Here is a 118526-nt window from a genome sequence, read left to right as displayed (position 1 = left end):
CCCCAGAACGCCACTAAGTGGCGCAAGAAACGCTGTCGTGGAGGACTGAATGGTGTTATTGGTGTCGTTTCATGAAGGACGGAATGGGGATTTGCGATCCTTCCGATAACGGTTCCATTTCTTTACCACCCCTGCCCCAACACCTGTCAGCAGAGGTGTGGACTCGAGTTACATGACTTGGACTCGAGTCAGACTCGAGTCATTAATTTGATGACTTTAGACGCGACTTGACAAGATGTAAAGAGACTTGCAACTCGACTTGGACTTTAACATCATTGACTCGTGACTTCACTTGGACTTGAGCCTTTTGACTTGACAAGACTTGCTGTTTCCCAGAAAACCCAAAGATTAAAACGTATGTTATTACCGAACGCTCTGTATCTTTCAATGTCTGTGTATATGTGCGTCTGTGCGCGTATTTGCTGTCGGCAAGACATCCAATCAAATTAGATCCACGTTGTTTTGAGCCAACAGCATCCATCCAATCAAATTTCAGGACAGCCAATGCAGTGGAACTCTCAAATAACGCGCAAGTTAGACAAAATGATACCAAAGATAGTTTCGTTCGGATATAAAAACTACGAGGTGCTCAACAAAAAACGAATAGCGGTATGCCAAACATGCGGGTCGAAGATTACAGACGGAGATGCAACAACTTCCAACTTCGTTCGACATTTGAAGTTGCACAAAGAACGGTAAGTTCTGAGTGAATGCTAACGCTTATTTGCTAACTTTTCTTTGCTGTGTAGTTAAATCAGTGAGGCTGTAAACTCGCTGTTAACGTCGCAAACTGGTAATCTGTCCACTGCGAGTTCACTCCCTTAATTCGTACACTTATTAAAGTGATTTTTTTTAAACCTGGTAGGATGAGGTACTTATACAGACCATTAGTCGATGTACAGTATCGCACACAGTAGACAGCAGCACCGTGTATTTTAGCCACCAACAAAGACATACAATACATACATATTAGTGACGGGCCGTTATCGGCGTTAACGTGCTGTGTGAGACTCTTATCTGGCGATAAAAACGTGCTGCGTTAACGTGAGACTCTTATCGGGCGATAAAAAAATATCGCCGTTAATCTATTCACAAAGTTGTGTTGGGAGCTGGGTCTATACTACGCAAGCTATTGTGCCGGAGTTAAATGGTTAGATTTCTAAGTATATTTCTTCTTTATTGTGTCTTTTATGTTCTTATTTTCTAAAGACTTTTATTTTGTTTTTGAGACCCGGTTCAGGTCTCTTGGACACATGGCGTGAGCTGTGAGATGTGCGTGGGGTTTGTGTGCAAAAAGTTATTTCTTTCATTTTAATTTATGTACATATTAGGAATATTTTGCATGTGTGTTATTTTGTGAATATTTTTTATGTTCTTTTAATACTGTATATTGTAGAAAGAGGTGCAGAAAGTCGCGATGTGTGACGCGACCTTGCTTTTTGTACAGAATACACTTTGCACAGAAAATCTCTTGGGTGTCAGCTCATCATTTGTGGTTCAAGAAACTAAATCAAAAAGTTACACAACGCAGAAGAAGAACCGCTACACTATGATGACTTTCACCTTGATATTTTAGCGTGGATGTATACCTATCCGAATTGCACTGTAGGGGGCGAGAACGAGTCTTCGAACTGTGAAATTACCACATCAAACGTGACGTGGAAACATGGATGCAGCTATTTAACTGAATAAACAGTTGGTAAACACAAGTACATCTTATTTTCCACTTCCCGCGGTTAAGTCTGTTATGTTCATGTATTTGTTACAGGACAGGACAAACTGCTGTGGAACTAATTGAAATGCAATATGTCATGGAAATACAACGTTAGCACTTTTTGTTCAAATAATTGGGTCTGTCAGGAAGACAGACCATTTATTATTGTGCTGAGAATGGCAAAAAAGAACATTAAAGAACGTTAAAGACCGCCACGCGAAGACCGTCAAACGTAAAGAAACAACGGAGTGGTCAGGCCGAAGGCCTGACCACTCCGCACACGATGATATATTTTTTGTTTTTGTAGGTCGTACGGCCCGGCCACAAATCGGGTTAAAACGTGTAAAAAGTACCGTTTACCATCGTGCCGGGAACGCGTTTTTGGCTCCCCGAGGCTAACCGTTGAAGCTAGCGACCCGAAAATCGAGGCGAGGCCGAAGGCCTCGCCGAGTCTTACGATCCGACGTATGGGACGAGTCGGTGGCACCAACGGGGGTTTGGAAAACCCGGAAAAAGCCGGAAAACCGGGAAAAAGGCAATAAAAGGACACGTCTTACGTCCAAGGCCGCCACGATAAGACCGTGAAACGCACAGAAACAACGGAGTGGTCAGGCCGAAGGCCTGACCACTCCGCACACGATGATATATTTTTTGTTTTGGTAGGTCGCACGGCCCGCCCACAAATCGGGTTCAAAGCGTAAAAAGTACGGTTTACTGTTGCGCAGAGGAAGAGGTTTTCAGCTCCCTGTGACCAGCCGTAAAAGCTAGAGACACGGGAGTCGAGGCGAGGCCAAAGGCCTCGCCGAGACACACGATCTGACATATTGGATGTGTTGCTACCGCCAACAGTGGTCAGGAAAACATGGGAAATAGGGAAGGAGGCCAAAAAGGCCATGTCTCGCATTTGTGGCTTCCACGCTAAGGCCGTGAGACGCACAAAAAAAACGGAGAGGTCAGGCCGAAGGCCTGACCTCTCCGCACACAATAACGTATTGGTTGCTTCTTTGGGGATTACAGGAGGGCCACAAATCACGTCCAAAACATTAAAAGTGTGAAAAAATCTGGTTTCCAAGAATTTGCAATGAAACGCTTCACAGCACACACACGACTCTCATATCAAATCGTGCGGCTTGTCGTTACGCACGGTTTGACGTATGGCTCGGCTCGGCCGGATTTACGGTCCGCGCGCAATTAGCCAAAAAGCGTTTTCGGAACGCGTTTATTATTCTAGCCCAAAATTTGACTTTTTTGGAGTTTGCGTCCAGACGGTTTGACATACAAAGAAGATATTGATGTCGTCTCGTAGATCTCGCCAAGGCCGACGATTTGACGTATGGTTTACCTCGGTCGGACTTACGGATCATGCACAAATTTGGGAAAACAAAAAAGTATAAATGGGCGAAAAAATTTTATTTATTTATTATTTATTATTTCAGCCTTTTTTCGGCAATTAATGCGGGTCGTACCGAAGCACGCACACCCGCGTGTTATATATCAAAAATTAGAGCTTTGTTGCGTGAGGTGTGCTATTACTTTTATAAGCGATCGGACTGGGCCTGGCCGAGCTATTAACGCTGAAACAGGGTAATTTCCCATTGGAATGTATTGATCGCTAGTTTTAGCATTGGTAGCATTTGTAAAAAAAAACTTCTTTGAAGTGATACTGCAGTACCACATTAAAGAATTCCCATTTTACAAATTACATGCCCGCAGCTGTGACCAATGCCCGGACAGACCCATCAAAATTTCCCCTGGAATTTTGGCTTCTAGTTACAGTTGCACTTGTTTTTTCTGATGCATTTATTCTGTAAAGCAGTGGTTTACAATAAAGAATATTCTTAAAAAATATGAGTTAAATGTTAAAAATGAAGTTAATAGTGCAATGTCAGCACTATTTATTTCTGCAGTTTCAATTGCAGTTGTTTTAATAAAAAAATAGATTTTAAAAGCATACACGATCGGTGAAAAAATATATTATTATTCTGCGGTTGAAAAGACTTGAAAGGACTCGAAACTCAAACTGCAGGACTTAGGACTTGACTTGAGACTTTTCAGTCTTGACTTTGGACTTGACTCGACACTTGCCTGTCTTGACTTGGCACTTGACTTGTGACTTGAAAAGCAATGACTTTGTCCCACTTCTGCCTGTCAGTGTTATGGCAAACTTTAGCCACAGATCGTTTTATCACGCATGTGTAACCCTGCAACCTTACGCTGTTTTTTTTGCAACAAAGTGCAGTTTTTATGGCTTTACCTTTAAAAACCCATCATGAACCTGGTGATTATTGGCCCTGTTGGATGTGGCAACCGCTGTGGAAAATTAAGTATCATTATTATTATTTCTATTACTTAATAGGCTTTGCTAATTCATGTGGGCTTGCTCTTTTGATGGTAAATATTTTTACAAAACACTTTTTTTGTGGCGCCCCCTGTATGGATTGCGCCCTTAGCATTTGCCTATATGGGAGCTTGGACCTTGGGAGGTGTGAGGCCATGTCACTAACTAACACTAACAGCACCATGTAGCTCCTTCAGCAAGTGCTTTCTGTGTTATTCCAGTGTTTTCTTTGCTGTGTCCAATAAAACTGTAGTGATCTGCAGCCTGTACATGATATTATTTAGGAATTTTGACGATCAGACAAGGATTCTGAAGACCGTACCAAGAAATTAGGAGCACATTGTAGGAACAACCCTTGTATGGGCCCCATAACTGGGAAAACACTCTTGTGTTATGATAGTCCATCATATTTCATGATGATATTTTTCCTCATTGATGGTGTACTCTCTGATGGCTTTGAAATATTTTTCAAATCTCATTTTGTACTGTTCTCCAATTCCAGCTGTTCACACCATTGGGGCAGATTGTTATACAGTACAGGCCAAACGTTTGGACACACCTTCTCTTTTTTCTTTATTTTCACGACCATTTACATTGTGAAAGTGAAGTGATTGTCACATGTGATACACAGCAGCACAGCACACAGTGCACACAGTGAAATTTGTCCTCTGCATTTAACCCATCACCCTGAGTGAGCAGTGGGCAGCCATGACAGGCGCCCGGGGAGCAGTGTGTGGGGACGGTGCTTTGCTCAGTGGCACCTTGGCAGATCGGGATTCGAACCAGCAACCTTCTGATTAGGGGGCCACTTCCTTAACCGCTAGGCCACCACTGCCCCATTGGTAGATTCTCACTGAAGGCATCAAAACTATTAATGAACACATGTGGAGTTATGTACGAAATCCAGTAGAAAATCCTGCAGAAGCTTCTTTTAAATTGTTGTTAATTTCTGGATGGATGTTGGCAGTCTCTGAAAGTATGCTGTCCAAATACTTAAAAGATGTCACCAAAACTATTTAAAATAGGGAGTCCTGTGGTATAAATAAGTGTAGGGGGTTGGGCTTGGTAAGCCATTGATAAATCACCCCAGTCTTGGTTGTATTATATTTACATTTACAGCATTTACATTTACGACTGGAGGGCCAGTCCCCCTGGAGTGTCTTGCTTTGGGTAGTAAGTGGGGGTTGTCATTGTGAACCACAGCAAGCACAGCACATGGTGCTAAATTTTAGTAGGATGTCCCAGGGTACTTTCTTACATTAAAAGTACTTTAAACTTTTCTTGAAGTAGTTTTACAGTGACTGTTCATCCTGCCTGATTCTCCAGCAGAGTAAACCTTTACTAGGACCTTGCTAGTAAGTGAAAGTGAAGCACACGGTGACATAACGAAACGTGTCCTCTGCTTCTATCCACCACCCTTAGTGAGCAGTGGGCAGCCATGACAGGCGCCTGGGGAGCAGTGTGTGGGGACGGTGCCTTGCTCAGTGGCACCTCAGTGGCACCAGCAACCTTCCGATAAGGGGTCCGTTTCTTTACCACCCCTGCCCCAACACCTGTCAGTGTTATGGCACAACTTTAACCACAGATCGATTGCAACCTGCAGTAGTTTGTAATGGGAAATCTTCAGAAAATTAATAGATGGATGAATGACAGATGTAAAATTCTGTTTTGACTTCAGGCAGTAGATGGCAGCCTTTACTTACTCTGTGAATACTGTGCATACTTGAGTGTTAACGAGCGTTCAGAACTACATTTAGTTCAGAATATATTTATCTATAATCGATAGTGGCGTGTAATAATTAAATTTGTGTCGAAGTGAGTGTGCTCCAAAATTTTCCATTTTCAGTTCCGTTTTCATTGGTCAAAAAAATTTGTGCAAAAAAAAAAAATTTGAAAAAGTGGAACAAAGTGCAAATGATGACTAGTTGTCAAGAGATGGACATGAGTTATCCCGACTTCAGCAGAGAGGTCAGAAGGATCCTTAACAATCTTTATAATTAACAATAAATTAACAATCTTTAACAGGAATTGTGTCAATATTAAATTCAATTGCACCTTGCTTACGTGACACAATAAAAAAAGATTTCGTGAAATGTCAGTGCTGAAATCGGACTTTATTTTGCCCTCGAGAGTCGCAGCAGGCTGGTGGGCGGGGCGGAGGGACGTGGCGAAACGATGACGTAGGCCGCTGCGCGGCAGCCGATAGGCTGAGCTTCCCCAGCAGCCACCATGTCATCCATCTGTGACCCCGTCCACCGTCAGTCGAGCTTCAGGATCCACCGCCGGAGTCCGGAGTCGCCCCGGCCGATGACAGATGAGACCCCAACCCCACAGACTCGCGTTCCGCGTCCCGCACGCTTCCCTACGCCGTGCCGGCGGCTTAACAGCGGGCCGCGCATGACAGCCATCCTCCCGCTTCACGTCGGACACTTCATTCCCGCAATTAGGCTGCGCGTTTTTCTAAGTGTCGTGTGTCTTTGTCCGAGTGGTTTGTTTTAATGCCAGTAAGGACGGCTGGCCCGCGCCTGAAACGTTTCTTTACTGAAGGACATTGGCGGAGTCGCCGAGTGTTTTTGGCGTGCGGCAGATAAAGAAGTCGCCGAGGATGTTCGAGACGCGGGGGCTTCCCTTCATCCTGCTGGACGTCGCCTGTTTAGTGCTCGGTAGGTCCGCCCGTTTTCCCCCACAGGGAGCGGCTCGCGTCGCGTCCAGACTCTCGGCCACTCGCGATGACGTAAAATAACAATTCAACAAGCAGTCAGTGGCAATATGACCACCACCCCCCTCCGAGCTGTCAAAATAGATTTTTTAAAAAAATCTACATTATGTGCATGTTTGTGCGTGACAGAGAAAACACGCACGATGTCGCCGCGTCTGGTTCTGCTTGTGCTGAATGCTGTGAGCCCCGGTTGTCATAATTCCATTTTCCATGGCCGCCGGAGGAGTCTAATCCCATTATGAGCAGCCCTGGCACAACGAGTCACGTTGGATCAAGTCGTTTACCTGTCAAGTTCTAGGCCTCTTTTACTGCTTAATTGATTATATCGTTAAATTTGCCCGGATCGATCGTGCGATGTAGAAACAACGCCGTTTCTGAGGCTGCTTTTTTATGTGAGGATGCGCACAGCCACACGGAACTTGAAACCAGCTCACGCTCCTGCATTTAGCTCAGCGTATTTTACGCTTCAAATGGAATAGGGAAACGAAGATGATGCCAAAATAATGATCTGTCACCGCTAAAAGGAGGAAAATAACCCAACCAGCAGGCTTTTCGAGCTCTTGCGTGAGAAGGCAACCTGCTGTATATAGTCTACTTCACAAATCTTGCCTGCAGGAAGGCAGTCTAATGTAAATGTCGCGTGTGTGTGTCTGTGTTAGTGAGTGTTTACTGGGCGCTTTGACAATTGGACGTTAATGGTGCATGCAGACCAAAAGGCTCCAGTCGGTTTGAATATAAGATAAGGATTCGCAGGGTTGGTTTATCCGGAGCCGCACACTCCAGGGACGGTTTTGATAGCGTGGCCCGGCCACAGGGGCTTAACTGGGAGGCACAGCTGACACTGCAGGCCCAGGCTTACCAGAACGGAGATCGCAATGCCGACTTTGAGCATAGGGGACATCAGTTGGACCATCGTATTATCTTGTCCCGCGCCAACGCGCTGGCCTGACGTGTGTCTACGTGTCCTGTTGTTCGTGAGTGCATGTGTGTGGCCTGTGTGACACATCCACCCACAGTCTGGCACCAGGAAAAGCGAATGGAAGTCTGTGTTGGTCTTCCTGCAACAAAGGGCTGAGCCCGCAGAACTCAGACGCGTGATTTAAAGCTGGACGTTGTCCCGTCAAATTCCATTATCGGTTAGTATATTCCTAAAAAGGAATCTTACTCTCTCTTATAGCTGTAAAGTCCCCCCTTGTGGGACTAATAAAGGATCATCTCATCTTTCACCTCCTTTTTTCTAAACGCAACAAAGGGAGTAGTGCGTAAGACCAAGGGACAGTTGTGTTGTGCGTTTCAGAGCTTCCAGGGTGTGGACCTTAAAGAATAGCCTGTCTGCTAAACCTGTGTTTAGACCTCACAGTCTCAGCCCCAAGTGTCAACCAAAATATAAGACAAGCTATAAGAGTTTAGCAAGAGGAAGATGGTGATTCATGTATGAGCAAAGCTTTATTTGTACATAGAGGAAGTGTGTCAACGTGCAGGTAAGGTGCTGGGTGACTGCTGCCGCTCTTAGCTGATGATGACAGCCGCAGTCTGTGCTGCCAACACGGCCTGTGATCCTGCACTCTGTTCGGACAGCAGCCGTGTCCGATACGTGTGGTCTTGCATTTGGTGGATGACCAATTTGTTGGGCTGGTAAAAGTAATCTGAAATGGCCAATGCGTGTGCTCATGTACAAATTTCCATTCAGTCTCAGTGGACATCAGCAAGTTGATTATTATGTTGTAAATGTGTGCTGATCTACTTGTAGACTGGACTAAATGTTGTCCATGCAGTCACATTTAACATTTAACCTCAGAAAAGTCAGTCTCATGTATAAGTATTGTTATTAATATTGATCATGAATCGAATTGTCTCAATGAATAGAACAATTCTGTACAAGTGAAGCTGTACATATAACAGAGTGCAGAATCAGCCTGCTGTTCCACAGACGGGGCCTGATGTGTATATTTGCTCTGTATAGACATGGCCTCAGGCAGAGTCAGAAGGTTAAACCTTCTTTTCATTGGCCAGAGGTCAGCAATAATGCACTCTGCAAGTCAGTCTTTGCAGAGGGAGATCCAAACAACAATCTCACCTCTGACTGACTGGCTTCTGAGTCCATTGTTCAGGTGCTAAAGTTTATTCTAACCATCTTTCCATCCTCAGCTGGTCTCCCATTGGCAGCTTTTAACCTGGGTAAAATCAGGCCCTATCAGAGGGGCTTTTTCTGTAACGATGAGACCATCGGCTACCCCTTCCACTCCAGCACAGTTACCTCTGCTGTGCTCTACACGGTGGGCTTTACACTGCCAATTAGTTGTGTAAGTAACGCCGATTACCAGCAGTGGCACCAACATTCTCAGCAAAGTGGTTACAGTCTCAACAGTCTGATAATGTTCGATTTCCCTTGAATGTTGGAAACTGGATCTGGAAATTGCACTACACACAAAAAGTCAGAAAAGGATCTATACCAATGCAATGTGTTACTTTGCCGTAGGAGAACGTCCACAGATAGAAGTGGGACATAATGCCAAAGTGTGAATAAACCATTTTTTTTTACAGCCTTCTTTATCAGCCATACTGATTGAGGTCTGGGTTGATCCAACTTTCAGGGTGGGAACTGCGACTTCATGGGCGTTCTAAATTTCCGAATTTGAGGTTGGAAAAATCCTCATTTCGAGCCCACCTGGAACACGGCTCAGCGACAGTGTGCTGATCTTTTAAATTTTCTTCTGCGAGGCTGTAACCACTTTAATGAGAATCACCCACACATGCTCAGGCTCTCCACTGACAAGCCCACTTCAAAAGCCACACATCTGGGGCTTTGTATATACTGAGCACCAGCAGAACGTCTGTCTGCAATCATGGATTCATTTTGGTCCGTAGCCTTGACGTTCACCGATGAATACATGTGCGATGGAGCAAGTGGAGTGATCTCCGTAATTACCCATCATGCAACATCAGGTTTTGAACTTTGGTCCAGGGCATTCTTATCTGTGTACAGCTGATTCAGCTGAACAGCTTCTATAACTTTCCTGCTTGGTGTCAGTATGTATGAATCTGTTCTCTGAACTGCAATAAGTTCAAACAAACTTCAAGTTTTTCAAAAATCCCAAACCTCAGTGGCTATTCATGGTGCTTGTCAGACCTCAGCTTAGAAGAGGATGTCCAATGATCGTACCGCACTGCAGATCATTTCCTTCCAAGCAAAGTTTCTGGAAGATGACCGTTTGTTTTTCATCAGCAGTTGGTTCATCAGTGTAGCTGCGCAACTTGGCATTGCTAATGCCATTTAACCGTTGGCTAAGGGTTCAGGGTCAATAACCCCTGGCCACTTGATTAATTCCTTTTCTTGGGGAAAAAGTTTGGACTTTCTCACACCAAGTTAATCAACCATGTGAAATGTAAGATGCAGACACCACCCTCAAGCCCAATAGTAAGGCTGACATGCTGTACGAACTGGCGTGTGAGTGTGGTTTCTTTTTTCCGCTCGCAGAACTACATCCCTTCAAATTGCTGGAATACTTTTTTGGAACGGACTGCCTTGGCCTGAGCTGACACTGCGCTCCGACTCCGTTTCTGAAACTGCCGGGGCTTATACCTTGTGTGCTCGTGCATAGTGAAGAAGTCTGCACTTTTCACAACCTTTCATTTATAGACGCCCGTGTGAACAGAGCTCTGTGTGTGTGTGTGTGTGTGTGTGCACGCGCGCAGTGACTCATTTTGCTACATACTTCTGAGCCAACAATGTGATGAAAACATGATTTCGTCACTCCGGGATCATCAGTCACGAACCACCCTCCTGACATCGCGTGCCAGCCAATGACATGTAGTGGTTTTTGCTGTAATGTGAGTTACTTGTGTGGTGCTTTACACACTGGAGTTTTGCTGAATTTAAGGTATTGCCTGACAATGCAGTTTTCACCAAGGAAGGTCCAAAAAGGCATCGCCATTAGCGGTGCTGATGTCCAGTCACATCACATTGGTGGAAAAAGAGGTGGACGTTACTGGGAGTCTCTGACTCGGTACATACAGGTTACAGTCTGTGTTTATTTTGGTGATGCCCCATAGCTTATCCCCGCCCCCCATACCGGAGTGTCAGTGAGTAAATAACCAGCTCCACGTCTCAGAATCGTAGTGTTTATGAGGGAGAGGGGGGGTATATATATATTTAGCATGTGTTAAACTGACTAGAGCAGTGTATTTCTCTCACACACAGGAGCGAACTCAAACCAAGTATCTTTCTCAAGTGTCTTTTTGGTCCCGCGAGCTGTGTTATTCGCCAACCCTGCATGCAATGCCAACCTCAAAACCCACCATGGAAACAAAACAGAGTAATTAAGGCAGAGTTAAAAATCAGAAAAAGAGCAAGCCCAGTGGAAAGATGGTGCAAAGAACTCGCACACTTGAACCTGGGTGTAAATGCCGTGTTATTAACATTCTTTATGTGTGGTGTTTTTTTTTTTTTTTTTTTTTTTTTTTTTTTTTCCCCTATTTCTTCCATTTTAAACAGCTCAGTGTCTCCATTGCTTCCATTTTTCCCTCGTATGTCTGTGGTCCAGCCGTACTAGACTTGGTGTATTAACAGTTGTGGTTTGTCTCGTTCCCGTGTTCGGAGGTCTCCTCTCTGTATGTGTGCTTTCACTGCAGTCAAATCAGCGCCGTGAGCTGAATCGCTAGGGGCTGTTTCCCCCACTGCTTCACTAGCAACGTTCCAGCTATGGTTCCTGTTGGAACCTGTTGTCTCCACAGTTCCCGTTCCTTTTTCAGAATGGGCAGCGGAATGGGCACGGTCAGCCAGCAATCAGAGTGACCCTCCAATAATGGGAACGATGACAATTGTATAGTGGGATGGGGGCTGGGGGCAATCTGGACTTCTTTTAACCCATCCCTGTTTTTTTTTGTTTTTTGTCTCTCTCTCTCTTTCTTTGTCATTTGCTTTTTGGTAGTGGGACTCCCATTCGCAATTCTCACAATCCAACACAAACCATTCAAACGAGGATTTTTCTGTAACGATGATTCAATCAAGTACCCTCTAAAAGAAGACACCATTTCCTATCAGTTACTGGGTGGAGTAATGATTCCCCTCACCGTGTTTTCTGTAAGTGAAACCGTTTGCTCAGTAGCCAATCATCAGTCCTGACCCTCTCCTAACCCTCCACTTTGCTTCTAACCCGTCTCATGCTCTGTGTCTGGGGTGCTGTGTTTTTGGTATTTTCACCCTAAGTGACATCATGGTCAAAACACAGTAGGAAAAACAATGTAGGAAATGCATCCACAAAAAAACAAAGTGATGATGTTGACTCTACAGACAAAGCATTTGTACAGTTGAATTTTTGACATCCCTTGACCTTGACCATTGAACCTTCTCTGTCACACTAAAAGTGAGTGATTATGAAATCATTCATAATTTCAGAATCTATGGAAGGTGCAAAGTAAACCTTTGATAACTCTGTTGTGATTGAAGTATGATTCATTCTCACCAACTGTTATCTTTGAATAGGTGATGAATTGTAGAGATTACTATTCATGTTTTTTTTTTTTGTATGCATGATTATTATTATTATTATTAATTTATTATTAATTAAGGAATAAAGTTGCTTCAGAAATAAGTAATAAAATACAGGTTAATTATTGAAAACAATATAAATACATTTCTATTAAAGGTGGATATAGCTCAGCTTTTTAGCTGAGAAATCCTATAAATGAAATGAGTCTTGCTCGGGTGGAAAGCAGAGCATGAACAAACACCGCCATACTGGCAAATGTGAGTCATGCCTTCCTCACAGTGTTACGTTTCACACCATGCTAAGCTCTAACTAACACCAACTTGCACACGTCGGAACTAGAAGTGCCCATTAACAGCCACGTTCTGTTTCCACTGGTGTCAGTTTCAAGTGTGAGCACTTCTCGGTGCCCTCACAGGAGAAAACCCTTTATTTGTGTCCATGGCCAAAAAGTGCAGCACCCCAAATTGCAGCGTTGCCCTGAATTCCCTTTTTCATTGTCCCTTTCTTTCATTTCAGTGATGCAGTTTGTCGATTCAGCAACATGATGTACAAGTCTGGTACAACGTGTTGTATTTGCTCCAGGATAATAGTTTGAGATTCTTTGAAAAGTGTGTGATGTAAAGCTAAATAGGTCTGGTGATGGCTTCATTGTGAAGTGTGACTGTAGCTATGGCCATTATTTTCATCATAATTTTAAAAAATAGAAATGTGGACATCCTCTTCAGGCTTTTTAGGTTGTAACAATATTATAATATATACATATAAATCAGATTACTAATAACAGCTCACATATTCACTATAAGTTGCTATTACATACTCCAAATGTCCTTTCCCTGAGGTCTCTGTCTCCTCCCCTCCCACCAACAGATGGTCTTTGGGGAGTGCCTTTCAGTCTATCTAAAGCGCATCAAATCCAAGTCCTCTTTCGGCAACAGTTATGTGGCCTGCATCTACAAGGCGGTGGGCACCTTCATATTTGGTGCCGCCATGAGCCAGTCACTCACCGATATCGCCAAGTACTCCATCGGCCGCCTGCGGCCTCACTTCCTGGACGTGTGCAAGCCTGACTGGAAGTCGATCAACTGCTCGGGTGGTGCCTACATCGAGAACTTCACCTGCCTCGGCGAGGACAAGACCTTGGTCAACGAAGGCAGGTTGGTCATCATCATCATCATCATCTCAAAGGTGCTCTTGGTTCTCAAAAGCAGACAAAATTTACCAAGAAAAAGCTAGCTCGCTTGTTGGCTATAGAGAACATTTTCTTGTTCACATACATTCAGTCACAAGACCCACTTGTGATTTGATGTGATCTTGGCCATGCACAGCACCTTTTAAAACGAACAGAAAACACACAGGGGCCTTCCTGTCAGTTCTAGTACGTTCTCTAATGGTTGTCCTAGATCATAATGTGGTTGGTTGGTTATGAGAAAGTTTCACTGTGGTTGAATCAAGCTGGGAGAGTTTTTTTTTTTTTTTTTTTTGGGCCTTCAGGTATGCTTTGTTCTTTTGTTTAAAATAGTCTCCCCTTAGAGTCTCACACGTCTCTGAAATAATAAGGAAGCATTTGGGGTCTTCGTCAAACACTTGCAGCCCAATAAAGAAGTAGGCTTGTGCTTGCCTACTGTGAAATTGTGAGGAGTTGTCACGTTAGGCTTAGTTCTCTCACTGTCACTCCGCTTGGGTTCAGTTTCTGTCACTCACCCTCCTGAATGTAGCTGTCTGAATTTTCCTGTGGACCCTGACTCGATGTAATGTTTCATAGGTGCGTCTCCTGATGTTACTAAGCGAACAGGGGACCGTCTCCTTAAAAACTGCAGTCTACTAAATTACAGGACAGGTTTTTTTTTTTTTTCCAGAGCAGTTCATCAGCTGCGGTGTGATAACATACACTTTCCAGCTACATGGCCTAATGGTTATAATCATACAGCTCCAGTGGTCACTCACATATGATGGTATGGTGTTTAAGTGCTCAAGACTCAAGGATTGGGTGTGTGTTTGAGTGTCTCGATGGTAAGATCTAGGTATCCCAGACTTTTAATATTTACTGTAGGTGTGGTCCTCCTGGACAGCAGCCTCCCTAGACATGGCCCAGACTTTGTTTTGTCTCCCTTGGAGATGAGGCCATTAATAGATCAGATGAGACACCCCAAAATAACTCAGGGTAACCTTTTTGGCAGAGAGGGTGTGTGCTGGGCACCAACAGTCTACTACTCGTTCCCTTGAAACTCATTCTCTGCTTTTAAGAGGTTCTCTCAAGGTCTGGGTAGGGTGTACAAGGGTCTTCTGGCTGATATATGTTAAATGTGGCCATCAGACAAACCTGTAGATTGGAAATTCCATAGCATCATTATTAACAGTCATGGAACAATTTTATTTAAAAATAAAAAAGGTAGAACTAAGTTTGTCGTCACTGCTAAAGAGGTTTTGCGAAGACACACCCATGGCTTGTAAACACGTTTGTTCTGGTTAATATGATCACTGTAAAGTATGTGTGGGCTGATGTCAGATGCCGCTGTGCATTAATAGTGACATTTCACACAGTGAACACACTTAAAAACTTACTGTAGCCTTTTTGTGGTTTCCTTCTCTGTCTAGAGCTCCCTGGTCACATGAATATTACTTTTGGCTTGATTCGTTGGCTGTAGCTCCGGTGGCAACACTTTGGGTGGGGTTATTTCAGTGACCCTGGGCAGTTCGGGGTATCAGACCAGTGCGACCAAAGCTTAAATAAACAGGAAGGCATCAGAGGCAGGTTTAAGGCAGGCCACCCTCTTTTCAACTTAATTCCCAGCCGCTCCCCACCATATCTGGCCAGTGCTAAGCACAGGGTAACACAAACGTGATTCCGGATGGCCTTTATTACTCGGAAATGGGTGTGGTGGAATGAAGGATATTTAGTGGAAAAAACGTCAAAGGAGAGCGGGCATTCTGCTGTTATTTCATGCCATTTTCCTCCGTGCCATAATGCTGATGTCCTCTGTATGTTTCAGGCTCTCCTTCTACTCTGGACATTCTTCCTTCTCCATGTACTGTATGCTATTCTTGGCAGTAAGTATCCATTATGTCTCAAAAAGAGTTTTACGGCGGAGCGCTTAGGCAGCATGTGAAGATGCAGCGTTGTGTAGAAGTAAGGAAGATACAGGTGTGAAGACCTGAGCAACTGAATTGTGATGCTGGACAACTGGGTCCCACTTGCTGCTTAACACTGAGAATTACATTCATTTCTCGTCATTTAGCAGATGGTCTGCGTGACTTCCAATGAAATGTCTAGTTCAGTAGTTTTGTGTACGGAGGCTGCCATCAAAATTGATAGTGAGATAATGACAAAGTCAAATTCATCTATACACAACGCAGTACATACGCAGTTCACATTTCATAAAGACCATTTAGTCTCTGAGACATGTGGAGGAGGGGTTCCGTTTCCTCGTGATAGTGGAGGCGAACACTGGAGCTTCTGTGTTATCTGAGTCAGGATATCCTTTTTGGAAACAGAATGGTCTCATGAGCTCTGAAGCAATAGGCAGCATGCGTGGCTGGTGGGACTCACGGGAAGGAGAAAGTTCAGACATTAACCCTTCGTTCTACATTTTCACGGAGATAGTAAGCTTAACAGTTGTAGCAGATCCTAGAAATTGATTTATACTGATTTGTGGTACAAAATATCTGATTGGTCTTGTGACCCAGGTCACTCATTTAAAAATCATTCGAATTGTTCAAAACGTCTTAGTTGGTTAAGTGACCGATCAAATTAGCACTGATGGATCCATGCTCTTGTTTGGATGCAGACTGGAAGGCTGTTCTTTCAGGGAGGGAAATGTGCATGCCTGCAGCAACCGCCATTCAAATGCCAGAGCACATAAACAGCTGACATTCGAGCATCAGCACAGACCCAATGCAAACCCAAAGGAAATGAACAATGGCCAAGAATAGCAAACACCCACATCGCAGCGAGCGAGCCAGACGGTGCCTCTTATACACGCCTCGGTGCAAACGGCTGCGGCGCCTTTCCATAAAACCCGAGTGAAGTCGCCTCCGCGGTCATGTAACCCATGCCTTGCAGAACTGCAGTATTCCAAGGAGCGCATTTCGCTTACACTGTGTGCTGCTTTCCAGCTTTATGTTCAGGCGAGGCTGCAGGCTGAGTGGGCCCGACTCCTGCGTCCCACAATCCAGTTCTTCCTGATCGCCGCATCGGTGTACACAGGATTGTCCCGCGTTTCGGACTACAAACACCACTGGAGCGACGTGCTGACCGGCCTGCTGCAGGGGGCTCTCATGGCTGTACTTGTGGTGAGCACTTATGGAGTATGAAGAATGAGTATAATGATGTTTAAGATTTTCTTTTTAGGTCTTGACAATAGTTTGGAAAGAACGATGGTTTTTTAGTGCAGGGAGTGACTCTGGCATGAAATCTAGTTTCCACTGGCCCATCTTTCCTAATGCACTCTCCTTGCAGTCATCAATAATGGAGTGCTCTCCCGATTTCTGCACGGTCATGCTGATTCTGTATTTACTCCACGTCTCCCTGGTACACAGACTAAGTGCATCAGCTGATCTGCACCACTGCAGGAAAATCTGGTTTTGATTCAGGCTGAATCAGTGTTAGAAGATAAGTTTTATAACGCACACTTCAAAGGGTCAAGTAAGCAATAAAGTCTTGGTTTTTTAATTATGGATTAAAGGTCCTGCATGGCTTGTTTTGATTAAAGTCTTAACAAAAGGAAGTTAGTTTAATTATAGTCAATGGGAATGCCTCAGTGATTCCTTAGTTGCAATGACTGAACCAGACCTGATCCAATTTTAACACAGTAGTATATGTGACAATTTATATATATATATATATATTTTTTTTTTACTGCCACAGGTGTTCTTTGTGTCGGATTTTTTCAAGAAGGACATTGAGCCAGAAAAACCAGCAGAGATTCCCCACACAACCCTGCAGGAGACGCCCACCAACGGAAACCATTATGATAGTCCCAACTAAACTACTCCACTGTGCCAGTGGACAAACATTATAGCATGCACCCACTCAGCGAAAAGAAAAGAAAAAAAAAAAAGGACGGGGGTCAGACCACTGCAGGTTGACAACCTGTGAATGTAAATGCTTTTTTGCGCTCTGGACCCTTGTGGGGACACGGACGCTCTGATCTTTACAGATGCTATATCCCATGATGCCTTGCCTGGACTGTTGTTGCTGCTGCTACCACCACAGCTTCCTCATATCCCCTATAACCTAAATAAGTGTATCTCTATACGCAAACCACACCACCATTTCTTTTTTTTTTTTTTTTTATCTATGGACGAAAAAGTAATGACTATATGGATTTTTTTAATTAAAATTTTATTATAAAGGTTCATGTACAAACTGATGCTTTTCGAAGGAAGAAAAAAATTACATTATGCCTGTTTTAACGTGAACTCAAAATAATAAACAGCAAAAACATTTGTCATTGTTCATTTCTGAGATAGAACATGGAAAAACTGAACAGGTTGTAACTGACAAGAAGTCGAGGATTCATTACAGGTAGAGACTGGCTGCAAAAACAATGTCTCTCTTGATCTTGGTAATACCTGGTGGAAGATCAGGAAAATTAATGAAAAGTCATGACTGGGAAATCGGACCGGTGATTCTAGATCCTGGTTGCTTTACCTTCTGCAAACTTGTTCTCCAGCTCTGTGTTTCCAATGGCCTTGGCTGCTTGGCACATCTGCCTCAAAAGCTCCTCTAACCGCCGCATGCAGCGAATTATACTTCCTACAGGGGACACAGTCACTTTCAGGGGTCAAACACAAATGTTTTATCATAAAGGGACCAAAAAAGAGGAACATCCACTATTACAATAAAACTGACCATTCTTGTACTCTCATTACTCTTTAAATGCCATGAAAATGATTTCCTCTCTTTTGTACGTCAGATCACACTTGATGATCTGTACATAAATATGCTATTATTTAATTTTTCTATTGATTTACAAAAGACATCACCTGACTGCTGGCTGAGAAAGGATACAACCCCCAGGGAAATCACTGCTTCCACTCATAAAATCGACGAACGAAGCATCATGCAACGGCAACATAAATATCCCTACAAAGCTTTACACAAAAAGTGCAGGCGACAGAAAACTACATGGTTACAGCTTAACGTCTACTAATTAGTAGTAGACCGACTCCTGAGGTATAAGACACAATTAGTTGGGAATCTGCACGGATTCAGTGAATATTTCATAGCCTATGCTCATCTTGAAACACTGCCAATCACTTAACAGGGTCAGATGGCTAAACTGGGGTCGAGTTACACATGGCATATTTCAGAAAGCGCATCATACTGGAAGACCGAGCCAAAGCCTTTGGCTGCGTCTGTGCTGAGAGCTCTGAAAACATTTTGCACATATCCCCCTCCTCAATGCTCAGTCGAAACATATTCATGTGCCAGGAACTACACCAATAATCCCCAGAAACCTATTGTGTGCTAAAAAAAAAAAAAAATTCTCTACACTGATGATTGGCAAGATTTGCTGGTTCAGTATATTAAATGACCAACTTGTTTATGCAGGATTCTTTGAAAACCTTCTGATTTGGCAGTATTGCATAAATACGTCATACATAACACCAACTACTGGGCCTCCTTCGTAGTCTGTGATCATGAGCCTTGTGGCCTCTGGGCCAATTTCACTTTTAAGAAATGTAAATCTCAGTTTAAAAAAAAAAAAAAAAAAGTCACATGAGATTATATTTGCCTGGCAGCAATCTGGCCACTATAGGCCTGTGCAGCCAGACCAAGATCCTCCACTGTTGCTTCACTTTGTCTCATGTGATATGTCACTGGACTGCAGATATGGTCAGAGGAACAACTCTTCCTTCTTTCCTGGAATCCCAAACCGCCAAGGTGCCACTGAGCAAAGCACCGCACACTGCTCCCCGGGTGCCTGTCATGGCTGCCCACTGCAAACTAAGGGTGGTGGTTAAATGCAGAGGACACATTTCGTTGTGTCACCATGTGCTGTGTTTCACAGTGACAATCGCTTCACTTTCAAAACTCAACCCTGATGTGTTACCTTCAAACACATCAGTCATTTTGCAGATCTGTGCGAAGCTGGAGCCGTTGGCCCAGGTATAGACCACATCCATGAGGTGCGGACGGAAGGCGCTCAAATACGACTCCTCATCCACGTCCAGCTTGGCTTCTGCAGACACTTTAGCGATACGTTTTGCACACTCCTAAAACAAAGAGAAACGAAGTCCGCATGAGTGATGTGCCTAACATTGACAACATGAAACTAATTTTGGTTTGTTGCCATTGGTTACCTGCATCTGTCGTAAGGGACCCGCTAGCTGTTCAGTCAGCTTGGGCATCTCACTGGCCTACAAACCAGAGAGGGGACAACTTGACACTCAGCAGGAGACCCTCATCATTTACAGCAGATATGTTACCTGGAGTGTCTGTCCTGGACACATGAACCCTGCACCTGAGGACCCTGTACTGTCTGAATGGTTTGGATATGCAAATATTTGCAGGTTGTATTTAAATGTTATATGCTTCCTTTCCCTTTCTGATGTTTTTCCATCACATACACAGAGCAGAGGAAACAGCTGTCCACACGTTCACAATCATGTCTCAATTACCTACGCGTAAACAGGACGCTGAAGAACTGCAGCACATAAAGCACTCTGCAGACAGGAAAGACCCACATGGGCAAAGTGTGCCAATTAAGCAAAGGGCAATAGAAGGCCATTTCTGTTTACTAAAGAAGAAGAAAGAGAGATGGAGACAACTGCCAGAGAATGTTTTTCCCAGAGAAGTCAGAGATAAGACAAGATGAAGATAGTAAATAAGCACAAAATTCATGACCATCAGTCATGATGACAGGGTGAAACCTGCTTATTGAGAACAATCAGCAGGTCTCCGGTGGTGGAGGCGGTGCTTACATTTTCCTGAAACACGAAGCAGCTGAGGAGTGCGGTGGCCTGCTCAGCGGTCAGGTCGTTGAAGAGCCCGTTGAACACCATCTCTGTCAGCAGCAGCTCGTCTGCGCTGTATTAGGGAGGGATAGACACAGATCTCAGGTCAGGGCTGGAATGATCACTGCTGATAGGTTGGAAACATTACCAGGGTCATTAATCAAGGAGCCTAAAGACAGTAACTAGGTGTTTGTGTAATTAATTACATACTTACAACTACTTGACAAATATTCTGATATAATATTTTATTGCTCATATACACATACACAGTCTTCTCTTCAGACAGAATAACAGCAGGATTGTTCACACCGCGATCCCAAGCCCTTATCTAAATCTAACTCTGCAGAGTCTGGAATAAAATCCAAGTTAATCAGCAAAGTAGCTGTTTTCAGACCAGCCCTCATACCTGCTGATCTCACAGGCCACTCGTCCCTTCATCTCGATGACGTCAGAGGTGGTGGCAAAGCCCAGGCGCCGCAGAACGCGCTTCCTGCACTTGAGCTCGTCCATCTGCAGTACGGTGCGAGCGCGCTTCAGCCCATGCTTTGCCGCCTTAATATCGCCAGCAATCTGTTGCATTGAGATGTTGAGATATAGAATTACTGATTAGCACATGAAAGGGCACACACACACACACACACACAATTCAACAGATAAGGAACCATGACCAATTTTTGTAAAGATCTTCATGAAAATTGAAAACAATCCAGCATATGTAATATCGGCATATAAATTGTTATACTTCTGCCGATAACACAAGACTCAACTCAGCAGCACATTGCGGGCACCCACTATGCTGGTACATCTGTCTGTTATTACAAATGATATTATTAATGCATAATCAGACTGAAGAGACTCTTCCTGCAATACTGACATGAAACCCCAATTATTTCTATATGACCCATATCTGTACGACTCGTGTTTTTTTTTTTTTTTTTAGTTTTTTTGTCTTTAATTTTTATTCATAATATGCTTTTCTGGGACTCATTACTCCAGACACCTTTTCGTTTTAGTCTGGTTAACAGAACGGAGACCAGCCTGTTAAACAGCAGTAGGGAGTTGTGTGTTCCCCTCTCTGCAACACGGCACCGTCCCCAGTTAAGCACATTATCCATTTTACAGCTTACAGCCATTCATTATACGCAGAGGGCACACCGGATAAACCAAAACAGCACAGCGGGTACAATCTGGTCCAGTACGTAAGCCTCGGCGTATGTCTGGGCACGTGGGGCACGGCCCAGTCAGGGCTTTTTCCTTCTATAGTGGCCTTCCGTCTGGATACCAGGACTGCTTAAGCAGGCATGGGGCAGGCTTCAGACCTTTTTACAGAAGGTGTAAATCCCACATTATGGCCAATCAAAGAGAGCAATCTGATTCAAAGCAAAATGTCAGGTCAGTGTGCCATGTAAACAGGATTCAAATAAGCTCAGAAAAGGGTAAAAACACCAGTAAAACCTCTGGCTGCAGCTATCCACCATCAGTATAGCAGAGTAAATAGTGGACTAATCACACCAATTACTGTTTACTTATCAATCTACTAACATATGAGTAGATGGTAATTTGAGCACACTCATATTTCCATTGGGTTACAGTTACTAACAGTCAGCACTGTTCAGCAGCACAATTATTAGTGGCTGCAATGCAAACATTCCAATTAGAACAGCAATCAGAATTTTATGCTACTATACCACTGTACAAACTTTTTTCAAATATTGTATATTTTGGTTGAACTGCATTAGAAGGGAAATAAATATTTTGCATTATATAAAATCAATGACGAGCCCAACCAACCACTATATGAAATGTCTGTAACATCCTCTTGCCTGGTGTCTACACTTAAATCCTACAACTCCAAACATCAGGACATAGTTAGTTAAAAACAAAATTCAGCCCAGCAATTGTTAAAAGGATTTTTCCCTTTTTTCTCCACAGGCCACTGAAACCTTTAACCCAGTTTCCGCTGTTTGTTTGATTCAACAGCTCACCATCCTAGGACATGGCATGGTGCCTGTGATTTTGGATCAAAAACATATGCCTATCCCCCATCTGCACACACACACACACACACACACACACACACACACACACACACACACACACACACACACACACACACACAGAGTCTTATGCTTCTCATTTAAAAAACATTAAATAAATTAGATGAATGGTCAGGTTTACTAATAGCAGACAAATTTTCCTCCAACATGCTATTTCAAAAGCCCAATTAGGATTTTACTTTAATTACATGAGCAATCAGAATGAGTTTCAGACTAAACCATAAAAACTATATTATACACAGAGAACAAGCTCTGCAAAGTAGATCCGTATAGTGGAAAATAGGGCTGCACGATTTGGGGGAAAAAGACATATTGCAATTATTGAGATCAATATTGCGATATGCGATTGCGATATGATAAAGGGCACTTGCTTGTATATCAATGAAAAGTCGCATACAAATTACTAATAGTGAAATGTTTAATTTCAAAGTGAAACTTACAAACTACTTATAACAACTTGAAATGCCCAGTGCTTTCAAAATACAATATTCTACTAAATTAAATAAATCACAAAAAAGTCTTTACTTTAAAAAACATTACTGTCCAATGACAAACCCTGGTAAGGCTAAACAACTGTTTTGATTATATTTGGCCATTATAAAATCCCATATTATAGTTCTTACATTTAACCAAAACGTTGTTTGGATGCTGACTTGAACATAGGGATGCATAGCTTTGCTAGCTTAGCCAAGGTTAAGATTTGTAAACTGAGGTGAATTTCTTTAGGAAACCTTCAAAAGTTAACTAAACAGCTAAGAACAGTCTAAATAGTTAATGCCTACTTTTAGCCAAAACGTTGTTTGGAGGCTGACGAACACAGGAACGCATAGCTTCGCTAGCTTAGCCTAGCTTAGCTAAAGTTAAGACTTATAAAACGGGATTTTATAATGGCCAAATATATTCAAAACAATTGGTCCAGCCTTACCTATGAAATGTAATCCCCCGGGATCTGGTTTGGAGCGTACAGCGGTTTGTACAGCTCCAAGCAGCACAAGAGTGAGGCATTTTCTATGCCCTTCTCGCCATAAACATGTATATGCTTCACTGCACAGCGCAGCCTATCGCAATATGGCGGCGACGTTGACATACGTGTACCCATATGTCTATGTGAGTCACAAATCTGAGGTCTCCATTGAACCGAATCAAGTCATGTGACCAAACAAGTCACATTTAAATCACATCTTTTTGCGTTCATGTAATCGCACAGACTGACATTGCGATTGCGATTAGATTAATCGTGCAGCACTAGTGGGAAAACTGAATATTCATTTTCGTTTTTTAAGAACACCTAGCAAGTTTACTTTTTTCCCCCCAAACCAAAACATGATCACTTATGCTTGTGAAGTTATGCTTTCTAATATGAACTAAGAGCAATATATCTGCAACAGTCTGTCCAAATCACATGGAAAAAAGGTAGATGTTCTAAGATGAAATCCTGATCTTTAAGTAATAATCATTCATAAAGTTCTACCTTAAGTATCTAAAACAGTGTTTTGGAAGTAGAACTATGGACTTCCATTCAAGCACCAATAATAGCAACTATAACTGATCACCAGAATTTGTGGGGCACTGTCACACCAGACACATTTCAAAGAGACCGCCTCAAATCATGCTAAATTTGATCTGAAATTGATCTTCTCCACCCTCCTACCAACTGTTTACTGAAAAATGTAACAAATTAAATGGACCTGATTAGGACAATGACTTGACCATTGAAAAACATATTTCTTTCATAGGGAAGTTCTTTGCTATGCAGAGCTGTTCAATGTTGCTTACCAGAGCTTTCTTCTCACACAGAGTGTAGACAGCTTCCAGAGTGGGGTCACTGTGCAGCGGGTGAGAGTACATTCTGTGCTCAAAAGCCTCCACCTTGTTGATGACCTTCTTTAGGCCTGGGTCCTTTATGCCCATGTCATCGATGGGGTCCAGCAGGGGCACACCATCAGGAAAACGCTTCTGCACCTCCTGGGAGAGGGTGAGGTGCAGACATTTAAAACAATAGTAGGCTACAAATAGTGTGGGTTGCTGAGTAGCTACAGAGTCAGAGCTATTCCAGAAGTATTTTTAACACAACAAAGGCACTAACGTGAACTTTTCACCTCATGGTTTCATTCAGTAAGGCAAAAACTTAGCATTACGAAAAAATAAAAGGGAAAGGGGATGTGTGTGGTACATACATGCACAGAAAAACACCACAGATCTGCAAACTTGTGTACAGAACTGCACAAAAACAATGCGTCTCTGTCAATGCAGATAACAGCACTGCATTGTGTGCGACTGAAAAAATTAACACAGGCCTGCATGGAGTCAGCATCTGTGAACCGGCAGTCTGAACTGCACTACGCCCTCTGACCTGTATGGATTTCAGCATACTCTGTCTGTTGTCGTACGGCCGCAGATCTTTAGGGATATACAGTCGGACTGAGCTGATGCTGGTTATGAGGTGAAGCAGTACAGGAACAACCTATTAAATAAATAAATAAACATGTTAAACATCTTAATCTGATTGACACCTAAAGTAGGAACTCCACAAGTATTTCTTTGAGACATGCCTTTGTGAAACAACCTGCTTCCTCCATTTAGCGGACCTTACACAATGGATCCAGAGCAAAATTAGATTTTACATCTGCACAGCATGTTCAGTCTCATTACTGAGGGACAACTTTATACAACCCTTGCAGTAAAGAGTTCAGTTTTGATCAGTGGCTCCCAACCTGGGGTCCGTGACACCCCTGGGGGGAGCTAGAGATTGCAGGGAATGCTGATCTATGCTGAGGTTGTGAAGTTGCCAAAATTATATTTGTAAACTAATAAAATCCAAATAAACCCATCTGTATAATCCATATTAAAACATTTTGGGTCCACATTTTGCAAAATAAGAACAAACTGTTTATTTTTTGCAAATAATAAAAAATAAATAATTCAAAATATATATCAAACATATAAATAAATATCATAAATTAAAAAAAAGTGTGTGGTTTGAATCCACTGAGGATTTGTTTTTATTAGTAAAAAAATTATATTGACACAAAGTAGAATAGAGTTCTTGTTCCTACCATTGTGAAAAATTTAATGCAATTTATCCAAAACAGAAAGAAAATGTGGTTGCACACGTGGCTGATATTTCAATAGAAACGTAAGTACGGTGTCTAGTGAGTCAAATGAGACATAAAAAATGAACAAAAAAAATAAAAAAGATAGTTTGTCTGAGTGGTCAATTTAATCATGCATAGCTATCATTGTTAAGGTGTATTGCCCTCAAGACGGGAAATGTAAATTAGGGCTAAATTTGCCCCACTCTTCCCAGGAGTACTATCACTTTACTTGCAGATATACCAGCTCCATTCACTTCACACTGTCTACACACAGCCTACTCACACTTACACGAATATTTTAAGCAACACAGTTCAATTTACTATATTAAGAGTCGGTTGGTCTGAATTTTCTTCCCAAATGTGCGCCGTTCTCATACCATTGGCCTGTCACTCATACCTGCATTTCTCCCTTCTCCCCAGGAGCGGCGGGTTTCGCAGCCTCCGTGGCGGCGTTCTTCACGCTGTCTTTACTGCAATGAAGTAAGACCTCCACCACGTACAGGGGGTCCAGGTCTCCAGTCGAGACCTGAAGGGGGGGATGTCAGTCAGTCATATGATCCAAGCTGGACAACACTGCACTGTGTATAAACTAAGCTTCAACTACAGAAGTTATTTTGTTTATAGCCTGGCTACTTTACTGTTCATATTCAGGAAATAAATAAAGCAGCAGCACTCATTAAATTAGATGGAAAAATACAGGCATCTGTGAAAACTGACCATTCAGGTGGCAGAACTAATATCACCTCTTATGAAGACAGACTGACTGAAGCGCCCAGTTAAGTAGCTGAGGTTTTAAATGTTTACAGTTTCCCCCAGCCACCATTACAGAATTCATGCTAATCAACATTATTAGCAGACATGACTCTCCAAGATCTCAGCGCACCTCTTAATCTTGCATCAATCACAGCCTTCCGAGTTTGAATCAAAAAGACTTGGACGAAGTTACAGCACAGCAATTTGAGAGAAATCAAATTTAAAAATGCTTTAAAAATGTATATATCTGCACCACTCATTAACAAATAAGGAATATAATTTACTACTGCTGCTTTAACAAAGGAAAAAACTTAACGTGAAAACTGCAGTAGAGCTTAAATAGAAGGTTGCTTTGGATAAAAGCGTCTGCTAAGCAAATGAAAGTAAAGAAGGTGGAGGGCGAAAAGTGTCACACCTTAACGTTTGACTTCTTGGAGAAGTTCACAACAACGCCCCATCCAAAATCCGCATCCTCGTTTTTCACCTGTTAAAAAAAAAAAAAAAAAAACACCACGCAACCGTTACACAAGCCGAGTACTACTATGAAAACTTGCCAAACCGGTCTTGGGTTTTAAAGAATAAGTTATGTATAATAGGTTGACTAATGTCATTATAACAGCTCATAATGAATTGGGTATAAGGGGTGCTTCACTGCATATCAATATACATTTCAAATGAATTTTAAGCAATGAAGAAAATCGTTTTAAAGTACAAGGGGTCAAAAAAGGAGAACATCTGAGCAGATTCTCACTTTGACTAGTCGCCCTGGCTGGAGGAAGGGCAAGCAGTATTTTGGTTTGCGGATGTACTCCTCGATCTCCTTGGCCAGTTTTGCCAGCTGCTGGCGAATCTTGTAGTAGGTGACCACGCTCTCTTCATTGGGGATCTCTAAGCTGTTGTACTTCTCCTCAAGCTTCTGCACTTCTACATCAGGAATGAGACACTTCCATGACTTTTTGAGTCTACCCATCTTCCACATGCATGACACCACATTATACAGAAAGCTATAAAAATAAGCTTTGTTACAAAAACGCCCGGCACAAAAAAACCTACTCTCTACCACGCCTGGCACAGCTCTGTAGTGCTGAAACTGGTAGAAGGATTTCTCCAGCATGTACTCTGGGTTGATCTCTTCCACTCTCAGAAGGTTTAGCACCATGTTGTAGGTGAGGTGGAACGCACTGTTCAGTGGATCTGCAGAGCCCTGTGTTCATGAAAAATACAAAAATCAAAACAAAAAAAAAAAGACTCCCAGTCAACACAAGGCATTGACTTGTTTTTATGGTGTAAGACATTATTGAACATTTAGAGCTCCACAAAAAGGGAAAAACATTACTCTGAAATCCATAATGGAGGCCACAAAGGAAGCCAGATGATTCATTCAACATGACATTTCCCAGCACTGCGTTCATCCCCATGCCCAGAACAAAGATTAACTGTTCCTGCTCCAACGATGGAGGAGATGCACGTCAGAGCAGACCATATTCAAAATCAAATCTGTGGGGCATTAAATTTCCTTGAGTATAGATGACGTACCCCCATGTCACAGTGTAAATGGAGATGAAAGACAACAATCTGCCGACAAAAACTGAAAAATTCAAGAGGTATTAAGAGACATTTGTGAGCTTGCAGCAGTTTTTCCAAAAGCCTGTCATAGACAGGGAGCTCAGAGCCTACTGGCAGAAACGGCTGTTTTGTGACTATCAGTGCTGAAACATTTATGGGCTTAAACAGTGAATTACAGCTCCATTTCGTCAAGTGTGGACTACATTAATGTCAGACTGATTTTCTTCAGAACTTCAGTAAAAGGCCAAGTTAATTTCATAATCTTAAGTGCTCATACACATAATGCATTAGAATTCAGCCCTTACAAAATCAAAACAGAACTCCAACCCAAGAGGCTCCAGATCTTCACTACACTGTGAAATAAAAATTCTATGATAATTTCTAAAAGACATTTACACCGGTTACACCCCCCTCCTAATTTAGTCCAGAGCTCCCATCTGAAAATATGACAAAAACAGAACTGGAAAGTTTATCAAAAAATGACCAAAATGAACTCTTTCATTAGCATCTTTGCTGTGGAAAATTGTGGTCTAGAGCTTTTTGGGGGTATGATTATAGGGAGGTGTGAAGAGAACCTGTACCTTTAGGAGCTGCTTGCCCACAGCTGGACTCATCTTCTCATCCACCATGAAAATGACAATCCCCCTCTCATCCATCCCTCTCCTGCCAGCACGACCGGACATCTGGATGTACTCTCCAGAAGTGATCTATCACACACACACACACACACACACACACAAACAAACAAATACCTTATATTATAAACCAAAATGAACCTCTGATTGTACTGTTCATCAGAATTACACAAAAAAACTGATTAACAGCAGCACACAACATTCTCAGAACTAGCATGACTGAAACCCCCACATGTTTCAGCTCTAAACGTAATTACACGTCAGTCAATGCTCTAGTCACATCTCTGTCAAAAACCTGTGTGCTGCAGGCGAGTGCAACGGGGAAAGAGGGCGAGCGCGCCAGTGTGGACGTGGAGTCTCTTAGCCTTTATTGTTCTGGCAGGAACTCATGCATACCAGATGTTCCACACACACAAGCCCTTCTGGATGGCAGCTTCCACCTCTCTTCCCTGTGCCAGGGCAAGAGAGAACAGAGGCAGGGGAATAAAGAGCCCCCTCCTCCAGTTTTCTAAATTCAAAGCAGCTTGAGTCATGGCCTCCCACTTGCGTAAACAATACGTGGCTGTTTTGCTGTGAGAAGCTCCAGCTCGAGGTCTCAGGCTGTCAGCTCCCCACAGACACCCACCGGCTCTGAGGTCAAACAGGATACAATGGCCAGCCAATTTACTGCAACGCAAGGGTGAAATTGAGCATGCGCATGCTACGTGCTGCCAGTCCACAGGCTAATGCCAATATGAAATGCTATATGGGAGTGAAGTCATTGTCATTATGAAACACTGCAGCACACAACGAAATGTGTCCTCTTCTTTTAACCCATAGTGACGACCAGCCATGACAGGCGCCCAAGGAGCAGCGTGTGGAGACAGTGCTTTGCTCAGTGTCACCTTGGTGGTTTGGGATTCAAACTCGCAACCTTCCGATTACGGGTCCATTTCCTTGCCTGCTAGGCCAACCAGTGCCCCTATATGTGGGGTGAGTCTTGTAATCATGGAGTCCCTACGAAGGGTCCCTGAAAAGATCTCCCAGACGAGCTGGCTGAGTCAGGTTAGTTTGAAATTTTACCCAACGGAAGTCTTTGCCATCAAACTTGCGTGCACTGGTGAAGAGGACCGTGCGCGCAGGCATGTTGATTCCCATGGCGAAGGTTTCAGTAGCGAAGAGAGCCTAACAAGCAGGAATGAGAGCACAAATTGATAACTCTGCTTAGAAGGTTCATCTTGTTACAGTAAATTCCCCTACAGATAATATGTAAACAAGTACATTGCTGCATACAGTTTACATTCTAACTCCACAGAGAGGTCTACCTTGAGAAGGCCTTCAGAGAAGAGGATTTCAATGGTTTCTTTTAAAATGGGTAAGAGTCCGCCATGGTGGATGCCTATACCTCTCTTCAGCAGTGGCAGGACATGTTCCACCTTTAGAAAATGATTTGTAATTAATGACACTGAAACGATCACTAATAACATTATATTTATTACAGCCACTTTTAGCCAGTCCCACAATGAGATTCCCCCAGGACGCACCGTTTCTGTATGTGTAGCTTTAAATGCCAATGAGGAGGAGAGCGGTGGGACAAGGAGGAGAGAGGCCTATAGAAGTTTGCAAGCATTCACGGAAATGGCACAAACAGGAAGTAGTGCAGCTTTTCCCAGTCTTGCGTGACAAAAGAAAAATCGTCCAATCACTGAGCAACCACTATGTTTTCAAGCCATGATGGTCTGTGGAGTTACTTTTTTAGGGAAGGGGTGGGAAATTCTCTGGGCGGAAAAGCATGAGACAGGGGAGGAAACCTTTCCCTTTATGATGACATAAGGGGAGAAATTCCAGATCAGACAGTCTGAGCTGCCGCTCAGAAATGGCCAAAGCACTCTTTTGTGAGACCCACTTGGTATATTGTGAAATCCCAGTATAATTTTTTGTGCTGATTTGGGTTCATCAAATCACTGCCCTAATGGATCAAGTGGGATGATGCCAATCAAGCACTCAGAAAGACTCTCAAAAAGTCAAACATGAGTGTTCTAAGGATCAGTACTTTTACGTTGACAAAAATGTTAAACGGGTTACTCAATGTGAAACCTACAAACATTTTGACTATTTTCTGTTGCCAACCTGTGGGAGCTTCTTGTCTTCATCAGAGAGGCAGTCAATAGCATTGTTGAAGACCTCCTCAACCAGCTTTTTCTCTTCATCTACACAATAAAAAAAATATTATAATTATTACAAAGTGTACGCACACCACCTGACTCTGAACACATGCTTATTAGTTTCAGCTAATTTTCCCATTCATGACACCCCCTGGCGAGGACCTGCTCAATGAAGACATTTCCCACTTCAGCTAAACTCCATCTGCCTCTCGGCACAGCAGCTCTATAAACAGAGCCCAGAAACAATGTGTCATCACAAAACACAGCCCAGAGCACTTCATAATGAAAGCATGTGTCATTCTCTCTTGCTTCTCCATTTTCTCCATTGGCCCTTCCAATAACAAAGGTCAAAGTCTTTAAAAATTTCTAAAACACATAGGTGCCATATTTAAAAAGAACACACTCTCCACATAACCAGAGAAATATGACAATATTGATAGGTGCCATTGTAATAAGATCACGCATAAGTGCCGAGTGGACTGGCTACTAGGTGAACTGCTCGTCCTCTCAAACCAAGAATGCATTCATCTTAATGTACAGTAATGCATAAACTGTGGAGCAATGTTAAAATAAATGTAGGAGTGAAGCAAAGATTTGCACCAAAACAAACATGCCACAGTACGATGCCAGTAAAAGGGTGTTCTAGGCACAAGGGTATGCAAAACCGATGCCAATGTTACACAGGTCCTAGCAAATGACTTAAAAGGTCTGTACAAACATTTTGAAATCCCTGGACAGTGCAGCAAATATGACCAGTTTGATGCTAACCTCATTTGAAAATTCGCAGGGAAAAAATTACGTAATGTAAGGTCTCACTGGCTTTCACTGCAGTCAACATCATCCTTTACAAAATCATAAACCTTTTAAAAAATCTATTCAGCTCCAGGGACAGCAGCATGTATGTGATAAGCCAGAAACTAAACAAAATTCATAATAGTTTTACACAGAGAGAATGTCTGTATTGACCTAACCTAGTTTCGGCATTGTGTCTGCACATCTGCTGCTCACACACAAACACACCACACAAATGGTTTCATCCGGACTCATTCAAGACCCTATTTGAGCAGCAGTTCGCGAGGCTTCATTTTAACAAACTGGGTATAACCCAATTGCGTCATAACCCTGTTACCTGTGTTAAAGTCCAGTTTAGCCACTTGCAGGGCATAGGCTTCACACTCCTTCTTGCTGAAGCTAAAGATGATGACAGGCTGAAAGTTCCTTTCCATGATCATCTTCACTATCTTAAACACGTTTGACGGTCCTGAAATAATGAAATAATGAGCTGACCAAGGGATCAAAACAGGACGTGGATTACTGGGTGTCATTTAATGGTGTGGCTGATCCAGGATCAGCTTCTCTCTCAGCCTCACAAACCTCTAGTTCCTCCTTTTCTCCCTTTGGGGTCCCATTTGCCTCCTCCACCACCACCCCCAGAATCCCCAGCATCTCTGAGGACCTGCATGGCAGTGTTGAAGTTGTCTTCCCTGAACTCTCCCTGAAGAAAAAAAAAATAAACAAGACAAACACATTGACCTTCAGTAAATAAGACATCCAGTAATCTGGTCTGAATTATAATGTTTTCAATTTACTGTAATGGTAAAATAATCAATTTAAAAAGAATATAAATGACAAGGAAACAAAGTGTGGTGCAGAAGTGAGTAGTCAAAAAGAAAATAACTTTACTTCATTTACAGTAGAACTGTATGTATGTTTGTGTTCATACATAGTCATGGATGTCTAACCATGTTTCCAGGTTGAGGTGTTAAGTATAAAAAGAGTTTAAAGGCCGCCTAAGTAAATAGTCACCAAAGGTAATGTGATTTCCATGTAATATTAAACCTGCAGTGGCTCACAATGGGGGGTAAGGTAAGTTTAGGATGCTTCTGAATAATGGAGGAAGCTGGACACATGATGTCTATTACTCCGGTAACGGAACGCCTCACCCTCAGGAGACATGGCTGGCATGAGTCAGCAGAGCCAGATTCATAGTAAATGATTCAGGGTGAAGGGGTATTGACAATTACCTCATGAACCATACACCGTTAACCAGAATAAGTCAAATGAAATAAAAACAGAGGCAAATGTCTGGCAACTCACATTCTCATCCACAACAAGGTGGAGACCATCTCCCCCTGCTGGAAAGATGTAGTGCTGCAGAGGGGTGGGCCGGTAGTCTGTGTAAACCACATGACAGGGCTGTATGGAGACAAAATCAAAATGCATGAAAACATGGCCATAAACATTGAACATATAGTTTACTACACCCATTTGGCTTGGCTTACCTGTGCCTTATTGATACATCTCTGTTTAGATATCAACAGAGCAAAGCTCTAGCATGCATTCAGTGTGTCACAAGCAAAGTTCAAGCAAAGCCAGGGTATATTATTTGTAGCCCCCTTTCATCCTGACATTTTGAGGCTAGGACTGCACAATATGGCCTAAAATAACATTGTAAAGCTATATTAAAATATATTTTGAATATCTCAATATCTTGACAAGCTAAATGTATGAATGTTTAATTTATCCTTTTATTGCATTAAATCACACGTGTCAAACTTGGTCACATCCTGCAAGATTACTTTATATAGATTTGTAATCATGGCCCAGCGATATGACTCGCTGATAACACACAAACTACAGATCCCATAATGCAGTGCACAATTTGCTGACAAACTGAGCGTCCTAAACACAGAGTTTGCACAGCATTTTGGGGTCAAAAGCCGGATAACCCGGACGTCTGGTCATCCCTAAATTTATCCAATAATGTGGGATTTCATGCTACAAATTCGCTTGTATCCCGTTACAAAACGTGCATGCCAGGGGAGTTATCTGGATGGGGGGTGGGGGGTCTGTCTGCTTTGGGTAGAGAAGTGAGCATTGAAAGCAAAGTACTTGCTGTCTGTTTAACAATGACAATAATGCTAGAATTTATAATCAATGTTCACTATAGTCATTTACTACATTGCATGTGGAACAAATCACAATACATAGGGTATCTTAAATTTTTCACCCTTTCCTGAGACTAGAAAACACAATAACTCTCATTAGTTACTAAAGATGACTGCAAATAATTACATTCCTTACCAATCTGCTAAAGATTCTTGCCAATTGATCTTGAAGACTCTTGACAAGAACCAAAATAAATGTTTGCAGAGACAAATCTAGACAAATTGACAAAACTATTGTCGCTAAGTGATAAGTGATGCACCGTAGCAGCTTCAATTACCTGCTTGTGGAGGTGACAGATCCACTCAGCAAACTGTCGGGCATTTGGGATTGTGGCAGAAAGGAAGACATAATGCACATTATCTGGTAGCAGAATGATGGTCTCCTCCCAGACCACCCCACGCTCTGTAAACACATACACACAATTTATGAATTAAGAGTCAATGTACGCACCCCTGTAACTCTAGTAAACATTTAGAAACTGAAGGCTAAACTGATTGTCCCCATAACTAGTGTGGGTTACGGAGTCTGATAAATGCTATGAATGTAAATGATTTATCAGGAATCATTGCAGAGGAAATATTACTGTGCATTTCAGGTGCTTTGTAACATGTGGTCGCAACTACTGAGCATGGTCCAGAGAATTGGTCCAGTTGTTATTGAATCACATCCTTTAACTCTTGTCTGGTATGGTCTCCCTACTGACTACTGTAACTATCAGACACCCTTATCCAGAGTAAATGTAAATTCATGTACAGAAAAGAGTTTGCCACATTCGACAATGACCTTCCCTTTTACCATCTGAAAGGGTCTTCCTTTTTGCATATTGGCTCTGTGCAGAATATTTTAACTTCCTTTCTCACTTTTGACATGGCAAGGCTTTTTTTTCTTTGCCTCGTCTTGGAAATCTCCCAGACTTTAGATGTGTTTAATACGCCTGATTTGTGGCTGCCATTCTTTGACCTGTTGCAGAATGCTATTGCAGTTCCCACCAGAGCATGGTATACTTTTGTACTACAAGGCGATAGTACTGCACAAGTACAAAAGGAAGGAAAATATCTCAAGCCGGTTAAAGACCGAACGAGTTGAGTGTGGCACTGCACTCTAAATCAATTTTTTTTTCTACGAGGTGTGAAGCTCCACAAGCCTCTGCAGATACCGTTCAATGTTCATTGCACGTTATGACAAACGCATGACCAACAGCAACATTGCAAAATGCATTATGAGGTGGAATTTGTGAGGGCTGTGCACAGTGACTGTATTAACCATGCCTGCTTTTTGAGTTGAACCCTACGGCCACTACTACTGTAGTAGTATTACACTTACCAGAGTCCCTCATGTAATGTATTTCATCAAAGACTACCCAGGCCACCTCACGCATCACTTCTGATCCTCTGTACAACATGCTCCTTAGGATCTGCATTGAGAATAGGATAGGGAGTTATGTCAAAGGAAATTCAGTCATAAATATCAAGAAACAGCTACTCATGAAAAAGGCTCAAACTGAAAGAGACACAATTTCAGTAAAAGTACCAGAATGTTGCGAAAACAAGCTAATCATTCCAATCCAAAATAGAAATCTAATGGCATTAATAGTCTCACCTCTGTGGTCATGACCAGACAGGAAGCAGTGGGGTTGATAGTGACGTCTCCTGTCATCAGGCCTACATCCTGGAACTCTTCATACATCTCCCTGTACTTTTGGTTGCTGAGGGCTTTGATAGGGCTAGTGAAGATCACCCTCTGCTTATCTCTCAATGCCAGGGCAATGGCATATCTTTTTTGGTGTGAAAAGCAAGCATGCATAGCAGCTAGGTTAATGAAACAGTCAAAATAACATTTGGATATAAATATGTTCACATACACTTACTCTGCACAGACCGTTTTTCCTGCTGAGGTGTGGGCCGACACCAACACAGACTGATTGTTATCAATGCACAGAATAGCTTCACGTTGGAAGGGATCCAATACAAAAGGATATTCCTGCAAAAAAGGACAACACAAGTGTCTGAAGATGATTGCAGCTGGATTAAAGGAAAGCAGGATACATTCAATTTTGCAGCAGTTTAAACACATTCTATTTATTGTGCATAATTCAATTCATTATTAAAAGGTTACTATTGAGCAAACAGCACTGTAATAAGTATTGTGCAACCACATTACAAACTCATGTCCAAAGATTTTAACAGCTTTTTGTGATTGCAGACGAAATTGTACAGTACATAGATTTAAGAATCTTTCAAATATTTGGAAATGTGGATTATTGTGTCTAATTAAAACTATGTTTCAACTGCATATTAGTTTTGACCAGTGGGGCAGACAAGAAATTATGTGTGCATCAAGTAAAGAACTAGGAGCAACATCTATTTCTTAACAGGAGCTGTATCCAGAAGTTCACATGTAATGGTACCTTTGCAGCTTTTCCAACACGAGGCTTCAGCTGCTCATAGTTTTCACTGGCTGGAAGAGCCACCTGTACGCAGAATTAAGAATTAAAAATCCTGAATACCCATCAGAGTATACAGAGATTAGAAGAATCCCAAGCCCTCACAACTATAAAGAATGTGTTTGTCACAGTGACAATGGTTTTAGAAATACCTCATGTGTGCATCCCTCCACTGTCTCCACCTGCTCCACCTTCACCTGAGGCATGAGGTCTGCCAGACTGACAGGGTTTACCGTTAAGAACATAAAACTCAAACACGTTTGGATGAACCAATTATACAATCGTTAATTTAGCTTTTGTCCTACCAGAAAAGGCTAAATCTAGATTTTCTTACTTGATTTCTTCTGTTGACACTGTCTCGAGTCTGGCCTTCTTCCCGAAGACCACGTCCTCTGGGACATCGGACTCACACTCCCTTTTGCTCTTCGCAGTAGACTGCTCCTCTGCTTTTCCTTGGCCATGTTTACTACGGGTTCTCCTTGCAAGGACATTTAAAATACCACTTAAGTATGACTGAAATTACACACAGGAATCAGGATACGAAATCAGGTCATAAAAGCAACTGAGCTGATAGCTGACTGGTGAAGCGAATTCCAGAACCATCGTTCCAGCCTGACTAGTGCACTGTGCTAAACGCAGCTAGCTACTTAGCGCATGTCACTTCCAATGCTAAAAAAAGAACCCAGCAACATCTCTTTTCTCAGTTACTTTGGCCTCTAACGCGTGGTTATCTTACCCAGGCTGAAGCCCCGGTTTCTTTTGAGATGAGCTTGTTTGCTCGTCCTCAAACACGTTAAACAGCTCGTCTCCAAACGCGTCCGCCATGTCTGGACCACGCTCTGGACACAAATCCCACAATGCACTTTGCTCAGCAATGTTCCGCTACGGCAGCCGCAAGAGGACATTCATAGTGCGCTGCCATAGCGTCCGGTGTGTTAGCTGGCCATGTGTGACAAAATTAAATTTGTAAAACAGGCTGAAGTTAAACAAATGGCGGGAATGTTTTAGGAGGGGGTTGGCGACGAAGTTTATTCTTAAAATCTGAGAACGAAAACGTTCAGCTCTAATAGGAAGCAGCCGCGAAGCTGTTAGCTGCACTACAGAACCACGACTTGGCGTGTTGACCGTGAGTGTTCATTGGAGTTTCCTATCAGGAATAAGCTGTCAGAGTCGTTTTAGATATCAGAATCGTGCATTTTAAAACAGGAACTGCTCATCAATGGGGGGCAAGAAGAAGAAATCGCCGGCTGCTACCCCGGCTCCTGCTGCGGCAGTAAGCAGCGCTGCAGAGGGGGCAAAGCAGGCGCCGAAAGGGAACCATTCAAAAACAGCCCCGAAGGAAAACAAAGCCAAAGGTGACACAGCTCGGCGCGCCTCTCGTGTGTTCGTGTATATAACACTTCCACTCATGTGCATTCATTCCTGTGCCTGTTGTATGTTTTCAAGTACCGAAGACTTACTGCCTTACAAACACGTCGCAGACGGACGCAGGTGTGGCGACCGACAAATCTGTCCTCAAAGTACGAATGTCAACATGCACACACAATAATCTATTGCTTGTGCAACATTAATACAATACCCAAGCCTTTTGTCTGTTGTGAAGGTTGTTATTCAGCCTGATTTGGAGAAGACGATTATTAAGCTGATAAACGACAATGCCCAAGAGTATTGTGACAAGGGGCCGATATCTGGAAGGATCACCAACAAGAAGCTGATGGTAAAGAGCTGCTACCCAATGAATGTGAAGTGAATTATGTAGTAAGATTTAATCAACAAATTTGATCATATCTGATCAATGTGACAATGCTTATCAGAGAACAGATTTTTATTTTTTTTGTGATTGCATCTTTATTACTAGGATCTCTACACGGCTCTGCAGAGGTTTCATTTTAAGACGATGCACATTGAGGAGGCCATGAAGAGCAGCATGTTGTATGGAGGGGATCTTCACTCTGCATTAGACTGGCTGTGTCTTAATCTTAAAGATGGTACACATTATTTTTAAATAGTAAAATTACTATAAAATGATTAGTTAGAATTTATAACAATCTCTGTATGTGCTAGAGGAGCTTCCTGAAGGCTTCAGCCAAAAAATGCGAGAGGAGAACACCAGCAGGCCAAAGTTCCAGCCTCCTAAAGAGCAAAAAACACAAGACGTCGCCAAGAAAGATTCCTTCAAAAATACAGCACAACAAACAGAAAAGGTACAAGCAACAACAAATCATTATAATGAGATGCTTTGCTGGCATGGTAAATTAATCGTGGCACATTTACCAATGATAGGTCCCAGCAAAAGATGACCAGACCAGCATGAAGGAGTGGATTCTGAGGTACGCTGAGCAGTCAAGTGGAGACAGTGAGGAAGACGAAGCGCATGAAGGTTCTGAATATAACCCGGAAGTTGATTCGAAGTTTGATCCAGTAAGATAACGTTCACACTATCTCTCGCTTTGCGTTTATGTCTTGTCCCTGACTGTCTCACATAATGTGGTCTTAGAATGACCGGTACCTGGTGCTCACTGCACAGCTGTTTGATGCTAAAGAGATGGCCGCAGCAGCCAAGAGCAAGAAGGACAAAAATGGCCAGAGGAATGCTCAGGACCGGATCAGAGTCATTCAACAAGGTTCGTCTGAAATGAGCCGAGGGCTGCAACAGTTGCCAGGCAGCCGTGATATTTTTAGGTCATCGTATCATGACATGATAAAGGGGAAAGGATACATTGGCGGTTGCATCAGTGAAGGTTACATTAAATGAATGTAAGATTTATTTATCCTCAGTTGGATGACTGTCTTAATTCCATATGTTTTTTTTCAACTGTCAGGATTTGGTGACGTGACATCTACTTTTGACATTTATTTTTAATTTACACCAAATCCTTATGTTGGTGAATCCTTTGAAATCGGTGTCATGTGAACATGACAAACATTGTCATTTTAACCGTTCTGACCTCTTTATTTTTTTCTGCTGCAGAGATGAAGCCTCTGGAGTCACACCCAATGTTTAATCCTGCCATTAAAGTTGTAGACACACCGAAGGAGCAGAAAGAACCAGCTCCTCTGACTGAACCAAAGGAAGACCTGAATTTCAACCTATTTGAGCAAGCAGCTGAGACTCCAGCTGTGGAGAAGAGTAAGTGCGCGGGCGTGTTCATAGTGCTCTTACGTTTCAGCATCCCACTGTGGATTGTTACATTCAGTGGTTATGATATTTCATCACTGGAAGAAACGTTTTTTGTTAACTTAATAAAACCAAGCCACTTTTTGTTGTAATTATTATGGTTCATTAAACTGGTGACAATTAGCTATCATGGAACATTTTTTTTCTGTTTATGTATTCTTTAATCAAATAGTTGTCAGAAAGAACGAGCCCAAAGATATCCGCAACTTTGACTACACATCACGAAGCTGGACTGGCAAATCACCCAAACAGTTTCTGATCGACTGGGTCAGGAAGAATCTACCCAAAAGTCCTCCTCCCACCTTCCAAAAAGTTCCAGCAGGCAGATACTGGAAATGCAGGTGAGGATTTAAAAAAAAAAAAAAAAAAAAAAGCCGATATATCTGAAGTTTGATCAATTGTCATTTTTGGGTGGTTTTGATGTTATCAGGGTTCGTGTTCAGAGGGTTGATGATGTGTTGGAGGTGTGTCCTACAATCCTCACTGAAGACAGCATGCAAGCCCAGCACCTTGGTGCCACTTTGGCCCTTTATAACCTAATCAAGGGACAGGTGAGTTATCGACTGTCAGGATTAACAGTGTGCATGCTTTTCTTTTTATCCTATTGCAGTTTTGTTTTCCTTCCTTTTAGTTGTTTTTTTACCCCACAATTGTGGTTTTTACTTCCCCAGCCTGTGCACCAGCTTCTGCCCCCTACCTACCGCGATGTATGGCTGGAGTGGCGTGACAGTGAGCAGCAGCAGGAGGAGCAGAGGAGCACCGCCGTGAATAAACCCCGTGACCAGTTCATTGCCAGGCTGCTGGCCCGCATCAAACAGCAGCACCAAAGCCAACAGAGCCAGCCAGCCACAGTCCAGCCAGTGCCTGGCAACGATGAGCCTGAGGACTCCTGGGAGAGCCTGGCCTCCAGACAGGACGAGGTGGAGGAGATGAATCAAGTGGTAGAGAAGGGCGACGAGGCAGGATCGGCACTACTGCAGCGCTTGCGTTCTTCACCATTGGCACGAAAACTCTTGTCTGAGCGTGAGAATCTGCCCGTGTTCCAGCAGCGAGCACGGCTCCTGGAGGCCCTCCGGCGCCACCGTGTGCTGGTGGTGGCTGGGGAAACGGGCAGCGGGAAGAGCACGCAGGTGCCGCAGTTCATCCTGGAGGATGCGATGCTGGAGCAGGGGCAGCGCTGCAGCGTGGTGGTTACGCAGCCCCGCAGGATCTCTGCTATGAGCCTGGCCAGCAGAGTCAATCAGGAGCTGGGCAGCGAGGATGGGCCTGGGGGGCGGGTAAGGACTCGGTGGAAGACACACCATGTAAACTTTGTGAAACATGGATATGTTTTTTGATTCGTGGAATGCTGGGATAGAGGCTTTTCATCTCAGTTCTTCATATGGCTCTTTTTAACTCACATCTGGGGTTTTTCAGACATCACTATGTGGGTACCAAATCCGCATGGAGAACCGTTCAGGTGACTCCACCCGACTGCTCTACTGCACCACTGGCGTTCTGCTGAGGAAGCTGCAGCAGGATCGCCTCCTCCGTTCCCTCACACACATCATTGTGGACGAGGTAGGACTCTTTTATTGTGGTAGTAGCCTAGTAGGTAACACACTCGCCTATGAACCAGAAGACCCAGGTTCAAATCCCACTTCCTGCCATTGTGTCCCTGAGCAAGACTCCAGGGGGACTGTACCTGCAACTACTGACTGTAAGTCGCTCTGGATAAGGGCGTCTGATAAATGCTGTAAATGTATTATGAGGTGTCCAGTCACCTTAAATGAATGGGTGGTAGTAGCCTAGTAGGTAACACACTCGCCTATGAACCAGAAGCCCCAGGTTCAAATCCTATTCCATTGTGTCCCTGAGTGTCTCCAGGGGGAGACTGTCCCTGTCATTACTGATTGTAAGTCGCTCTGGATAAGGGCGTCTGATAAATGCTGTAAATGTAAATTACACATTTTATTGACATGTAACATAGCATGTGCATGATTTCCTTGTATTAAATGCATCTAGAATTATTGAATTGACAGTTGGCTTGGGTTGTATGTTGAAAACGGTATCGTATGAAAAAATGTATTGTATGATTATTTTTTTTTTTTAGTCAACAATGCATATGAATGTGATAGTGGCTTTATTGTAGTACAGCGTGTGCACCAACAGGTGGCAGAATGCAGGCAGCGTTCAACCATCATCTGCAGCTAAATCTGCCTAGTGCAAGTGTAGTACATGCACACTTCCACACCCTTTTTAACATTTTAACAAGTCCCAGTTCCATAGAATTTCCTGGATCTTAAGTCCTGGTCACATTTCACCACATAATACCAGGGTTTGAAAGAATGGATAATGCCAAAGCCTAAGTGACAGAAACAGCTTGTTAGGCCCTGCTACTCTCTCTTGATGTTATATTGTCATGTAATCAATTTGAACAGGATTAACATACAAGCCAAAGATCTGTTTTGAAACTAACAAATGAAGTAGAACATATTCAAGTGTTCATGTATTAATATCTTTCTTCCCCTGTTTCAGGTACATGAGCGTAGTGTCCAGTCTGACTTTCTCCTGACCATCTTGAAAGACTTGGTCCAAAAGAGATCGGACCTGCGTCTGATCCTCATGAGTGCCACAGTGGACTGTGACAAATTTTCCAGCTACTTCAACCGCTGTCCTGTAATCGCCATACCCGGCAGGACTTTCCCTGTTGATGTGAGTGATGCATAGTGGAATGTCATTGGTGCTGGAGCTGCTGTGATGTAGCCGTGATTTTGTATTTTAGGTTTTCCACCTTGAGGATATTGTGGAGTGCACAGGCTACGTTCTGGAGCAGGACTCTGAGTACAGTCAGAAATCTTTGGAAGAGGAGGAAGAAGTCAGCATTAGTGTCACCCAGAAAGGAGGGAAGAGCTTGCAGCACCAGGTATGTGTTGGAAGAGGGTTGAGACCCACTGGTTAGGCTTGCATAATTATTTTTATACATTTATAAATTGACGCAAGAAATCTGCTGCCATGTTATTGGCATGAAGCAAAGAAAATATGTCCGTGTGTGTCAGTATCACAATTACTGTCTGTGCTTTAATTAAGGACGTGGTAATTAGGAATTCTGGAAGTGGTTGGGATCTGGGTCCTGAGCTGGACCACTTTAGTCCTCGCACACGTCATGCCCTGCAGTACATGAACCCCAATAAGATCAACATGGACCTCATCGTTGACCTGTTGGTCTATTTGGGTAAGTGCTGGCAGAAGACCACCTTCAAACCACAGCATTTTAATGAAAATGAAAATGTCAATTATTTGTCCTAAATTGAAGAAAAATACTAATTCTTTGATGTGCTGTCCTTCCATAGACAGTGCTCCACAGTTCTTGGCAGTAGATGGTGCCATGTTGGTGTTTCTCCCTGGTCTGGCCCATATCCAGAAACTTTACGATCTTCTGTCCACAGATAAGAGGTTTTCAGCTAAAAACAGGTACAATTCACCTGCATTATCCCATTTATAATGTTTAGATGTTTGTGAATTTGACAGTAAACAAATTTGTAATATTAAACTGTCTTCAGATACAGGCTTGTTGCCCTCCATTCCACACTATCTTCTCAGGATCAGGCTGCAGCCTTTACTGTGCCCCCTCCTGGAGTGAGGAAGGTACTGCAGGAGATTCTTTTGCGGGGGTTGCGCTGTTCTCTGTCTGGATATAAATAAAGAGAATTACTTTCTTTCTTATAGATTGTACTTTCCACAAACATAGCAGAAACGGGAGTGACCATTCCAGATGTGGTCTTTGTTATTGACACTGGAAAAACAAAAGAGAACAAGTAAGTCAGAGCACTTTGAGTTTTCTACCGATGTGTCGAGTAGAATTTTTAAACAAACTCATCCCTGCCTTTGTCTGCTTGTTCTTCATCAAGCAGAAACTGTATCTTTTTTCTGTGCCACTTCATGATATGAAATAAATTTATTGTTTCTGGAAATGGCATTAAAATTGTTGCATTTATCGTTTAATATTCTTAGGTACCATGAAAGCAGTCAGATGAGCTCTTTGGTCGAAACTTTTGTGAGCAAAGCAAGTGCCCTTCAGAGACAAGGCAGGGCAGGACGTGTTCGGGAGGGCTTTTGTTTTCGTCTCTACACCAAAAACAGGTCTGCAAAATGGAGGCCAGCATCTTTAGAATTAATGACTTGACCGTGTTACCCAGTTTGCACTGCGGGACTAATGGGGGTTTAACTGTTAAAAAAAACCCCAAACAGATTCAGTGGCTTCATGGATTATTCCATTCCTGAAATACTGCGGGTGCCGCTGGAGGAGCTGTGTCTCCATATAATGGTAAGACACATGTTTGATAGGAAACCGAAACACAAGCTGCCCTGACTGTTACTTTCATAATTCTCACATTTCTGCTGTTGACACGCAGCACTTCCCTCTTTTGACATTTCTGTTTATCCATACAACATCATGGGCATGAACACACAACACTGGGGTATACATACCTCACCTCTTAATAAAAATTTTATTCTTGAAGATAATGAGATAATGGCTTATGAGATTAGAACCAGAGAAAAGTAAAGAGAAAAGAAAAGTACACACAAAAGTATTATGCAGAGAGTAAATACCCTTGGGATCACTTAATAAATAAAAATATATATATACTAACAGTGTACTGAACTCATGTCTTATGTATTTAAAATTGTAGTTCAAAAATACATTCAAACATTATTTAAATGCTTATGGAGCAAACAACAGCACTGACACCTCTCTCCATGGTGACAGAAGTGTGAATACGGTTCACCAGAGGACTTTCTCGGAAGGGCCTTGGATGCACCGCAGCAGCAGTCCGTGTGTAATGCTGTCGGCCACCTCAGGAAGATTGGGGCCTGTCACCCTGAGACCCACGCTCTCACGCCACTGGGCCACCACCTCGCAGCCTTGCCAGTCAATGTCAAGATTGGCAAGATGCTTATCTTTGGTGCAGTTCTGGGTTGTCTGGATCCCATAGTGAGTTGGATGTAGTATTGAATAAGTCCTTGTAATATTTCAAAGACATTTTCTTGTGTTATGCATCAGTTGTCAGGCCATATTGTGAAAACCAGAATTTGTTTTGGCAAGATAAAAAGATCCTATTTGGAGACTTGACTCTCTTCTTTTTCAGGCAACAATAGCTGCAGCAATTTCAGAAAAATCGCCCTTTGCCACACCTATGGGCAGGAAGGAAGAAGCAAACTTGGCCAAATCAGCTTTAGCAGTGGCCAACTCTGATCACCTCACTATCTACAGTGCCTACCTGGGGTAACTGATGAGAATGCAGGCAGAAATGTTTACTGCTTTTTGCCGTTGTATGATTTTACGGTAAGGTTTGAATGTCTTTCAGTGATATGTAATCTTTCCATTTTTATCTTTCCTTATAGGTGGAGAAGTGCACGAAAAGAGGGGAACCGTGCGGAGGTGTCATACTGCAGGAAGCACTTTCTAAATCGCACCGCTCTCCTCACTATTGAGGTAATCTTTATGAAATATTGCTTTGGTAAACACACACTGGGCACTGAGAAGACCAGCTGGCCTAATGGCTGACCTGTATCTTGGCCCATAAAACAGGATGTGAAGCAGGAGCTGATTCGAATGGTGGAGCAGGCTGGTTTCTCCCCCTCAAAACCAAAGGGGTCGCGCTCTCAGACCAGAACGGATGCTGCCGGACACCTGACCAGTACAGGAGTTTCGGTGCTCAACGCAGCCCTGACGGCCGGACTGTACGACAGCGTTGGACGCATTATCTACATGCCCTCTGTGGATGTGGAAGAAAGGCAGGCCTGCATGGTGGAAACGCCACAGGGGAAGGCCCAGGTCCACCCGTCTTCTGTCAACCGGAACCTGCAGACTTATGGCTGGCTGCTTTATCAGGAAAAGGTGAGAGTTGTCCACTTGCTGAACATACACCAAATGATTATTATCTTGGAGTTTCACACAACTCCTCAAGCTCTCCGGTAGTCATTTTAATGAGTTAATTCTGAAATGGTTACAGGCTCATAACTGTAAGTGAAAAGTGAAGTGAAAGTGAAGCAATTATCATTGTGAAATAAATGTGAAACTTTTTTTTTTTTTTTTTTCATTGTGTGTATTTTCAGGTAAAATACTCTAAAGTGTATCTGCGAGACACCAGTCTGATTTCCCCCTTTCCCATGTTGCTGTTTGGCGGGGACATTGAAGTTCATCATTGTGAACGACTGATCTCGCTAGATGGATGGATTCGCTTTCAGGTCTGGATAGAATGGGTTTGATTTTGAAGTTCATGTGACTTCTTGAAATACAAAAAGAGTTACTTTGAATTACATCCTAAACTTTGTGTCTCCTGCACTTCCTCTCACAGGCCCCGGTAAGGATTGGGGTGATTTTCAAACACTTGCGTAAACTGATGGACTCCCTCTTGGAAAAGAAACTGGAGAACCCAAGAATGAACCTTGAAGGTACCAACTGGCCTTAATTAGTACATTGTGTCAATTGTACTAATTTCCTGTTCTAATGTCCTTTATTTGAGAGCGGTTTGAGTTGGTGTGTTGGTTTTTTTTATCACAGTTATGGTAGTGGCTGATTATTGTAGGTGCTGCGATATAAAGCCTCTGGGCAGTGGGTAAGGAAACAAACCTGTAATTGGAATGTTGAATCCCAACATTCTGAGCAAAATACCATCCCCACACACTGCTCCCCGGGCGCCTGACAAGGCTGAACACTGCTCCATCAGGGGATGGGTTAAATGCAGAGACCACATTTCAGTCTGTACACTGGGAGCTGTGGTGCATCACATGTGTCCATTAATCACTTTCACTTTCTGAACAATTCTTTTTCTCTTGTCCTTAGATGAGAAGACCATACAGATCATCACAGAGCTCATTAAAAGCGAGAATACAGTTTAATTATATGTCATTCTGGTGATTATGTGGTCACCACCCCAACGTGGAGACTGCTCCAGATGTCCATATGAAAGGACTGGCCTAATGGCAATCATTGTTCATTAATGTTGCCAAATGTGAATAAAACTTTTTTAATGTTTCCACAGAATGCACAATTTTTGCTTTTATCATTTTGGTGAATTATAATTGAGCAATTCAGAAATCTGTATTTCTGTGTGTTTTATTAAGGTGACTTCAGAATGTCTTGGCCTCTATTATTGGAAATATTGATAGCATCTAGGGCAACTAAAATATTGGTTGCCTATAATCCAGAAGCCCACACACTCATGTTCTAATAAAAATTGCAATGTTAATTGAATCATTTTGCTGTTTTTTATTTTTTTGCATGAAAGCCAATGCCAGTAACTGTAGTTCAAAGTCTTATTTTCTCTTCCCCATTTAATAGCACATGGCTGTCAACATGTTAGTAATGTCTCAATATTCAGCGGCAACAGCCTTGGTTGCTATGGTGATCAACGACCAAAAAATGCTTGTGTCTGGGTTTCTAGCGACACGTTTTAAGACCACACATCCACTTTCACCAGTCGTGGTAACTAATAATAGTCTCTCCTGACTGTGTTCAGATTTCAGGGTGCCCTGAACGCGTGTCCCTGTGAATCTATGAATGAACACACGTGGAGTTATGCACTTAAAAAATAGTGAAATAACTGAAAACATGTTTTATATTCTAGTTTCTTTGCTCTGATTACTGCTTTGTACACTCTTGGCATTCTCTCAATGAGCTTCAAGAGGTCGTCACCTGAAATGGTTTTCTAACAGTCTTGAAGGAGTTCCCAGAGGTGTTTAGCACTTGTTGGGGTCCAGCTCACCCCAAACCCTCTCGACTGGGTTCAGGTCTGGTGACTGTGTAGGCCAGGTCTCCACTTTTTGTTAAGTACATAACTCCACATGTTCATTCATAGTTTTGATGCCTTCAGTGAGGATCTACCAACTTAAACGGTCATGAAAATAAAGAAAACACATTGAATGAGAAGGTGTGTCCAAACTTTTGGCCTGTACTGTGTAAGATTTCTCCCGCTTTTTGCCGCTGTGGCAGGCAGACGCGCGCGAGGAGTCAAGGCGCGAGACGCCAAACAAGCGCGGCGCGCGTCCCCGCGTCCCCGCGCGCGTCCCCGGCCCCGCCGGTCCTCTCCATCCGCGCCGCACACGCCGCGATGCACGCCCGCCTCCGCACGCAGCCGCCTGCGTCCCGGACCCGCCGCCAGGTAAAAGCAAAGTTCCCGTGTGTGCCGTCCATCGCTTTCCTCAGTCGCGTCATGTGTGTGTGTGTGTGTGTGTGTGTGTGTGTGTGTGTGTGTGTTTTGTTTGGAGTAGCAGGATACGTTCAGCGACCTGTCCGAGAACGAAGTCACCCTCGATTTTGTCTCAGGTAAGTCAGTGCCATTCTTGCATTGAAAATAGGCTCGTTTGCCATATGAGCATGACCTGGGCCAATTAATATTTTTACATTTACATGTATGGCATTTATCAGACGCCCTTATCTTACAATCAGTAGTTACAGTCCCCCCCTGGAGCAACTTAGGGTTAAGTGTCTTGCTCAGGGACAGTAAGTGGGATTTGAACCTGGGTCTTCTGGTTCATAGGCGGGTGTGTTACCCACTAGGCTACTACCACCCTATTTAAATGGCCTGTCCAACAACAGCTTGAAATGAGTTATTTAACTGATACAGTGAGTCACTGGTTATTCCATCAGTGAATATCTCCCTGTCCAAGATGACAACGCCAGGATTTATCAGGGTGAAACCGAGAGAGGGTGGTTCACGGACCAGCAGGCCCAGACCTTAACCCCATTGAGAACCTTTGAGGCCTCCTGGAGAACAATTTCGACTTAGGGCTGCACAATTGATCGATTTTTAATCACGATCACGATTTTGGCTGCCACGATTAAATTAAGAGGATCGTCGGCGACATTTACATTTAAATAACCAACCACCAGGGGGCGAACGAAAGCGTAGACTGAGCAGCAACCTCAAATTGTGACAAATTGAGAAAGATATTTACAACACTGATATATACACTAGATATTGCATTCAGCCTCTCAGCAAGCATCAATACCGCCATCATATTTGGGTTCCAAATGCATTCAACCACGTTTCTTTTATGGTACGAACGAAAATGCCGGACTTTTGCACCGTGTATGGCTATAATAACGAGCAATCAAAGAACCAATGCATAAAATTTCATAGGTAAATTTTGTGTTTGACAAATAACGTTATTCATGTTACAGACCAGAGCATCTTTCTTCCCACCCCCACCCCATAGGAAAGGCACAGCTTCTGTTCTGACACCTGTATATATATATATATATATATTACATAGTCAGTTCATAGTCTATAGTTCTTGACAAATCTATACAAAAGCCTCTGTGTATGGACCTGGCCTGTCTATAGTTTATATAGTTTTTTTTCCCAAAATAGGCAGGTAAATGGATGTTCATAATTTTTTAAAAATTTAATATAAAAGTATGACCTGCCTTTGTTCACCTCTTACGACAGAAAACATTGACAGGCTGATTATTATCGTGAAAAATCTGAAAGCCTTGTTCACTTACTGATTGTTTAAAATAAAAAGTGCAATAAAATGCGTTTTACCTAAAATAATGAATAATTGTGATTATTGTGGTTGCAGAGCAAGGAGTGATGAGAGATATGCGGTAGGGGGGTGCTGACCCTTCCTTGGATTATGTATTGAAAAAAATCAGTAATACATTCCTACACATTGTGTTACAGAGCCAGCGATTCCAGCGAGTAGCTCAGAATCACTCAAACCGGAGAATTTGTGGGACACTGGGCACCTGAATATTGCACTGAGGGAAAACAGACAGGTGAAGAATTCCCAAAAACCTTTTAATAAACCTCCCTTTCTCTTGTTGTGAAAAAAACATCATTTATTGAAACAAATGGGGAAGAAAGTGTGGCGACAGTCTGAGACACATGCAAGGGAAAGCCCGGCATTTGTCTCACTCTCTCACTCTTATTATGACCTCAAGAGTTCACACTTCTGCTTTTTTTTATTTCCACTCAGCATCAGTCCATGGCTATAGATTGCAATTTCTATTTGTCCTTCCTTTTTTACAATACATGCCAACGTATCAAAAAAGGCTCATGCTGAATGTGAATAGCATCAGTGTACTGTGCACCGTGCTACTGATAACAGCTCTACTCTGCACTCCTCTACAGTTACATTTCAGTCTGCAGAGGAGGCAAAGGGAAATTTCTGTGCTGAAGCAGAAGAACACGCAGCTGAAGGAGTTAACTCAGCAGGCAAAGCATCTTGCTGCCTTATTAGAAGTAAGGCCCGTAACATCAAGGTCCATGACCTCAAGCAGAATGCTGCTGCAAAAAAGTGACTAACTGTTTCCGTCTCTATTTTTTTTAAGATCCTCACGCCACCTGAGACACAAGAGGAATCCTTCTCAGTGCCTTCAATTGTTTCCCCTGTGCAAACATTAACCTGGTCATCAAGTGCAGAAAACTGGGAGTGGGACTCCTCCACAGGACAAAGTTCAGAACCTCCAGGCTCATTTGCATCCACACTAATATACAAAGAACCAGGGCACAGTTTGCCTTCAGATCTCCACTGCCTGCAAGCAAATACGTGCCCAGCATATCCACAGTTTTCAGCAAAGAGGGCCTTATGGACCAATGAGGATGAATCTGCCTCTGCTTGTGGGAATGATGTTTGCCTCCAAAATAATCTCAAGAGAGCGAAAACTGACCAGTGTTCGACACAAACTCAGTTAGGAGGAATAAATGTGAACCCAGATCACCTGGAATGGGACTTAGAGCAACCAGCAGACCCAGCACTCAGACCGAAGAAACAGGAACCACACACAGATACCATTAACATGTATGGGGTCTTCAGAGAGTTTCGTATAGCGAGAGCCACACCGTCCAAAAACCGAGCTCCTGTTGAGACTAGTCAGAGTGCTGGTGAGGCCATGTGCTTCAAAACCATGGTTCGAGAACATGCCACCGTCAAAACCAGAGCATTTCCCCATGGCAAGAGCTTTACCTCCCCAACACCCACTGGTGGTTACAGGTTTCTTTGGGTTCCAACATGACCAGATGTTTGTTTGATCAGATAAAAAGATGGATACAAAATAATTAATAACACATAATACATTTATTCGATCAATTCACCAAGTCAAACAGCAGTGTTCAACACCATAAATAAGTTATTCTGCATTTGGTAAATCTACATAATTAAATTAAACAATAAAAGCATTTAACAATTCATCCCAAAAATGAAGCCGTAATAGCCACTTTCTAACTTAACATGTTGAGACTGAAGAAATCTTGAGCTTGATTACAAAATATCTTGATTATGAATATTATGATGCTTTTGTTTTGCCATAGCACATATTTACATGGTTGAATTTTTCATTAAAACTACATAATTTGGAAACCCATGTGGAGAATGCTTTAAACCTCTTGATCCACATGACACAGCAATCTGAGGACTGTTAGGAGTAACACAACATAGCCAGGCAGTCAATAAAGGAGAAGAAAAACCCTGAAGCACAATGACTGTGAAATACCTAATTTACATATCATACTTTTCTTGTTTCAAATGGTAAAATTTAAAATGGTCTTTTAAAAGAGACCACTCTGCCAGACATTTTAATAAGTGTGATGAAATGGATTATACCTGTTCTCAGTATTGTATGACACTGTAACCGGGGGTCTGTATGGTTGAATACACGACATCTATGGAACCACCAAAGAAATGAAAGAATGAAGCAAAACTATCTATAGTACATAATTTTTCATTCTGAAACATGATCACTGAAAGTAGGAAATCACACCTTCTGCATTATTATCTGGAACAGGCAATGGTCCTCTTCTGCTTGGGGGGGACAAAAATTAAAACATAATAGTAGGTATTTATATTTAAGCTTGGAAATAATTTTGTTATACACGTGTGTGGTACATTTATATATGTTTGTATAGGTTGCTACTAATGTGTTAAATGAGTAGACATTGAACCAGCAAACTGCATAATAACCAGCAAATACTGTATAATAAAGTGAGTGTGGCATTATAAGACCTTTGATCTCTCTCACCTGGCCAGCTGTGGTGGCTGTCGGGGTGGTGGGGCTCTTTGATTGCTGTAAAAGTTCTCATATGGGATTGGGGCTAACGGAAAAAAAGACACTTACTGGCTGCTTTCCACAAGATGTGGAGAACAGGGCTTGAAAACGTGCAGTTTATATTATATAAGTGTCAGAATGTGTTCTAACAGGCACAGAGAGCAATAGGTGTGGCGCTTATCTTTAATAGCTGTTTTCAGTTTTGCACTGCTCAGCATGCTTCTACCTGGTGGTTTGTCTCCTGTTCTTCTGAGGTTGATAAAGTGCTCAATGTCTTCTTGGATGTTACACTGTTCCAGTGACTTCCTCACCTCCTCATACAACTATGAGCAAACATCAGAGTAAAAGTAGTATTAATGGCACGGTAGATGCTGTTATTTACTTTGTCCATGTTACCCTGTGTATATTACCTAAGGCTTACTGATATTACCATAAATTGTTCATGGAACTTGAAATGGAAATGTCATTGAATTGTTTTATAAAATGCAAACAGAGAAAAAATCCAGTCCCACAGTATCATGTTCTGCTAGATATTCTGGCCTTTTAATGTTACTATGAGGTTCTTCTTTAAATGCTATCAACATGACTCACTGTGGGTGGTAGTAGCCTAGTGTTTAACACACTCGCCTATGAACCAGAAGACACAAGTTCAAATCCCGCTTACTACCATTGAGTCCCTGAGCAAGACACTTAACCCTAAGTTACTCCAGGGGGTGACTGTCCCTGTAACTACTGATTGTAAGTCGCTCTGGATAAGGGCGTCTGATAAATACCGTAAATGTAAATGCAAATCCAAAAATAGGAAAAAACAAACCTCATCACTGGTGACACACTGCTGGGAAAGGTGGTTGAGGTGTGTCCAAACAATATTCCTGAGAGTATTGATTCTCTCAATGTCCAGCTTTTCAAAGAGCTGTCAGTGCATTTGAACATGTGTTATAATAAGTGGGAATACAATGTAGGATGCCAACAAATAAATCTATTTTCCAGCATATTTGTATGGAAGACAGTCTCACCTCACATGCTTTGACATGCTCTTTCTGCCAGTCATCTCTGATTTTGCCCAGAATGGAGACATTGTTGCTGTACAACCTATCTGCATTCAAATGAAAAAGATATTTGGCACTGGACAGGAAACGTTTGGGTGTGAAAGAGAACTTTAAAAAAAAAAAACTGTTACCAGCTTCTTCAGCCGACTGCTTCGCTTGCAATGCTTTCATATGCAGCTGAAAAAAAAGATTGAAAGTATTAAAAATAGCATACAAGACCATGGACATGTGTTGTGTTTAAAGCAATATTCATCTCTTCTCATTTTAAAACCAAGGTGTTATGCAATCTTTTTTCATTATTATGACTCCAGACCCAGTTCCTATACTTCAAACTAGACATTTCCTGTAAGCGCTGTACCTTTTCCTGTTGCTTGGCATTGTTTGTGGTGGCGTTCCTGTTCACGTTCTGCTCTGCGTCTTCTTTCTCACGACACTTCTGCTCATACGTCCTCTTTGACTGAAAATGAATCAATAATAATAGTTCATAAAACTATATAAATCCCTCAAATATCAAGATTTTACTCCCATTAAAATGTTCTGTGCGTTTTACTCTGCAAAAACAACCACTTCTTTCAGGCATATGAAATGTCTTATCTTTCAGGGGAAGTTGACTTGACAACTAAAAGACACGCTAGGTCCTCAAAGTGCGAATCTATTGAATAAAAGGGAACAGACACGGAGGAAGCCTGCCTCACCGTAACTGAGCTTCATAACAAAGGTCAGATATCACTTCATAATCACAAATAGCATCAAATCCACAGCATGGTCCAAGATATAGAGTTTTGGGGGAAGAACGTACATGAATACAACATCAGTGTTTTGATCCAGTGTAGATGCCACAATGCTTGTGGCACAAGCGTTCATTGCTACTTCTCACTTGACTCACTTCACTTCCTTTACTTGTGTTCCTAACTTCCCCTATGCAATAATGTTTCATTTGTCCTTACATGATTTAAAGATATCCTCAGGATTTACATAAAGAGGTCAAATAAGACAGAGCTGCTTGGTAGTTATCTGTAACTTGAAGAAGAGAAACGAACTACGCTTTTAGTTGGTGTGTAATTATTCCTGCCACCCATTATATTTAACAAACAGTCAGCATTTCACTTGCAAATGTAATAAAAGATTGTATTTCTTCTTTTATCACTTTATTTATGTAAATCACAACAGCGGCTTTGACCTTACACAAGCCCCATGCTTAATGCATAGCGCCAGTTTGAAAACAGTGTTGTTTTTACACTCTTTACAAGTTTACTCCAAAGTTACCTCCATAGATTTCTTATATTGTGTGGACTTATGCTTATGCAAAGCATCCATCTGCTGCTCCACCTTAAAAACACAAGGCAAACATGGTAGTAAGAATTTTACAGAAGTGCCTCAAAGACAGCAGTGACAACAGTAACATGGTCTTAATCGGTCTTCCATTTGCATGATCTAATTGTAAATTCAAATTATACGAATGACAGGTGCATCAAGACTTTGTTCACATTGCTCTGCATTTATTTCCAAGAGACCAACATTATCTGTAATAGTACCTTTTTTCTGGCGTCTTTTTGTTTCTCTCTGAACTCCTCCATTTTTTTTGCTTCTTCTCTCATTGTTTGAGCCAGCTGGAAATGTGATAAACTAACATTTTCTGTTTCTAGAAGGCAATTGTTCATTTGAGTTTCTTTGCACATCTCACACACAGTTAACTTTCTTTTAAATGAATTTTACTCACGTAGCTTGAAAACATCTAAGGAGCGCTTTAATGTACTGCACGTGAACACAAAGTACAACAGTGGCTTGAATGCAAAGTCATTTCAACATGTTCACAAATACAGACACAGACACATGGAACAGGCTGTGTCAACAGCTCAGATCAATGAATAAACAATTCAATAACAGCATTATTGATCAGATCATTTACGTGTTAGGATGCTACATGCAACGAGAACAATTATGTTTTCCTGCGCCTGGTATTTAACACTAGAGATGTTCCTTGAATAAACAGGTACAAATGTCTTATCATTAAATAACAACTTCATTATCTCTGCTACAGAAGTCCAAATCCAAGAACCTGGACAAACAGACGCAATGCCTTCTGACTTACTTCATTTCATTGTGTCCACACACTTTCTTGGACAAACCAAGGAGATCTTTTGCATACCTCTCCTCTATCGCAGCTCTGAAAACGGTTGATATATTTCAGTCTCAGAGAAAAACATGAATAAAAACATTATAAGGATCTGTAATCAGAGAATAAAGTACAGGTTCAATAAAAATTATTTTGTACTGTAGTGTAATGTAAATGTTTTATTCAGCTATTCCTGTCAGGGCACTGTGCCACTGACACTTGCGTCCGAATTCAAGCCACACACTTTGGAAATAAGCCCACTGTTGGCATGGGCCAGGCGGAACTTTTGCTACACCAGCCTTTACAAAGACACTGATCCATCGAAAAGTGCAACTAGTTCAGCTGCACAAGCTTCTTCTTCTCTGGATGACATGGACAAGCACGTCCATGTCACCAGGGGAAAAACAGACATGACTGCAAGTCAACCATCAGCATTTCCAAACTGCTACCAGATACAGTTTGTTGATATAATCTGCTTATCTTCTCAATCACTTGCTCAAATGTACAGAATACTATTACAAATGCTAAACCTCCACGCCTATAAAGTGAAACTGAAGTGACTGTCATTGTGATGCACAGCACAACACAGGGTACACACAAGGAAATGTGTGAGCAGTGGGCAGCCATGACAGGCGCCCGGGGAGCTGTGTGTGGGGACGGGGTTTTGCTCAGTGGCACCTGGGCGGATCAGGATTCGAACCGGCAACCTTCTGATTACGGGGCCGCTTCCTTAATTACTAATATATATATATTGTAGTAGTAGTAGTTAAGGAAGCGGCCCCGTAATCAGAAGGTTGCCGGTTCGAATCCCGATATATATATATAACTTTTTATATATATATAAAACTTTGTGGTTTCACATGAACAATCAGACCAAATCATTTCTAGTGGTTGTGATCAAACTGATAAGACAAGACAGACAAGGCAAGTTTATTAGTCCTGCTTTTGTAATATTTGAGGTCAGTTTGGCGCAGCCGAGGCATTCTGAACTGAGATTGACAGGATCCATTTGGGTCTCATTCAAGCAAACATTTTTACATTTACTTCAGCTTGACAAAACTCATTAATTCAAGAAAGTCCAACAACAACAAAAATGGGCTGATAATCTCTAGCACTGCAAAGACTGTCATGGTGACAGTGACCTCAGCAGAAGGAAGAATTGATTCCTATACCTGAATAATAACGTGAGCAACACAGCGGCTCACCTTGCTTTTATGAAGTCCTCAACCTCTTTGCATGTCCTCTTGCCATCGTTGAGATGCTGGACGATGGAGTCATACCCCCCGGTGGAAGTGATGTCGCTGTTCTGATGGCGTTAACGACAACGTGCTGGTCAGTTGCCATTTTACTCAGGAAAATGGCAATCACCAAATGCATTTTTTACAGAAGTAACAGCCCCCCCCCTCCCCCCAGCGTCATGCACACTGCCGATATGATGCAAAGTCACTGCTGTGAGCCAATAGCAACTTTCCACAATACCTGACTGTTCTAATTACCAGTTCACCGAAGCTGCGGGTGTTGCAGGGCGTTAATAATTGTCGCCTACAGAGCTACACAGGCGCTCTTTTACTTCTATCCAGTGGTATTTCGCTGGTTGGTGGGCTCTAAACGATGTATTCAGGGAGAAAGTTGAGGCAAGAACGTACCCAAAAGTTATCTTTGAAGTGCAGCTCTCTCATTGTGCGAGTTGGACGGGCAGTTACGGGGAACTGGCCGATGGACCTGGTTTTATAGCGGACACGCCGGGAGCTGCTGGGTCCTAAACACCAACCACTAAAATCAAACATGACTTCTTCTTCAGTCTACCAGAATTCTATAAAGGAAGGGAAACGAAACCCAGGACAACCCAGAAGAGTATACATACACACACACACATATATACATACATATGTGTATGTGTGTGTGTTTGTGTGTGTGTGTGTGTGTATATATATATATATATATATATACACACACACACACACACACACACAGTAAAGGCCAAAAGTTTGGAAACACCTTCTCATTTAATGTGTTTTCTTTATTTTCCATGACCATTTACGTTGGTAGATTCTCACTGAAGGCATCAAAACTATGAATGAACACATGGAGTTATGTACTTAACAAAAAAGGTGAAATAACTGAAAACATGTTTTATATTCTAGTTTCTTCTTTGCTCTGATTACTGCTTTGCACACTCTTGGCATTCTCTCAATGAGCTTCAAGAGGTCGTCACCTGAAATGCTTTTCCAACAGTCTTGAAGGAGTTCCCAGAGGTGTTTAGAACTTGTTGGCCCCTTTGCCTTCACTCTGCGGTCCAGCTCACCCCAAACCATCTCCATTGGGTTCAGGCCCGGTGACAGTGGAGGCCAGGTCTCCACTTTTTGTTTAGTACATAACTCCACGTGTTCATTCATAGTTTTGATGCCTTCAGTGAGAATCTACCAACGTAAATGGTCATGAAAATAAAGAAGGTGTGTCCAAACTTTCGTCCTGCACTGTATACACACACACACATTCAGTCATGTGAGAATACTAGGACACCCCATTAAATAATCAGCTCTTTATTAGGAAATGGTCACATATCAATGTCCAATCATGTTTTTATGCATGTCTGGAAAAGAAAGTGACTTAATTACAATTAAATAACAACACAATTACAATTAAATTACACATAAAAAAAGATATGAACAAAAATGTGTATTTTAATGGAGGACACCCTACCCCCAAATAACTAGTGTTGCCCCCTCCGAAGAAAGTTTGCCCCACTCCTCAACGCAGAATTCTTTCAGCTGTGAGATGTTTGAGGGCCCGTTTCAAGTCACCCCACAGCATCTCAATGGGATTAAGATCAATTTTTTTTACAGATGGTTTCACATGTTCTTCAAGCACCCTCTGATACACAGTAGAATTCATGATGGATTCTATGAGGGTGAGCTGGCCAGGTCCTGCTGCAGCAAAGCATCCCCAAACCAAGATACTGCCATCTCCATGCTTCACAGGCTCTTTTCTTGGAAGGCTGTATTTGGGTTATGCCAAAAATATCTTCTGTTCTGGTGTCCACATAATTCAATTTTTGACTCATCTGTCCAAAGAACATTATTCCAGAAGTCATTGTCTTTGTCTACGTTCGCTCTGGCAAACATCAGTCTGGCCTTAATGTTTCTCTTAGAAAGCAAAGGTTTCCTCCTTGCACACCTCCCATGTGTCATCTCTTTCTGATAGTAGAGTCATGCACTTTCACATTGACAGTAGCCAGAGCCTGCTGTAGTTCCCATGATGATATTTTAGGATATTTGATGACTTCTTTGCGGTCTGCTCTGGGGGTCAATTTGCTTGGACGGCCAGACCTGGGCATGGTGGCAGTTGTTTTGAATGTCCTCCACTTGTAAACAATTTTGCAAATGGTGGAACGGCTGATGTCAAATTCTTTTGAGATCTTTTTAAATCCCTTACCAGACTCATAAGCGGCCACAATCGTCTTTCTGAGGGCATCAGACAGCTCTTTAGATCCCACCATGATACTCACTTCAACAGTCAGGAGCACACCAAACTAATCTGAGGGTTAAGCAGGGCAAGACTCCTTTACAATGCACCTGACGTGATACAGCTGTGTGGGATTTTAACCATTTTAAGTGGGATAATATGTGGGGGTGTCCTAATGTGTTCCTCACCAGAAATTGCATTCTTTTTAAATTGCATTTCACAGAAAGTTTTTAAAAGGTATTTCTTATTTTTTTATTGTTTAGTTATATTATTTGGATCCCTCAATATAATTAAAATTGATATTAAATATCCATTTGTCCAAATATATTTTAAAATATACAGGCTTTCATAGGGTGTCCTAATTGTCTCACATGACTGTATATAAACATGTATACACACACACACACACACACACACACACACACACACATATATATATATATATATATGGTGCTCACTTTGCAGCACGTTTTACTGGGTTGAATGTCATTTTCAACTGAAGCATTTGTTCTGTTTTAATTGCCTTATTTGTCCAAATACAAGACCACCATTTCAAATATTATATTTTGCTCCATCTGGTGTCATTATTGCCTTGATCTCAAATGAAAGTCAGCTTGGACTAGTTAGCCCCTAGTGTCGAACAAATTATAGATAAGGTTTCAGCATTAAAAACTCAAGGACAAATTAGACATCCATAATGGTTTTATTAGGTTTCAAAAACATGTTTAAAATAATGCACAGTGCGCTGAAATTACACATGATATGGTCCTGCTCACTATAAATGTTCATCTATAAAATAGTTTTAGGAAAGCAAAAGATGAATGCAATAAAAAGTTGTTTTAAAATGCACATACATTCAAACAAAACACACACACCACAATGGCAGGTCAAAGCGCTATATCCTCCTCACAGCATCATCTATCTCAGAGATCTGCTCTTTCAGCTGGTTCCACTGCTCTGGGTTCAGAGAAATGCCTGCATGAAAGTAGAGTACAGATGGAGGGGAATTAAGGGAAATTCTTCACACCCTCATGGAAATTTATTTATTTTTTATTTTTTACCTTTCCTTCCAGGTTTCATCTCACCCTCTTGGTCCATCCAGTACTCACGGATATCAATCAGAACTTTACCTTTAAAGTCCCGAACACTCACATACCGCATTTTTCCAATCTAAAACAAACCAAGTCTCACATTATTCACAGCAAGCTTCTTTTCTCAACGTATAGAAGCTATCGGTAATAATGCCTTACCTGAAACATGTTGTCATTTTTGGTTTTGCTGCTTTTTGAAGCCCCTCCCACTTTTGAACTTTCACCACCCTTCGCTTTCTTTGCAGGCTTCTCGGGTGTTGCTGATCTCCTCTTTTTGGCCTAAAACATCCAGAGAAATTGTGTAGGGTGTAATTGTATAATGGAAAACGTGAATTGTGGTAACATTTTGAGTTAGTCCCCTAAAACTTTGCCCTCATAAATTCACAAGATATGGACAAATACAGGCTGTGTACTTTGTGGAACGGGACTGGATGTCCCATTAAAAGTAAACGTCAGGCAAAACGAGTTTAATTTAACTGAAATGCAACATCTCAATAAAGAGTAGGAAACTAAATACATAAATGTCATAATGGGCAGCAATTGGGTATTGATTGTTCCACACAACTGTAGGATTTTTTAAAAGTATTATACTGGCAAAGATGGGTTAACTCCATCTGCAGCAACTGCAATGTTGTGCCAATGTGTTTAATAATTAATCTGATAGTCTTTCTGCATCTTCATCTCTCGGACCACTCTGAGCATGACTTTTGGTGAAGTGTGGCCCTTGTCATCCTGCTATCCTTACAAAATCCATAAGCATTTTTGCATGCTTTTGCATGGCACAACCCTCCCCAAGAAATACCATGGGACATGCATATCCAGTGGATGGGTTCCCATAACACATTTTAATGGTGTTGTTTCATTATCAAGAGATTCAAAATTTTTATTTGTCATGTGCATATTTATATAGAACAACAGACAGTGAAATGCATCCTGAACCGCCTTTTTTACTGTGCATAGATAGAACACATTCAAGCTATAAAATAAATCTCTTGATAGTGACTAGTATGACACATTTTAGAGTAAAATGAACTAAAGTTCATTCTGCATTAATTGTGCAATGACCAGTGTAAGATTGCAGGGAAATGATTAGAATCCGACAACAACAATGAAGATTCAGTTGGTCAGGGTGTGAGTGTGCTGGCATGTCCTGGCTAAGTCTCATTATGGCCTAACAATAACTGTGTGAAGAACTAGACAAGAAGCATCAAACAGCTTCTTTTATCTTCATGCTGAAATTTCAAAGTTTAATTTAAATTAAAATTCACCAGAAGATAATTCACTGAGATTGCTAGTGATATTCTCGCGCCTCTAGTGATTAAGAGCTTGTGAAATGTGAAGATACAAACGAATTCATGAGTGTGAAGTTTTTGAGTGCTGGTTGACACATTTCATTACTTTTTGTGACTGGATAAAACACACTTAAAGGTTACAATTGAAAACTTACACCTGCCACGACTACACGTAATATGATCAGTCTGGATTTTTTTTATTTTTTTTTAATTCATGGCTGAAATCAGACCGGTGGAAGAACCTACCTTTCTGTCAACTTCAGAATCTGAGTCACTATCAGAGGAGGACGAAGACAGAACTTCCTTTGACTTGGGCATTCTGAAGGGCGGAAAGAATCAAGTAATTAACCTGCCACTGCAAACCGAGATGCTTCTCAGAGATCTAGTTCACGTCTAACAGATGGAAGAAAATGGCAACGGCTGTTTCCAAGCTAGTTGTCTGTGGGGTTAGAAAAAAATGCATTTGCTGAGCGATCGAAAGGTCGTAACTTTAGCTCGACATCTTAAACACAAATCCAGCAGCTGCCTATATGAGCTCGGCACACATCGAGCCAGGATGAGCAGAAACGTAGCTGGCTAGTGATGCTAAGGCTCGGTGCCGCTGGTGAGGGTGATATTAGCCGCGTGCTAACAAGGCCCTAAAACTCTTCACAAATATATAAACGAGCCGATGCGTTCTTTCAAACAAACGCGTGAATGTGTCAGGCGTGGGTACGTGGCGTGAGATAATCACAAATTCGAAGGCGTACTTACATGCACTGCAGTACGCACTGTAAATGTTTATTGTCGCGCGGAGTTCAAGTACCGAGCTTATACGCGCGCAGGCTCCGGTGGTTGTGTGTCGGTTCTTTTTGAATCGATCATTCAGTCGCTCGAACGAACCCGACTCCTTTAGATCAACGAGTCATTTCATTCATTGGTTATCCAAACGTATGTCGTAACGTTTTAGGGTATATATTGGGAAAAGGAAGTAGACATGAATTTCCTGGACAAAGTGTTCATGGTTTAGTGGGTTATATAATTGGAATGATAGATTATAATTTTATTAAATTGTATTTTTGCCATAGGCAAGATGTCATAGGTGAAAGCTTTTTGCATGTAATTACAATACAACTACTTCATTTTGAAGAATATAGATATTATTTTTATGTAAAATCTAAATGTTATTGCTCATGGTTTCACAATGGAATTTATATTCAATATGGATTGATAGGCTATTGATTCTGTTGATAAAAAATATTTGATGTGACATTACATCAAAAACGTTACCACCAATCATTAGAGTTTTATGGAACAGGTTGTCATTTAGTAACTGGATGGGAATGGCCATGCGGAGCTCCTACTCATCATTCAATTTGCAGACACAACACCAGAACCCTGATCAATGCCCAGAACCCTGACATCAGGACTTCATTGTGGATGTCACCAGACCCGATCCACACAGAGGGAGCCAGAGGTTGATCTGCTTCAGGTTCTCGAGGATTAACGTTGGTGAGGATTTTTTAGGATTTTATAGTTTTATACATTCTTAAAAAATCTAAACATTGTGATATTATTTCTCATTAATTATTCCTAGTGGTTGAGAATTTCATTCCAGGGTTCTCTCTCTGTCAGGATGGTCCCAATATTTTAGGTGCACCGCGAAGATTCGGATCACTCAAAGGAGCCGAATGCCAACCATCGCCACACGAACAAATTGTTTTCTTTGCAGGACAAATTTTTCCAAAACACCGCGCAGCTGCAGCAGGTCTGAAGTGAAAAATCCACGCACTTTGCGTCACAACCACGACACACGAAGTCGCTTTATAAACCCCGCTGTTTCGACACAGCGGATTACACCGTACTACTTCCTTTCCGATGGACTGATTTGACCTACGCAGTGAAACCAAGCGACGTCGCGGTGACGTCACGAGCACTGTCAATAATCACTGCAAGATCGGGAATATCACGAGGTCGGGCCCAGAAGCCACTGCTTTTACCAGCACCAGCATGTTATTTCAAATGTTTGTTGTCCCATTTACTGTCCATTGAACAATATGTGTTTTGTAAGTCATAGACCTGTATAATCAGTTTTCTAATCAATGCATTTCACAGGTAATGTGTTCATACACTTTCTTAATTACAACCCCAACCCCAATAGTTGGGACAGGCTGGAAATTTTCAGCAGTAATTCACAAATTTCCCTTAACTTTTATTTAATTGCAGACAGTATGAACACAATTTTTTTGAATTCACATTTTTTTTCATTAACATCATTTGATTTGTAAATAAATATCCATTCAGCCTTGCAACACATTCCAAAAAAAGTTGGGATGGGGCAATTCAGGGGTAGTAATGAGGTATAATAACTAAATAATGAAGCTGGTGATGTTAACAGGTGATTGCAACCGTGATTCGGTACAAGAGCAGCATCGAGGACAGGTCTACTCATTTGAGGGCAAAGATGGGCTGGGAATTGACAGTTTCTGGGCAGAAATATTTGAAATGATGAAGAAAAGCGTTTCTCAAAGAAAAATAGGAAAAGATTTTGGCATTCCTCCCTCTACAGCATAGTGCATAACATAGTGAAAAGAATCAGGGAATCTGGAGCAATTATCATGCGCAAAGGCCAAGGGCACAAGCCTAAACTGAAGCCCTCAGACTGCATTAAAAACCATCATTCATCAATACGTGATAAAACTGTGTGGGCTCAGGACTACTTCAGGAAGTCACTCTCAAGCACCGCAGTACGTAGTTACATTAGGAAACGCCAGCTAAAACTGTACTGTGCCAAAAGGAAGCCCTACATAAATAGTGTCCAGAAATTCTGTTGACTTCTCTGGGCTTAGAGGCATCTGGTATTGTCCATTGTGCAGTGAAAACATGCATTGTGGTCAGAAGAATCGTTTTTTCACATCTTTTTTGGATGGAATGGACACTGTGTGCTGCAGACCAAAAAGGAAAAGGACCATCCAGACTATTACCAGACACAAGTCCAAAATCCAGGGTCTGTCATGGTATGTGGTTGTGTCAGTGCCTTCGGCAAAGGTAACTTGCACTTCTGCGATGGCACCATCAATGCTGAGAAGTATATCTCCGTTTTGGAGGGACAAATGCTGCCTTCTAGACGTTTCCAGGGACGCCAATGCTTATTTCGGCAAGACAACAGAGGCATGAAGTGGGTGCGGATGCTTGACTAGCCTGCCTGCAGCCCTGGTTTGTCTCCTATAGAGAACGTTTGGCGCGTTTTGAAACGGAAAATGCGTCAACGAAGACCCCGTACTGTTGTGCACCTAAAACGTTGTTTGCAGGAAGAATGGGACAAACTAACACATGCAACACTTAGTCACTTGATAGTTGCTTTTTTGGAATATGTTGCAAACCTGAATGGCAAGAATGGATATTTATTTACATTTAAGGCATTTGGCAGACGCCCTTATCCAGAGCGTGCTTTCAAGTTACCACCGATGAAGTGATCAGTTCTGGTTCATTAGGACCCCCAACTATGAATACAACCTTTTTATTTACTCTTGTTGTAGATTCTTTAAGTCAGACAATAAGAATGTTACAAGTTAATCTAAATATTCTCTAAAGAGGAAGGTCTTGAGGGGAAGTTCATCCCACCACCGAGGGGCCAAGACGTAGAACAGTCTAGATGAATGTTTTCCTTGTACCTTCAGAGATGGAGGGACCAGGCGAGCAGTACTGACAAATCAAATGATGTTGACAAGAAAAAACATGAATTTGTGTTCATACTGTCTGCAATGAAATGCAATTTTTAAGAAAATGTATTACTTGTTTTTTTCTTTTTTTTAATTCACATTTTCTACCCTGTTCCAACCTTTTCTGATTTGGGTGTGTAGATAATAATGAAGGGCAATCAACTTTACTCATACTCACCCACACTTACTAGGACTGTTTGCCTTTATAATGTATGCTCATAACAGAGGCATGGATTAAAGTTTAATGCCAGTAGTTGTTATCCATGAATTAGCGGCTATCCCTGACTTTCCATTCCTTCTTGGCCATTGCACTATAGTCAACAGATTAGAAAAAAGTTAGACTCTCAATCACTCCTTCACTCTGGACCTGGGACAAAATGCCAGCCTGTTAATGATGGAACTCCATTTATGCAATGTATGTATTGCTGTGGAAGTTCGGAATTATTACTGTCGTTGTTTCACTCTTAGTGACGTAACATTGAACTGTTACTGTAATTGTGTCAGCTGCTTTCACCGCATTTTATGGTACAAAACTGTTGGTTGAGACTGATTTGCGATGATCGTTATAAATTGACGTGTCCTTCAGAACTTCACCATTTGGCCCCTAACCCACGTGAAGGTAAACAACTTTGGTGATACTAGGCATATGGGACATTTTAAGTCTGGGTTAGAGCTGAACATATTTGCCCAAATCTGCTGGAGTTCAAGCTTAATTTCGATCATTTTATATGGATTTGGGTGGGGCTCAGACATGTGCGGTAAATATGTGGTCAGGTAATTGTTTCGATTACAGTGAGAAAGATGTTAAAAGCTAAATGATTAATTAATTGTGTAAAAAAAACTCCTAAATGACTAATTCTTGACAAAAGGCATAAAAGCTGTGTGTGTCAAGCTGGCCTGTCAGGCTTGAGCCTTGTTGTAACTCATTTCTAAGGCCAGATTAAAAGATCTAGTCTGGGTTCCTAAACCAGGGATGTTCCAGACCTGACCATATATCAACACTCAATTAAACAGTGGAAAAGGTTGACCTAGTGACATTTGTTGACACCCTTGTCATTGTTTGTGTGTCTTTCCTTTGTGTTTTGCCTTTCTGTGAACGTTACTAAACACGTGGTGTCTGTGATCAACAGGACTGGACCCTAACTGACCTGAAGTCCCTTTGTGGTCCATTTGTGCACCTGATTGTGTGTACCGTGTTATGACAGGCCTAAAAGCCAACCCAACATGATAAAATCGGGTTGTAAAAATGCACGTGGTACATACAGTACAAGTTAAGATAATGGCAACTAAACATCCTATTTTGAGTTTCAGCCAATCACTGTGCAACGTTATTTGTCACCGCCATGTTATTGGATCCGGTCCTGGGCTGTGCCTGTGTTCCAGTATGTACAAGCAGACATGTAGGTGCATGCTGTACAAGATGGATCTTTATCAGTTCAGCTCACTGCCCCAGTGTTCAGCAGGGAAGTGTCCTTTAGATAAAGATGAACAGTGTGAGTGCCACAATAATAAACAGGTTTGTGTGTGTGTATATACAGTACAGACCAAAAGTTTGGACACACCTTCTCATTCAATGTGTTTTCTTTATTTTCATGACATTTACATTGGTAGATTCTCACTGAAGGCATCAAAACTATGAATGAACACATGTTATGTACTAAACAAAAAGTGGAGACCTGGCCTCCACAGTCACCGGACCTGAACCCAATCCAGATGGTTTGGGGTGAGCTGGACCGCAGAGTGAAGGCAAAGGGGCCAACAAGTGCTAAACACCTCTGGGAACTCCTTCAAGACTGTTGGAAAACCATTTCAGGTGACGACCTCTTCAAGCTCATCGAGAGAATGCCAAGAGTGTGCAAAGCAGTAATCAGAGCAAAGAAACTAGAATATAAAACATGTTTTCAGTTATTTCACCTTTTTTTGTTAAGTACATAACTCCATGTGTTCATTCATAGTTTTGATGCCTCCAGTGAGATCCTACCAATGTAAATGGTCATGAAAATAAAGAAAACACATTGAATGAAGGTGTGTCCAAACTTTTGGCCTGTACTGTGTGTATCTATCTATCTATCTATCTATCTATCTATCTATCTATCTATCTATCTATCTATCTATATATATATATATATATATGTAGTTTGTTGTCTGAGTCTGTCGTCTGTTATGAATTGTGTTTGACTTTTTTAGCTACTGGTTACCAGGTAGGAAGGTGTAGCGTGTCTGTAAGCAGCCTGCCTAAAAGTAGTATTACACTTTACTGCATGTTTTTGCGCTAATGACGACAGCGAGCCGCGGCTGTGACTCGGCGTCCTGACGCGTCGCTCCCACGTCACGGTGCCCGGTTGACGTGGAAGGGCGTATTTATATCCCGCCAGCGAGGCGGAGAACAGAAACCTGCAGCAGCGAAACCACCACCGACGTCCAACATCGTCCCGGACTCCGACAAGGCTACGATGGCGAGAAAAGGTACATCGGCCGTGGGACGCGGGAATTAAGTTAATAAGAACGTCAAGGAACCTTATTTGTGTCGCCCGTGTTCCACTTCAGAGCAGCCCGGCGTGCTGGAGTGCGCGGTCCAGCTGCGTGAAATCGGGGACTTTATCAACTGGAGGTACAAGGTGCTGGACCTGCTGCTGAGGACCTACTCGAAGTCGACCGAGATCAAGTGATCTCATCATCAAGTGATCTCTGCCTGTGCGGAGTTACCGGAGTTGCGAAAGAGCGGGTCTTCCGCGCAGCGTGACGTCGACGCCCGTTTTCCCGCGGCCCGCGCCTCGAGCCACGTGACCCAGGCGACGTCCCCGCAGGTCGCGTCCTGCCAGGCGTGCAGACGTCCGGGCCACACGGACCTGCCGTGCCTCATATCTGCTGTTAATGGATGTGTATAAATGTGTATAAACCTCTGTCACCTTCTTCTTCATAATGGCTCTTGTGTTTTTCTTTTTCTTTTTGTGTTTAGAAATGATTCTATGACTTGCACGCATTTCAGGCACTTAATTCTTCCTTTATTATATGGTAAAAAGCAAGTGTACAAATCAGGATCCCTTTAATTATTACTAGATGTACACGTGACATTGTAATAACAGTTCAGCAGGGCAGAAGTGTACCCCGATTCAAATGGGGTTGTGTTCCCCGAACTTTGCAACTTGCTTAGTTGGACCCTTTCTGTTACACACTGTGTGAATGTGTGTTTTGGGTGCCACTGCAGTAGGAAATTCCTGGCCAAAGGACAGAAAGGGCCCAGCAAAAATTGATAGAAAACATGTTAAAACAAACAAAAATAATCACAAAGAAAGTAAAAGCAGCTAGCATACAATTATAGAGCAACTGATATCGAACAAAAATGCTTTTCATCTGGAACGGAGTTGGATTTTTCAGCTCAGTTCGGTTTAATCGCTGTGGGGTAAAAAGCCTCTGCATCTGTAACAGTGTGACTGGACGCGCACGTCTCCACGTTCGAGAAACTGAAATGAAAAGATGGTCCCAACATGCAAAACCCAGGCAGTCTAAAATAAATGGAAATATACTGAATTTTAACCCAGGTTTGCACACGACAATACACTGTTCTCTATGAGAGATTTATAACCTGTACTTGACTGCTAAATGAGCAAACATGAGGAAAAGCCCATGTTAAGGGATGTGTTCATCAAGGTAATGATCGCTGGGTTGTAGGTGCTGTTTATCACGCACGACTTCTGAACCTTTAGCATGTTATAAATTAGTGTTCGGAAACTATTTCATTGCAACACTGCTTGTCCTGACCACTCCGCATTTCTTCTACTGCTGGTCCACCAAGTTACGGTGCACAGGCAGCCACAGAATATATCAAAATGTCCTTTGGCCATATAGCTTCTGAGGATCCATCTAGTTTCTTTTTGAAAGGGATGGGGGCATTCACAATAAAACTGTGATACTGTACACAAGCGAGGTAGCTGTGCTACTTCAACTACAGAAACGAAGCAAATGATTGGGGAAAAAAAAAAAAAAAAAAACATGCCATAATATATATATATTTTTTTTTTCTCACATGGAACATTAATGCTTACATTTCAGGCTGTTTGGACAATATCAAATAAAATTTCATTCTCACCAGATAAGAACAATTTCCTTCACTGGTGATGAGTGGGCAGGACGCTGTTTTGGGGCTCACTGGCCATACTCGGCACAGCCATACTGACTAATCTGACCAAGTTTCTGAGAATCAAAAGCACCCTGATCAAGCATACATGGAAAAACCTAGATTATGTTGGTTACAGTTATAGCAGAATCTATAGGTCTGAATAATGGCCAAGGCTTTGCGGTTTCAGTTATCTTATTAATAATAGTAAAAACACCCCATTCCATAGAGAAAACTGTGTGGATTTAACTTTGACCCTTCTGCAATCTTAAGTAAGTGTTCAGGGGAGCTGTTATCACACAAGAGCTCATTCTACACAAAGCCTCACAGTGAACTGCAATTATGCTCAATCTACCCGCCCAAGAGTACAGTAGGGGAGGGAAATGGACATCAGACAGGTCAATCCCAAATGAGAAGGAAGATGCAGATTCTCACTAATCGTATCTGTCATTATATTCTTCATTATACATGTTTCACCATTTATCAGCACCGCTACCAAAAAAGGGTCCGGATGTTGGATTCAGTTCCAAGGCCAACAGCGTCTCAAAGGATTGCTTCTGTGAGCGATTCGCATTGTACGCTTGCTTCACTTGGTGAAGGCGGCAACCACTGCCCAGAGCAGCTCATTGGACCCTGACTTGGAGGCCTCCACTTCGGGGTCCAGGTCGAGCAGCAGCCGCACCCTCTTCATGGCCAAGTCATACTGCTCATCCAGCAGCGGTGCAAAAGCGTTTTCCAGCACGTCTGACGAGTGCGCCAGGAAGAGGACGGCTAGCAGGCGCTTGTCCATGCGCTCTGACTGGTTTACCCACTTGTCAAGCACCACCTCTTGGACCTTGCGCACCAGTCGCTGCTTGACGGTGCTGTTTGTGAGCGGATGTGTGGTCATGTCAAAAAGCAGAAAGTTTTGCTTCTCTGTTGTGAGGACGCCCTTCTCCACCAGGTTCTTGGCCAGGCGCTCACGTACGTTGCGTAGCTGATAGTGTAGCTTCAGTGGATTCCATGTTTCCCCTGCAAGACAGAAACAAGATCGGATCAATTTAACAGCAATAGTTTATCCACACTAGAGACCAAGGTTATTATAGTTAACGAAAACGAACGGAAAAACTAAAACTAGAATTGAAAAAGCATTTTTGTTAACTGAAATAAAAATAACAGCGAGAAAAAAAAAGAAAACTAACAAACTGTTTTGTGTGTATACAAAACGAACTTGAACTAATATTATGGCAAAAAAGTCCTTCGTTTTCGTCTTTGTAATAAGCCTTTTGGGTTGAATTAAAATCTATTTACTCCACGGTGCCATTATGGTAACACGTGGTCTGTGACGTCACGTGTCCATAGTCTGTCCGTGACGCCGCCGGCTAGCGTGATGGCTGCAGCGAAAGTCGGAAGAAAGTCCTATTTGGGATTTCTTTGATTATGACAGTGTCAAAAATAAAAGTAAGTGCCTTGTTGTAGAAGCAGGTGATAGAATATGTGGAATACTTCTCAAGCGGAAAACCCCCAGAATCTGAAAGTCCATTTGAAAAGCTCACACAAAAAGGCGAACCAAGAGTACCTGGACAAGCCAGCCTCCCCCGACAGAGAAGTGGTAGCCAGGCAACATGGGAAAGGAATTTGATACGACAGCATCCATAATGGACCGCTTCCACCGCCGACCAAGTAGCTGCTGGCTAGTAAATACGCAGGAACCCCACAGACGAGAAGAAGCATTGGTAAATATGTTTATTAAGACTGGAATGTCTACACGACTGTGTGACTCGATTGCGTTCAGAAAGTTCACCACTTCACTCGAACCAAAATTAAAAACACCCGGAGCTGCAAGAGTCAATAACCTCATCGGAGCTAAGATGGATAAGGCTATTCTGGTGATTTTGATTCAAGCACCTGACAAATAACCTAATTTACCAAAAAAAATAAATAAAAACAAACACTGTAAGTAGTAAAAACTAAACTAAAACTAAACAATTTCAAAACTAATAAAAACTAGTAAATCTGCCTCTAAAAACTGAATTTGAAAATAAAAACAAAACGAAATAAAAACTATAAACTAATGAAAAATCCAAAACTATTACAACTGTGCTAGTGACCAGTAAACTTCAGACACAGTAAAGTGTTCATAGTGTGTAACACACCCGTCTATGAACCAGAAGACAACAAAGTCACAGGTTCAAACCCCACTTAACCCTGAGTGTCGCATTAAAAGCAAATGCAAATATATCTTCCAGCCAGAAGTGACAGAAGACAAATATTCTCGCCTTTTGTGTGAATCTACAGAAACTGAGAAGGCAGAGTTGAAATAACGTTAGTGAACCAATTTCCAAATGGCAAATTCCGAGCTTCTTTGCCTGCTCATATCTCATATCTCAAATGCAGGTGTCTGGGGCCATTAAACCGAATACTAACCACTGAGCAGCTCAATCCAGCTCTGGACCGTCTCCGGGGGCTGAGTCTCTTTGACGTGCTTCAGAGCCTCATCCAACAGCATATCCCCCGTGGGTGTGTCAGATTTGCAAATCACCTGGCAACAAGATTGGATTGTGCACTTTAGTAGAACATACATGCAAGAAGGTTTGCGTGCTGTGCTCTAGAACGTAAAAAAAAAATGCTCTATGACTCTCTCTCTCTGTATTAATTTTATTACTGCAAATGGCAACTTATGGTCATAACTTTATGTATTTCTACCATGACGTAGAATATCTAGCTTCCTTCCACAGGCTATCAGACACCTGAACACCTCAGGGACTGGACTGAGACACAAACACACACACAGCTGTATCTTTGCAGTATTTTTACTTGGTACCTTACCTTACATTACACCTATTTCACTGGTTTAGTGCTGTATGTCTTTGTAGTCTATGTTTGGTTTGCCTAAAATGTTAATGTTGCCCGGCCTGTGTCTCTCACACACACACACACACACACACACACACACACACCACACACACACACAGAGAGAGAGAGAGAGAGAGAGAGAGAGAGAGAGAGACCTCACCTTTCTGGCAAGCAGGCTTTTCCTCCTCACACCACAGGGCTCTAGCTGCAGCCGCCCTCTCAACGCCAGCTCTATAAGCATGCACCCTCGCAGGCCGGAGGAGATGCAGTCGTTCCAAAACGACGTGTAGCCCTGCAGACGGGAGCGCGTCAAGGCCTTTACTTCACACACCTCAGGTAAGACAAGGCGCCGACGTACAGGTCACCCGCCGGCCACAAATTCATTCGATCGTTCGCACTATATGCTTCTGATGAGCCCGTTTTCCACAGCAGGCTACGGCGCGTTACTGTAGCGAACGTGAAATAAACACGCGTCGCCGTGCATATCTGGTAGTAGCCTAGCCTATAAACCAGAAGACCCAGGTTCAAATCCCACTTACTACCATTGTGTCCCTGATCAAGACACTTAACCCTGCGTGTCTCCAGGGGGGGACTGTCCCTGTAACTACTGACTGGAAGTCGCTCTGGATAAGGGCGTCTGATAAATGCTGTAAATGTAAATATGAGCTACAGGTGCCACAGGCAGGGAGATCCCTAATCAAACATTAACGAGCCACGGAGCTAAACGCGCCCCACGCAGGCAACGGGAAGCTACACGTAACCAGCCGCGTCCACATTAGAACTCAGAATTCCCGCAAAGGCCAGCAAACAAGCACCGCGGCTGCCTGGCGCGTCCATAAATAACCCGCAGGAGCGTCCTATAGCGCCGCTTCGGAAAACAAAACGCACGTAAACCGATTAGCCGGAGGACCGACGACTAGCAACCCGGGAGAAAAGCAGTGTTTCCACCTCTCGGTCCTTCAGTCCCAGGAGCAGCACCTCTTCCATCAGCGTCAGCCGCGTTTCTTTGGAGTCCCCTTTATCGTCCTCCTGCTCGTCGACGCGGCGGGACTCGTAGTCGTCGTCCTCCCCGGATCCTCGCTCCTTGTCGGCGGCCGCACTTCTGGAGGCCTCGGTCCGTCTCTGCACCAGGCCCGAGCTCCGCTGCGTTAGGGAAGTCATGGCGAATTACTGTAAATTGATGCCACAACCACTACTGCTGCACGCGCACAAGCTTCGATGTTGTTGTTTTTTTTTTTCTTCTTCTTTTTAGTCATAAGACATCGATCAAATGTTCGTTTAAGCGAAAAATTCGCCGCATCTGTAACTCTGCCCCCTCTTAGAAACACTTCTCGCCGTAGTTTCCTTCAACAATATGGCGGGCGTGACGTCACAGATCGGTCGACTCGGGCGTAGCGCTTCACCAGTATGGAAAGCCACGTGTGCCAAAAGCTCCGAGTGCTAACGGTCCTGGACCGTCATGGCCATTAACCATTGAGCCTTGTGTGTGTTTCTCTGGCGCAGTCTTATTTTATATCTGTGATTTAAAATAATGTTTAAGGTCCCTCTAAAGGCAAAACAATGGTTTTGTGGTGCATCAACTAATGCAGTGGGGCAGTGGTGGCCTAGCGGAAGGGGCCTGGTAATCAGAAGGGTTGCCAGTTCGAATTAATAAATAAAAATAATTACAACATGTCTGTTAAAATCTGTGGGAACTAGACACCTCCAAATAGGAAAATGAAACAAAACGTCACATGAAGTTAAACTAAGTTGTATTAACTTCATTACTGCAAATGGCAACGTATGGTCATAACCTTTTGTATTTCTACCATGATGTAGAATATCTAGTTGTGCAACAGCTCCCTTCCACAGGCCATCAGACCCCTGAACGCTCAGGGACTGGACCAACACACATACACACACACACACACACACACACACACACAGACACAGCTGTATCTTTGCAGTATTTTTACTTGGTACCTTACCTTACATTACACCTATTTCACTGGTTTCGTGCTATATGTCTTTGCAGTCTCCATGTTTGGTTTGCCTAAAATGTTAATGTTGCCTTGCCTGTGTCCCATATTTGCACTTGCATATTTGCTCAGTTTGTCTTCGTCACACACGTGCACTTTACATCAGTCTGTAACTTTGTCTAAATGTTAGATGTATCATTCGGAGAAACGTTGTTTAGTTTCACTGTGTACTGTTTTAACCTGTATGGCAATAAAGCTGACTTGAACTTTAACTTGAACTTTAGATGTTTTGCATTGATAAAAGCTGAATCAATGTTAACTAGACATGCGTATTAAAATGCAAGAAAAAAAAAATATTCCAATAATACCATGTAATATAATAATAATTTTCCTAACAAAAATTATTTTTACATATATTTATTTGATTTGTAAATTCTGACATTTTTCATCTGACATTAAAGGTACTAGTTTATTTTATTTACAAAAATAAATAAAATAGGAGAAATGACATAATAAAAGCTATGTCAAAAATGTTTATTTTGTAGGATTATGTATAGAATTTGCTTTACTTATAACCATAAGAAGGATTTCTGGTGATTTGTTGGACTATGAATTTGCAACACATGCGATCTGACGCATTCCAACTCTAGATGAAGTATGGTGACCTGTGGTTTAACATTTAAACCACAGTTAAAGGTACCACTGAGCAAAGAACCGTCCCCACACACTGCTTCCCAGGGGCTGTCATGGCTGCCCACTGCTCACCAAGGGTGATGGTTAAAAGCAGAGGACCCAGTTCATCGTGTGCTGCAGTGTTTCACAATGACACTTGTCCAGAGGTACCTACATTAGTCTGAAGTATTTTGCATTCTGATGCTGTTTCTCTAGAACCAAGCCTATGAATAGAAATCAGTATAAAATTCTGGTTACAGATAGAATATCTGTCACATTCCTTTTTTAAAGGAATAGGAATAATTACTGACAATAAAATCAGATCATAAAGATCATACTACTCACTGTGGAATATGGTACAATGATAGAATCTTCAGTCCCTGACAAAAGTTTTGTCGCTTATCTATTTTGTAGAAACATCTGCTATTAACCTGACATTTAATTAATCAATGGGTGTTAGAAATAGCTCATATGAAAAGCTAAAACCCTACCAAATGATGTCCTACCCCACACATGTTCAATGATGTTCATGTCTGGTGAATGGGCTGGCCAATCCTGGAGCATTTGATCTTCTTCACCTTCAGGAACTTTGATGTGGAGATGGAAGTATGTGATGGAGCACCATCCTGCAGCAGAATTTGGCCTCTTTTATGGTTGGGAATATAAAAGGATGTAACCCCAGACCATGATTTTTCCACCACCAAACCTCACTGTGTTCTGGGTGAATCTCGGATCCATGCGGGCTCCAGTTGGGAATAAAATGAGCCATCTCTTGTAAAAAAAAATCTTGATTAGAAATATATTTCAGCAGCACTTGAGATATATTTGTACACAAGCGACAAGACTTTATAAGAATAAGATCATTTAGTCTCTCTTACCACTTATGGGTCTGAGTTCCATGGTTGCCTCTGCCCCTTGCATAGTCCAGCCTGTGCACAGGATTCCTTGGTTTATCCTGTATTTGTGCTCTACTTTTACTCGCTTATGTTACATGTCAAACAAGACGTTTGCATTTCCTTGATTTTTTTTAGGGGTAAGATGATTTCTGGTGATTTATGCACTTATTGGGTGAACTCAACAGGTTGCAAAGTCTAATTGTGCCTTTAATAGATGACGCTATAGCATGTTCATAAAAACTGGGTGGTCCCAGTGACTTTAAAGCACGCACCCCTTCTTCTAATCCGACTGTTATCTGTGTTTATTTTACGGCGAGCGAGTAAACGGTACATATCAAGATGCTTACAATCATGAGAACAACTGCACATCTGCAAGCGAATTTGTTGAACTATGTGTGTGTGTGTGTGTGTGTGTGTACCAGGCACACACGGTGATAAGCTCAATGAACAGCTGAATGAATGACTTATTAACCTGACACACACTGATATTTCATAGGGGGTGCATAGGGGGTGTTAATAAAAGCGGGGCCCCTCGGAACCGAGTGGGGCACAGTAAAGAACAGCACAAGGATTCCCGCCCCAAATTCACGTGGAGCGGCGGCTATTACGCGCAAGAGCCCGCGGCGAGCCAGCCATCCTCCTTCCTCCGAGAATAAAATGAGTCCCGCGCCTCGCGTCGGGTCAGTGAACAGGTTCCACCTGCAGCCGAGCGCAGCGTCGCACCCGCGTCCTGCTATTAAACGATGGAGGACTCACGGGAAAGTAAGTGATGGATCACAAGTTTAAAAAAAAAAAAAAAAAAAAAGAATAAGTATTATGGGGTGTGTGTGTGTGGGGGGGGGATTTGTCGTTGAACGAGAAAGCTGGTTGAATGATGGCGACACGACAGTGGTGGAGTAAGAAGGCTTCTGGTTTCTGACCGTGCTACTGCTTTCAAGGCGGCGGGGTCCCGTCGCTGTGCGCCGGGTGCGGACGTCGCATTGAGGACCGCGTCATTGTGCGCGTGTCCCCGGACCTGCGGTGGCACGCGGCGTGTCTGAGGTGCGCGGAGTGCGCGCGCCCGTTACACCGGCACCGGAGCTGCTTCTTCAGGGACGGGAGAGCGCTGTGCAGAGAGGACTACAGCAGGTAGAAATGATGATGATGATGATGATAATAATTCATCTCCTCCTCCTAACACACGCTAATTATTGAAAACGAACTTTACATCAACGCAAAATATGCGGATGTGAAATGCTGTTAAAATCTCCAGGTTGTACGGAATGAGGTGCGGGACATGTCGCGCACGCCTGGAAAGCGACGACTTTGTGATTCGGACCCGCGCCGGCGTCTACCACGTCGCCTGCTTCCGCTGCGAAGCGTGCGGCCGGCGGCTGACGGCGGGAGACAAGTTCGTCCTGCGGAGAGGCTCCGTCCTCTGTTCGGCCGAATGGTGGACCAGCGAGGGAGGGAAGGAGAAGGGACACCTTCACCTGGACTCTTTGTTCAGTTTAGAAGGTATGATATGTATGAAAGCTTGGACAAACCTTCTCATTCAATGTGTTTTCTTTATTTTCATGACCATTTAAATTAATTAAAGTGAAGTGGTTGTCACATGTGATACACAGCAGCACAGCACACGATGCACAGAGTGAAATTTGTCCTCTGCATTTAACCCATCACCCTGAGTGAGCAGTGGGCAGCCATGACAGCCGCCTGGGGAGCAGTGTGTGGGGACGGTGCTTTGCTCAGTGGCACCTCAGTGGCACCTTGGCGGATCGGGAATCGAACCAGCAACCTTCTGATTACAGGGTCGCTTCCTTAACCGCTAGGCCACCACTGCCCCCAATCTACCAACCACTGTTGGTAGATTCTCACTGACGGCATCAAAACTATGAATGAACACGTGGAGTTATGTACTTATGTACAAAAAGTGGAGACCTGGACTCCACAGTCACCGGACCTGAACCCAATGGAGATGGTTTGGGGTGAGCTGGACCGCAGAGTGAAGGCAAAGGGGCCAACAAGTGCTAAACACCTCTGGGAACTCCTTCAAGACTGTTGGAAAACCATTTCAGGTGACGACCTCTTGAAGCTCATCGAGAGAATGCCAAGAGTGTGCAAAGCAGTAATCAGAGCAAAGAAACTAGAATATAAAACATGTTTTCAGTTATTTCACCTTTTTTTTCAGTACATAACTCCACATGTGTTCATTAATGGTTTTGATGCCTTCAGTGAGAATCTACCAATGTAAATGGTCATGAAAATAAAGAAAACACATTGAATGAGAAGGTGTGTCCAAACATTTGGCCTGTACTGTATGTATAGGTATGGATAGACAGGAAATTAAATTAAGACCCAGTGATACTGTAATGGGTAGTGGTGGCCTGGCAGGTAAGGAAGCTGACTGGTAATCAGGAGGTTGCCGGTTCGAATCCCGAACCTCCAGGGTGTCACTGAAGCAACATGCCCACACTGCTCCCCGGGCGCCTTTCATGGCTACACACTGCTCCCTCAGGGGATTTGTTAAATGTGGAGACCACATTTCACTGTGTGCACTGGCTGCTGTGCTGCGGTATGTCACATGTAACAAGTAATCACTTGTCACATCACTAAATCTGTCTCTAGACCACCCACTCCTACAAACCATAGGACACAGTTCCTGGGACAAGTCCATATTTGGTCGTATACTATAAAAAATATAGTTAAAAGAAGCTCTAAAAAGTCATTTTATGGTCCCTTCTTGTCTGACAGAAGACACCAAAAATGTGCCCTGGTCACACGAACGAATCCCTAAAGCAGTGCAGAGAGCCACTCGGGTCAGGACGGTCCTGAGCAAAAAGCAGCTGCACATGCTGCAGACGTGCTACAATGCCAACCCACGGCCCGACGCGCTGGTGAAGGAGCAGCTGGTGGAGATGACGGGTCTGAGCTCCAGAGTGATCAGGGTCTGGTTCCAGAACAAGAGGTGCAAAGACAAGAAGAAGAACGTGCTACAGCAAAAAGACAGCAGCAGCAGGGTGAGACGCCACCAATTTCAAACCTACACTGGGAAAAAAATCATTTCTGTTATTTAATGAGGTCTTTGAAAGTTTGAGAACTTTCAGTGATGGTTTTGTGCTCTAAATGACTTGGAAAAATATTCATTCATGCTTTTATCTTCAGTCGAGTGTTGATTTGTAAAACAGCTCCATCTAATTCAAAATGCAGCCGACAGAGAATCACTCCACTTCCTGAGACAAGTCTTAAGTCTACTTAATAGTCTTGATTTCAAAATTCTGATGCCGGTATAGAAATCATTAAACGGATTGAGACACCTGACCAGCAGCAGATCTGTGAGGTCATCATGGGCTGGAATGGATTTCTGGTAGAACTGGAACGGAACATGTTCCAGGCAGCTCATAGTCGCTATGCTGCATGTCACTGGAATTAACTGGAGACCATCTGATCTCTGGTGTGCCTAAACCCCAGCAATTTTTACACTCAAAACAACAAGCCAGGGGTTGAGATCTTCTTATCTGCTTTTTATATCGAATTTGTTAATTCTTTTTGCCATTTGAGGCATTTGTTAGATTATATTCACAGTTTTTTTTTTTACTTTGCCCATATATGAAGAGTGCTATATAAATAAAATAGGACTGCCAAACTGGAGTTTGAGATGGGCTGAGTTTTAACTTAAACTGTAAAATGTCTTTTTAAAGGATAATGAGTGTGAACATGCTTATTCTTTTATCGAAGAAAGCATTTTTATGGAAGCAAGCAACCAATGCATTTTTAATTAACCACAAGAGAGGATTTTAATCTAAATCTTAGAGTTTAACAGAGGAGCCCCTGATGGCCAGTCCTGGCACTCGGGGCAGTGATGGCCTGCTGAGCCCAAAGCACTTCCAGAGCCATCAGCAATCCTGGAATATCCTAACGGAGCTGACTCTCCAGAAGGACAGGGGGAGCGATTCCTTTCATTCCTTGGTAACTCTGCTGTGCTGTAAACAACATGTTCAGAAAGATCAGAAAAGAAAGTGTGTGACTTGTTTTATTTGTTCGGCAGCTGTTTTTCTCAGGAGGTGAAGTTTCAAACTCAACTGAGATGATAGCACCTCACACCACTTCACAGACACCTGATCTGCTTTCCAGTCCTCTGGAGGTGTGAAGGACCTTGCCGTGACCATCCTTCATTTCAGTTGGCAAAATTACACTGACTATACTAAAGCTTTAACTGGATTTTTTGGTGTAGATTAATTTCGCTGTAACATGTTCACCATTGGATCAGTGGATTATTGGAGTTCACCATTATTAAGTTACAGATTTGGAAGGACCTCATTATTTTAATCATTGTATTTGCTTCTTGAATGTTTAATAAAATGTATTGTTGTTGTGACAAAATTGTGAAAATTAATTTTCCAATCTTTAATTATTATATTTAAACAAAATACATTTAGTGTTGCTTTGTGTTTGAAACTTTATTGATATATATATATATATATTTATTTCTGAATTTGTCTTAAATTTGTTTAAATGCATAGAAATCTTTAAATTGCAAAATTGTGAATAAATATTTAATTTTAATATTTTATTGATGGATTGTTTATAAAATATACTGAATTTTGGAAAGAAAATCTGAAAATAAAGCAGAAATCCATCTTATTTTCTATCTGCCTGTCACCTTTTTTGAGCACACTTATGATTGTTAGCTATTTAAGATTTTCCTCCCATTGTCCATTTACAACAACTCTGGAATTAATGCCTGTCTTTGCTTGTATTTGAGAGGGAAACAGCAAAATATGACTAATTCCATACCCAACAGGATAATGATAACACATATTATATATCCAAGCAAACACTGCAACGAAATGCAAAGTAATCATGGTGACTTCTGCATGACCCATTAGTTAATATTTCTATATATACTGGAGGAAAGACATAATTAAATTGCCTTTTACATGTACGTGTAAAAAGTGCTATATATTCCTTTTTTCTTATATTTAGTAATAGTAGTATTATTAACAACGTGTGTGTGTGTGTGTGTGTGTGTGTGTATATATATATATATATTGCATGTTCTCCATTTAAAAATGCTCTTAATATAGAGCTAGGTTTAATAGAGATTAATAGAGCAGACCTTAATAAACAAGTTAATCAATAATTAATCAAACAAACAAATTCAGTTTATGGTGATACCATAATTTGTATTACTTTAACCAAAATAATACATAACAGAAGCATATTCAGTAGATTTTGATGTGAATAATAAAACCTTTGCATGTGATTAATATTCCAATTTTCCAGTTTTTTCCAGTTCTCATTATTTGCCACTATCCTTTCTTGTCCTGTTCTCTTTATGTTATTTTTGTAAAAGGGTACAGGTTGTTTGACCAGGGAGCCCAATCTAAGGCCAAGATAAGATTCAGAAGGGTGGAGCTCACATCACTGTCACACTTTGGCAGGACTGGCTTTAGTTTATCTGAATGTTATTTGCAGAAGAAACACTGACATTTCTAAAATTCCAGACTTGGTTCAAAACCAGTTACCTTACTTCACCCAGTTGTACCCACACACAGAGCACAAAGCGTGAATGAACACCGGGCAAATACAAGCAGAGTGAAATGTTATCAGGGAGCAGCCTATCATGTTACCACTTCAGACGCTTCTGTTATCTAGTGCATGGTGAGCCCTATGCCGAACAGGTCCGCTGATATTTGAAAGAGAAAAAATAGTTTTGTTCCTTTGGAAATATGTCAGTTCAGTCCTTCCACCCCTACTTCAAATCTTTCATGATAAGAATTGTTGCTAGATTACATTTATTTGTAATCTAGCAACATGCTTTGAAGCTGAAATTTTTATCAGTGGACAGGAATATTAATCGTGAAATTAATGTATTTGGGAACATGTGCAAACGAATGTACTGATATGAACATTTCAGTATTATTAATTAGTCTGACATTGTCAGATCTGTGTGCACCTGTATCCTGTAAAAATGTCCAAGCCAATAGCAAGCCCTACAAGAAAATCTGCAAGCAGATGTGTTCTGTGCTCTTTGTTGATCATTTAAATGCAATTGTGCCATCTCCAGTGTGAATGCATTAGAAAGAGACATCTTGTGCCTGAACATGCTACTTTAAGTGTGAGGTCTACCCCCTTTCTGTCCCCCGCATTCAGCTTTTTGTGCAGCAGATCAAATAAACGACCAGATCCAGCTCTTAAGAACATTTCATCGCCTGCGAGGAGATCTGAATTAATACATCAAACATTCGCTTTCCTCTCACCTCCTCTCTGCTTTCATCTTGTGCCCTGTGTTGGGGGATGGGGGAGTAGGTGAATAGGTTGGGTTGTGAAGTTTAGTGAAAAGCAGGTAAAATGCAGAGGGTTCACACAATTAGCTGCCCTTTTGATTGAGTGAAGAGTTCATTAAACAGGTTTTTATGGCCAGCATGTGTTGATGAACAGGATTTCCATAGAAATGGGTGAACAGAGGTCTACCAGAGTCTGTCCACTGTTTAAAAACGCAAAAGCACTGCCTGTAAGGTGGGTCATGTGCCAAAGTCGCTGCTTTAACTGACCAATCATACTGTTAACTGTTCTGAGAACACAACTGGGTTGGAACAAGGGTGTGCAACCATAAAATCGCATGTGTAAATCTGCGATGGCATATGGGGCAGACCACACACAAATTCACACCTACAGACAATTTAAAACCACCGAATCAGCTAATGTACATGCCGTTTTTGTACAACCGGAGAACACGGAGGAAACTCGCACCAACACGGGGAGAGCATGCAAACTCCTGGAGGTGTGAGACAACAATGCTGCTTGCCACAGATTACTCATTTAAACATTTTCAATATAGCAAAGTTTTGAATTCACTATAAGGAAAGGCAATATGAATTACATTAAATTCTGCACTAACCTAATAAATCAGGAATCTGTGTTACTACCTTTTAATAATGCAGCAGCTACATGCATGGATTAAATGGAAGGATTTCCAGGATTTTCAGAGAATGCACTGATTGTATTTTGAAAAATAAGACACAATGCATACAGGCCTTCATCCAATTAATGATCAGCCTTTCTTTAACCTTTAGAACACTTCACAATCCAGCAACACAGAGCAGGAACCTTTTTTATTGCATGTCAAAGGCTGTTGTATGAAGAAAGGCTGAGGGCATCAGGCACGGCTCCAAGGGATGGGGCCAACAACTCTTCATCTCCTACAAAAGAAGAGGCACTTCAGGATGTGAATAGATGGTAATGAGACAGAGAAGGTGGATGCTTGTAAGAAGCACATCTATTAAAATGAAAGTATAGCACTTAGTATGCTTTCATTGGCCATTCATTTAGGCTAATATGTGATGTACTATATATAGCAAGCAAAATGGTAATGGTGAATGGTAATAATAATAACCACATACAGTATACAGCATATTTTCCACAAAATATATTAAACATCATGACATGATGTACAGTTTCACGAAAAGAATAAGAGTTTTGTTCAGTGAGATAAATATTCTACATCTGAAAGTGAAGCGATTGTCATTGTGAACACTGCAGCGCATCACACGGAGTCACAGTGAAAAGTGTCCTCTGCTTTTAACCATCACCCTTGGTAAGCAGTGGGCAGCCATGAAAGGCGCCCGGGGAGCAGTGTGTGGGGACGGTGCTTTGTTCAGTGGCACCTCAGTGGCACTTTGACGGTTCGGGATTTGAACTCAAAACCCTCCGATTACTGGGCCGCTTCCTTACCCTATACTGCCCCACAGAGATGTTATAGAGAAGATCCTCTCAGTATTAAATAAGAACTTTGTCTCAAATGTATGGCGATACCTGTAAAGGTTTACCTTTCAGTGATTAAGATATTGAGTCTCCTCCATGGCTTGGCTTGCCTGAGACTAACGAGAAGGGAGTGGTTATTGTCTACTGGGTAGTAAGACCCACTACAACCCGGATGACTCCAAAGGGGGACTATCCTTGTAAAAAAAATAATGAATAATAGAATGAATAATAATATAAAAAATAATAAAAAGAATAATGAATAATATAATTTTTGGGCTAAATTGAATTTTGAGACCCAGGTTCACCAGTACACCTCCACTAGGTGGCAGCAATGGAGCTGTGAAAAAAGGTCTCTTCAGCATCGGAAATTCTTCTTCTTGAGATCGCTGCTTGGTGTCATGACAAGATCACTCCATTGCCTTTTTACTGAGAGCAAGAAAGAGAATTCCCATCATGCACTGACATTCAAGTAGAAAAAAATAAACAAGTAGCAATGTGTATCAGACACATGGCCTCGAAGTCCCAGAGGGGACAAAACAATTCAGCCTTTGGCCTTTTAGAGCTCACTGCACATCGGGACATCTGCCCAGTCTGCATGAGAAAACCTTTACATTCCAGTCTTTTTACATACTGAGACCAATGCAAACCGAAGCCATTTTAACATACTTTTAAGCCTGGTCAGCCATTCTGTTTTTGTTGCGCAGTCTGAGCATCCGAGTGACGTCCACCCAGAAAACCCCTATCCTCAGGGCGAAAAGATCACAAAGCCTCTGGAAGAGTCTTTGCAGGCCCTTTAAATCATCCTCATAAGGTACTGAAAAATGTCTTGTGTAAACAATGGTCTCCTCAGACGATCACAGCCAAGTAGCCTTTGCATTGCTGACCATTTTTGTAGCATATTTGTACACAATCCAAAAGGACAAGATTCATAAAGGGCGCAGGCTGCTCGGCTGTATTTGCAGACCTATGGCACTGAATCAGCATGGACAAAGAGGATCAGTACAGACAGTATTTCACAAGCAAAGGATTTTTAAAAATGTGATTTTCTTCCTAAATATAGGTCCAATGGCAGGTCTAAATAGGTCCAATGGCAGGTCCATGTTGCATAAAAACCAATACAGGATTCATTTATCAGATATGGCTATTTTCACTCTTAGCATGTGTCAATTTAGAGTTAAAGCGGTTCCTGACAATCTAGAGGGCTATGGTTGCCGAAAGTGCACAAGGGGCATACATTCAACTGGGAAAACTCTACCTACAAGTCAGAAAAGTCAGGTCAGGGTCCAGGTCCAACAAAAGGTCAGACCCATCAGGGATAATAGGTCCTGATGGCATGGGCAGACATGAAACAAGAGTCTAGGTATGAATTTATCTTGAAAGGAGCCATGAAACGAAAACCTGACAAGAACTGGAAAGTGAGGAGGCTGAGGAGACACAACAGCTCATGTCGACTTCGTGGTCTAATAATACGGACACTGTAGGCAATCTTCGTGTTTGGTATTAATGCAGTACATGTTTTGTAAGTGTTTTTTGCTCACAGTTTTCATGTAGTGGCTCATTGCGTTCCAGACCTGAGAAGAACTCTAAACCTCTCCAGTGGGGAGAACTGAATGCGGCACTGCTCCTGGCCACATTGTAGCCATTTCCTGCCTCTGGAGTTGTAGTGATTGACCCCACGGCACCCCAGCCCCTGCACACCAAGCCCTCTTCTCAAAAACAACACCCACACACGCAGAGATGAGGGACTCGGAGGAAATCAAAATACTCGCTGTGGATAAATCAGAAGCACAGAAGGCACATGAAGAGGCATATTAACAATGTAAAAAAAAAAACCCATTGCGTGCAAGATTATGTTTATGATGTATGATTAACTCATACAGCTTTTCACTTTAATCGTGCTTGTTTCAGTTCCTCATCAGCATCAGTGGGAGACAAAGGCACTCTGTCTCCTCCATGTGTATGCAGCTGCATGGCCCTGTCCATGTATGGGAAGAGGATGCCCCGACCACGAAGGCCAAGCAAAGCATCAGCATCACTGATAGTATTTGAAGTGCAACCTGTGAAATCTCAACTGAACGCTGACCTTAATGCTCGGACACTTTCAGGAAAGTGTCTCATTTCCATCGGCATCCCGAACACCATCTGCCGTCAGATGGGACAATAAGCGGAAGTCATGTCTTGTTGTCGTGTGTGGCGGGCTGCAGTAGCAGTAGCAAGTCACTTGAGGGGCAGTGGCCGTGTTGCAGTTGCTGTTCAGTGAGTAGCCTAGTGGATTACAAACAAAGTCACAGGTTCAAACCCCACTTATTACCATTGTGTCCCTGAGCAAGACACTTAACCCTGAGTGTCTCCCGGGGGACCAACCATGTGACTACAGATAGCCAGTCGCTGTGGATAATGTCATTTAAAAAATGAACGACACACAACATGCTTTTTCTTGCTGAGTGGTTCGAGGTGAAGCCGAAGGGAGTGGGGATTTGTCATCCAGCCTGTTTGCCATTATATTTAACTCGTTCAACACAAACATCTTTGGGCTTGGCAGCTTGGCAAATCCTGTGCAATGTGGTCCTCCCTTTCCTCCAAACGGAGCCTCTGCTCAAGCGCACAATGAGAATCGACACAGGAAGTCGGTAACAATAGAACCCCCTGCATCTCAAGTCTGTGCAGAACTTCATCTGTGAGAATAATCCCACTTTGGGACAGACGTGCTTCTTTCCCCAAAACGTCCGTTCATCTGGAGCAGGGCTGCTCACACTGCAGTTCAATGATTGGCTTCTGCTGTTTTGCAGGCACTGATTACATGTCCTGCTGGGCCAAGGGTCTCCAGGGTCACTGAAAGGCTAATGATGAGAAACAGTCGGTGAGATCTGATTTGCTTTGGCTATGCTGTCCAACGTGCGTCATCCCTCGGAGTTGGCATGAAGTGTGGCATGTCCAAAGTGGTCACCTTCACCGGCGTCATCACCAGCACGCCATTTTCCATATGCAAAACTGGATTTTGGATATGCCATATTTTTGTGTGAAAAACAAAAAGTCAGTGGACTGATCTGGTTGAGACAGCGTGACTGTTTTCTTTTTCTTTTCTTTTTTTTTTAAACAGGCTCTTTACTGAACATCCTATAAACAATATTCCAAGCGGTGGATATATTTTCAATTACAGTGTACTGAGCCCTGCAAACACACATCATATTGTGCGCATTCCATAAATTCAGCCACTGCTATACTTTAAGAAACACGACTGGTGTGAAAATGCCTGGGGGGACAATAAAAATGGAAGCAATTTGAAATCCATTAGCTCTGAAATGGGCCGTGAACTTTAAAGCAAATGACTTGAGAAGAACGTTTTGCCAAAACAGCATGTTCTTTCCCATTCTGAAAGGCTCCATCAACACTTGAAACCAGTTGCGATGCACTTATTACGAACTCAGTTCCACTAGCCTACCTATCCTGTGATAAGCTATCATACATTTGGGCATTCTGTGCATGGCCAGAATCAGCTTATTTCCAAAGAACAGAAATGCTGCCTGTGACCTTGAAGTCACATCAGCCCCATGACAGCCATTCATGTCCTGAGAGAGGTTTCTGTCAAGATATGGTTTGTGAACTTAATTAATCTTCAGGGGCAGAAACCTCTTTCTGAAGATAAATCAGGGCTCCTGGCTTTCACAAAAACACGGTTCTGCCGTGTGGTACGGATTGTTATGTTCAGTGCTATATTGGCATCAGCATGTATTAGTTAGAAAGTTCATGTTCTAAATGTCAAAATAACAATATTCACTCATGATATGTGTGCATGGATGGGTGTTTATGGTTTCCACACCATCATTTTACAATTTTAGAATTTGCAACCTACTGTAACGGGACACCAAAAGAGAAAAGCCAGATTTGCTGCGTTTGCATGCAGAACCACACCCCAAGTCTTTAAAAGTGGGAAAGCACTTGGCACTCATTCACACACCAGCTCAGAAAACTGCTTACAAAAAAAAAATGAACACGCGTTTTTGTTGTCACGTGCTTGAATTTCATTGCTTTGCTCCGATCCCGACTGGCTTCCGTGCTACATCTGCGCAGGTCATGTAAAGGAGAGTTTATTGTTTTCTGCCGAGCTTGACAAATCTCTTCCGCTGCAGGATGGTATAGTCGGGTGCCTATGAATACTAAATGACATCTTAAAAGCCTCACTTTGGACATGTGCATAATTGGACATGAGGGTTTAAAAGCCTAAAATACACAAGGCCCTGTCATGTAAATACACGCAGGAAAGTATGTTTAAATCAAGCAAGGCTGGGACGGATGGAGAACTGTTACAGGCTCCAGATTCTGCTTCAGATTGGCCACAATACGGCAGATGAATTCAGCAACAGTATTAACATAAAACAGTACGGAACTCTCCTGCGGGACTTTTCATCGGATGTCTTGGATATGTGTTAAATATTTGTTGGCTGCATCACCAAGCATGAGCTTGGACAGGATTTGTCAGGAATATAAGCGGTCTGATGAATAAGTCTGAAAAGCCTACACAACACTGCATGTCTGGCTTCCGCTGAGAAAGAGGGGTGCGGTGGAGGAACATCTAATCACGGTCTTCCTGAAATCGAATCTGATCTCCAGTGATCCGCAGTGCCACAGGCACAGGAAAGAATCTGTAATTTCCCCCAGGGAGTTCCTGTGACAATGCCACGGGTGGCAGACCAATGCACAGCGTTGGCAGTTGACCGGTGACAAGTTCTGGCCATCGTAATAATATTTAAAGGCTCCGTTTAAAGATAGTTGTCCTGACAGTGCCGATCGACATTAACATGATGATAAAGAGAGAGAGGGTGGGGTGGGCTGTGGGGGACTCCCCTCCGAACACCCGCCCAGATGCAGCGCCGCGCCTCCGGAGACGCAGCGTCAGTCGCGCTCGGACGCGCCGCGACGCACACGGGCCGACGATGCTCGCTCCGGGGGGACTGGCCCTGCGCCTGGCGCCGCTGCTCGGTGAGTCGCACCGTCATTTCCAGCACTTCCGCCGTGGCGCTCGGTGCGCGGCGCTGCACAGGCAGGTTCGGTGTTTCTAGCATTGACTACATCTACAGGAGATGGAAGCGCATGGAGGAAACGCGTCTTTCAATGATGGACGAATTCAGCTGAGAAATAGTTGATCTTTCCGAAAGCACAATGAAGAATTGGATTTTTTTAATTTTGAAAATAACAAAGTGAACCCTGTGACCCTGGAGACAGAGATGCAAAAAAAATAATAAAAATAGAACCGTTCTGTTTCAAAATGGGACAAATTCCAAAAAGAAAAAGAAGAAAAGACGAAAGTTGTGTCCGCCTCCACCCGCAGATTCCTCGATGCACATGTGATAAGCGACTTGTGATGTTCATTAGTGAATTGAGTTTAAGATGCAGCTGCAGATAGAGACACAGTCACATCGCGCCGAGGTCCTGTCCCGTTCGTTTGGCCTCAGGTCAAGCGCTCGGTCTTGTCGCCTCGGATCTCAGACGCCCCTTTATCTGAACCTCGCTCCAGGCAGCTTCTTCCTGCGGTCAGGTCTCTGTCAGGTGAACGCCCCCCTCCTCTTGCTCCGAGTGGTTGTAACAATTGACTTGTTTGTTGTCTCTTATTCTGTGGTTGCTTTCTGACGTCCATCTGGCCATGGTGTCATCTACGTGGTAAACTGTGAGGAGACTTTAGTGGAGGTGGAGAAACCCCTGGCTAGCCCCCCCCCCCCCCGGGCCCAGATGTGCCTGCAGTAGTGGCAGAACCGAAGCCGGGTAAATTCCTAGCGGAGATGGCGGTGCAGGTGTTTTTGGTTTTGAGACCCAAGAGTTCAGCATCTGGCTTCAATCGAGTGTGTGCGGGACGAGTGAACTTAATACGCGCCCTAGGAAACCCACACACACATGTGCATGTGTGGGCATACGTGCCAAAGGCCAGGCTTAGGGCAATAAAAACTTTTGTGTTTGAAATAGCGTTATCACATATGACCCAGAATGGTAAACTACCTGACAGCATGCATCTTTACATGCTGCTCTAAGACCAACATTAATAGTGCTAAGCACAGATAACATTTAATAAATGTTACTAATGAATAATAACATTTAATGAAGAAGAGGTTCCTTAGTCAGTTAGCTGTATTTCAGAACTTGTTAGTTCTCTCATTTGGAAAATTTGCTTCTGGCAAGCATTTTTTTATTTATATATATATATATACTTTTCCCCACAGCAAAAAAAAAAAAAAAATCACTTTTGTGAGAAAACTTTATATCCTCCGAAGGTTCTCAGTTTTAACCAGGTTGTAACCAGTTTGCTGGTGAGGTAAAAGTTAGGCAGTGAAAGATGTTCTTTTAGTGCACTAGGGGCAGGGATGGGGATTTGTTGACCTGTTGGTATGATGGCAGGGGACAGTGATCCAATTTGCACTGGTGACCCACAGACCTACATGCCCTTACTTTATACATTTCTCATTTAAGTATTTATAGTGACAGGAAGTATCAAAAAGGGAACTAGAAATGTGTGTACGAGAACAGATCTGCAGGAGTTTTGTAGGAAGGACCTGTTTCTCAGGCTATTTTAATTGTCTGTTGCATTGATCTCACTCATTGATTTATCCATGCTGTGAAATGGAGTATTGCTAAAAAGTAGCTTAAATGGGTTTCACTCTGAATTTCCCTGTGAGACTGAGGATTTTAAAAATTGGTTTCAGTCTCGAGGTGTGGCGTCACGATAGTTGAGCAAGAAGTGCAAAAGTGACACTTGATGGATGGATGAGGGAGGATGAGTAAGGAAGCCTTGGAACTGGAGTGTTTCTCCACCCTTCTGCCTGGCACAGAGAGTTAAATTTCTATCATAACCCCAGATCCTTTGCAACCAGATGTACTGAATCTCCCAGAAGACTTTGCAGTGAACTGTCACCCTTATTTGGGTATTTTACAGCCAGAGCAGCCCTACAGTGTCAACTGAGCCAGTGGCTGGTGCATTGCTTTCAAACCCTATCTTAACTTAAGATTGTAATGATGACTTTGTTGACCTCCCATCTTAGGAGTCACAGTAGTGATGATGTTGAAGTTGTGACACCCTGTTGTGGTACTAGAGAAGGCCTGGTGTAGAAAGTTAAATATATCAGGCTTGTTAACTCTACAGTGGTGGCGGTTCGAATCACGATCTGCCAAGATGCCACTGAGGTCCCACTGAGCAAAGCACCGTCCCCACACACTGCTCCCCGGGCGCCTGTCATGGCTGCCCACTGCTCACTCAGGGTGATGGGTTAAATGCAGAGGACAAATTTCACTGTGTGCACCGTGTGCTGTGCTGCTGTGTATCACATGTGACAATCACTTCACTTTCACTTTACAATGAGTTCAAATGTGCTACTTTCATTCACAGTGCCATATAGTACCACTATAACAATAATGGAAAGATGTCGAATCTTCAATCTCTGCTGTGCAGTGCAGTGCATTGTTCAGGGTTACCATGGTTAAATTCGCATGTGTACGGCAATTCTCTCTGACTAAAATTAACAACAAGAGTTTTGGCTGCATACCCACACCACAGCTCAATGTTTCATCCTAGATAGGATCTTCTCATAATGAGTAGACTGTATTAAGTTGTGACTTAATACAGTTGTGACTGCTAGAGGCCAACCGGGGATAGTATGGGCACTCACCCAGGGTGTGGCTCCAGCCCACCGGAAGGCACGCACAACTTCCCTTCACTCACACACTAGTCCCCAATCTAGTGTGCCTGTCTTTGGGCATCAGGAGGAAAGAGGAGAACCCAGAGGAAACCTGTGCCAACAGAGGAGGGGGGTCATGTGAACTCCACAAGCACAAAGCCACCATAGGGCCTGATATGTGTGAAAACTCTGTAATTGTTGCTCTGCCGGATGCAGTTTCACAGTTTCATTTGAAAGCGCTAGTGTCAGCTTCCTGTGTTTGATTTCAAATGCAAAGCAGGAGATCAAAGTGATTTGCTAAGTGCATCAGAACATGTCAGTGACATTGCAAAGGCAATTCAGTGACTCCTCAGGGGATATGACTGAGGGGATGTTCACTACAGTTGGCCCTGCATCTGAATATCATGGGGAATCTGGATCCCTACTCAAATACTTTTCTTTTTAGAAAAATGTCATAATTTCACTTATGTCACTCATGTGTAATGATATTTGAAGTGTTAGATGAAGACTGCTGTGGTGTTATTGAGATGGATTTACATAAAACATACAGTCAATGGAAAAGAGAATAGAGACTAAGGATTGAACCAGGTACTTGCAGGCTAGAAGAAATACAGGCCAAAATGCACATAAATGCATGTCATGTACGCGACATCATGGGTTGATGTACTCATTTAAGTGCTTATTTTTAATAAGCTGTAATGAGTGGTTTTAGATTGTATTTTTAATACTAAAGGTTGACCCATTTTGACCCATGGGTCTGGACCTCCTGGCCTCAGCAGTCTGGTCAGGTATATCCTTATTGGGAGAATGACATCTGGCCAGTCTGCTTCTCCACTGTCTTTTGCCTCTGCCGGGACATCCAAGAATAGCAACCATATGGGGGTAAGAAAAAAAATACCTAGAGAACTTTTATGGCTACCGAAGGGAAGAGAGAGACAAGGCGCACATAAAGAGGGGGAGAGAGTGGCGAGGTGCTCAGCATTTTTCCGTCACGTGACCTGGCAGATTGCAGTTGTTGCAAGGCATCAGGGAAGTAAAGTGAGGGATGGGAGAAGAGCAGACTGCATTATCTCTCCTTCCCCACACCAAGCATAACATCCGTGTTGAGGCTGTTGTTGAGAACAAGGCTGCTGCAAAGTTTTAAGTTATATTGGTAGTAAAGATAAAACTCTCAGATTAATTTAGACTCACTCTCTCTTATCATCATGTATATAAGCATACTAGACAAAAGCACGCCCTTTATTTGCAAATCGCAAATGCAGATGCACCAGGGCTTGCAGCTGCTTGCAAGAACTCAGTGCAGAAGGTGTCATCTTTGCATGACCTTTGCTTGTACCTTTTCACTCTTCCTCACTCTCTTTTTGCCTTCAGACCAATCATTTATCATGCGGGTAAATGGGGGGGCTTCTCTTTGATGTAACCTGCATTCACAGAGAGTCATAGGGACTTGTCTTTTTCTTCCACATTCAGAGCAAATTGTAAACGGTCATGCCTTTGTGTTCTTCTTCCTCTTCTTCTTTTTGCTTAAAACACCCTCCATCTTATTTACCCAATAAATAATGTCATGAATGTCAGGACTCCTGGCCCTCTCCTTTCCAGCAAAAGGAAGTCAGTTTGGATAATATCCGAAGCAGAATTTTGAGCTCCTGCCAGTGGGAAACTGGATTTCCAGGGTGGAACAATCACTTGTGTCACATTAGGAACTCACCCCCAGAGAGATTTGCTTTCAGAACATGCTGCAGCAAACTCTGAACATATTCCTTTCCACTTGGAATGGAAATATGGTTTTGAGATTACTTCATTTGGTGTTTTCCTGGTTTGGCAGTCCAGAGCAGAAGAAGACAGGGAGGGCCTGGATGTTGAATCATATGGGACTATAAATAGAAAATGGCCTCTTTAAGCAGGGCAATATTGTTTTCTAATAATTGAAAATAATAACAAAATTGTTCAAAGTATTTTGTTTGAAGGAGAACACATGAAGACACACAATCCATCACATTTAACAGATATCTCCACCACAATTGTTTTTAATAGCCCAAGTTTGACACAGGAAGTGACCCAACCTACCGCGGTGCGGTGTATATTTTGTTCTTCTGAGAAACATTTGACTGAACGCAGCCATGCTCGTCCCATTGTGCACCGTATATAAAGATAAATATTGTGTGATCAGCGCTTTTCAGAGAGGTGGGTGTGTCATTGTCAGAGCCCCTCGCTGGTGTGGGTGAGTAGGGTTGGGGGAGTGAATCTGGGATGAAAGCCTTGACAACCAGTGGGGAGTACTGTGTCATCCTGTAGGCGGAATTGGGATTTATTTTTCATCGGCAATAAAAAAAAAAAAATTCCCAGAAAGTCCATCTGGAAGGTGGAAGTCTATATAGTAATCTTATATAGCAGCCATCTCAGTGGACAGAAGTGACTGTAAGCAACTGGTCATTCCTGCCAAACTTCATCAAGGGTAATTATCTCAGATTCAGGAAGAAGGAGAGGGGTCTACTGTAGGCTGTGTTACACTTTGCTTTTACAACAAATCAGATGGAATAGCTGTATTTCACTGAATTAATACATCGAATGCAGATTATCAAATTTAGCGAGTGACGTGTAGCATTCATGAGGGTGATGTAACACCAGCAATGTTGCACAGGTACATCCACACCAGCCCAATGATGACATTAATTCTCTTTATTGCTCTGCGAGCCAGTTTATTGTGCCAGCAGAGAACCTTCACCTCTCACACACTGGGATCATACTGCGTTGCAACCAGCCACTGCAGAGTTTTTCAGCCCAGTCCAGTATTAAGTCCCATGTGATCAACATATCCAGCAAGGAAAGATCGATAACTAATGTGCATTTGGATTTTTTTTTCTGTTTTTTTTTCACTATGACAAATTAATGCACTTGTTTTTGTAAGATTCCTGAGGCATTGTGTTATTTCTGAATAATGACCACTGTTTTTATTTTAATATTCTGTCTCATATTATTGCTTTCTTTTTAATTGCTGTGTCGAGCTGCTCATTGCTGCTCAATAAACCCTTCCAGCACAGCACAAAATACTAACCCAAAACACATTATTCAGGAGAATGTCTTTATTGGATCTTGAGGTCATGTGGTCACCAAATAAAAGTGTCATGTTGGCGAGTGACTATTTGCACATAAAGAGCAGAAATCATGCTCACGTGCTGTACTACTGTAGATTTTACAGCAAAATCGTGAAGGGCATTGGCTCAAAGTGTGATGCAAGGCCGCAGCACTATTTCACCATACTAACTTGGATGCCCTTGGAACCGCAATGCTTCGGTGTTGTGCAAAATTTCAATTAAGAGCCACTTTATTCCAGTTAAAGCAGTCTTCCACACCCAGCCACCCACGCGGCTCAGTGTCACCTGATTTATGGTTGGGGTTTATTTGGAGTTCAGAGTGGTCAACAGATGGAAACTGATAACAGATTCGATATGAACTTCTGTAAACACATTTAATGCTACGTGAAGAAACCCTATAAACATTTCCTTTCCTTTGCATGTTTTTACAAAGAAACTGATGAAGGCTGTTTGGCTTAAAAACAATTTTTGGTAAAGAAAGTGAAAACTAATACAAATGTGCTGGACCTCCGAGAAAAGACCTCTAGCAATACAACATAAGGCAGGCCTCCATTAAAGCTCCCACACCAGTCAAGGGCAGAAGTTTCCCCGATGCAGTTCTATTTGTTATCAGGGTAAAAGGGTTCCTTGGCCAGAGTCCATTTTGAATTAGCTAAATAAGCGCTTCCATTTCTTGCTGATATATTGGGGTCGGTTGGCTTGAAAATTGCATGTCTGGGATCTATAAGCCAACATCTTCTCCAGTTCTCTTATGAGAGGTAATGACAACTCATCATAAGTGAGCTCGATGGCATGGCAGAAAGCTACCACGGTTAATGACCATAATGAATCACCTGGGAATTGGGTGAAATTCTGTTACTCATCAGTGACCATATTCTGTGATACCTATAACTGATAGTGCATGTAGTTACATATGATCTTGTTATGTTCAGTTCTGTGCGCAGAAGTGTGAGCACTGGCTCCAGATGGAGACATGTAAAAAACACAATTTTGTGTACAAACATTCTACTGCTGGGAGTTTGAAGCACAGTTCAATTTGACTTATATGCAACGCTCTCCCCATGTTGAGAACCAGGTTCTCTGGTTTCTTCTTGCCGTACAAAAGGAAGGCACACTAGGTGGACTGGCAACTAGTCCATAGATGTGAGGTGGGCTGGCATGCATCTGTGCCCAGCATCCAGGGATAGGCTGGGATGGGAGAAGAACCAAGTGGTTATGGAAAATTTGTGTGCTAATAATCCCTAGTAGATTAAATTAAACTGTTTAAATAGCACTCTATTACTGCGACTGTTTGTTAAAAGTATTTATTACTGGGATTGTGGTTTCTCAAAACTCTGTACTTGAAGCAATGCACCACTAATTACATCTGTACATTACAGTAAATTTTAAACAGTCACGCCTTGTCACGTCTTTTATGTATACCCTATGATATAAAATAACTTTTCTTATGCATGAGACAGATTTTGGACAGTTTCACTGAGAGTACAGTGTACTATTACCACACGTCCCTTATCTCACCTGCATTGACGCTTTTCCATTGCACAACATCATTAACATCCAATTTATGAAAGGGATGTTGAATTAGTCTGCGGCTGTTTTCACAGACAGAGAGAGGAAGAGGCTTAATGGCTGCCTCTGGCCCTCCGTGTTTACAGGTCTGCAGAGGAAACTCGCTCTGTTTATCTAGCCTCCGAGTCCTACCAAAACCAAAAAAAGGGCAGCTCTGAGAAAAGATGGCCTAGATGTCCTAGCCCGGCAGTCTTGTGAGGATACTTCATACTGTATGCTAAGGCTGTGTGCGTTCATTGGCAGGTAAAAGGATGAAGATTCTAGGGGGGGTGTAAGTTGTTAATGTCATAAATAGACAACAACACAATACTGTATTATCATTCATATTGAAATGATTTTACTGAGAATTAAAAAATTTAAAACAGAATATAATAAACGTAAACAAAAATAGTTCAAAAAATACATACACTCACTCACATCAAGGGCTGCAGGGGTGTGGACATACTCAGGGTGGGGCACCAGCCCACCGCAGAATAATATTAGGTACAAGAACAAAAGAGTGTAATTAAGTGTGCACAGATATGTAAGTATTTCCAGCACGTAATGACTTTTAGCTGAGAACATTGCCGTGTGACTAAAAACCGGGGGAACGTGCTCTGAACATCCTGATTGCTACTGATTGTGTATGTTGAGTTACATGTTTACTGATGTGTTTGTGGGTACTGATTGTGTGGGTTCTGATTAACATGCAGAACGGCACGGCACCACTGCTTTGTTTTTTCCTGCTGGCCTACGTCATGGACCACTGCGCTGTTCATAAAGATATCAATAAATCAGTGGTAACAGAGCTTGAAGTGCACATATTGGTTTTAAATGAAACTTTTTTTTGGTTTTGCCATATCACCATTAGCATATTTATCTTAATACGTTTAGGTATAGCTGATCTTTATGTAACTACTCACTTTCTCTGCGGACTATCATTGCGTTGACACGCCAGCACTGACCGGCTCTGCTAAACATCACAATAATTTGTTCGTTTCTGTGTCTTCCTTAGATCTCTAGCAGCCATATAAATTATGAGCAGGAATTCCTGGGCAGCGCTGGAAATGAAAGGCCTCTGTGTGGACGACTGTACAATGCGATGCCATTCAGAATGCTATTTTCAGAGCCGTTTTCATTTTACAGTTTTCCCAGACACATTATGGAGGTTTGAGCTGAAGAAGCCTTTTATGTGTGGTCTGGGACAACTATGGAGACAGTGACACACAAAGCCTTTCACACAAAGAGACAAAATTCCTTTGGCCATGTCTCCATTAATACAACCATGCTGTTGAAACACATTTGCCAACTAAAATAGAGAAAATAGAGAAATTGTTTACGTCTGATTTGTCTTGAAATGTTTGTTTTCTTTAGGAAAAGTATATGAACTTGATCAGTTTTTATTATTCCCATAGATTGACTTGTAATTGGATAAAGGCAGAAATAGAAAAATTGAAAATGAGACTGATCCTTCTCATGTTTACAAGTTTTGTGTGTATGCATCCCTGTGGTGAATTTTGGTTCATTTTATTTCCGTTTTTAGCACTGTTACCGTGCTCGCTGTTCTTCAACGTGGATGAAAAAAATGGGATGCAGTTCACTGGACCAGTGGAGGACATGTTCGGCTACACCGTGCAACAGTTTGAGAACAGTGAAGGGAAATGGTGAGTGGAGCTTTGCTCCAGTGCCGCAGCAAATTCATTTGGTTCACTCGAAAAATGCAACCTTTTGTGCACTCGTCAAGGCCCTTCGCTCTCTTCACTTTAATGCACAAATGTTCCTGATTGAGTTCCTGCTCTATTCCCCCATGGTCCATCCATGTGCCTCTTAAAGCAGAGCTGACATTTCACGGCCCCAGACAGGATCAGGCCAAAAGCCATCTGTAGTTCATCAGTTTCCCCCTCAGCAGACCCTGACAGGATTGGCATGACTTGTGTTCTGCTGTTACCCACTAATTCACATGGATGCTGCTTTAAATCAGATGAACCAGACTTAATTCTTTCACCTTAAACATGCACTCACCTTTCAACCCTGGAAGAGAATTCAAAGAAGATTCCCCCTAGTCTGCTCTTGCATACGACCGTAGCCTCCCTTTTAATTGTTGATGGAAAAGCCGTTTCCAACTTTACGAGGTTGTGAAGAACAAAATTTACTTCATGTCCCCATAAACCTGCGTAAACCACTTCACCTGCTCATTGGTCATTAATAATGTACATATGTGGCTCTATTAACAAGGAGAGAATTTAAAACGGACCCGTTAAGAGGCCAAGTGTCTAAAGCTTAGGCGGTAGAAACTTTTCATTACTTTTTCTGCTGGTGTGGTCATAGACCTTTCACGGTAGTTGTGATGCACCTGGGTTGGGAATAACATTTGCAACTACGGTGGCCCTGAATTGTCAGTCAATGTAATGGCTCAGCAAGAAAAAGAGAGCAAATAAATAACATATCTTATCCCTTGGACATATTCTGAGAAAACTTCCACAGAATAATGAGTTTAATACAGGATATTCTGTATTACTTTACAATACCGAGCTACAATAATGCAACCAAAGGATAAAAAATAATTAACTCAGGTCAGAAGTCTGTGATTACCGCATTTGCCGCCAGAAGACCATAAAGAAAGTTCTTGCCGGCCTGCACTTTATTTCACTTGGGACCTTCTGGGCAAAGGAATGTTAATTACCTAAACTTGTTTACGTGCCACAGAAGTGATATCTTTGTTTAGCTCTGTATCAAAAAAACCATGACTGCTGAAACAACCCTTACGGTCGCATTTCCGCAAAACTGACCATAGATGTGTAGTAACCACTTAAATGAGAACTCAATATGTCATTTTAACTGGATGAAGTATCCAATATAAAAAAACCTTCTTCATTCTGAAAGGCTGCATCATTTCAGATGTCACCTGTTTGGAAAGTGAGGTTGCTGAACATTGTCAGGATTGACTGCAGCTGTGCTTATCACCGGTGGCCAATCCGGCGCATAAAGGCCGGACTTTTCCGCCCCTTCAGGAGGGACGACATTTTCGTGGACTCTCTGCACGAACTTGACCTGTTTTTGGTAAACGTGTATATTTTGAGTTCTGGCAATCGGCACACGCCAAGTTTATGTTCTTCATTTAAGTTAAATTGTTTTCGGCCACCGAGCCGCGTTTGTTTATTTGTGTTTATTGTTTATTATATAATAAAATCCCCTTCACAGCATGTCAGACCTCTGCGCTTCCTTCCCATGTAAGTCCGTAGACGTGACAAACATAGACTTAGCACACTGAAATAGTGAACACTGGCTGAACTTGTCACACCTTATACTTAGCATTGACGTAGTGTAAATAAACCAAGTTAAGTAGGTTTGATTGGGTTATTTAGATTATGTCAATGCTGAAATATTATGTAATGCTCAAATTCATTCAATTTTTTTAAGTTTAGACAGTTTAATCACAGTTCACTTCTTACAGTGTATGGATGCACTGAAAAAAGGGAACCATAGCTGTTATTTGTTTCATGTGTTTTTTCTTATTATTAATTTCTTATATTAATTTGCTCTTTTAAACTATAAGCTGTCTAATTTATGCTTATGAGTAAATTTTACTTTACTTTACTATAATGCCACTGACATCAAGTTTGTTTGGTTTATTCACAATATTACATGTGACAGATTAATTAATTTAAGTTAAAGTTTAGCCAGTGTTCACTTTTTTTCAGTGCACCAAAACATTACACATGAAATGACATCAATTGCCATCCCAATATTATAATTGGTAGCATTTTCCTTATTTCCAATTCAAATATAATAAGGACCTTTTTATATAAATAACATGCACAGAAGCATTAGGGAATTGTTTTCGAGGAAGAGTCATGTATTTTTGCACTCTGTGCTGTGTGAGAAAAAAAGACTTTTTCAAATTGTCTTCAGCTGTTGCCTCTGTTTTCCCATAAATCTCCAACAGGCTGTTGTCGTTAGGGATAAGTGCTGTATTTGTGAACTGACTACCACCCAATCCTTTCCTCCACTTCTCTCTCTAAAGGGTTCTGATTGGGGCTCCTCTCGTTGGGCAGCCAGCGAAAAGGACTGGCGATGTGTACAAGTGTCCAGTTGGCAAAGGCAGTAATCCCATATGCACAAAACTGGACCTGCCTGGTGAGAAATCATTCCTTCTTTCTGATATGCCACACAGTTCATGCCATTAAAGACAGTGGTCTGTATGCTGTACGTTTTCTATAGTAGCCAACTAGCTAACTAATAAGCAAGACACTTAACGCTGAGTTGTTCCACAGGGACTGTCCCTGTAACTACTGAGTGTACGTTGCTCTGGATAAGGGCATCTGATAAATGCAAATGCCTTCTAAAAGTAAATGTAATTGCTGTTTCACCTTAAAGAGTGCAGATCCTTCTGAGTGAAAAAGTAAAAACCCTAACCTATTCCTGTCTTAATTGCGTGATTGGGAACCATTGCAGTAGATATTGAAAATGTGGAAGTTGGCATGTCTGGCTTTGACTTGTGCCATTTGGTGAGCATCCGATGCACAGGAAATAAACAAAGCAAAATGTGTTGTGTAAGTACATTTTAACACATTGAATATGCAGAATTTTTTTTTTTACCCCTAATTATAATTATGATTAATCTATAAGATAATGGATGGACATTTACATAAATTATGTATTTGCTAATCATTTCCATTAAAGTCAAACCCACAAACCCTAAGACATCTGCACAATGTGAATTCCTTTCTGGGTATTACATTTGTTTAAAAGCACGATGGGACCCCAAAGCCATGTTGTCTCAGTGTGTGTCTGTGGGGAGCCTGGCAGGAAGTGGGACACATCAGTTCAGGAAGCGCACGCATAAACAGGATTTCGCTGTGTCATCCACATGTAATTAGAATATCATCAACCGGATAACCAGGATTGCATGTCCGATGTTCCTGCATTTTTTCCTTATGATCTATTGAAAGGATAACTATACTAATGCATATTTGTTTCTCTAGGAATGGATGTTTAGAAGTTGTCCCCATGTTTGCATGTGCTGTTACGGTTAAATAGTATGCTATCCACAAGGTATTTGATTTTGCAACTAAGCATGCTGGCATGTTTGATGGGCCATTGAATATTTATTGGGTCACATATGACGTAGGCGTCTGTCCTTTGAGAGCCTGACAGTCTTTGTATTATGATCTCCAACCATGACAATGATGGTCTTTTTCTGGAGCTCAACAAAGTTGTCCTTATTCTGTCCCAGACATCATGAATTGTAAGTCAACTGTTTCATGCCACCTCTTTCAACTCAGATATGAAAAGAGAACAACAAGATACCTAAATGCCTTTTTTCATGAACATGTGTGGTTGCAGGCTGGAATGTGGTAAAATTCTGTCAAGTGATTTTAGAAAAACACGCAAACAAAAATTATTGCTTAAAGAAACAGCTAGTTGGTTCGTCTTCTGACAGTTATTTATTGGTCTTGTCTGCGTGAAGATCACAGATACTATATATTTGTATAAATAAGGAATGAACCATGACCAGTCCTGTAATCGCTACATTAGACCCCAGTGAAGTAGGAGCATTGAGGAAGTAGGAGGAGACCCCGTCTGCCAGCCCGCCATCCCGCCTTATGGGAAAATGCACTTCTTTTTTAGTCCTGCTTTTTTTTTTTTTTTTCCACAGTGCTCCCTCAGTCTCACTATTTATTTATCCACATTTTCCCAGGCAAGACGAAAATCGAAAATGTACGCGAAGTCAAGGAGAACATGACCATGGGAACGACACTGGTCACCAGCCCTGACGGTGGATTTCTGGTAGGAGACTAGATCTAAACGTTCATGAACTGCCAATCCTGGGTGCTAATTGTTTCTGCTTGCAGTGGGAACTCTGGGCTTCAGGAAGGCCTTTGGACATCATTTGCAGGGATTTGTTTGAAATAAATCACATTTTCCAAGGATTGTTGGTAATTATAGTGCCATGCTGCCACGCTGTCTCTGTGGTGCAGAGGCTCTCAGAGGATGTCTGAGAGATTTGTAATGTTGGTCCCCCCCCGTTTTCTAAGTCCATGCTAATGCGACACACAGATTTTCCAGGCAGGTTTTAAAATAGACTTTGTAAGAAATTATCTGCTTCATCTCACTCAGGGTTTTATTTCTTCTTTCCTGGCCTTTTTTATGTCACAGGCCTGTGGCCCTCAGTATGGCTACATGTGCGGGAACCAGCAGTACATCACCGGGGTCTGTTCAAACATCAGCTCCAAGTTTGAGGTGCTTAACTCATTTGCACCAACAGTGCAAGGTATTTTACTGTTTGAAGATCTACTAACGCACATGCAAAATGACACACACGCCCAGGCCCTTAAACGTCCCATGCTGTGACAGACACTTGTTCAGGGCAGGCCTCCAGTGTATATTAGCGCATTCCTCAACGGGTAAACCATTGCTGCTATTCTCTACCCTGCCTGCCCAAGTTAGGAAGAAGTTTAGGAGAGATGTCATCTCTGCCTGGAGATACTTAGAGAAAGCAGTGACTCAGAATAAACACACACATATACACAGATGAATGCGCATACAATCCATCATACACACAAATATACAGATAATGGAGCTAATGTCTTTGTGTACAGTACTTAATAAAATCTAGTAACAGTATTTGTGTATAATATGTACTCTAGCCCTGTAACCTTTTCTATATTGTATAATAATCTGTTTAAAGTACCCGTGTAATATTTTGGAATAGCCAAATGCACGTAATTAAATTTGCTCAGGGTGTTTCAGTTTATCTGAATTAATTTCCATTCTAAGGCCAGGATATGTAACGTAGATTGCATCTTTTTCTTATTGCAACATATTTCCTGAAGCACATTCACACATTCCTCAGAACTATCAGCTTTTAGAAATAACAAAGCACTTACTTTGTCAAAATAAGAATGTCTTACACAATGCACAGAGGGGAAAAGAAAAGTTGTTTTTTCTGGAAGATCATTTGAAAATACACTGTGATGCAAGCAGTTTTTTTACTCTTGTCTGCTTACAGCCTGTAACAGTTTGATGGACATTGTAATTGTGCTGGATGGCTCAAACAGCATCTATCCCTGGTCCAGCATCACTGAATTTCTTGTGAGGTTTTTGGAGAAGCTTGAAATCGGCCCCAGTTTGTCTCAGGTAAGCCATCCTTAGAGCAGGTATGGGTTTATGAGTTCAGAATAAAGTGGATATCAGTAGTTTAAGGTTGACTGAGAGTGTTCACCTGTACTGAGAAATGGTCCCATCCCATGGAATTTGGCTCAGTAGACTGGATGCAGTAATCGCAATACTTGAAAAAGTAAATTCTTTGATCATCCCACGTGAAATTCATGTATTTTTTTTTCTTGCCAGTAACAGTGTGTACCAACACCACCACAAAATTGAACCAGAGCAACAGTCTTGTTCTTCTACTTCACTGGGTGTTCTTACATTTACACTTACATTTGGTAAACATAATTGTTAGAAGATGCTTGGCTGGAAAACAATGTCCCATAACCAGGATCCGCTTCCATGGTCATCTTTTTTATCCAGCATTGATCAACCTGAAGTCTAGTCATTCTTCATCCAGAGTAATTGGTGTTTTTTAATGAAAGCAGTTTAAATGGGTTCACACATTTTGGAAAGAAATTACCCATTAATGCCACCACAGGTTTGTCACTAGTTATATAGTTATATTATTAGATTATGCTGTTATTGTAGGATTAGGGCCAAGTCAAATTTGGGCCATTAGCTTCAAGAATGAACTGGATTTTTAAAAGTGTCTGTTACGTATTTTCTGTCCAGTCATCATCATCAAAATCAGTCATTGCCATCAAAATGCTTATCTTACTGTTCAGATTGAGAATTTTTTTTTCTGCTTTTTTTAGGTTGGCATTGTGTCTTATGGTGATGATGTAGGACACGTCTTCAACCTCAGTCAGTTTGACAACACAAAAGATCTCTTGGAAAATGCGAAGAAGATCCCACAGAGAACAGGTCACAAAACCATGACTGCTCTGGGTATTGACATGGCCAGGTAACTGTGAGACTTTTAAGCACAGCTCACATATTCATTGTAAATATGATTTGAAGTGGACTGCACTGCACACTGCAGCACAGCACACGGTGACACAATGAAATGAGCAGTGTGTGGGGACGGTGCTTTGCTCAGTGGCACCTCAGTGGCACCATGGTGGCTTGGGATTCGGCAACCTTCTGATTACAGGGCCGCTTCCTTAACCGTTAGGGCACCACTGCCCCTTTTGAATTCAGATCTGCCTTTGATAAACATTTGTGCATTATTAAACGACTTAAGTGGATATCTGAGCTTTTGAGCAGGAGATAGAAGTCAATTGCAAGTCAGTGATGAATACAGATTAAACAGAACAGGAAGTGGCTGCAACAACTCTGGGATTCAATATTGAAAGTGAAAGTGAAGTGATTGTCACCCTTGATGAGCAGTGGGCAGCCATGACAGGCACCCGGGGAGCAGTGTGTGGGGACGGTGCTTTGCTCAGTGGCACCTCAGTGGCACCTCAGTGGCCTCTTTGTACCTTGGACATATCCCTGAAGAACTCAGTAGAGATGGCGAATCAGATGAATAATAAAAATCAAAAGCTATTCTAAAGAACTGGCTAGGAGAAGCTTACTAGAAACCAGGCTATAAAACTGGAAAACCAACATAGAATCCATATCAGGTGAGCTGAGTAGATGCCGAGGTTATATGGGTGTAATCGGTATGAAAAGTGCAAAAAATTGATGCATCCTTGTTAGGTTAGTCTGACCACTCCCTTTTAGATATTGTGTAATGGAGTTATATATGGTCACTAGAATATGACATAACAAGGCTGTAACAAGCTAGGTCTAATGTGCCATTTCACCTCTCACTATTGTAAATTTAAAGTTAATGAGCTCAGATTCAGATTTTTTTTTCACTAATGTAAGGTAAAAGCTCAGTGTGGGTCAGTGTGATGGGGTCTTGACAGTCAGAATGTGTTTATTGGTCATTGTCTATGGACTAAGTAAGTTTGCATTGGTAGACTGCTCTGCACTTGTACTACTCTGTTTACATATGCTCATCCTGCAAATCCTACTCTGCAAACAATTTTGCAAGCAATAAAAATTGAAAAGGACTGACCAGGAAACACTTCTTTCATCTTTCACATGATGGGAAGAGTGATGGAAATGAACATCAAATTTTTTTATGCATTGCCTCACAGGAGAGAGGCCTTCACAGAGGAACGAGGGGCACGGCCAGGAGTCAAGAAAGTCATGGTGATTGTAACGGATGGAGAGTCACATGACAACTATAACCTGAATGGCGTCATTGACAATTGTGAGAAGGATGGAATCGAGAGGTTCTCTATTGCTGTGAGTTCCATCTATATTATTCAGATTTTTGACCTTTATAGTTTCATTTGGCCAAGTTAGCGTCTCCAAGGTTGTGACTTTGAGTCCCAGATTAGACCTTGTGTGTGTGAAATTTACATGCTCTCCCTGTGTTGGCTCCGGGTTTTCTGGTTTCCTCTCACTATCCACACACTAAGTGGATTGGCGACACTAAATTGACCATAGGTGTGAATCTGCTGAACTTCATCTTACTCTGACAAAAATGACAAAAAATTTGATTTTTAATTGAAACAAATGTATCCAAAGAAAAATAAATCCCTCGGGTTAAGTTATTGTCACTTTTTTAACTTTAACAACATAAACTATATTTTGTAATTCTGGTGTAATTGCATTAGCCTCTGCTCTATAGAATGGTGATGAATTTCAGCTGCTGAGCCTATGCTGAAGCCTTTCGTTTCTCTGAAGGTGCTTGGTGACTACAACAGACAGAATAAAACCACAGAACAAGTGAAGAAGTTCATAGAGGAAATTGAGTCAATTGCAAGCAGGCCAACTGGAGATCACTTTTTCAATGTGTCTGATGAGGTTGCGCTGCTCTCAATTGTTGAAGCCTTGGGGAGCAGGATTTTTGCTTTGGAAGGTAAATTAATAAACGTAATGACTGCAGGTTTGGTGCAAGAAAAATGATCCTTTTACATGAAGTCTTCTTTTTATTAAAATGCAGAATTTTTTGAGTTACAGCAACATCTGGCAAACACACGTCATCTTTCGAGATGGAGATGTCCCAGTCTGGCTTCAGTGCACATGCATCTACAGTACGTCAATTTTCTTATCTACCCTCTAGCCCGGGGGTGGGTCTTTCTAATCCGGCCCACTGAAGATTGGTGCCGAATAGCCCATAATTTTAACTTCATTCGTTTGACCATTTCATGTAATGCCTGCCGTTACAGAAGGCGCTTTAGGTCCCGATCTTCGCCCAAACCTGACTGTTTTTTGCACCGGCTTGCATGGTAAATGTATGGCAAGCAGTCTGGGCCAATAATCTCTAGATTCATGATGCGTTTTATAGGCTGATTAATAATAAAAAAAAATATTAAAGCCGATTAATAATAAAACGCTATCCATGTGAAAGCAGTGTAAAAAGTGTCGTTCTGAACACTCTCTCACTCTCTTTACGCTTTCACACATTACCCAGGATGACATAAAAATTCATTTTTTGTATTCTAATGATCTCAGTCCTGGGTGTCCTGCACCCCACTGCTATAATACTGGTCTTTATTAGTAGTAGCCTGAACAAAGGGATACACTGGTTTTACTCTCCTTAACAATCCAATTAGTCAATATCGTGCAAAATTATCGACTTATCATTTTAGCACTTAAAACATTTGGCAATGTTCACTAGGAGGTACATACTTAGTATGTGATAGAAAGAGGTTGTATTTCATACATGCATTTTCATTCCTATGTACTACTAGATATAAAGAAACAGATCAAGTCATTAAACACACACACTTCAAAAACAACAAAATCACACAAAATGCAAATATCTCAAACATTTTATTCTAGTGTGATCATGAAGTACAAAAGGATGATTATTTGAGTGCTGTCATTTGCAGTGTAAGAGATTTTTCCTTAATGACTTTCTGCATTACTGATTGTGTAAATATGAACACTGTAATGCCTTTTTATGTTTATGTCTGATATGTAAGCATATGGTGCTGTCAAATGAGCTAAAAAGTTCGCCCACCCCTGGTTTAGACAGTACATAGTGAAACAAAACAACGTTTCTCTGGAACCAGGTGCTACGTGTACCATTTAAACAAGGTTACATACCGACATAACGTGCACGTGTGCGACATCGACAAACCGGCCAACATGAAGTGCAAAAACATGGGACACAGGCTGTGCAAGAGCAACAAAAGTACCATCAAACAAAACATGTAGATAACATAGAAGACAGAAAGTGCTAAAAAACAGTGAAATTTGTTATGAAGTTGCTGAGTAAAAATGTACAAATGCTGTGCAACATAAGTGTGAGAAAGAGGGAGAGTTTGTTTGTCAGTTCAGAGTGGAAAGTTCCTGAGTGTTCAGTTGTCTGATGGCCTGTGGAAAGAAGCTGTTACATATTCTGGGTCTACCTGATCCTCCACACGACGATCTGATATGTACTATTTTTGCTTCAAAAAATAAACAAAAGTGATCTTTCTTCAAATGCTCGACTGAAAGTTTCCTCCACTTTTTGCCACTCGTTCATTGCATGTCAGCTTCCCCCCCAGCATTCTCCTTTAACTTTCTCAGTGTGTTTACTCATGACTTCCGGTCCCTTTTGCCCTGACTTCCTGTACTGCAGGAGGGTGTAATGGTGGGAGCGGTGGGGGCATATGACTGGAATGGCACAGTAGTGATGCAGCTGGGCACAGAGTCTGTCGTGCCAGGCAAGGCGACGTTCCACAATCCCCTGGTGGAGCGCTATGAAGGCCTGGCAGGATATGTTGGTAAGTGCAGTAAAAGACTTTGAAGAACTCTTACGTTTTATTTGTACATGCCTTTGTTGTGTAATAAAATCCCTTTTTATGCCTGTTTTTTTTTTTTGTCAGTTTCTAAAAATGAATAGAATGACATTACCAAGCTTTCTGCTCTTAGTCCAGTCGTTCATACAGTGACAGGGACCCAGACTATGGCATAGGATGGTAAAGTCATTCTATTGCCACTCTGACCAGCAAGTGCTTTATTTCAGTCTTGCCTGTACATGTAAGTCAATTTGCGTGTTGCTCAGCTAAAGGACGTGCAATATAAAAACATGGGTACATTTCCACTGTGTCCATTCCATTCTTCTGAGAGGGACAGAGCCTTCGTCTGTTGAGGGCACCATAGTTCCAGTCTAAACACTGGTCATGTTCTGGTGTGCAAACTGTAAACACGGACCTTAGACCAAAATGGTTTATCCCTCACCTCCCTTCTCTTGTAAAGGAGCCTTTTAAGGGCATAGACAGCCACTGTATCCGCCATAAAGGGATTGGCAGGAACATAATGCGGATTGTTTTCTGAGGGGTGTTTCATAAGCTGCCGTAAACAGCTGGCTGAGTGGCAGTCCATGCCGATTCAATTATTAAAGAACGTTCTACACTGTAGCCTTAGGAGCAAGATGCTTTACAACATCCGGTGCATAATGACACAATGGAAACCAGCTGGGCTGCACTGGGGTTACGTTCAGCGCTCAAATACGGTACATTTGTCAGAAGTCTCGTTGAGTGTTGGCTTTCAGAAAGAAAAAACTCACACATTTAAAATGTTGTAGCGTGGCAGTTGGACCATTCATCTCCAAAACTGTCACTCTGGCTGCAGGTTATGATGTGACTTCTGCATCTACCCCTGATGGCGTGCTGTACATCACCGGCGCTCCCCGCCACAACCACACGGGCCGCGTCACCATCTACCGCTTTGATGGGGAAAACATCACCATCACACAGACTCTCAAAGGAGAGCAAGTCAGTTTCACTATTGAATGTCAATATTACAGTATTTGGATATGAATTGAATATATTGATCATTGTGTATTTGTGTAAGATAATGCTCAGGCTGTCATAGTTAACACGTGTGTGTTTTGTAGATTGGTTCCTATTTTGGCAGCGTCCTGCAGACGGTGGATGTGGATGGAGACTCGAACACAGACCTGCTGCTGGTTGGGGCTCCAATGTACATGGGTGCAGAAAAGGATGAACAGGGTCAGGTGTACGTCTTCAGACTGAATGAGGTGTGTCACTGGTTGTGGCCTGTCACACGAATCAAATCATTTATTTCCATCTTTGTTTCTATTTCTGTGCCCTTTAAGCATTTCTTGTTTTTGTTTTATTTGTCTCCTCTTCTGTCACTTGTTGTGACTGCATTGTGTTCCCACTAACCACATGTCAACCCATGCCATTTGTCCAACATGTGTGTAAGTGTCCAGGCCACACACTGAGTGCATCTGTTTTGTGTTGCCAATTTCACCAGCATCACTTAGTGTCTGGAAATACTGTTGTCTGTCCTATGCATTTGACATGTTTTTAGATACGCCTGTCAGATTCAGCACTGAGGTATTCCCATGGATAGTGTTGCAGTGCTGACTGTGTACCTTCCCCCAGGACGGCCTCTTCGAGCATCAGATGACCCTGCAGCCTGTCAACCAGACATGCTGCACAGCGCAGTCGAGCAGTTCCTGCAAGAGCGTTAACAAGAACGAGCCGTGTGGGGCACGCTTTGGCACCGCCATCGCTGCCGTCTCAGACCTCAACCTAGATGGGTATGCTGATGTTGTTATTGGCTCACCACTTGAGAATGACCACCGAGGTGCAGTGTACATCTACCACGGTGATCAGCGCTCGCTAAAGAAGAAGTATGTCCAGGTAAGGTCATACAAGGAATGCATTGACCAGTGTAGTATTGCTTTTTATAAAATGTCTAACACACTCAAATGTGCATTGTGTGGGTGTAGCGCATTGCTGCTGGAGGAGATGGGGAGAAAATGAAGTTTTTTGGCCAGTCCATTCATGGCGTCATGGACCTCAATGGAGACGGTATCATTGACGTCACCATTGGAGGGCTGGGGGGAGCGTCTTTGTATTGGTGAGTGCATGCTTACGGGGCGTATATGCAGCATATATGGGCCCTGAGAGCCGAGTTATAAGACATTATGATATTATGTTTGTTTCATATGCACTGGTTTTGGGTGGTGGATCTGACAATGCAGGGAGAATGGAGTAGGTCAAATAATATATGGAGTAGTGCAATCTACGGCAGAACAGTACAGTATGGAGGAAAAGGTAAAGCAGTTCCGACAGGTAATATGAATCAGTATGTAAAACGCCTGATGCTCTTTTTTTGCTAGCCTTATACACACGTCTTGGTTATCCTGGGCTCTACTACACTCTGATCCCCCCTGAATGTCCCACACTTAAAATCTAAAGCATCTGGCTTAGTTCGCATTAAATTTTAATACCTTTAGCTTTTAAAGGACCAATGGGTCTCCATTTATTATTCCCACAGACAGACTCACAAACTCAACTCTGTGTGTGTGACTTACATATTGTTCTCACTTCATCTTTCTGCCAGTATGTGCCATGATCTCATATGACATGAGAAGATCAGCAGGGAAGCCACTTCATCTCTCCAGCTAGAGACATAGGTTGTCACATCAGTTAGTTTCTCAAGCTCATCCGAGATCTCTACGCAGCCAAACTTTCCTCCCACCAGCTCGTGGAGACAGTTCCCTGGATGCTGTGTGAGAAACTCTTGAGCTCTTCTAAGCGCCTCGGCTAAAGACAGAACAACTTGGCAGCAGCCCGTCCATTCGGGCCCCTGAGGAACAAGACCATAGAGAGATCAGCAGTCAACTGTACATAAAAGTGGATGCTTTGTGCAATTCAACAGCTGCGTGACAGAGAGTCTCTGTGGAAATCGGTGACCCCCGTTTCCTGGTTCTCACCGATAGAAAGTCATGATTTAAAGAGTTTTAGATTTAAATGAAGCCAAGCCCTTACGAAGAAAAGCAGACTCTTTACTTTGCTGAATTGATTTAAAGTGCTAGCAGAGGAAGGTAGGTACATTGTACAGTATTTGTATGGGCACCAGGTGAGTGTGGATCATTTCTCTGAATTGTAGGTCTCGGGATGTGGCTGAACTCCATGCCAGCATGACCTTTGAGCCGAACAAGATCAATCTGCAGCAGCCTACTTGTGAAAATCATGGCAAGGGCACTGTTTGTGTCAAAACCACAGTCTGTTTTGAGTATAGCATTAAATCTGAGAAAAAAGAAATATCCTCAGCCGGTAAGTCTTCATTGAGGGTTTTTACACCATGTTTTGAGTCAGTATGACAGAATTTGCGGCTGAAATTACATTAGGCATTATTTTACAGTAGTTATTTGTGAACATGCCCAGACTTATTCTGCCGTAATGCTGTTGATGTACAGTAATGCATTATAGCCTGATGCTGGATGGGCTGAGGGCAACATCAAGAAGCAGATTCAAAGACTCAGATGACCGGAAGATACAGCATAATGTTACCATCACTGACAGTCTCTGCAGAGAGCATACCTTCTACATGTTGGCAAGTAAATCTGTCCCTTTACAGCAGCACATGGGCCACTGCTAGAGAATCTTATGTTTTTTTGCCTGATTAAGAAGAATATGAAATGGTATGCTCCAGGCTTTCAATTCTAAGTAAATGGAAGTCTGCTGATAAAGTTAAGAGCACCAAGGCATTTTAATGATTCATTTTCCTTCACAATCACAATACATTTTAAAGTGCAGTGGAACGTTAGCTCCTCATATTAAATGAGAGGGCCTCCAACTTTAATCAGAACCACAGCCATTTGGATCAAAGCACAAGAATAATTGCCTTGACTGAAAGAGTTTAGATTACACCCAGGCTGATTCAGGCAGAGAATGTTCATGTAGCTGAGATATGCTCTAGTGCTTTACTATCACAGTAAAGACCGAGATATGTTACACATGCCTCCCATCAGAGGGACTTCAGAGGGACTGTGGGGCAGTGGTGGCCTAGCGGTTAAGGAAGCGGCCCCGGTTTGAATCCCGAAGCGCCAAGGTCCCACTGAGCTGCCACTTTGCAAAGCTCCGTCCCCACACACTGCTCCCCGGGCACCTGTCATGGCTGCCCACTGCTCACCAAGGGTGATGGGTTAAATACAGAGGACACATTTTGTTGTATGCATCATGTGCTGTGCTGTGTATCACAATGACAATCACTTCACTTTACTTTACTGCCAACGTACAGGGTGACTAGAGATGAAACAACATTGTTAAATATGATGGATCAATAGTTGAAAGATGTATACCTGTTCTATTGTTTCTTAGTGTGGCCCAAATATGATTTTAAAATATTGTCATACCATAAGCTTGTTATGTTTTTGCAAAATATACATTTCTGAATTTGTTGTAGGCAACGTCTTTAACGTTTTATCATGGGTTTGTAAGCCTATACTACCATCTAGTGTTCAATAATTGAATTGCAATTGAATAAAAGTGAATTGTGAACTCAGTTTTACAAAATGTTTTTAAAACTTATTTTATGCTTTTTGCCATGCAGGAGAAGTTGGACTTCAGAGATCCAATTATGGTTCTGATGGATTTTGGTTTAGCTGATGAGAACAAAGGCCCAGTACTAGATGACAACCTACCCACATCAATCAACAAGACCGTAAGCACACTATAATTGTTATATTAACAATTTTTATTTTACTGAAAAACCATGATAACCCTTGAACTTGTTGCTTTTTTTTAAATGAACACAGTCAAGCGTCAATATGGTCACTAAACACTAGAAATAATAATAAATAGAATAATAAAGTGACCATCACCAAGGGTGATGGTTAAAAGCAGAGGTCACATTTTGTTGTGTCACCATGTGCTGTGCTGTGTTTCACAAGGACACTTTAAAATGTGATTAATGAGTCATTAATATTCGTCATGGTGATCAATTCATGCTGCACCTGTAATGGAAACCATCTGATATTGTAATAAAACTATTTCAATAATTTAAACCACACATTTTGACAAAACATACTTTTTCAGATTCCTCTTGTGGATTGTGGGAATGATAACAAGTGTATCGCAGATCTGCACCTCAAAGCTGAAGCCAGCATCAAAAGGTAATTTGGTGAATATAACGTGTTTTCTTGCCATCATTCTCGGAAAGTTTAAAACAGAGGCTTCTTCACGCTTCTGCCATCATGTCTCCAGACTGGTCATCAAAGCAAACCAAGAGAAATTTCACATCACCATCAACATCGGGAACAGCAGGGACAATGCCTACAACACCAAAGTTCACTTAAGCTACTCAGAAAATATCAACTACGTAAAAGTGGAGGTGAGCCAGTGGGCTAAATTAGATTGCTAGATAAAGGCGTGTTCATCTTAGTTTAATGAAAGCACGTCTTTTGCAGGCAAAAGAATGCGAACCGAACAAAACCAGAGTGGTGTGTGCAGTTGGTTATCCATTCCTCAAAACAAAAACAGAGGTAAAACCATATGCTGTTCATTTCACATTTGGCCAATCGGAAAATATTTATTTAAAAACATTTTTAAATAGAGGTTGGTTAAACTCAGAATAGAGTTGTAGTACATGCTGCTATTTCATGCAGTTATAGTACTCCACTTTGAGGTAGTAAAATACAGGCATTATTTTTTAGGTTACTCTGTTCACCCCTGTCAGTAATACAGCAATACAACATTATTTTGAACAACAGTTATAACATCATAGAGAGTTGATTTATCAAATTAATTTAGGAATGCAACCAGCCAGGGAAACAGCAGACTATGACTGGGGACCACATTTTCGTCACAGTTACTGTATTTTAAAAAGTGCAGCACGTTTACTATATTGAATACTGTAGTTTTGTTCTGTAGACATGATGATGTGTATTGAATAAGGTTTTTCCCATGTTGAATAATTTCTAATTTATTTTCCCAGGAGGAGTTTAAGGTCATCTTTGAAGTAAATCCCTCACACATACAGAAGGACATTGTCATCAATGTAACAGCAAGCACGTAAGGGAGAGAATGTTTCCGATCAGTCCTACTGTAATAAACATTTCACTAATCATGATACTCATGATACTTTCACTTTCATACATTCCTGATTTATGTTCACTTAGTGACAGTGAGGAGCCTGAGTCTGCACTCAAGGACAACTTTGTCCAGATCATCATCCCAGTCACCTATGAACCCAGCCTGAGATTTACAGCGTGAGTGAATGAATGAGAGTAATTCAGTCATTCCTTAAGCCAAAACATTATAGACAATCCACTTCATGTATCCATCTTCAGGTATCAGGCAATGGCAATAAAATTACATTTTTTGCATTGTGCTGACATGCATTTCTTTGCAACCATTTGATATTATGGCCCATTTCTAAATAGTCCATTCTTTCATTATTTCTGGTCATATAATAGTCACAAGTACATGAAGGAAGAACACATCATCATAAAAGAGGGAGAGACGTTCCCCAGCATTCTAAACCACACTAGTGTGATCGGAGATGAAGTGAAGATCAGCTACACAGTAAGAAGCATCATCATGGATTTTGAGGTCTGGATTTATATTTAGGAATTTTAGTGACCTCATATTCATCATATTGTATGCTTAATCTGCCCTAAAGATCGAGAATGAGACAGAGATGGAGACGCCACCTCTTCAGCTAACAGTGACATATATGGAAATTTCACCAAGAGCGAATAACCTGCTCTACCTCACACACATCACAACCCAACCAGCGGTACGGTATCCCAGAGTGAATTCATTCAGTTATCACTTTATATTTATTTTTGCTCAGAAACTGTTAAATGCAGTTTTATGAACTAAATGTATTGTATAAGTGTATAGTTTCCAGTGGCGACACATTGGTGATGTTCCTTTGAGATTTTTTAATTCAACTTAAGTTGTGAGGGAAATTGAGGTGACCAGTTGTCACCATCCTGGTATTTCTGGGTCCTCCTGTTCCGTTTCCCAGTCCCTCATTCCCTATCCTCTCTGATTACCCTGGTTGTTTACATCTTGATTATTACATTTACATTTACAGCATTTATCAGACGCCCTTATCCAGAGTGACTTACAATCTCCCTGGAGCAATTTATGGTTAAGTGTCTTGCTCAGGGACACAATGGTAGTAAGTGGGATTCGAACCCGGGTCTTCTGGTTCATAGGCGAGTGTGTTACCCACTAGGCTAATACCACCCTATTAGTATTATTAGTATTAATGTATCCATGCCATGTCTTGTCCTCATTCTATCATTATTCATTTTATTGTGGTTTTGTGTCTGTGTGAGGGCCCCTGGGCCCGGTTTCATTTTACTAAAGCCCAGTGTTTGTGAGTCATGCGTTTGGGTCCTTCTTACCACAGAAACAGAAACACAAAACCCTGGTCTGGGAAGTGGAACTGAATGACTCAGAAATATTATGATCTTGACACCAGTGTTGTGTTGAATGTCTTTACTCATAAGAGTCATTGAAACAAAAAGAAACAATTGATTAACTTCGTATGTATTGAAGACTGATGATCGATATATGATCGTATTCAAATGTGTTATCCTGTTCTTCCAAAGAACGTGGTCTGTAATGCAACATCCCTGATTGATCCCCTCAAGATCAGTGTCAAACATTTTTCCACTCCAAAACCAAAAACTGAGACCCTTAGCAACTACCTTGTGGTAAGCAAATATGTGACCAAGTTGTCTAATTGTGTGTTTTGGTTGTCTTATAATATGTGTGACGTAAATTGTGGTATAAATTGTGCTGTGTGTCTGTTTAAGACCTGTAGGGACAACTGTGCGTCCTTTAGCTGCAATGTACCACCTGTAAGTTTCAGTCAGGTTAACGTCACCTTCAGAGTGTGGAAGCCAACCTTTGTCAAAGTAAGTTTGCCCAAAACCAAATACGCTGCACACCGTGTATCAGTTGGTTAATGCAAAAGGACATGAAATGAAATCGTTGTATGATACAGTGAGTTCTTGAGTGCAGATTTGTTAGTTCCCTACAGAAGTACATATGACACCCGTGGGTGTCAAAATTGGTTTTACCACAAGGGTAAATTATTCATGCTGTTTCCATGATTGAAAGATTCACTCACCTGTTTTCTGTTACACATCCAGAGTGTTTCTCAAACTCAAGGATAAATTTCAAAAGGCACATCATCAAATCCAGATGAAGATTGTTTCAGTGTCTAGGGTCATTCAAATCCCACCAAATCCCTCATTCAGAGAATTTTTTTAAAGCAAGGACCTGTGCACGCTCGGTGCTCATAAACCACCCAGAATCCAATGCATACATACTAGAATGGGGGCTTCAATCCCAAATGCCTGCACACTAGCTAGACTGTTCCACTGTGTTGTCTCATGTCTGAAGGACCCGACATGGAAGGACCCATCCAACCTATTAAGAATTAGTGAATTCGTTTAAGAAACACCTAGCAAATCTGTCCTAGTGTCATGCTTTACACTTTGGGCCCAAAAAACGAAAAATCACTAAACAAAGCAAGCAGATACAACCACTTGTGCAGGTTGTGTAGACTAACACCACATTTCTCAAACTATGGGCCTCTTCTGCACCTGTCAAAATTCAGTCAGAAGTTCTGTCCCCCTTGAGTTCACAGCCCACCCCTTTGTCTCATTCACTACAAACCTTTAACACACACATTTTAAGAGCGGTCAATAAATCACGGCATGTCTGAAGCAAGCGAGTCTGGAATCTTTCCTTTGGAAAAGTCAAATGATGCCAACTGACAAAAAAGCATCACCCATTTACTTGGTTGGGTGCGGTCATTTATGCAGGCCCCTGCAGTCCCAAAGCCTGACATGACTGGTCCCCAGGACAAATGAGTTTGAAAAATGCTGGACTACCACACACAGGATGAAGCCAAGACAAAGGGAACAGTATGAGGCGCCCCCCCTAGGAATATATGGTGTATGTGCAATTTTTTCTTGATATAGGGCCTAGGGGGCGCCTCAATAGAACAGAAGAGGAAGAGGAAAATGAGAGGAGAGGAAATAAGGAAAATGTGAGGCTAGGAACCAGCACAAAGATCCATATGAAGACCATCCTGTCATGGTCCATGGGAAAAACACACCATAGTGTCAAGATATATTAAGAAAATATAAAAACATAAAATAGAAACACAATCAGTGTGTCATGCATGCAAGCTTCAGACACATTTTAGGATCATGTCACTAGTCATGCAGGATGAATAAAAATGAGTAAATGTCATTACTAAAATTAACATTTTTTATTACATTCCCTTTAGAATGCAACTTGTTTGTTTCTTTGCAGGCAGAATATTCCAGTCTGTCAATGACTGTTCATGCCAGACTAGGTACTCTCAGCCCAGAGCTTTTCATGTTGAACAAGATCAATGAAGTCAGAGACGTGAGTCCAGCACTTGAAACAGAATGTTTATTGTCTGGGCCACTGGTAAAAGCAGGAAATTCAAGCTCATATTTCATGCTCTTGCAGGTCAAAGTGCAGATTTCTAAGGAGGGCCTGGATGGGATTCCTCTGTGGATCATTGTCCTCAGCATTCTCATAGGACTTCTTATCCTGGCACTGGTGATCTTTGTTTTATGGAAGGTAGGAGTCCAACTGCCTCAGTCACATTCAATTACAAAACTAGAACCAGTTAGAACTGGTTTTAGTTCATTCTGGTCTTAATATAGCTAACCCTTAGCATGAGTAGAGCTAGATAGTATTAAATAATATTCTGTCACAAGACATTTAATTCACAATAAATGTACTAAAAGCCTTTTTCCAACCTTTTTCATAATTTCAAAATGTGTGTATAGTCTATATACTATACTATACACTATATATTACTGTATATAGTCTATATATATTTATATACACACACACACATATATACACAATTCTGAATGCAAAACATAAGCCCTTATATTCCATTTCATTCTTTACCTAGGCTGGATTCTTCAAGAGAAAAACTATGGAAGAAATGAAGGATGAGTGAGGCTGTTTTCACTTTGCATACTGCACCAAAAAATTCTGTGTTTAAACACAGTTTAAACAACTGAATCCCAACAATTTCCTAAATAAGTTAATTGTCCCCTAAAAGTGGTCCTCTGTAGCAAGAACATGAATTTATGGAGGAAGTATAGCTGAATCTACAATGGGATGCATCAACAGCTTGTCTGCAGTCTTCAAATACATCGTATCTACCGAAATGTGCTCCACCAGCATAATATCCCTGCTTTGGAGGTCTTCTTTTTGAAGGACAATCCACCTTCAAATGCAATAAGGAGCCTCTGTCGTAGGAACTGGATCTTGGCATTGCACACCAGATCGTCTTAGATTGCCTGTGACCATTTTTCAGGACCATACTGTCTCCAAGGGGACATGAACATGACTAACCATGTTGGAGACTAATCACATTAAAAAGGCCTGTAATTTTGCTTTTGTAATGAAAACACTGTAAATCTCAATAACTCAGCGATTTGTTTGTGTGTTTGTAGACATTTTATGAATTTTGGCACATTTCTTCTCGTCTATAAAGCAAAACACTGACCTTTGTCACAGGCATGTACCCTCAAAATGAAGGACATCGAAACAAGTTTGTACTGTAATGGCAATTAAATGTAGTCTTATTTGTACATATGTTGTATGTGGATACATGAATGTTTGCAAGTGTGTAATTTAAGACGTCTTTAAGTACAAAACAAGCAGTAATGCCTGTGTATGCTTTTTTTTTTAAATCAGCAATGCTACTCAGGTTGCATATATTTCTGTGAGTGAATGTGACATAGATTCAAGCAGGATTAAACTGCCATTGGTTGTGCCCACTTTCGCTTGTTAGCCATTTGCTAATAAGCGCTTCAAGATAACAGCTGCCCAGCTCTGCAGGACACAATGATGGAATGAAAAATGGATGAATGGTGGATTCTTTCACTAGTTTTGGAAATAAAGGGTGTCTGGTAAACAAATCACTATGCATTTACAAAATGTGTCTTACTTGTATTTGACCAGGTTAAAGAATGTTACTGCACGCATTATAACAGATTCAGTCTAAAGCAAAAGACGTGTGATGTCTTTTTTCTTATTGCTCCTTACTGGAGCAAAATATCAGATTTGATTAACACCGTTGAAAGAATATTTTGAAAGGTTTTTTTCAGCCTGTACATTGCTGATGTCATTGAATGGGCTTTCTTTGTGAAAATACAAATAACAGGGGTGGTACCTTTTCAATATTTACAACACAGCATCACTATATGTTGAACCAATCTAATAATATCCGACTAATAATTGGTCCGATATTGCTTCTTGTCTGGCTGCTTTCCATCTGTATTTTCTGTATTTATTTCTATTTTAACTTCAGCGGTGTTCATCATTCATGGTTTTTCCAATTTTTGTTTTACAAAAGTAGCAATGATAAGAAATGCACTAGAGGGCGTTATTGCAGTATGTAGTTATTGAGATGAAAATTCAATTTCATTAATTGTTTCTTCATTGCCACTTAGTTTGATTAACTGTTTAGGGGTTAATCTGTCATGTTCTTTGATCATATACGTAAAATTAATTGCACAGGTCCTTGTTCACAGTTTTTTTGTATGTGCCCCACTTTTCATTAAGCAAGTCATTAGTCGAGTTAACTGTTGTTGCTACATGCTTTGTGAATTATAGATGCCACATTTTAGTCCTTTTTAGTGCAAGTTGGTCAATATGGCATTTGTTGACATTGTTGACCTCTTCTGGCCAAAATTAGATCACCAACAAAAAAGCATTCTCATTGGTCATTACAACAAAAATTTAAAACAAGTTAATGCAAACTGGGATCTGTAAAATTCAGGCCTCTCTGAAAAATGAGAGCAGTTGATATGCACTGCTGGGAAGGTTTACTTGTAATGCACTGGTCTGGATAACTATATATACTCTGTTACACACAAGTGTTTTCAAAGGAAATTATATTGATAAATAAAATATTTTGTTTTTTATTGACTCCCTTACATTATGTGTCAATATTTGTGTTAAAGTATATCTAAATAAAACTTTAATCATGTATAACTTTACAAATGTTACAAATGCATTTTTTTATGGTAAACTTTTAGGTTTAATCAAAAATGTGCACATGGGATTACAGATCCTGCCTTTTTTCAGTGGAAGGGACTTTATTCATGTGTTAGGGATTAGCATCTGCCCTCATTAATCCTTTCAGTGGTGCCCCATTACTGCCCGCTTCATGACCCCATGTTGAACATATGTCTTACATTTCAGTTTTACTTGAAGAGTTTGGATTTAAGATAACTGTCTAGATGTTTCAACTCCACTTGTCTGTACAAGGGCTCAAGTCTCAGGCCACAGCAATGTTAACAAAATCATGTTTACAC

At 41.9% G+C, this 118526-nt stretch overlaps 8 protein-coding genes across 10 annotated transcripts; 4 read left to right on the top strand and 4 right to left on the bottom strand.

Moving 5' to 3' along the window:
• Positions 1–6293: 6293 nt before the first annotated feature.
• plpp1a (phospholipid phosphatase 1a) lies at positions 6294–17329 on the top strand. Of its 2 annotated transcripts, none has more exons than XM_028974669.1 (6): positions 6294–6715; positions 11703–11854; positions 13131–13417; positions 15254–15311; positions 16377–16553; positions 17128–17329. In XM_028974669.1, the coding sequence occupies exons 1-6, from the start codon at positions 6658–6660 to the stop codon at positions 17245–17247; spliced, it is 852 nt and encodes a 283-aa protein (XP_028830502.1). In that variant the 5' UTR covers positions 6294–6657; the 3' UTR covers positions 17248–17329. The 2 variants fall into 2 exon arrangements, with proteins under 2 accessions (XP_028830502.1, XP_028830501.1); XM_028974668.1 differs by lacking the exon at positions 11703–11854 and adding an exon at positions 8920–9074.
• Positions 17330–17593: 264 nt separating this feature from the next.
• On the bottom strand, positions 17594–36710 carry mtrex (Mtr4 exosome RNA helicase). Of its 2 annotated transcripts, none has more exons than XM_028974663.1 (27): positions 36601–36710; positions 36199–36342; positions 36017–36083; positions 35829–35891; positions 35289–35401; positions 35021–35195; positions 34745–34835; positions 33699–33823; positions 32570–32668; positions 31847–31967; positions 31602–31733; positions 30438–30517; positions 29633–29743; positions 29391–29492; positions 28275–28400; positions 27181–27331; positions 26879–27051; positions 26543–26611; positions 25772–25900; positions 24633–24743; positions 24056–24244; positions 20629–20792; positions 20190–20295; positions 19569–19625; positions 19319–19481; positions 17914–18018; positions 17594–17834 (listed from the first exon to the last, which is right to left on the bottom strand). In XM_028974663.1, the coding sequence occupies exons 1-27, from the start codon at positions 36687–36689 to the stop codon at positions 17782–17784; spliced, it is 3108 nt and encodes a 1035-aa protein (XP_028830496.1). In that variant the 5' UTR covers positions 36690–36710; the 3' UTR covers positions 17594–17781. The 2 variants fall into 2 exon arrangements, with proteins under 2 accessions (XP_028830496.1, XP_028830497.1); XM_028974664.1 differs by having other exon boundaries at positions 17782–17834; positions 36199–36339; positions 36601–36699.
• A 56-nt stretch (positions 36711–36766) lies between these two features.
• dhx29 (DEAH (Asp-Glu-Ala-His) box polypeptide 29) lies at positions 36767–46282 on the top strand. The gene is made up of 28 exons (XM_028972624.1): positions 36767–36990; positions 37071–37219; positions 37311–37384; positions 37468–37581; positions 37723–37852; positions 37929–38068; positions 38148–38285; positions 38362–38488; positions 38836–38994; positions 39215–39383; positions 39473–39593; positions 39714–40319; positions 40459–40602; positions 41560–41736; positions 41807–41947; positions 42112–42256; positions 42375–42495; positions 42585–42669; positions 42751–42839; positions 43036–43164; positions 43273–43348; positions 43793–44017; positions 44172–44308; positions 44428–44518; positions 44615–44923; positions 45142–45273; positions 45384–45480; positions 45872–46282. Exons 2-28 carry the CDS (start codon positions 37084–37086, stop codon positions 45925–45927), a joined length of 4068 nt encoding a protein of 1355 aa, XP_028828457.1. The 5' UTR covers positions 36767–36990; positions 37071–37083; the 3' UTR covers positions 45928–46282.
• Positions 46283–50090: 3808 nt separating this feature from the next.
• pstpip2 (proline-serine-threonine phosphatase interacting protein 2) lies at positions 50091–55983 on the bottom strand. Its single transcript, XM_028973386.1, has 15 exons — positions 55888–55983; positions 55447–55547; positions 54218–54292; positions 53846–53880; positions 53661–53767; positions 53392–53454; positions 52484–52582; positions 52257–52302; positions 52093–52172; positions 51891–51989; positions 51303–51399; positions 51050–51122; positions 50792–50829; positions 50635–50693; positions 50091–50446 (listed from the first exon to the last, which is right to left on the bottom strand). The coding sequence occupies exons 1-14, from the start codon at positions 55918–55920 to the stop codon at positions 50641–50643; spliced, it is 999 nt and encodes a 332-aa protein (XP_028829219.1). The 5' UTR covers positions 55921–55983; the 3' UTR covers positions 50091–50446; positions 50635–50640.
• Positions 55984–58390: 2407 nt separating this feature from the next.
• Positions 58391–60951, bottom strand: sub1a (SUB1 regulator of transcription a). The gene is made up of 5 exons (XM_028973578.1): positions 60843–60951; positions 60336–60408; positions 58957–59076; positions 58768–58876; positions 58391–58681 (listed from the first exon to the last, which is right to left on the bottom strand). Exons 2-5 carry the CDS (start codon positions 60405–60407, stop codon positions 58602–58604), a joined length of 381 nt encoding a protein of 126 aa, XP_028829411.1. The 5' UTR covers position 60408; positions 60843–60951; the 3' UTR covers positions 58391–58601.
• Positions 60952–66773: 5822 nt separating this feature from the next.
• Positions 66774–72112, bottom strand: golph3b (golgi phosphoprotein 3b). The gene is made up of 4 exons (XM_028974726.1): positions 71691–72112; positions 70903–71034; positions 70314–70428; positions 66774–68918 (listed from the first exon to the last, which is right to left on the bottom strand). Exons 1-4 carry the CDS (start codon positions 71901–71903, stop codon positions 68494–68496), a joined length of 885 nt encoding a protein of 294 aa, XP_028830559.1. The 5' UTR covers positions 71904–72112; the 3' UTR covers positions 66774–68493.
• Positions 72113–74962: 2850 nt separating this feature from the next.
• On the top strand, positions 74963–78558 carry isl1b (ISL LIM homeobox 1b). The gene is made up of 6 exons (XM_028974725.1): positions 74963–75030; positions 75207–75396; positions 75521–75765; positions 77002–77267; positions 78061–78216; positions 78296–78558. Exons 1-6 carry the CDS (start codon positions 75012–75014, stop codon positions 78395–78397), a joined length of 978 nt encoding a protein of 325 aa, XP_028830558.1. The 5' UTR covers positions 74963–75011; the 3' UTR covers positions 78398–78558.
• Positions 78559–86885: 8327 nt separating this feature from the next.
• itga1 (integrin, alpha 1) lies at positions 86886–118145 on the top strand. Its single transcript, XM_028973351.1, has 30 exons — positions 86886–86994; positions 95862–95982; positions 98343–98455; positions 100020–100108; positions 100478–100592; positions 101331–101458; positions 102187–102335; positions 103519–103669; positions 104114–104288; positions 104390–104463; positions 105999–106143; positions 106994–107136; positions 107259–107402; positions 107773–108033; positions 108123–108253; positions 109289–109455; positions 109599–109735; positions 110735–110845; positions 111220–111296; positions 111388–111514; positions 111591–111665; positions 112118–112194; positions 112302–112391; positions 112599–112707; positions 112805–112921; positions 113748–113852; positions 113955–114056; positions 115468–115563; positions 115651–115764; positions 116108–118145. Exons 1-30 carry the CDS (start codon positions 86949–86951, stop codon positions 116153–116155), a joined length of 3537 nt encoding a protein of 1178 aa, XP_028829184.1. The 5' UTR covers positions 86886–86948; the 3' UTR covers positions 116156–118145.
• Positions 118146–118526: the final 381 nt, after the last annotated feature.

Source organism: Denticeps clupeoides, chromosome 3, assembly GCF_900700375.1.
Source record: "Denticeps clupeoides chromosome 3, fDenClu1.1, whole genome shotgun sequence".
Taxonomy (NCBI): Eukaryota; Metazoa; Chordata; class Actinopteri; order Clupeiformes; family Denticipitidae; genus Denticeps; species Denticeps clupeoides.
The sequence above is the reverse complement of the archived record's forward strand: the minus strand, read 5'-3'. Positions and strand labels throughout refer to the sequence as shown.

Excerpts from the sequence above, each read along its gene's own strand:
- mtrex (XM_028974663.1), bottom strand. The coding sequence starts at position 36,689 with ATGGCGGACGCGTTTGGAGACGAGCTGTTTAACGTGTTTGAGGACGAG. Across the intron at positions 34,836-35,020 it reads GTCTGGTCATGACCACAGAG|ATCCTAAGGAGCATGTTGTA; the intron begins GTGAGACTATTA and ends TTCTCAATGCAG. Across the intron at positions 27,052-27,180 it reads TGTGCCAGGCGTGGTAGAGA|AAGTGCAGAAGCTTGAGGAG; the intron begins GTAGGTTTTTTT and ends TTCCTGATGTAG.
- golph3b (XM_028974726.1), bottom strand. The coding sequence starts at position 71,903 with ATGACTTCCCTAACGCAGCGGAGCTCGGGCCTGGTGCAGAGACGGACC. Across the intron at positions 70,429-70,902 it reads AAAGCCTGCTTGCCAGAAAG|GTGATTTGCAAATCTGACAC; the intron begins GTGAGGTCTCTC and ends TCTTGTTGCCAG. Across the intron at positions 68,919-70,313 it reads CTGGATTGAGCTGCTCAGTG|GGGAAACATGGAATCCACTG; the intron begins GTTAGTATTCGG and ends TCTGTCTTGCAG.
- isl1b (XM_028974725.1), top strand. Across the intron at positions 75,397-75,520 it reads TGCAGAGAGGACTACAGCAG|GTTGTACGGAATGAGGTGCG; the intron begins GTAGAAATGATG and ends TAAAATCTCCAG. Across the intron at positions 75,766-77,001 it reads CTCTTTGTTCAGTTTAGAAG|AAGACACCAAAAATGTGCCC; the intron begins GTATGATATGTA and ends CTTGTCTGACAG.
- pstpip2 (XM_028973386.1), bottom strand. The coding sequence starts at position 55,920 with ATGAGAGAGCTGCACTTCAAAGATAACTTTTGG. Across the intron at positions 54,293-55,446 it reads GAGGACTTCATAAAAGCAAG|AGCTGCGATAGAGGAGAGGT; the intron begins GTGAGCCGCTGT and ends AACCGTTTTCAG. Across the intron at positions 50,830-51,049 it reads CAGCCACCACAGCTGGCCAG|AAGAGGACCATTGCCTGTTC; the intron begins GTGAGAGAGATC and ends CCCCCCAAGCAG.
- plpp1a (XM_028974668.1), top strand. The coding sequence starts at position 6,658 with ATGTTCGAGACGCGGGGGCTTCCCTTCATCCTGCTGGACGTCGCCTGT. Across the intron at positions 6,716-8,919 it reads CGTCGCCTGTTTAGTGCTCG|CTGGTCTCCCATTGGCAGCT; the intron begins GTAGGTCCGCCC and ends TTCCATCCTCAG. Across the intron at positions 9,075-13,130 it reads TTACACTGCCAATTAGTTGT|ATGGTCTTTGGGGAGTGCCT; the intron begins GTAAGTAACGCC and ends TCCCACCAACAG.
- itga1 (XM_028973351.1), top strand. The coding sequence starts at position 86,949 with ATGCTCGCTCCGGGGGGACTGGCCCTGCGCCTGGCGCCGCTGCTCG. Across the intron at positions 98,456-100,019 it reads CACAAAACTGGACCTGCCTG|GCAAGACGAAAATCGAAAAT; the intron begins GTGAGAAATCAT and ends ACATTTTCCCAG. Across the intron at positions 101,459-102,186 it reads TCGGCCCCAGTTTGTCTCAG|GTTGGCATTGTGTCTTATGG; the intron begins GTAAGCCATCCT and ends TGCTTTTTTTAG.
- dhx29 (XM_028972624.1), top strand. The coding sequence starts at position 37,084 with ATGGGGGGCAAGAAGAAGAAATCGCCGGCTGCTACCCCGGCTCCTGCT. Across the intron at positions 38,069-38,147 it reads CAGCACAACAAACAGAAAAG|GTCCCAGCAAAAGATGACCA; the intron begins GTACAAGCAACA and ends TACCAATGATAG. Across the intron at positions 44,309-44,427 it reads ATCTACAGTGCCTACCTGGG|GTGGAGAAGTGCACGAAAAG; the intron begins GTAACTGATGAG and ends CTTTCCTTATAG.
- sub1a (XM_028973578.1), bottom strand. The coding sequence starts at position 60,407 with ATGCCCAAGTCAAAGGAAGTTCTGTCTTCGTCCTCCTCTGATAGTGAC. Across the intron at positions 58,877-58,956 it reads AAAATGACAACATGTTTCAG|ATTGGAAAAATGCGGTATGT; the intron begins GTAAGGCATTAT and ends GGTTTGTTTTAG. Across the intron at positions 58,682-58,767 it reads GATGAAACCTGGAAGGAAAG|GCATTTCTCTGAACCCAGAG; the intron begins GTAAAAAATAAA and ends ACTTTCATGCAG.